This window comes from Callospermophilus lateralis, chromosome 19 (genome assembly GCF_048772815.1).
Source record: "Callospermophilus lateralis isolate mCalLat2 chromosome 19, mCalLat2.hap1, whole genome shotgun sequence".
Taxonomy (NCBI): domain Eukaryota; kingdom Metazoa; phylum Chordata; class Mammalia; order Rodentia; family Sciuridae; genus Callospermophilus; species Callospermophilus lateralis.
Window position 1 is genome coordinate 19,812,325 of NC_135323.1, and position 144,179 is coordinate 19,956,503.

Genomic DNA, 144,179 nt, shown 5'->3' on the forward strand with positions numbered 1-144,179 from the left:
CCATGGTGACCTCTACACCTCCCTGCTGTGCTCAAGTGAGACTTGGGTCCATGGTGGGGCCCTTTGTGGGAGGGATCCTCTTCTGGGAGGGGAAGGTAAAGGCTCGCCATGCCGAAGCGCAGGGCCTGCGTCCTGCTGCATCACAGGCTGCCTGCTGGCCACACCCACTCCCGGCACTGAGTGCGGTTTCCACGTGGCTTAGAAGTTTAGGGTGTTTTCTAGAAGACCGTGGGACGCAGTCAGACCCCACCCCGTCAGCACCCCTCTGCTGTGATTGCCAAGGGCAAACAGGGGCTCCGGGTGCCCTTGCTGCCCACTGTGCCCCCAGCACGGCCCACTCACCTGGAGGAGCCTTGAGGAGGAACGGAATGAAGCTCTTGAAGCGGAATTTATAGAACAACATTGTAAGCTTTTATTTTCCCATTAAGCTTCTTAGTTCCTTAGTATCACAATGGAATGATGAGAAAACATGAACAAAAAAAAAAAAAAAAGGAGTCTTTGCAAATCCCTGACAAAGAGCAGGGACTTCAAGGCAATCGGGCGGGCTCCACAGAGGCAGCGCCCACTCGCGGCTCTCTCCATGGCAGACTGCGCCGGGAGGGTGGGGAGGTGGAATGGTGAGAAGGTGGCACTGTTGTAAGCTGTCCTTGGCGTTTCTGCCTGGCTGATATGCACGTGATCTGCACGGCCCACCCCTGGGGGTTGCCAGGGGCTTCCTGGACTGGGACCTCCAGCCAGTGCTAAGATGGGCCCGGAATCCAGGCAGCGTGGCTCAGGGCGTGAGATTCCGGGGGGTGGCCAGGCCTGTCCGGGAGACATCTGCGGCAGAAGGTGGAGGTGGTGCAGGGGGCAGCGGCCCGTGTCCCTCGGGCAGTGAGCAGGCCGCAGCGGCACGCAGGGCTCCTAGAGCTTCACGGTGCCGGGGGGCAGGCTGTCGTTGCAGAGTCTGTAGTAGCGCAGGTCGTTGACCAGCCTGTGCACATTCTGGGTGAACGAGGGCAGGTCCTGGAAGGCAGGGGACAGCTGCAACTAGATGCAGGGGACTGCGGCCCGCGCCCCAACACCCAGGCCCACGGCGAGAACCTACCAGCTGCTCCCACACCCGGGCGCCTCAGCAGGCTCTGGAGCTAGGCTGAAACGCATAGCCTCAAATCCTACCTGCAGAGCACTATGGGGGAAGGAAACTCGCAGACACGGCCCGGGCCCACCATACCAGGTGCTCCTGCAGGCCAGGCTCAGCTCAGCTATCAGCCCACTAAACCCTCCAGGTGACACTGCGCCACAGGCTCCGTCAGCAGGACACATGAGGAACCTTGCTTGTTACCCAGACGGGAAGGGACAGGGTCCAGGTGGAGTCAGTACGCCTGCTGCCAAGTCCAGGTTCTCTGGCTTTGGCATGGCTGCCGCAGGCAGGCAACAAGCACTCAGCAACACCCAGACCCTTCCCATCCCACACAGGGCTCCAGCACTGCCACCAGTCAAGGGTGACGGGTGTAGAGGTGCACGTGGCACCCCCTAGTGACCCAGCAGGGAGCAGCAACCGTGGGAAGCACGGGGGGCTGTGAAGTGAGGGCCTCACAGTTGGAACCATGTCCCACTGACACCTGCTGTGCAGGCTGAAATGAGCAGCACAGTAGGCAACACAAAGCCCTGTCCCCACAGGGGCTGACACCACCCTGGCCGGTGACAGGACCAGGCTGAAGGAGCCCTGCGGCTCTCCTCACCCACCCACCCACCCACCGTTACCCAGGCTCCTCCTCCAGAGCCTGGCTCAAAGTCGGCCTCCTCCTCTGCCTGGACTCTCCTCTTTCCTGGCCGGTCAGCCTCCTGCTCACAGCCCTCTGAGCACCCCTGGCTCACCCTGGGGCTCTGGAGCCAGAACACCCAGGTCAGGACCTGCTCCCTGGCTCTGCAACTTCCAAATGCCGCCGCCGCCAGCTGCCCTGAGCCGGGGCCTGAGCCATCCGTGGGGGTGGGGGGTGGGGACAGCACCTGCTCCTCAGAGGCAGAGGAAGCCCCAGCCCACAAGGGCCTGGAGTGAGCTTTGCTCTGGGCCCAGAGGGTGCTGTGCTGACTGTCTTCTACAAAAGATGGGGTGAAGGCAGAGACCGGCGCTGGGCCTGGGAACACACGGGGAGTACACAAGCAGAGAGCGTGACTCCACACCTCATCCCCGAGAAAATCAACCAAGGGATGCAGCACATAAACACCTCATCAGAATTTTCAGTGGAACACAGGAATTTGTTTCTCCATTTTTAATCGGCACCCTGGGTGCTTCTGATGAATAACTAAATTCAGAAACCACTGTGTTAGTCAAGAAGCTACTAAGAGCTGTACTCAGAAACTGGTCATTGGGATTTGGGCTCTAGGAAAAAGAAGCGGGGAATCCAACTTAGGTTCCTAAGTGAACCTCAAGCTTAGGATGGAACAGGAAAGATTCAAGGAAAGGAAGATGCCAAGACAAGGGCAAACAGGACCTCAGTCTACGAGACATTTTCTCAGTACTTATCACAGGCCAGAGTGGCAGCAGGCAGCGTCTGCCCAGCAGGGGCGTCGCGAGCCCTGGAGAGGAACTGCACAGGCTGCTCAGCAGAGCCGAGTCAAGAGCACCGAGAGCGCCAGGGGCCTGGCGTGCTGGCACAGGCCATGACCCCCGGCACCAGGGTGATGGCATGGAGAGGCAGAGCCTGGTCAGACACGGTGGTGCACACCTGTAATCTCAGCCACTTGAGAGGCTGAGACAAGAGGTCACAGGTTTGAGGTCAGCCTGGGCCACTTAGAGAGATCCTGTCTCAAAATAAAATAAAAAGAGCTCGGGATGCAGCTGAATACTTGCTTGGCATGAGGCCCTGGGCTCAAATCCCCAGTACTACCAGAGAGAGAGAGAGAGAGAGAGAGAGAGAGAGAGAGAGAGAGAGAGAGAGACACAAGAGAGACCAGCTCCCACCCAAGGTACTGCTCAGGCAGGGACAGCCCACGGGATGTCCCTGAGGTAGAGAGCACTGGTGCCGTAAGGGGCCCTCCATGGCCATGGAGCACATCAGCCCACACTGAGCTGGAGCCAATCTGGAGAGAGTCCAGGCAACCTGAGTCTGTCTCTGACCCTGGGGGCCCACGGCTGTAGCCCCAAAGCACCCGTCTTCTGTTATTGAGTTTTAGCAAGAGTGACAAGTGTGTCTTCTACCACACTCCACAGTGTTGGCCCTGTGGGGGCTCATCCCCCCCCCAGAACCCTCTAGTCAGGGTGTGCTCGGGTTGGGTGGGTACGCACAGACAAGCTGAGACAAGTCCCTTCTCTGAGACAAAGCAGCAGGCCTCAATGGCTGAGACTAAGAACACTGTGACAGAAGTCAAGGCCAGAGAGTGTGTCACCCAAGCACTGCTCAGGCTGCTACCAAGTTGCCAGCGGGCAGAGCCCTGCCCAGAGGACCTAATGTGCCTGAGGCAGTCTGCCCCTCGCTGGGCAGGTGCCACACCCGAGGGCCCACACTTGCCCTCCTTTTGGCCTGGACCTTTCTGTCCTCACCCGATCCATCTTGAAATTCCGCCCCAGCACATTTTTCTGGTTGGCATCCACACCGTCACAGCTGGTCAGGAACTCTGGAAGGAAGGCTGCAAAGAAGCCATCGAAATCGACAGAGGCCATGTTGTAAATGGCAATGCCAATCTCCTCTTGCAGAAGGTCATGGGACTTGTGAACCAGGACCTGGAGCAGCACGTTCACGAACTGGAACAGCATGGTGGTCCGGAAGATCTTCTACGGGCAGAGGCAATGGTGAGTGTGGCTGCCCTCAGGCCCCTGGGCCTGCCCCAGGTCCCACCTACTCCCCCATGATGCTCCCCAGTGAGGAAGCTCAAGGACACCTGGATGAAGGGCTCTTTTGGGAGAGGGGCACTCACCTTGTGGTACAGCTTCTGCTTGGTGTTGAGCGTCTCCAAGTAGAAGAGATTCTGTTTGAAAAGGTGGATGTCGGGCTGGAGAAAGGACTGTCCAAAAGCCTGGAAGTGAGACCATTAGGTAAGCCCTCCCAGAGCTACCCTCTGTGACAGCCACCCCATGCCAAAAAACCTGTTCCCAGGTGCGGCTCCCCACACCAATGCCAGGACGAGGCCCAGCTGGACTTCTCAGGCTTGGCTAGGTCTCCACGGCACTCCCTGGAGTCTCCAGGCTGAAGTCTTCCCCACTGGCCTTGACGTCTACTTCAACCTCATCTTTCACCTTTTATAAGAAATCTCTAGAATCCCTTCACAGGACCCGACTTTAAAGCAGGAAGCTCACAGCTCTGGCCAAACCCCTCAGCAATCTGAGGAGACACCAGGACCTGCGTGTCTCCAGTAAGTGACCACCTCCCGCTTCCTTGGCATTCCAGGCCTCACAGGCCACGAATCCTGAGAGCTCCTCTTGATCAGCTGCATCTGCCTCAGGGTTAAGTGACCACCAGTTCTGAACTGCCCTGGAAGCTCTGGATATAAAAATTACTAGTTCAGGAACAAAATGAAGCAAGCCCCCCCCAAAACACCAAGTGCCTTGATCTAATAGAAAGTGACCCTGGTAGGCAGGGAGGCTGGTGGCCCATAGGAAATCTCTCTGAGTAAGTGTCACCACTTCATCATTCCACCCTGGGGTGCTGAGAGGGGGCTCCTGTAACCCCTGCTGCAGCCCTGGGACCTCCACAATGACAAGTTTCCACTGACTTATTATTTAAGGTCAGGGTTACTGAGGGTGACACAGAGACACCTCCTGAGGCTGCCGTTACAGGAGTCAGTCATCGGCACAGTCAAGACACAGGATTCCCACTGACCCAGAATGCTCCCTCATGCCCCGTGTAGCATCATTTCCCGCTGCCCCTGGGCCACAAGTGACACTTTGTGTCTCTGCTTCACCTTTCCCAGAATGTCCCATAATGGAACCACACAGTGCACAGCCTTTGGGGTCAGGCCTCTCCCACCTAGCACAATGTACCTGAAATCCATGCTTGTTGTTTGCACCAATAATATGTTCCTTTGTATTTCTGAGCAGTAACCCACTTTACACCTGTCCCCGTGGGTTCACCCCGTCACCGGCAGATGGACATTTGGATTGCTTCTGGGTTTTGACAATTATGAAAAAAGCCACTTCAAATAAATATGTACAGGTTTCACTTATCTTTGGCAAAACCCTTAGAAATGGCATTGCTGGGTCACATGCTACCTATGTTTAACATGTAAGAAATTGCCAAAGTGTGAGACTGTTTTCCAGAATGGCTTTTACCAGCTCTGAGTATGGGACCAGGCCTCAGTCTTCCCAAGAAGTCTTACGAGCAAGGACAGAATTTAAGCTTGAGAGAGGCGAAGAGGGGAGCAAAGTTCTGAGCACCCCAAACCCCAGCACAGCATGGTAGATGGAAGACCCAGCAGGCTGAGGCTTTCTGTGTGTTAGGAGGTAGGCGGGCGGGAGGGAGGGAAGGAGGAAGCCCCCTGCCCAGCTTCCTGCGACAAAAAGCCTGTATTTAAAAAAACTTCCACTTAGATGAGGGCTTAAAACAAAAATGTTATCAAGCCTGCTGCTGTAACAGCTGCACTGACCTGAAGGTGAGGACTGATCCACGGGGGTGCATTTCCCCCAATGTGGTATGTGCCAGAACCATCTTTGAAAAACACAGACTGCTGGGCCCCTCCCAGAAAGACTCCCATTATCTTCGTTCCCGCTTCTTGCACTCTTGGGACAATACTGCTCTACAGTAAAGCAAGCTGAGGTCCCACGTCCAGGCTGGTCACACACGTTGTCTCACTTACCTCAAGGCCAACCCATCACACAGGCAGTAAGAGCCCCACTCACAGGTGAAGAAACTAAGACCCCAAGATGCTAGTTAATAATACAGACAGGCAGGCGGGGCTGAGCTTCAGACCCAACTACAGGGGCTTCCAAGTCAGTATGCCAACGTGGTCAGGCTGGGGAAGTGGGACTACACGCCTGAGAGGCTACCCAAGGGCAGCAGTTCAGTGGGCCCAGGTGGCACCCAGGACCAGCATCTGTTCCTGGGTACATGCTCACTGGCTCTTCCCCCTTACCTGCATGATGGCACTGAACTGGGGCTCATTCTCCATCTGCTCCTCAGCAATGCCCCTCTGCACACTGGCCAGGACAGTGGACTTGAAGAAGTACCGCCAGTTGTGATGGAGCGTCCGGAAAAGGAGTTCGAACAGCTCAGCCTTCACATCAGGGGAAGGGCGCTGTGGGGACACACACACACACACAAGCTCAGCCCTTTCTTCCTGCAGCTCAGGGAGCCACTCACAGCTGGTGCCAGGGCAACACAGAAGCCTAAGAGACACCAGGTGAAGCACGCAATGTCAACATGCCCCCTACACCATGTCACTTCCTGGGCAGAAAGCTTCAAGCCCCTGGAGGTGGCAGTTCACACCAGAATGCTTGAGCACTAGAGGGCACTTGATTCAGAATGCACAGGTCAGTGCCCACGGCCCTTTCTCTGGTAGAAGAACTCAGCTTTGTACACTAGGAGAAAAGGCTATGGAGCAGAGGAACAATTAGGAATATGGATTTTCTGTTGAGAAAACAGCCAATTTCATGTGTCTTCTCTCCCCGGTTGTGCTGTTCCCTTTCCCAGGATTAAAACGCTGTCCCAGCTAACCTGCTGGTCTTCCACAACCTCTGAGGCTAAAGACAGTAAGATCCTTAAAAGCAGGGCTGCTCTCCATAGAAAGAGAGTTTAAAGAGCACTCAGGAACCACAGAAAGCAGCACTACAGAGGATCCCTTGGTGGAGGCCGCAGGCTGAGCTGATTGCTCTCTGGACTCGCCTCTTCTTTCGCTGGCAGCCTGGATTCTGAGAGGAGCAGGGGGCGGGCTCAGCAGGATTTTTTAACTTAACTAAAAAATCTCCAAAATTACTAGAGAACATGCAGGTCACATTACTCTAGATGTCTCTGCAAAATTCAAAACTATAAGGCCCAGCCTTAATTAAAATTAAACCGACACCTCAGGTCACAAGCTTCCCTGGTAGAAAACCATACAGGGCTCACATGTATCTCGTGATGCGAGGCACTCGCTTTGGTCTTAGTTCAGACAGTTAAAAAGGTTAGTTCTTAGTTACATAACTATTTCCAGAAAGCTCGAGTTACAGCTATACTGACCCTGGACCTTGTCATGCTGAGGGCTTGTTTTCCAAGGACCAAGTGCTTTCCTCTAACAGTGACAGGTTTGTTTGGTCCCAAGAGTTGCCTTGCATCCTTCAGACCAAGAATGCTTTTAAATAGAAAGGTAAATCTGTCGTGTTGGCTGTAGAAAACCACACAGCCCCAGACTTTACAAACTGACCCTCCTTACCGACCAATCTTGTGATGACTGGCCTGCTAGGCTTATTGTAGACTTTCTAACTAACTTGATCAATTTAATAAGATTTTGTCAGCTGAAGGCATTCTTTCTTGGAAAAAACAAAAACAATTTTACAAGAATATTAAAACAGGGCTGGGGTTGTGGCTCAGTGGTAGAGCGCTCGCCTAGCATGTGTGAGGCCCTGGGTTCGATCCTCAGCACCACATAAAAATAAACAAACAAATAAACAATAGATATTGTGTCCAGCTAAAAAATAAATATTTCAAAAAGGGGGGGGGTTGTGGCTCATCAGTAGAGCACTGGCCTCACATGTGTGGGGCCCTGGGTTCGATCCTCAACACCACAAAAAAATAAATAAACGAAATAGAGGTATTGTGTTCAACTACATCTAAAAATAAATAAATAATTTTTTAAAAAAAGAGTATTAAAACAACGAACAAATGCACTTTAGAATACAAGGTGTTTTTTGAAACTTCATTCCCTCGGCCATGTGTACCTCTGCAATGATGGGGTACACCTGCTCCATGCATAGGGCGATGATGCTGGGGAGGAAGGGCTTGAACACCTGGCCCGGCTCCTGCACCACCACCTGTAGGATCTTCAGGAACTTCTCCACCACCCGGCAGCCAGTGCTGCCTTCGTGGAGAATGCTCTCCGCCAGCTGTTCTCTGCAGACAAGACACAGCAACACAATAACTAAAGAACTCTGTCCACAGAGCACATGAAAACCAATGCTTGTGGCCAATGAAGAAAGGGGACAGAGACCCATACTTTGTAGCCAGGTCCCACTACTTCTCACTTGAATCTGAAAAGCCTGAAAGCCTGGGTGGTGGTGTGCGTGGTTACCTGGTAAACATGTTGAGGAAAGTCTGTATGATCTGTTCAGTGAAAGGCACGCCCATCTGTACTCTAAGGCCTCGAAACAGAGTGAGGAAGAAGCTCAGCATCTCATCAGTCACATCTAAATAAAAGGACAGAACACGTGGTCAAAGCTCCACATACGGGGCAAACAGCCCTCGGCTTGACTTCTTTTGCAAACTGCACTGTCATCTCTCTCTAATGCTTCCTGCTGGAAAAAATTTCCCCAGTACCATCAGAGCCAATGATGGAAAGTGGAAAATGATTAAGGACCTGCTGAGAAAACAACTCTGGTCCAGGGAACCTCTGCCTGATGGTTCACAACAGGAAATGGAGGTCAACTGAAAGCCTCACTCAGGGCCTAGCACTCAGCCACGGTCAAAATTTTCTTTGCAGATGGATCATTTGGGGCTCACACTGATGGAACTGTTCACAGCCGCAGCCACTGCTCTCTCTGACCAAGAATCTCTGCAGCTGGGTCAAGGGTTGAGTGGCTGAAGTGGATAATGAGGGTGTACCAGGCTGCATGGCCCTGTTCCATCAAATGAATTAACTGCAGAAAACACTGGTCACAGTTGGTGTGGTTCCTCCTCCAGACCTCAGCAACTGTCTGGCTCTTACTGAACATGCTCAGCTTGCAAGAGGCAATCAGTGAACACATGCTGACTGAGAAGAACCCACACTTCTCTCACAAGACTGACAGGTCCACTCTAAATGCTCTCAGGAAAGCCAGACAAGTACACCCAGAGAGCTGAAAAGCCTGTCAGTGACAGTGTGGCAAGGGAACAATCTCAGCCAAGCTCACCTTGCCACATACGCAGGCTGCATAAACGAAAGCTCTCTTGCTTCCTGTGAAAAGCCCATTACCCTCTCACCCATCTGTCTTCCCCACTGAGAGAACACAAGGACCTAAAAGGGAAAACTAGGAAGGGGGCTGCAAGTGACTCGCTGCCACGTGACAAGTACCAGGGGCCACACTCTCCAAAGAAACAGCACTGCCGTCTGCCTTCCACACCCCAGTGTTCCTCCAGAGCATGCCAAGGCCTGCACTGCACCATCCTGGCGTGCTCAGGAGATCTAAGCAGACCTGTTAGCACGATGCCCACGGAAGGCCTCTGGGCCAGCTCCTACCTGACTGGTGGATAAAGGCTGGGAAGAGGGCCAGGGAGACCTGAACGGACTCCTGCAGCGACTGGTAGCAGAGCTGCCGGGACTTGGTGGACTCCCCGGAGATGTTCTCCACAATATCTTCTAAGACACTCAGTGTCTGGTGGATAATCACTTTGGCTGCAAATCAAGAGTAAGGTGCAGGCCGTAAGTTATCTGAGAATAAAGCACAGACGAGGGAACACAAAGGGAGGGAAAGACACCTGCCACGGGGTCAGGAAGACGGTCACACTCAAGTTTTGCTGAACAGTTTCCCTCAATTCCTTTACATCTTCTCCTCTCTCACCTTTCCCCACCTTTTTACTGCCAAGACTCCAGGCATCTGCTTGTACAGGCTGTGCCTCTACCTACCAGCAACAAGTTCACAGAGAAGAAAAAATGACTCGTTCTTCCAAGTTAGGTGTCATGGACTTAATCAAAACTATAAGGCGCTGAGGAGACTGGTGAGAAAATAAGTGTCAGAAGGTAATTACCACACACCACAAAGGACACATGCAGATCAAACCTTCTCCTTCAACTACAGATGCTCCCCGGCCTGCCAACCCACACTCATACCCTGCCGTGCAGTACAGTGATGCTGGATTCAGAAACAGAATGCCCAATCAATCCTTGGCCTAGTAGGCCTGTAGGCTGATAATACATAATTATTATTATATGTAATCAGCAATACACAACCCTACAGTACCCTGTTGTACGAGTTAACATCCATGTTTCACAAAGCACAAGGAAAAATGAAGGTGGTAGACAGCCAACAGGCAGATGGTCAGAGAGCCCTGGAGAGAAAACTCAGAGGTCAGAAAACAGCTCTGAGCCTTGGGCAGGATCCTCCTCAGTACACGAGGGAGAGCCCACAGACCCGCTTTGCAGTGCTACGAGGACGGGACACTGGTTCTGAATAATTCTAGCAAGGTACCTGGAACCTAAGAAGGTCCAGGACAGGAAAGTCTTCAGCATGCGTGGAGACCCCCAGGGCTCAGCACAGGCCTGGAAGACTCAACCTCCAGGCTGAACCAGAACCAGGCTGAGAGCCGTCCTGACCCGCAGAGCTCCCCAGTCCAAGCTGAAGCCACTTCCAGGGCAGGGTATGGCAGAAAGAAGACGTGATCAGGGAATGCACGGAACTGGGTCTGACCCTGAACTGTGCAAGAAGCTGAGTCTTATTTTCCTCATTTGAAATCACGGGTAGCTCATATCACCTGACCTGCACGACTGAGGGTGGAAGAAGACAGGCTCACAACAGGCCCTGTCCACTAAGACCCGGGGTGGTGACTGGAAAGTAAAGGCAAGGCATGACCAGGATGAAATGAGCCCCCACAACGACGGCAAGCACGGGACACCCACCCAGCCAGGGCCCCACACACAGGGCAGGTGTTTCCCTAAGAGGAACACGGCCCTGGGGAAGCAGTTTAGGGAGAAAAACCAACACTCAAGAGACGAAAATCTGACCTCTGACTTAAGAAAATTAAAACAAAGACCAAAGTTTATTTGGCAAAATTGTAAAAGTCAGAAATTGAAAGCATGGTAAGTACATAATAATAGAATGGTACTTCTATGGGGACAGGACATTATAAACCCTTCTAAACCAGGTTCCCAAGGAGGCCACAGAGCCACATGGCAGAGTCCAGCCTCTGAGCCGCTCAGCCAGGTGGGACCCCTGACTCACCACATTCCCTGGGGTTCTAAGCAACTTACACCTGCCAGGCCTGGGTGGGGGGGGTAGACTGGCAGCCACCGGAAAACTGACAAAAGTGATGCAACAGGAAGTGCATATCACAGTATCAAACTCACTGGGAACAATCAGATAAAACAAGATTCAGAACATTCTGCAAGAGAACAAGTATGGACTCTTCAAAATGCCAATGTCATGGAAGTCAAAAATGGGGGACGCTTTTCTATATTGAAGGAGATAAAGGAGATAAGACAACCAAATGTAATGCACAATCCAGGACTTTCACAAAGCAACAAAGATATTTTGATACCAACTGTGGGAGTTTTCAATGTGCTCTCAATGCTACGTGACACTGTGACAATGGTTACCATCCTGGCTGTGCTGATGGAGTTTGGGTTATGGAAGACTGGGTTACATAAAGGTTCTAATTAGGTTCCATATAATTTCCATATAAAGATCAGGCATTCAAGCACCTATGTGGCAAAACATTCGTAGCTGGTGAATCTGGGTGAAAGACATATATTTGTTCATTTTCTTATTCTTTCAACTACTCTGTAGGTTTGAAATTTTTTCAAAATATAAAGTTGAAAGAAAACCTTCGAATCTTCATTTCATTGCTCTGGAATCAAGATGTAAGAGCCACCTCACAGGGTCACACAAGACTGAATGAAACTGTGTGCACCGAGTTTCCCGCTCAGCGCTGGCACACTCAGAAACCACGCACAGTGTTTCCAACCATGTTCCCTGGGGGAAAGAGATGCTCCTCTGTCCCTAGCACCCGCTCTGAGGGTGCAGCAGGACTGCACACAGCTGGCTCAGACTGATGTGGTGCAAATGGAAGTGACACATGTCGCTCTCAGGCAGGATCTCTGGGAATGCTCCACCCTTCACCACGTGCCCTTCCCAGTGTGAGCACAGACTGAAGGGGAGGCTCATGAGCCTGGAGCTTGAGTGGCCTCCTGGGCTTTGTGACCCAGGCCAGACGTGAGCAGAACTATTTTCCCCTCACAAGAAGCCACTAAGTCTCTGGGATTGTTTGTTACTACATAGCACAATCTAGCCTGTGCTACGACAGGACGACCAAAGAGAAAGAGAGAAAGAAAGAGAGAAAAGAAGACAGTTAAACCTCATAAAATGTCATTCCTCCACAGTGCCATGTGCCCTCTGGGGCAAGCTATTTAACCTTCCTGGACCTTGGTTCCCTCATGGATGAAATCAGGATAATAGCACCTAACTCACGGCTAATATGAACATGAAATGAATGTTTAAAAAAATACTTAGACCCCAAATCAGAAATATCAGACTTAGAAGACTGACGCTGAAAATATCAGAGATTTGATGATGGGCATAAAATCATGGAGCGAGAGCTTCGTACACGGTATGCCCTCCATGATCAGCTGCTCTCACCCAACCATGTCATTACAAATATACTTAAAAGTAGAAAAAGGAAGATAAACACAGCATGGCTAAATGGCTTCTTTCTAAAATATTAGAACTGGTAATATTTAAAGAGTTTCCTTCTTTATACTATCCTACTATTTTTGAGCAAACATACATTAACTTGTTTATAAAACACTATTTTTAAATAGAATGCCAAGTATTAATACTAGTTGACATTTCATAAACCACTGTTGACATTTCATAAATGACACCTTATTATTTTCTTCTTGTAAAAACAGACTGCAATTTAGAATTATTTCTATAATATTTGTTATTTCAGGAAGATTTTTCAGGGAAACCTGTCACCTTTTATTTAAACTAAAGCTCTCCTAATTCTTTTTTTTTTTTTTTCAAACAACCAAATTTCAAGTACCACTTGTGAAAAAACCTCTTCCAAAACCTCTGAAGTAGTTGTATTTGGGAAAGATTCAAACTAATCTCACAAGGCAGTTCTTAAGTTCATTTTCCCAGTAGAAGGGAATGGCTTTCTTTGCTTACACAGTCTCTGAAATGGATCAATAATCTTGGTGGTATTTATTGATGGTATCGTCAAGGTCTTCCGTGGATGTCTTCCTAGGGTCTCCAACGTTTTTCACATTTTAATTAAGAGAAGGGGCAGCCTGCACTCAGGAAATATGTCCAGCTGCTGTGTTACCTGGGCTCCATGGATAAGCTGGACCCACCCCCACAGTTGACTCAGCAGTGACTGTGGACATGCTCATCTGCCACAAAGGAAAGCGATGCCTGCCTTGCTGCCTTCCTTGTGCTCTCCCAGTCCAGGGGTCACTTACTGTCATCCAGTGGCATCTTTCTCTGGGGGGTGATGGCATTGGGTTTCAGGTTGCGATAGTCCCGAGACAGTGCAGAGATGAGACTGGCGTGGTTGACGGAGCGCACGGGCCACTGCTGCTCACTCTCGGGAAGGTTGGGCCACGGGAGCAGTAAGATATTGGAGAGTGCTCGGCACACCAGCACCTGGGCCTGCAAGAGACCCAAAGGAACCGTGAGGTCAGAGACCAGAGTAGACGGCCATGCCTTAGAGCTTTTAGGAGCCCGCCTTAGAGCTTAGTTACCAGGCTCCTTTTTTCATAACTTAAGTGCAGTCTGCAGTCCACCTCCAAGGTAACCCAGGCAGGGAAAAGAAAGGCAGAAATAACCCCCCATGTCAGTCCAGCAGTCCCCAGGGCTGCCCTCAAGAATCTTTACTGGTGATCACACTTCCCTTCCAACCCGGCACCTGGGCATTACAGAGGGAAAAGTCCCACTGAGGACACAGCATCTAGCCAGGACCTTGGCAGCTCCTTCTGACAGTCTTGGAGAAGCCACTTAGAACAGGGCTGCGAGGGGACTCGTCAGCAGGAGCGCACATGCACACACTCTAAAGAACCTGCCTCACCCCCTACCCCACCCCATTCCACTTCTTTTTCTAGAGAAGTGTATTTCTAGAGAATACACTCGCCTGGAGCTTCTCAACCCACAAACAATGCAAACCAGAATGGTTTGAACCAAAAAGTACACCAAGAGGATTCTCATGACGTTGGCCAAATCATGAGACTTCAGAGCAGCAACACCTCTCTGCATGTCGGGAAGACATTTCCACACCTGCAGTGGCACTCAGTTGGCCTCAGAGAGGGAAGGAGATGAACCCCTGAAGTGTGCCAGTGTTGGCATGGCCTGTAAGCCGAGAGCGCACAAAGCCTGCCTCTTCTTCCTCCACTTCCCTGGATCTGAGCCACATGTCGTAGGGATCCCAGGGTGTCCTGGGTCTCACCTTATCAACAAGTCGCTGGGCAGAGGCATCTGTGATCCTGTTGAACACCTTCTGCACTGCAGGAATGCTGATCAGAAAGACAGGCCGCACGGTGGTGGCTAGTGAGACCAGTAAGTGGCACGCAGAAAGCAGCAGCTTGTCTTGGACCTGGAAAAGGAGAGAACATGTGAGCGCACCACATGCCCTAGGGGACTGGTACTTGAGGCAGCCATAACTGAACTCGGTTCTTGGCTGCCAAATAATTCCAACAAGGCTCTACCTCCAAAATTCTTCCCAAGATAACTATCAGCAACAAGGTCCCTTCTTCTTTGCCACATCCATAGCTCCTGCCCTCGAGCCAGCATTATTTCTTGCAGACTCTTCTTCACTGTAACTGGTATCTCTAAACTCAGTCAATTCTTAAATTCTTAGCTCAAGAATCTACAGTGGCTCCCTGAGAGCTGTCACATCACACAGCACACTCCCTGGTACGGCATCTAGGTCTCCCCGCTTCAAACAATGTGGGATTCCTCAGCTCACTCCTCTGGCTGCCACCAAGCCAAGACTTCCCTGGGCCCTTCCTGCCTGCGCTTCATCACTCAGCTCATCCCGCCCGCTGCTTTGACCTCCGCATGCCCATCAAAAACTGGGTGCAGGTGTCACTGTCACTTTCAAATTAGCAAAAAAGAAGACCTGGGAGTGGGGGGTTAGGGATGAACCTGGGGCCTTATGCATGTTATGAATATGTCCTGCCACTGAGCTATACGCCCAGCCCCAAGAAAACTTTTTACAGATAGGACCTAATGCTGGTAAGACTGTGACGGCCACAGCACACCAGAGTCAAGGCACCAGAATTATTTAGGAAAGAAATATCACTATAATTTCCTAGAACCACAGAATATTCCGACTTTTAACACTATGACCTCTACTTATCTAAGGAAATGATCTAAAAGGATAAAGCTACATTCATGAATGCATGCATCTCAGAATTATCTAATTTTTTTTTTTTTCATTTAAATGGAGGCAGCCATAAAGTCCAGTAACAGTCAGGTCGATTATGAAATGCACTCCTAAGGGGATATTACAGCTCTTTTACAAATTATAATTATAAACACAAATTTATAGAAAAAATACATTATTATTATTAAAACAATACACTTTTAAAAGTGGAACAAAATGCTATGCATGATTAAAACTACATTAAAAAATTAAGAAATGTAAGCATCTGTATAGTCTAGTTACAAACTGGAAGTCTTCTTGGAGGGCAGTCAAACTTCCCCCAGACATAACCTTGACTCAGTAATCCCACTTATGGGAAACCATCCCCACTAATGTATACAGAAAAATGGGCTGTAAGGAGAGTCCTTTCATCAACAGAAAAATCATAATAAATCCCACAAAAGAAAGCACTGGCCAATGTGAAAAACTGCAGTTGTTCTATGCCTAATTTTTTAAAAAAGCAGGGGCCATCTCCAGCTACCTACAAACTTTTACTTATGTATGTAAAATAGAAAAAAGTCTAGAATAATATACAACCTGCAGCTGACCGTGCTGCCCCTGGGACGAAAGTGTTTTAAGGAAGGGATTAAAGAAGGCAAAATGTCTTACTCTGTGAACATGAACAATATGCTACTTTTTCACAATGAGAATGCGTCATGTGGGACTAAAAGAATTAAAATTTACCTGCATTACCTGGGTGCACGTGGACTACTACTATGAAGGACACGAGCTAGTCGCTACATCAGAGTAGTAAGAATTATCTGTTGAACTTTGTTTAACATTTTGATTTTGTAGTAAACAAATCATAGACAGAAGGACAGAGAATTAGATAAAAAGCATGGTCTTCACTATTTCAAACCTTGGTGTTGATCAGGGGTGTGATGGCATCCATGGTGGTAGAGATGAGTGTCACAAACTGCTGCGTGTTCTGCCGATGGGCTTCGCTGCAGTACTGTGCTAACCAGTGGGAGTAGGCCTGGAGAGCAGCTAGGGACTGAGCATGCCTGCGAAAAGGAAAGAAGATGCGGTCCAGAGGGTCAGGTGAACATTCATAAAACTTGTTCCCACAGGAGATAAGAATTCAACCCGCTAGCTGGGCATGTCGGTGCCCACCTGAAATCCCAGCTACCTAGGAGGTCGAGGCAGGAGGATCACAGGTTCACAGTCAGCCTCAGAAACTTTAGACCCTGTCCCAAATAAAAAGGACTGGGGATGTAGCTCCATGGTGAAGTGCCCCTGGGCTCAAAAACATCAGTACCCAAAAACCAAAAACTACCCACTGTGCTGGCTGTCCCCGGACATGGCAACAGCATGGAAACCATTTACCTGCTCAAAGAGGACCTATTAGTGATAAGAACATCCACAGATTCAGGTAAATACTAAGTATTGCAGTTTTATAAATAAAGCTTTGACCTAAGATCCCAAAGCTTAAGTTTCCATCACACCACACATCTGGCTAGAGAATAACTGAGGCAGCAAAGACTCTGGTTTTGCAAAGGATGAACTACATCTGACATATGATAAAATATACATCACAAAAGCTCATAATTCTTCCAAGATAACACCAGACCATGCAATACACCTAAGTGTAACCTCTCCTCTTCCAGTTAAGAACTATAGAGTACTCTGTATAAGATGATACTTTTGAGATGACCTAATTTTAAAAGATCAATCAACGTGGAATAATTTACTATCACCCTTATTTCTTCTGGATGATCCCATGGCCTGGTCTCACATCAGCCCCACACGTCCTTCTCACACGTTCTCAACACTTGCCCCGTGCTTCCCCACTCACTGATGAACAGGATTCTCCAGGATCGCCCTGCCCCAGACTTGGATCATTTCTCCAAGGAGCTCTGGCTCTTATGCTGGAGACACTACTTTAAAAATGGAGATGGGGGTAGGCATGAGAGGTGCACTGCTGAGGGATGTCACAGTTTCTGGAACCTCTCAGTAGACACAGGACAAAGGTAGACATATGATTGGGAGAGCTATTCTAGATTATCTGGGGCAAATTTAATGTGTAGTACACGATTAGTTAGATCTTCAATCCAAAAAATTATATGTACATAAATGACAAATGGGAAAATGTGAATCTGGACTATCAAATTATATTACTGTATCCATTAAATTTATTAATTTATTAAGTGCTGACAATGGCATTATGGTTATGTAGAAGAATGACCTTATTCCTAGGAAACACACGCTAAAGGATTTGTGGGTGAAGTGACATGTTATCTACAATTTACTTTCAAATGGCTCAGAAAAAAAAAAAATGAGGGCATCTATTCTGCTTTTACCATATTCTATAGGTTTGAACTTTATCAAAATAGGAAGAAAAGGTTCTAAGTACCCTAAGGTTTAAAAAAAAAAAAAAAATACACACACACACACACACACACACATATATGCATGCCAATCAAGAGTTTGAAATTCAGAGAGACCAGGCAGTTATTTTGTATTTTATATTCAGAATCCATTGATCATTTTACCTGAGTTCTAAACATCAAAACTAAATAGGAAGGACATCAAAGTCAGTTTTTGAAACCCAAGAATCTCAGTCAGTCTACCACATTTGGAGTGTCTTACGGCTGAAAAAGGCGAGGTGGTGGGGGTGCTCTCAAACTTCCTGAAACTGTAAGCTGGGGAGTTCATGAGCAAATTGGTGTCTCACCCAGAGGATGCATCACGGCTTCCTCTAATTCTCAAGGTGGAAAGTAATAACTAAGGGAAAAAGTTTAAGACCATAGTATATAGATTCTTCTTAAAGTTCACTTGTTTAATGTGCAGCTCAAGAATGCTCTACAACAGGAATAGCAGCCTTCTCTCTCTCTCTCTGTAAATACAGTGCACGTTTCTTAGGCTTTGCAGGCCACAGACTGTTGCAGCTACTCAACTCTGCTGCGTGTGAAACAGCCACAGGTGATATGCAAATGACAAGGCAAGGGCCTGTTCCAATAAAACTCCTGTTAAATTAAAAAAAAAAAAAAAAAAAAAAAAAAATTCCAGGAGGCCATTGTTTTGGGCTAAGCTGCTGCACTAGTCCAACATCCCAAGCTAAAAACCATAATGCAGTCACTCAAGCTCAAGTTCCACACCACCAGGCTGAAACTAAGCTATTTACCCTGCCAGTCCTAGAATTCAGGATTAGACAGAACAGCCAAATTCCCCAAACAAGTCAGTTTCAAATGGCATGAAGATGAAGTCCCTCTGACTTAATCTTTACACAAAAAGGCAATCTGAAGTGAACCAGTTATATTTCTATTGTTCTGTGTTCTTGTCCCAGCTTTCCAGGGAAGGTAACTTTGAAATGACCAATCCCCTTTTTGTTTTTTGTTTCTGTTTTCTTTAATCCTTTCTATATCCACTAAACCAATGTTCTCTCTTTGTTCTCCCTTAAACAAAGATGCTCTTGTTGTTCTAATGGATAAACCCAAAGCGCTATCCTAGAAAGGTACAGGAGAACCCCCTCAGGGATTCTGATTTGGTAGGATGCTGTAGGCATTTGTTTGATATATGCATATTAAACTTCAGATTATTTTGAAACAAGACATCCAGGAATGGTCACACGAGGAGGAGGGTCTCTTGCTTAACTCACTGGAACGCTTATTCTATTTTATGGAATTAAGTATGGCCTGATTCCAGAATCCAAAAAAGGCAATTAAGATATTTAACTTGTTGTCATTCTGTCCTCGGAAACTATTTACAGAAACAAGCTGGGGGGCAGCTATGGTACTCTAGTGTGAGCCACTTGATCAGGACAGACTCTGGGATAGGACCCACCTCAGCCCCAGCCCTCTATCCCGACCATGTCACTCTCTTAATGGCTTCCCATGTGTACAGTCCTCAAAGTGTGGTCCGAAGAATTTGAGGGTACAGAGAAATAAAGATGAACTGAATCTAAAGAGAGAAGTGCCCTTAAACCTTTGGAATGCAAAACAAGCAGGTCCTGAGTGAGTCAGCCAGTGTCCTCAGCCCTCCTTGTCTGCAGAAAGTAGCACCAGGAAGCAAGGACAACAGCTAAAGCCAGGGAAATCAGCAGAACCTGACCTCATCCAGCCCTAGCCGCTGTTGCATTGTAAGTGTTAACACCCCAGACCCAGGGGTGGCCTCACACTCTGAAGAGCCTGTGCTCTCTTCCTTCAAGGTATAAACCTTGATTTCCTAAATAAATCTGGGTGGCTTGGTATCTATGTGTGCTCAGATTCTTTTCCTTCATGCGGGTCAAGGAATCTGTCATTCTGAGTTGAGGTTCCCTTCTCCAGAACTTCCTTGGGCCCTCCTCCTCTTATGACAGTCCCTGGATGTCTTGTTTCAGAACAATCTGAAGTTCTTGTTTAATATGCAAATATCAAATAAATGCCTACACCATCCTACCCAAATCAGAATCTCTGAAGAAGTGAGTTCCCCTAGTATTCTCCTGTACCTTTCTAGGATATTATGATATATGTGTTTTGGTTAAAAGAGCATCTTTGTTTAAAAATATTTGGCCTTTCAGCCGGGCACAGTGGTGCACAAGTGTAATTCAAACAGCTCAGGAGGCTGAGGCAGGAGGATCGAGAGTTCAAAGCCAGCCACAGCAATAGTGAGGCACTAAGCAACTCAGTGAGACCCTGTCTCTAAATAAAATACAAAATAGGGCTGGGGATGGGGCTCAGTGGTTGAGTGCCCCTGAATTCAATCCCTGGCACCAAAACAAACATCAACATATTTGGCCTTTTGTCCTGGGTTCCTCCAGTCCCTGCCAAGTAGTGAAATACAATCTCCTATTATTGGTAACAAGCCCTTTCAACACCCCTGAGCAAATGTTAAAATACGGGATTTCTGGAAAATCCCTAGATGGGCACAGGATGGAACCTAGCTGTCAGGGGAACCTTTTGCTCAGAGGGTTGAAGCTCTGAGTCTCACCCCTAAGCTTTGGGGAGGGTAGAAGGGAGTGGAGGTCACCCTGATGATTCAGTCATACACTTACACCTCCTAATGAGGTTCCCATAAAAACCCAAAAGCACTGGGTAGAGGCTCTGCCAGCTTCTAGAGAACCAAACGCCTGAGGGCTGGAGGCTCCTGCAGGGCAGCTGTGCTCCTCCCCATCCACCCCGCCCCCCTTCTCATCCGGGGTTCCTGGGTCTATTTTGTAATACCCTGTACAAACAAGTAAATCAGCAGCCTAAGAGTTTCCCTGAGTTCTGACCAACTCTAGGCAAGTTCTGCAAACCAGAGGAGGTTGGGGCAACCTCAACCTGTTGCCAATTGGGCAGAAGCACAGGGAAACAACCTGGAGCTTGTCTCCAGCACTGGAAAGAAGGACACGGAGGGGACAGAACTGGGAACTGAGTATGACCTGTAGGATCTGACACTATTTCCAGGTGGTGTCAGACTAAATTAAATTATGAGGACAGCCAGCTGGTCTCTGCTGCTTGTGAATGGGGAGATACATCCACCCCACCCCTCATCTGGCCTCAGAAGCATCTTGGGAATTAAAACTGCTGTTTTTTCCACACATCTCGGTTTCGGTGAATGGGCTCTGGGCAGGCTGATATTCACGGCATTTAAGGAGCTCCCGTGTCAGTCCTGCAGACCCTCCCAGCCTCTCCTGCCACACAGTACTCACAGCCCCTTCACCACAGCTCTCAGCTGCCTGATGGGGAGTCCTCCTGCCCCAGCTACTCCTGCCCACCCCTCCTGTCCCCAAAACCCAACAATCCTTCCTCCAAAGTTCAAAGTCACTCCCCCCTTCTTGTAGCAGCTCCCACTCTTCCTATTTTCTATAAAATGATCTGGGGGTAAATGGTGCTTCCTGGGAAGGCAAAACCCGAAACTCCCCACTTACACATCGATGAGGTCGGGCTTCAGCACCGATGGCACAGCAGTTTCAATGTTGTACAGTTTTATCTGAGATCCGTACAGAGTGACCTTGACCAACCTGTTGGCAAAGAGGCAGGTTAAGAAAGAACATTCAGCTTAGGAACTAAAGTGACAAAATTAACAAGTATCAACAAGGAGAAGCCCCAGGACATACTTTTCTTCTCCATATCAAAAAAAAGAAGAAAAAGAAAAAGAAAGGAAGGAGAGAGGGAAGAAGGCAGGGAGGGAGGGCATACATTATCATCAGAAAATAATCTGTGATGTACATAAAGATTTATATAACAAGGATATTAAAAGCATTATCTACATTACTTAAAAGCAAAATAAATATCCAACACAAAGTATGTAATACAATATTCAATAAAAACCATGCTAGAGGTACATTTAATGACAAATGTTCAAGGTATTCAAAATGTGAAAAGGCTCTTATGTACACACACACAGAAAATGTCCTAACTTTTCAAATGTGTATCTGTTAAGGAAAAAAAGCCATCAGAATGTGCTCTTGGTATCACTTGCTCTTAGGGTTGGACAGAATAGGTAGAGTATGGATGATTTTTTCCCCCCTCTATTTTTCTGTATTTCTATAATGAATAAACAATGCTTTTATAAGTGAGAATAAAAAAAATTTTTTAAAGAGCAGACTTGTTCTACTGAAAATTTATCTAAATAGGTTGACAAAGACCTTTTTGTAAAATTTGTAATATTAAAACCAACTTAAATTTGACTTAAAACTTTGTCTGACTGTAGTGCTGAGGATGGAACCCCGGGCCACTGCACACACTAGACAAGTGCTCTCCTGCTGAACCACACTCCCCGTTTTGTTTTTATATTTTAAAATGGTGGCTTTAATGGCAATATAATTATATCTCAACAAACACATATGCCTTTTTTGTTGTGATATACTCATTGGTACCTTGTTTTTCTCATGCGAGCATCTGAAAACTCTGTCCACATCAGTACACAGAGATGTTCATCACTCTTTCCTTTTGTTCCTACTTCAGTGTATTTATATGACATTAAACTATTTTCAATATTTTTTGCTATAAGTAATGCCAGGGTGAATATCTGTGCATATCTGAGTCACTGCAAACTCCCATTCTTGTAAAATTACTTTTAAAAGAAAATGTATCAGATGGAATTACATGTAATAAAGAAAATGCAGCAAAATGTCCACTGCAGAATCAGGAGGGCGGGTAGCGATATAAGTATTCCCCATATAATTCTCTCAAGTTTTCTGAAGGGTTGAAAATGTTTATAATAAAACATTGGAGGACAGAGAGAGAGGGGAGCAAATGTTTTTAGGGTAAACAGAGGTCAAGTGAGCCCAGGATTGCTCAAGAGCTCACTGTATACAAATATGCATTAAATACAGTAACCAACAGCCGGCTCCATTGGGAAAGTGCCTCTCTCCCTAAAGAGGAAACCCACAGCTGCCAAGGCCCTAGGCTACTCTGCATGGATGGGCACAGGGCCATCAACTGGGGAAGTGCTACAACGCCAGCTGCCTAGTCCCACCCCCAAGCAGATTCTGCAGATGTGAAGAGGGTCTGGAAATCAGCATCTCTACAAAGCAGCCAGGACTGATGCATGAAGGCCCACACCCTGGAAAACATTCCTGTCTGATGGGAGAAAATGCAGGACTTTATTCAAACAGAAAACCACAAACTGCTCGGGGCTGGAGAGCATTCAAAAAGGGCACTTCCAGTGAGTCCAGAAAGTGAGGGTGAAGAGCCACGTTCTTCATTTGAAGCCCAAGAAAGTGTTGGTAATAACTAAGAATCAAAACTTACCTCTCAGTAAGCACCTACAATGTGATAAGGCACTATGTGCACCTACTATTTCTTCTGTTCCATGCTAAAAATGGACTTCTAAACGTGTCCCTCTTAACACATCTATATTTCACAGTTTTCACATTAGGTTTGTTCTATGTGACTTATAAGTGAAAACACTGCTAATCACACTAAGTAGTAAGATTATGTGGCCACAGGAGAGCCTTCCCTCACACTCTGTTCTATATAAAGACAAAACAGTAAGCATCTCTAAGCAGTGCAGAAAGATGTATAAACAAGAACTTACAAAATAATAGCTTGGGATCTCTGCCAATCATCTCACTACATAGTTGACTGACAGACATTTTGATATTGCTTACAGAGTAATTCAAACAACCTGTCTCATCCCTGCTAAACATCAGTGGGAATGGGCCTCGTATAGGATGAAGAAGACAGACAATTGTGGAAGAGGAAAGGCTGTCATATGGAAAGCCTGACATCTGAACTCAGGAAGCTCATTCAAATTCCCTCTTATAAACCACATGAACTAAGATATTTGCCAACTCTTGAGCCACAATTTACTCACCAGTAAAATGGCCTGATCTCTCAAAGTGTAGAATGAAAAAAAAAAAAAAACCCCATTTTGAAAATGTCCTTCTATTGAATGCTGCTTTTATTATTATATTATCAATATTTATTATTTATTTAGTACTAGGGATGGACTAAACTCAGGGGTACTTTATTACTTGGCTACATCCACAGTCCTTCTTTTTGAGACAGGATCAAGTTGCTGCAGGTCTCACTAAATTGCTGAGGCTGGCCTCAAACTTATGATCCTCCTGCATCAGCCTCCTCAGTTGCTGGGATTACAGGCACGATCTCTCACAACCAGCCTTTTATAAATTAATATCAATCTGCCTTTTAAGAGATTTAAAATTCTTAGTTATCTCTGCTTTTAAGCTAAGATTTAACAGTTAAAAATCTGGTACACACGTAATTAAGCTCTTTGAGCTTGGTTTCCCTGTGTCTTACAGCAATAAGGATACTGTACCAAGGAAAGCAGCAGGTACCTGGGAGTCAGGCTGGCACCACATCCACCAGGTGGATCTAATCAATTCATTAGCTAGTCTGCAATGATCCAGTCCCCTCTTATGTACAGCTGGCTTTTTAGCATCTAGTGTGTACAGAGGACTGGTAGAATAAAATGCAGCTGGGAACATTTCTTCAAGGGACCTCAGGGGAAGCAGTAATAAAAGATGCCTGTTGGTGAAAGGCTGAAACCAGCTCTTAGCCAGGCCTCGGAGCCACCCAGCTTTAACTCTGTAGGACCCTAATGGGACAAGACCAACCAGGAAGAGCCCCATAGCTCTCATATCTGGCTATTAGGATAGTGATGCTGTCCCCTTAATGTGGCTTGCTCCTATGAGAAAAGTCATGGGGACTGACCTGCTCTGGTTCCTTCTGAGTTCGACCCTGTCTCCACATCTACACCTCAGACAGCAGTGGAAACATGGGCCAGCTGCGGACTGCTGGATTAGATGCGAGACTCTGTGCTAAGTGCCTTACCACAACAGGCCTGTAAGAAACGACCCCCACTCCACTCCACAGATGAGGAACCTGAAGTTCAGAGAGGTGAATGTGGCAGAGCTGGCACCAGAGGGGAAGTGTGCGGCAGGTGAAGCAGCTCTGCAGGAGGAGCGGCTCCTGGGGGCAGCCGGCCTACCTCTCCACCACCGTGAGGGCGTCGTTGAACCTTGCAGCAAACACATCCCCGATGAAGTACTCGGCCAGGCGGCCCACGGCCTGCAGCAGGGAGCTCAGGTCTCTCAGGGAGCAGTGCAGCCGCCGACAGTCATTCTCCGCTGTGATGTTCAACCGGTGTCCTGCAACAACGCGCCACAGTTTGTCACAGGAAGAACACGCTTCAGTTAACACAGAACAGCTAGTCCAGAGCAGCTGCGTGGGGCAGACCCAAGACCCCAGGACCCAGTGGGGAATAGCCCAGCTCCACCAAAGCCATCACCACACGCGCTTCGGAACAGCCTGCCTGGGGTGATGCCACAGACAAGAGCCTGACCTGGTTCCTCAGGATCCTCCCAAGATGTGGATGCCATTAGTTTCACACAATGAGGACTGGAGGGCAGGGGAGGGGCAGTAATTTGCCCAACATGGGTTCTATCTCTAGGGCAGAGCTGGTGTTCTTAGCTGGGTGTGTGGCTCCAAACCTGCTGCCCTGCCCAGGGCCCCTCTCAGAATAAAACCCCCATGGCAGATAGCAATCCCCCACTAGAAGAACAGGGTGCATCCCACATTACGCCCAAAAGGTTTTTAGGTGGCACAGACTAGAATAAAGAGCCAGGACTCGCATTCAGAGGACACGATTCCCTGCCATTTTCCGGCTCCAACCTCACGAGCCCTTCCAAGTCTCAGTCTTCTCATCCTTAAAAATGGAAAAGGGACTAAATTCCATTCACTATTTTAAGGCTAAGTCAGAATGCATAAAGAAAACCTATAAACCACAGGGCACTGTTCAATGTCATGACTATCATGAATGAAGAACTAGGGATTTTCTAAGACCTGAAGTTTCTTACTTTTCGACAGATGTCCAACCTAGGAAGGGTGCTAAAATGAAGGACAAAAACATCCTTTATTCAGTCAGTCCCTTCTCCTCACCATGTCCACAAAGCAGAAAACAGTAAGGACACAGGCTAAGGAGAGACGGAGGCAGTATCAGTGAGTTCCCAGTCCCGCCCTTGAACGCCCACAGCTCTCTTTCAGATCTGCTCCCTCCTCAGCCATCCTAGGGTTTTACCTGTCACCAACCCTCTTCCCCAGGAACTCTACGACCACCTACCAGCCATGAAGACCCCCGTGGTGAAGGGCCACGCCCCCGCAACCAGCACAGCACCTTGTACTAGTGAGTGACCATAAGTGTATGAGTATTTTGGTGGCCGTCCAGAGCACAACAGGGGTCTCCAGGAGTTTGCCTTCCTCTTACTGTCCCTCAGTTACTCACTTCTGTTATCTAAAGATGAACATGGACAGAAAGCACCTACTCAGATGAAGCCAGGAGAGAGACACAGACACACAGAGAAACCGGTGACTGCAGCGGCAGCAATGCCCTGGACTCTACACGAACTTCCAAGTGATGAGGCCAGCAGTGGTGCCTGTGACAGCCACCAAAGGAAGACAAGCCTGAGAAGGGGGACACTTTAGCTAGGGTGTTGTCACAGCAGGCCACAGCCCAAGGAACAGAATGAAAGAAGGAAAAACTCAAGGAAGGGTATTACAAAGAGAAGCAGTGACAAAAATCAGCTCTGACCTGCCCCCAATTCCCCGCTTCCTCCTCCTCTGCTCCACAGGAATGGGGCAGCGCCCTGGTGCAGAAAACAGCATTCCCAGCCTGTCGGCAGCTCCACGGGGGATGCTGGGTTGGCAGCTCAGAGAGCAATAGCTCTGCCAGCCAGAGCAGGGGAGGGCCAGGCAGACAGCCCACGGCGCGGATTCTGGTCATGAGGGAACACTGCCTTCGTGAGCCACAGAGTGAGACGGCCCTAACTGTCAAGTTAACAAAAGTGCCACAACTGCACACCTTCTGAATGCCAAGGTATAAGTGCAACCAACTCCCAGGGCCAACTTCTAAAGCCTGCTGCTCCTTCTGATCAAACCTTAGGGTTCTGTGAGATTTAAACTCTAATGAAAAAGACAACCTGCATAATGATGTCCATCACAGTCCACCACCCTTGCTAAGCCCCTGCCCCTACCTTCCCCTCCCACCGTTTGTCTCCCCCTCCCTACCCCACTATGAGTCAGCCTCCGTATATCAGAGCAAACATTTGGCATTTGTTTTTTTGGGATTGTCTAATTTCACTTAGCATTATCTTCTCCAACTGCATCCATTTACCTGCAAATGCCATGATTTTATTCTCTTTTAGTACTAAGTAATATTCCATTGTGTATATATACCACTTTTTTTTTTTTTATCCATTCATCCACTGAAGGGCATCTAGGTTGGCTCCACAGTTTAGCTATTGTGAATTGTGCTGCTATAAACATTGATGTGGCTGTGTCCTGTAGTATGCTGTTTTTAAGTCCTTTGGGTATAGACCAAAGAGTAGGATAGCTGGGTCAAATGGTGGTTCCATTCCCAGATTTCCAAGGAATCTCCATACTGCTTTCCATCCAAAGTACATGTATGAAGACATGAATTGGTGTGAACATACTTTATGTACAACCAGAAACATGAAAAATTGTGTTCTGTATGTGTAATAAGAATTGTAATGCATTCCACTGTCATGCATTTAAAAAATAAAATCAACTAAAAAATAAAAAAAAAAAAAAAAAAGCCAGACCCTCATGGTGGCCTGCTGCCATTTTGCTCCTGAAGATGTGCAACTCCAGTGCTCACTAAAGCATCATTGCTCCATGACAAAAAAAAAAAGGACCCCCTGGAATGGGGCAGAGGCAGGAAGAGGTGCGGCCAGATGGTGTTCCAGGCGCAGCGCGGGAAGGCCATGGACTTGGCGCCAGTAGCCCTCACCCTCCTGCTCGAGCTCGTCCTCCTCTCCAGGCCACTGGCTGGTCTCCTCTTCCTCCCTGTACTGCACACTCCGACCCTTAGGATACCTAAGATCTAGGTCTTGAAGGGTTTAAACATATAAAGGAAACACACTGTTTCTTTTTAAAAACAAACCAACAGCCCACCCTAAATTCAGCCTGCCCCTGAATGCAGCCCCGAGCACTTCAGGGTTTGCTGCCCAAGCCCATCCCCGCTGCCCCTTGCTCCAGCATGTCCCCTTCCTCTTCTGGCCCAATCTCCCCTAGAGACCTCACCTGAGCACTAGGGAGCTCAGGCTCCTGAGGGAGGCCTCCATCTTTGGACAATTTGGTCAGAACACAGGGAAAATGACTCCCTATCACTCTTCCTTCTCATCCCTGGTTCCACCCACTCCGTAGGCCACCAATCTAGTCACAGCCTGCTAGCACACGATGGGAAGACAGGCTGTCCTTCCAAACCCCCTTTGGGTTGGAACACATTCTTGGGTCCCTTCCTTTTCCCCTGCTACCCTCCTCTGAGAACCCTGGCTGTCCTGACCAGAGAAGCACAGCGCCTGGAATGGAAGGGCCTGGCAGTGCTGTGTGTGTAAACTACTAGGTTAAACCTCACGGAATTGGGAGATTGGGCCATTTCTCACTGAACAAAACTGCATTCCAGGGCTGGGGATGTGGATCAAGAGGTAGCGCACTCGCCTGATATGCGCAAGGTGCTGGGTTCCATCCTCAGCACCACATACAAATAAAGATGTTGTGTCCGCCGAAAACTAAAAAATAAATATTAAAAAATTCTCTTTCTCTCTCTCTTTAAAAAAAAAAAAAACAACAACAACAAAACTGCATTCCACAGAATTCAATTAATACATATGTGCCCTCTATGGTTCCCGTTCTTGAGAACTGCAGGTTCTTTTTGGTTTCATCTCCAAGGCAAACACACAAGCAGGACATACCCCAAATCAATTCCCCAGCCTAGAAACCTACTGTCACCCCCCAACTAAAATCACACAAAGCACCAAATAAGCTGAGGGGGACATGAAAGCTGCTCACACCTACCCACGTTTTCTGCTGTTTGGCTACGACTTAGACTGCCACCTCCAAAAGCACAGAACATGTGTGAAGTGGAACCTCCAGATGAGAATTCTGCTCTGCAGACTTACGCAGAGACATTTAAATATCCCATCTCCCATAAACAAAGTCATCTGCAAGTGTATAAAATGTGTTCCAGAACACTCCTTGGCAGTCATTGCCGGGGAAGGGGGGGGTCTTCAAGTTAAGCACAGCACAATGTTCTCATTTGGGGGAGGTGAGGGAGGGTAGAGGTATGAGAATCAGCACTGGAGGAATTCCACCCTGAGAGAACAAACAAATATTAAATGAACCCAAGCAGAACAAAGAAAATGAGTCGAAATCTTACATATCACAGATGACACAATCTCTTTGGCAAGAGCCTGCATGGCTGACCAAAAAAGTTGAAGGGTCGCTCAGCTGAAATACTGTCTCAGTGAGGAGGACCAGCAGAGGTCAAATGCACAATGGATATAAAGAGAAAAACCAATGAGAAGGTTCTATAACCTACACACTGTAGGAAAGACAGAACAGAGGATGACCTGGAAGAGCACAGGCACACAGCAAGTGATGGCCACATCCACACAACATGTTTTGCCCTGGTCTTTATGGTGGAAGCAAGAGGGTCAGCAGTCATTGGGCAACAGCAAGCGCAGCTGACCTTCTCAATCAGATGCTCTAATGGGATCCAAGGGCGAGCTGGGTGACACCCCACAGCTTTCACTCTGGTAACAACACTACAAAGATCACAGTACCAGAAGAGGGCAAAAACTGTGGCCGACTCCCACCCACACAAGTTCCAGGAACCCAAGAATTAAAGGCTAGGCTAGAGGGTAAATGCAAATGGAAGGAGCGGGCCATCCCCTGACAGGGGAGAAGAGCACATGGTCTCTGCTGAGAGGCAAGGCAGTTATTTGAGGGAGTAAGCGGCCTGGGAACCAGGGAACACTCTGTACTCAACAGTTTCAATTTTTTAATAGCCTCTGCCCTGGAAACTTGGCTTTTGAACCACTAAGACATGGGAGAATGCTTCGTCATGGATAAGAAAGCTCATTTTAAAACGGGTTTTGCACTAGAGTATGCACCGAGGATCACAGTGAGAATGAGATTTATGAACGACCTGGAAGAACCAAGTGCTCTGTGAAATTGCCAGTAAATGGGCTGCAACAAGAGCAGGTGGATGATATTTGATTTAGGAGGAAAATAAATCAGATTATCTTTCTAGAACGGGAAACTCTTCAGTTATCAGTTGTCTCAGAAAAAGGATTTAAGACTCACTGCAGATTTTCACTTCAAGACAGACTCTATAATGTAAAAAAGTCAACAATAACACTGAATAGGAAACTTACGGATCAATGGGGGTAGGGATACATGTTAATTTTTTCAACATATCAAGAATGTCTTTAGGGTCCAGAGTACATGCTAATTTGAATAATAGTCCTGAGGAAGAGAACACCTAGGTACATTAGTTCCAAGAATGGATTCTGGAAACATCTATAGCATTTATACAAAGTCAAATGATTTTCGTAAGTTGAAAGTATGTTTTATAGGAATGTTTGTTTTGAAAAGTGCCCTTTCAGAGTTATGTGTACACTGCTGTTACTCCATCCACAAAGCTGCGCCTGGCCCTGGGGAATGCAGAGTCCATCAACCTCCTGGGGCCCACTGGGTCATTGAGAAGCTAATATAATCATGGAAACAAGCCACCACAGGCCATCAGGAAGGGCCGCCTCAGAAAAAGCCTCCCCTGGAGGCTCTGCCACAAATAACACGCTCACCCAGGAGATGGCTGCTGTCCAGGGAGCTTGGTGCCACACTGAACAACAGTGACACTACAGAGGGGCAGGCTGCAGGCCAGGCCAGGGCCAGGGCCAGGGGTAATTCCTGTAAGAAAATGCCACGTAGGAGGGAGAGTGGTATGAAATGGTGTCAAGACACGCACGACAGGGGTTGGGGATGGCACATGGGACTTAAAGTCACTGGTGTTTGTAGCTGGCACAAAGGAACACCCCGCATGTCAATGTTTTATGGCTCCCCACTGTATCACCTTGGACTAGCATTAACCAGCCATGAGACCCTGGGTCAATGATATCTGTGAACATCAGTGTCCTCTTCTGTAAAACACAGGCACCGAGTAACAGCACTGACACCTCCAGGACAGCTGAGAGACATCTGAATAACAGTGCCTGGCGTCTAAGGAGTGCTCAACAAATGGAGGATATTAATGTAACAGCCAAGTGACAACAAGTGCTCAGTCTACATCCCAAGTGGGTGAGGACTCTAAACAGTGGCCCAGAGTCTTCCCAGCATGCTCGCAGGAGCACCTCCAGGCCACTGCAGCAGGAGAGCTGCTGAGCTCGCCGTCACCTCCACCATGACCCTGCCTGCTCTGACTTGCTCCTGTCTCTTGATTCTACAAACCAGAGAAGGAGCACATCTCGGGGAAGTCCAAGACCATTTTCTTTTCACCCTATTTGTTATTTTAAAGGACATAAGGAAATATTCTGAGGATTTTGGTAAGTCTTATCTCCGCTCCAGATTAGCTTCTTTTCCAAATGCTTCTTTGGAATACAATGTCATAAACTTATCATTTACCTCCCCACAGCTTCACTATTCATGAAGCGTTCTCTGTTTAGAAGCAGGGGGAATTGGGGAGAGGAGGGGCCACAGTGGAGAAGTCACACATGACAGCAGGGGCAGTGGGAATTAAATACTGGTGCAATTTTTTAAAGGTCTGATTACATTAGAAAATAAAAACCTGCTTACCTGACTCTGAAGTAACTACAAACTGCTGTAATCCCAAATACACTTCTAAATTGTCCTGAAGAACTGGGAACTAAAAACAAAGAAACAAAGTTTTAAAAAAACAAAATAAAATGCACAGTTTAATAAAATTTTAACATTAAAACACTAAGTGCCTGTAGCCACTTTTCTCCAGGAACAGTCACATGCAGCTAAGATGATGGCACCCCTACCTCAGACACCCGCCATGCCAACAATTCCTATGGCCAAAACCACCAAGTATAGAGTAAGAAAGAAAACAATATCTTGGTTTGTTTTTTGTTTTTAAGCAAAGCAAAGGATACTGGGGCATGGCTATTACATTCCAAGCATAGACTATCAAGCCCCTAAATCATCTATCTATCCTTCTAGAGCTCTACTACAGGGTCATGTCTCCCTTCTCAAGGAGAGAAAGATCAGGCACACCTTGTTAAAGAGCATGGCAAAGTGAAAAGATGGGCCACATTATTTGGAAGTCAGTTTCCCTTTCTAGAATGGGACAAGGAGACAACCAGAGATGGGTCTTTCTTTGCAAAGCTGCTATGTTCACCATCAAGATAAAAACAAAGACTTTTATGTGCCTCTTGTATGTGCCTAAGAGGGGCAGACAGCACAGTAAAATGGCTCTTTCCATAAGAAGAAACAATACAGCTGGGCTGTATATGCAAAAGCGGAACCAGGAAGTTCTTGCCTTTGAAGAAGAGATGAATTTAATGACATCTCTTCAAATAGCAAGCACAACTCAGTGCATGCAATGTGTCCTTATGACTAAAGACACCAATATACAAACACAGGCAGAAAGGGCTAGCAATTAGCCCTAAAAGCTCTACAGAGTCTAGCTTTTCAGTAATGTCACTTTTAAAAATAACATCTCCTCTGTGTGGCCCAACTACCTTCAAACTTCAATGAAGGTATTAAGACAATAGTAAAATTCGTGTTCTATCCAAGACTAAACAAGGCTTCTAAAAGTTAGTTTAAAATAGTCTGCAAATTTGTTAACATTTGTAAAATTTGAGAGTTGGTTATGGGAGTTATTCTGTGTGTGTATGTGTGTGTGTATTTTGTTTGTTTTAAAGAGGAAGGAAGGAAGGAAGGAAGGGAGGGAAGGAGGGAGGGAGGGAGGGAGGGAGGGAGGCTACAGGTGTAGGAAAGTAAGAGGATGCTTTGTCCCCTCCCATGTGAGTTACCAGGGTTGAGAAGGCGTGTGTGGGAAGGAGCTCCATCACTTTGGCCACTACCTCCAAGCTCTGGCGTAAGTACCGCTGCCACTCTGTCTGCTGCTGTGGGGAAACAAAGGAAATCAGTTCTCCCAGACAGGAAGAACCTCGCCATCTTCCTTGCCAATCTCCCTTTTGCCTCAAATTCACTCTCAAACAAAATTCTGAAGAAATAATCCATAATGGAACCAGGCATTTTAAAAGGCCAAGTTAGAATTATTTTTTTAATCCAACAAAAATTGTTATGTTAATTTCATAACAAGCTGATTTCTCAGAAGGTAAATGATCTATACAGAATAACCTACCTTTCCCTATGATCATAGGAGTGCAGATACCTAAGAGCCACTTGTGAAAGGTCTGAGAGCCCTTTACATGGTTCCATCTGTAGGAATCAGTTGGTCACTTCACCTTCTGAGACAGTCCATTACCATGTATCTGAACATACTGACTACCTCAGTGTCACTAAGGTGTGGCCCATAGATGGGCATCCCATCCCAAGGGCCTGTCAGCAATGCAAACTCTCTGGCCCCTACCCAGACCTCCAAAATCACTCTGTTTTAAAGAAGCTGGCCCAGTGATTCTCATCCAAGCTAAAGGTTAAGAAGCAGTAGCCTAAATCAGTTAATAAGAAAGGAAACCCAAGTTTACCATGCACCTCTGTCTCTCCTGCACTCAACCAGCCCTGCCATATATGTTGCCACATGTAATTGTCAACACAAGTCAGTGAGGCAATTCACTCCCCTTTGGGGTGATAAGCATAAATTATGGCTCAGAGAAACTTGATTCCCAGACCCTCCATCTGTTCCATGCCCAAAGCTGCAGGGATTCAAATTCAGGCCACCTGGTTCCAAGCACAGCGTTCTTGTTCTTCCTCCCAACCCAAATGTGGCTATCACCACACCACCATCACTCTAATTTCAAGAATGATAGCAATTACTTGAAAATTTTAAAGTGCCTGGTGGTTAAGAGAGAGGAGGACTGGAGTTGTGTTCTTAAGAGACATTTTCCTTATCAATGTTGAACACACCAGCATCAATACATTCAAGATTATATCAAAAAGATATAAACTTAAGCTGGGGAAGTAGCTCAGTGGTAGAGCACTTGCCTAGCATGCTCAAGGCCCTGGGTTCCATCCCCAGAACTGCAAAACAAAACAAAATGAAAACAAAATCAGCCATACAACATATACTCAAAACATACTTCCTTTCATTCTAGCCTCATCATTAAATATCTCTTAAACTATTTCCATCAATATCTGCTCAAATATTCTCTGTCACTGGGGATAGAGAGCAGAGTGGGGGGAGCCAGGCAAGGGAAGTAAGGGTACAGAGTTCGCACTAAACCGCTTTTCACTACACACCTGTTTCTCTACTTGCATGTCTGGTCCAAACAGGTGGCCTGTACAGCAATTTTTATACTCAATGAGCCAAGAGACCAGTAGGAGATAAAAGAATTTCAAATGTATTTTGAAGTTTCAAATTCAATCAGTGATAGTACTCTGGTTTAAGAATTCTCCAGAGGAGAGGGTTAGAGGCTCCAAGTCTCCATACACATGGCAATGATCAAGGGTCAATTAAGGCATGTCACTTACATCATCATCCAGAGTCTCATCATCCAACTCCTCCAACTGGGCCTGGTTGTATCTGAACTGGATTCGATTCAACACCTCTGTGAGCAAGAGGACCAGGGCATCTTCGTACCTATGTGGGAGGGGAAAACTCAACATCAGGTGAAAAGGGAGCTTTATTCCAGGAATTCAAAAAGGCCTCCTGCATTATGAAGGGAATGGTATCCACTGGGCTACCACACACAAGAAGCATCTAAGTAAATTGAATCCCCAATGCTTGGTTTATGGGTCAGCAAGGGCATGGAGAGTGGAACAGGAGCAGAGGTATTGCTTACTAATGTAAATGGGCACCAAATATCTTCCTGATGTATCAACTCTTTTAATTATTACATAATGTCCTTCTTTGGGTGCTTAACATTTATCATGTCTGATATTTGCACAACTAGCCCAGCTCTTTTGTTTATTGTTTGCATGGAATATATTTTTCATTTTTTCACTTTCAACCTGTGTGCAATCTCTGTCAATCTCTGCCTTTTAACTGAAGAATTTAATCCATTACATTTAATGTAATTGCTGGTAAGAATTAAGTAGCAAAATGGAAGAAATACATTTTCCCTTAAGTTCCTCAGTTCTTTCACTGTTTCCTTTTTTCCCATTAATTAGATATTTTCTAGTATATCATTTTAAATACTTTGTCATTTCTTTTACTTATATGTTCCTGAGGGATTTTTTTTTTTAGCAATTATCCTGGAGGTTATAGACATTACATATAAAAATCAATTAAATAATAATTCAATGCTTTAACAGCTGGGAAAGGTGTTTGTATCATCCATACTTTTCTGATGAGGAAACCAAAGTTAACAAAAGTAAAATAAATTGCCTGAGGTCACAAAGCTAGCTAGCAACTTTGGACTCAAAATCCCATGTTCCCTCTACACATAAACAACCAGTGGACTTTGAAACTGTTCCACACAACTCCAAAACCTAACCTTGAGTCAATTTTAAGAAGACTCATAAATTAAAAGCAGCAATGGGAAAGGCCTGGGGAAATATTGACCGGCTGGTCTGAGTCTTTGGATCCCTAGGTGTGGATACTTTCCATTTGATAAGAACCTAACGCAGAGAACAACATTGCTACCACATGAGTCAACAAACAACTCATTTTCAAAAACAAATCATTGCCTAAATGCTTGCCTGTCCTGAAATGCTTCAGAGACTAGTTAAAGGACTGCTCCCACTCATAAAGCAAACCGCAATACTAATCTACTCGCCATACTTTGTGACTCAAGGACTAAGGCTGTGCAAAGCACATATCTCCTCGGCCTGTTAGGCTCTACCAAAAGGAACACTTTTGAGGAGGACAGGAAAGCAGAAAGAGGGATGAGGAGACGCCATTCTTCCCGTGGGCTTGCTGTCACGGCAATACTGCTCCAGCAATGGTCACCTGGCAGCAGCAATCAGTCCCCATTTCCACCTTCATTCTACACTTCCAGAACCAACCTGCTGGCCCTCGGAGCTACCAGAAGTGGACTGCACCTGCTCCTCAAAGGAATGAGCCTAGCTCCTCAGGGTTGGGGGGCCCTCCTCTGAAGGCAGCTAGATTCAGAGTCCTGGCTCCCGGGGGCCCATCCCTTTGATTGTGATAAACCCCCATCTCCTTCCTTCGAGCCCCTAGCTGTAGGGGTGGAGCTGCTTCCTGTAGTTTCTAACTGCACAGCTCAATGTACCCTTTGTGCCTCTCTGGTCTTCTAAAACCTACTAAACCAATCTCCTACACTCAAGTCTGTTAAAATAATTCTGTATGCGTGCTTTCTGTTTTCCTCAGAGTGCCCTCATATGTCACCCAATCTAATCCAGATTGAGTCTAGGAACAAGAAGACAACCACAATTAAAACCAAATACAATCCATCTAGTCTAAAAGTTGCAATCCAGGAGATAAGACTCTGCAGAACCCATTTCCAGCCCTTACAGATCCTCCTGGAATGTCACATTTCAGAGTCTGATGTGCACAGCCGCTCATTTCTTAACTAAAGACAGAGCCTCAGCCCATCCACCCCAACAGAGATTCTGCCACTGTGTGCAAGTGACTTAACAACCTACCAAGCATTGGTCCTAGACCAGCAAGTGAAGATGGCCAGGAAAAAATGCCAGCAAGAAAAACCATTAATAAAATTGGCAACACCTGGGGGCAACCACCCCACAGAGTCCAAATCCCACTTCAGGAGACTTTACAGAAAGGTAAGACCAAACACTTAGACTTAGAGCTTATAGTTCCATTTTATAAATTTATAAATTTTATGAATTCCTAAAGTTAATAGAAATTTCATGCTATAAATTGCTGTGTCACACCAAAACATTTTCACAGAAAGAAAATCTTTAGACCAGAGGGCAGACAAGAGAACAGATAAATTCTGTTTACATCATCCATAAACAGTGTTTCTGAACTAAAAGGAAATTCAGAGACTCTGTATGGAAAAGAGAACTGTAAATTAGACCTCAAATCCTTACTAGCAGTTGGCAACTCTAGCTGCCAAAAAGGAAAAAGAAAAGAAAACCTCATCACTTAGAAAACTATCAGCAACTGTGCTGCAGGTACCGCTTTTGACCTCACCCCTCTGTGAAGTCTACTTATTTATCTCCCAAGATGTCTGACAAAGTTGGACCAGGCACAGGGACAGGGCGGGGATGCGAGTTTTGTGCCCTCTTCCCATTCTCCTCGTCTTCGTGAGTAAGAGAACAATGGGCACGGAGGACACCTGAAAGACACATTTCCCAGGTTCCCTTGCAGAATATAAAGGTTGTCAATGACGTAGTAAAAGAGGTCACTGAGACTTCTAGGAAAGCCTTTGCCACCCATCATTCCTAAGTCAGGGTTGTGGTGCAGCATCATCCAGCATTCATCACTGTCCACAGGGCAACAGTGGATAGGAAGGCCGTTTCTACACGTAAAACTGGTCAAAAACACAGGCAAAAGGATCCAGCAAATTACTTGGTAAACAAAGAAAAGCAGACACTGACCATTTCCCAAGAGAAAGACAACCAATCAAAGATGTCCTTATCAAGATGTCACAAATGCTGGGACTATCAATGACTTTAATGCACTATTATAACATGAGGTTCTTTGAATGGAAGGTGTTGTACAGAACTGTGTCCCTCCACACCCCCAATTCACAAGTTGAAGCACTAAAAGTACCCCCAGTGTGACTATATTTGGAGTCAGGGCTTACAAAGAGGCAATAACGGTTAAGTGGAGTGAGAGGGTAGGATCTTCATCCTCTTATGAGGACTGATGCCCTCATAAGAGACACAAGAGAGGTCTCTTTTCCCACACATGCACAGAAAAGAAAGGCCACATGAGCACACAACAAGAAAGCAGTCGTCTGCAAGCCATCAAGACGGTTCTAACCACAAATCAACCACTGGCACCTTTACCTTTGAGCTTCCAGCCTCCAGAACTGTGAGAAAATAAACTTCCACAGTTTAAGCCACACAACCTGTTATGCCTTTTGTTATGGCAGCCCAAGCAGAGTAGTATCAAAGACAACTGATAAGAAAAAGAAACTCAGGGGGGTTGGGGGGCGCTGGGGTTGTGGCTCAGTGGTAGAGCGCTCGCCTAACACGTGCAAGGCCCTGGGTTCGATCCTCAGCCCCACATAAAAATAAAGTAAAGGTATTGTGTCCAACAACAACTAAAAGATAAATCTAAAAAAGAAAAAAAAAAAGAAAAAGAAAAACTTGGAACGAAAAGCAAGAGTGGCCCAATGTCTGGGTAAATCTGAGAAGACTATTGCTCTGCTGGTAAGATCTTTAAAAGATGGGTGATGAATAAAAGCAAAACTTGTAACATTCTCTGATTGGGTTTTCAAAGCTCATAGTCATAAAACACGTAACAACCACAAAGTAAAGAAGGGAGGGTAAAAAGAATCTCTATGGTGGTAAGATTTCTCTATTACATGGATATAAAATGTTAATTTTTCACATTAAGAGAATATATAAAGACCCAGAGCAACCACCAAAATATACCCATATATAGAGAGTTATGATCAAACACTAATAGAGGGTTGGGGTTGTGGCTCAGCGGTAGAGCACTCGTCTAGCACGTGCGAGGCCCTGGGTTCGATACTCAGCACCACATAAAAATAAATAAACAAAATAAAGGTATTGTGCCCAACTACAACTAAAAAAAATATATTAAAAAAAAGGCACTAATAGATATGTTGAGGAAAACTAATGTGCATACGACTAACATCAGCATCTCAAAAAAAAATAGAAGCAAAAACTAACAGAACTAATAGGAAACATAAGCAAATCCACAATTACACTGGCAGAATCCACTTCTAAATGATAGAACGAGTAGGATAAAGAAGATGTGTTCGATACTATCAACCAACCTGACCTGATATTTATAGAACATTCAAGAATAGCAGAAATACACATCTTTTTTTCAGGTGCATGAAGACTGGGTCATAAAACAATCTTTAACAAATTTAAAAGATCTATGTTTACAGACCATACTAAGACTGAACTAGAAGAGAGTAACAAAAAGATACAAGGAAAATCCCCAAATATTTGGAAATAAGACATATCAAGAGAAATTAGAAAATACTGTAAATCAAATAACAATGATACGCAACATTAAAATCTGATGGATAAAGCCAATAAAAGCATTGAATGCTTATATACACTATGGATAAAAACCCTATATACCTCACAAAGTTCTGGAAGTTAAACAAAATGTATTGTTATTATGGTAAAGTAGTTGCCTAATAAATGCATAATGAATAAACACACAAACAAAGAAATGAATAAGCACATAGGCAATAAACAAAACTCCGAGTCAGAAGTGATGAAAGATAGAAGCATGATCATGGATAGCTTTTTCAACTCAATAAAATAACAAAGATCCCATCACTTGCTATCTAGAGCAATCTGGGGCATTAATTTCTCCTAACAGAAAATAAAATAACAAAATAATTTCTCCTAGCAGGAGCTAGAAGGCCATTGGTCTAACGCTCCTCTGCACTATGTTATTAAGTACATCAATGCTACATGTAGAAATGGCACTTCCTCTATGAAGCTGAATAATCCACTCCAAAAAGAGAGCAGCAGTCTTTATCATCCACATTTGTTTACAGGGAAATCTCATGTTACCCAGAATCCCTGTGAAGCTCGTGGCCAGCTCTTGCTTATGACAAAGACGTTCACAGGACATGACTCAAATACTTTAGGTTGCTTCACACACACAGGTTTCCTCATCTTTTTGTAAAAATAAGTTTCTACACAGGTGCCTCCCTTCACATCAGTGAGCGTAAAGAAAGTGGGGAGAGAAAAAAGGGAAGAGAAGCAACACCATTTAGTGAGCACCAACCGCCAACACACTTCACGTGCATTGGCTCGGCCTGTTTTCTCAGGAGCCTGTGAAGGTGCAACCATCCCCCAAGTACAAACGAGGAAAGGGAGCCTGAAACCCACACCTTTCTACATAGGACAGCTCACAATGGCAATCAGGACAATCACTCCAAAAGCAACTTTGTTCAGCGGAACGTTCATCCCATTAACACTGGAACCCAGTTCTCTCAAGTCCCCACAGCTCTGATCAAGACACTCTTGAGCATTCTGAGTAAGAAACATGCAAAGCTCTAATCTCCAAGCTCCTAGAACCAAAAATAAACCTATGTACATTTGTGCTTCTAAATTTGTAGCTTACAATGCCTACCACTTTGTTGTGATAAATGATGCAAAACCTTAAACCACAAGGGACAGGAACTAAGTGCTGTCTCTGTGACTTAACCACACCTACGTTTCCCATTTAAGACACACACACAAAAAAACTTCCTGCAAGATTAGTTGCTTCTGAAATTCTGGCTTAAGCCGAAAATGTGATTCCAAAAGCATCCCCACATTATTTTATCAGTTAAAAAACATTTGACCATGTTTGCAAGCTCTCAGCCAATGTTCTTTATCAGCTGCTCCAACAAAAGCAGCACACCTCTGATAAACTGGGGCTCTTGTAACATGGAGCAGTGATCACCAACTTTCAAGCTTTCAGTTAAAAGCTATGGAGCATATACTTGTACAAACGTACAATGTAAGGGTGACATAAGCAAAGTTCAAATGTTTTGTGCACCACAGTGGACTGCCCAATATGCTCTTCTTCACAGTCTACCACCTTAACCCACGAGGGGGTGTGTGACAGAAGAGGCAGTTCCCAGATGGTGGTTACTATTGAACAACATAAATCCAGACCAGCTTTGAGGGATTTTCCCTTATTCTGTTTCATTTTCAAAAGGCATTTAAAAAAAAAAAAAAAAAGGGTGTTACAAAAATATTGTGTGTGTATCTGGAGAAGGAAAAAAAAACCTCTTTTAGTGTAATCAAACAATCAATGAGAAAATTTCTAGTGTCTGAAGTGGCTAGCCAGCAACTCGATCACCTGTGATATCATCAGGTAACAGGTACCTAGGCAGCCAGGTCAACATCTGCACGGGATAAAGGCCCTCAGCCTCTCCAGGGATTACTGTTGACTGGCAGTAACATTTCCATTACATGCTGCTATCATCATCAATGAGACCACTTATTCAGTGCCTAATATATCAAGACACAGTGCCAGTGTTTTATGTACGCGATTTATCTGAATACTAACCATTCTTCAAGAGTTATGTGAGTGGCCTAGGGATGCACCTCAGTAGTAGAGTGGTAGGATGCTTGCCTGGCATGTGTGAGACTCTGAGTTCTCTCCCCAGCACCACATTAAAAACAAAACAAAGTAAAAAATATGAGACATTAGTATGTCCATCTTGGAAATGAGATGAGCACATAAAATTTGACCAACAGAACACGGCAATCACAGAGCAGAAAAAGAATTTAAACTGTCTCACTGCTCCATCTCTAGGTACAACAACCTGCACAAAGTAACACTCACTTACCTATAATACTCATCTACATGTTTTTTAAAATATTTTTTGTAGTAGATGGACACAATACCTTTATTTTTATGTGGTGCTGAGGATCAAACCCAGTGCCTCACACGTGTGAGGCGAGCGCTCTACCAACTGAGCTACAACCCCAGCCCTCATCTACATGTTTAATGTTACTAATCTGCTAGCATATGCTTTCTCAACAGAACCATATTCGTCACACCTCCAAATTGTATTATTTTTAAAAAAGCATTTTCATATTAATCCTTCTTTCTGTTTATCTCACAACAAGTCTGAAGGATATGAAGAAATACCTATCACTGAACAGAAAAATCTGGCACAATCCCAGAACCAAAAGATACACCTGATCAGTGTATGAGAAAGAGATTTTGGTAGAAGGAGTTTCCCTTTGAAGAATTTCATTCAAAAAGACAATTATTTCAATAAAAACAGAATCTACTATTTTGTAATTTCTGCCCTGACATTTTAGCAATTTAGACACTATTCTGTAATAACAAAAATGTTTGGAAACAAAAGAACACATGCTTAAATTTAAAATGTCTTACTTAGAATGATCCAATCCAGCCTCTCTACCCAGGTGGAGTTTCTCCCATCAGCCTCCCTCCCCAGGGCACATGACTGAGGAGGGTGTCCACTAATGCTACCACTACGCACAGGTCCCATGTACTCAGCACTTACAACACTCTTAAACAGCATTCATTAAATGTCTGAAAAACAACCATCACTGTCCCCATTTTTACAAGGAGGGAAGGGGACAGTGTGAGAGGAATAGAAGAACTTTAGACAGGGCAAAGGGGAGGGAGAGGAGGGGAGAGGGCATGGGGGTAGCAAAGAGGGTGGAATGAGACAGACATCACCATCCTAAGTACATGTGTATGAAAACACGAATGGTGGGACTCTACTTTGTGTACAACCAGAGACATGAGAAATTGTGCTCTATTTGTGTAATATGAATTTAATTGCATTCTACTATCATATAAAACAAATCAGAATGAAATAAAATTTCTTTAAAAAGAAAGAAAGACACTACAAAGCCAGAATTCCCAAGCATGACATCACAGTGCAGAACCTCCCTCAGCCGCTGGTCAGTTTCACACACATTGACTACCTGCTCTGAAACCTCTCTTATTAATACTGTGCAAAGACACAAGAGCTAGGACTAAACTGGACAGAACCTGAGACGCTTTAGTGTGAGAAAGTCCCTGGAATGAGATCACCAACAGTGCCCTCCCAGCATCCTTACATGCGTGCACTAGAAACCTAAGACCCAGATTGATAATAAAAACAGAATTCTCTGCCTCCCTCCAGCCTGCCTGCTGAGGATGTGACTGGAATACAGCCACTCCACCGGAACAGCCAAAATGTCATGAGTCTATTTCTGCTAAGAAAAGCAGCCATTCTACTACATGTGGACCTACACGTGGACCTTGCCATTTTCCAGCAAGCTGAACTCCCAACTTCCCCTCCTCTTCTCCCCACTCCATGGAACTACACCGTACAAGAAACACACTGCTTGCAAGCAAGAAATGGGGCAGGGGCAACCTTTCCCTATTTTCTGTGTTTAAAAAAAAATGCGATAAAAATTACACTATTACTGTGGAGTGAAGGATTATGGATAAATAAATATCTCCCTTATGTTTTTCATCTTTTCCTGTTTTTAAAAAAATACATTAAAAACAAACAAATATGCGTAGGACCCAAGTGCAGTGGCTCATGCCTGTAATCCCAGAGACTCAGGAGGCTGAGGCAATAGAATTACAAGTTTAAGGCCAGTTTAGCAATTTACTGAGGCCCAAGCAACTTAGTGAAACCCTGTCTCAAAATAAAAAATGAAAAGGACTGGGGATGTGACTTAGTGGTAAAGTGCCCCTGGGTTCAATCCCCACTAAAAACAAAACAACACTGGGCAAAAAAAGAAAAAAAGGGGGGGAAAAAAACCATTTTTTTCCATGACATTATTTTTTTGTAGAGATGGATACAATATCTTTTATTTTATTTATTTATTTATTTTTATGTGGTGCTGAGGATCAAACCCAGTGCCTCACACATGCTAGGCAAGTGCTCTACCAATGAGCTACAACCCCAGCCCTCGATAACATATTTATTAATTTATTTAGGACATTTTGTTCTTTTTCTTTTTTTGTGGAACTGGGAATTGAATCCAGGAGCATTATGCCTATAAGCATTCTGCCTCCTTACAGCAGGGTCTCACAAAGTTGTCGAGGCTGGCTTCAAACTTACTATCCTCCTGCCTTAGCCTCCCAAGTCACTGGAATTATAGACATACAACCAGTATGTTTAGGAAATTTGTTAACACATAAAAAGGAGTTAAGAATATAATGAACCCCAAGTTTCTATCAACTAACTTCAACTTCAGTTATCAACACTTAACCAATCCTGTTTTTTTTTTATGTAACAAAGTATTTCCCTTCTACCCTCAGTGGTTATTTAAAGCAAATTTCAGAGGTTATATCATTTCATTCAATATATTTTTGTTTATATCTCTAAAACAAAAGCCTTTAAAGAGAACATATAATTGTCATATCTAAAAAATTAATAACACAATTACTTTTTTAATTAGAAAAAAGGTTTCTAAAAAATAAGATCTTTAAAAGAAAAAAAAGTGAAGAAAACACTCAATGGCATTACTGTCTGAACAGCTCACACGGGTCAAATTACACTAAAGAGGTGCAGAGACATGGCTGCCCCTATAGTCCACGAGAATAACTGGCAAAAATGACTATTTCTATTGATCAGTGTTTCTGGGGTTTACCTGTTGAGAACTGCTTCCTTGTCTCCCAGACGACTTTTAATTTTACTTGTCAGATAGTCCAAAAAGAGTGTCCAGATATCCAAACAAGAGAAGTAACCTTCATGAGTAGGCTATGGTACAAAAGAAATCCAGACAATGAAATTACTTAATGCAACTATTGCTTAGAAACACACTCACCAGGGTTTACCTCCACCAAAAGGGCACAACAGAGGCACACACAGACTCCCTCTATTTCCTTGTAACCATCACTGGGGGCTTTTGGTGTCTTCACCATTGACCCCTATGGAACTTAACAAGACAAGGGTGCAGTGGAACACATCATTAGGGAGATGCTATGCAGGACAAACCCAGTGTCCAGTGCCCAGTGCTCGAGTCAATGCTTTTTCTGCTACAAACCATTACAAAACCAAAAATAAAAGTGGCTTCAAAGGTGACAGGTTTGCACATTTGAATATAAGGAAAGTACTACTCGCAAGTCTTCTTATATAACAGATTGAAAAGGAGCTGTTAAGTGTCACCCCCCAAGGCACATGCCATTTGTGAAAGCAAGGGTGTCAACAGGCTGGCAGCAACCTCAAACTAGGTTTTGATAAGGACAAAAAGGAACAAGAGTAGAGCAACTGCAGAGTCCTAGTGCCCGGACTGCTACACTGTTAACTTTACTAAGAGCCCTGAGATTCTCTTTTATGAAAAATCCAGGGACCATTCTCTCCAATAGCTAATCTTTACCACCCACATTCGGGTTCAACCTGGTTCAATTTGGTTTTGCTAGTGTCTTGCCTCATGAACCACATATTTGGGGACAGGATCAGATATGGAAAGAAAGAACACATTTACCTTCTCGGATCAGTTTCCTTCTGTTTCTGAGCCACGAGGAAATTCAAAAGTTTACAAGGGCACAGGAGGAATGTGCCAAGAATAACTAACATTGGTGGTAGGTAGCCATGGCGTCCTACATGTCGTCCGAAATCACAATCGACCATAGATGCCAACCTCACAACCTGAAAAGCATCCCTGGGACTATACTGCTAAGATCAGTCATCAGCTGACAGGACCAACCTCAATGACCCATGTCCTGCCTCTACTTCTTACTTGGTAAAAGCCAGGATGTCTATGACATGAAATGAACCAGGAGAATAATCAAGAAAAACAATGAATAAGAAAGACATGGAAATAACGTGGGGAGTCAGCAGACAGGCCCTAAGACTTGCACATCCAAAAGATGCGTCTTGTCCTGCTATCACTTGCTGAACTTCCCTTAAATCGGTCAGTCACCCAATCATCCTTCCTTTGTCTGAAAATATCCACCCTCTAAAGAAAATGACTGATCAGATGCATGCAAAGCCACCATATAATTACACCTTGATGGCTGCATTAAGCACTTTACAGTTACACGTGTCACCTTCCGTGCCTTTGAACTGGGGACTCACTACCCTGAGGGGGCAGGGGTTGGGGCACACCCCTGTACAGCCAGAAACGCTGCCATTCACATCTGCACCTGGGGCCCCACTGGGAGCCTGGCGCTGCACACAGGCTGGCCAGGATGTGGCCTTTGATCGTATCTGTGGATCCAGTCAGGAAGGTCTTACGAGGATAGCCTGACACCGCTTCTGGAGTCACCCAGTTTCCTAACTCTCACAGGTGCATTTTAGAAGGTACCTACACTCAGGTTCACTTTTCAGATTCTAGGGCTCCTGATCATTGAAAATCCTGACAGGTTTCTCTAGAAATGAACGACACCCCATCTTGTCTTCCAGGGAGTTCACAGCGCTCTGTTCTCATCTGCGCTGCTCTATCTGATCTTCACAGTAACCTTGGAAAGTGGCTTGTGACCCCACCTCCCCGTATACCAAAGAAGTCAAGTTTCACAAGTCAAGTCACCCAGCCAAGATGACAAGACAACTAAGCAACACAATCAGAACCAGCACGAGGATCAGCTCCCTATTCAGAATCTGTCCCCCAAGCCACACCACCTCAGGCACGGCTTTAGCAAGAAGGGGCAGATGAACGCGCAGCGGCAGGAGATGCAGGCCCAGGAGAGCAGGGGCTCGCACAGAAGGCTCAGGAGGCTCAGCGGTCGGACAGTCAGGTGGAAGCCCCGAGCCGGGAGAGAGGTGCTGCAGGAACTGGTGGCAGGAAGTACAGATTGAAGAAAAATGCAGGGAAAGGAACGGAAAAGAAGAAATGGCTGAAGACATTAGCATCATCCTTTGTCTAATTGCTCTTCTTTCAAAATATATTTTCCAGTACTAAAATTCCATTAATTTGAGAAAGAAAGAAATTCCTAACCCACCTCATTGGGAGCGGAAACTGAAATCTAGGGTAAGAAACTAAAATGGCTCATCCAAGACACCGACCCATAGAAATAACCAGAGTTGGAACATAGAAGTTCTGGTGTTCACATATGAAGAAGGACAAATAAGATGTGCACACTTAAAAAGTCTTTGTTTTTTAATGGGGTGGGGGGACAATCCCCAAGACCTTGCCCAGGCTGGGCCAGCGCTCCCACTGAGGCCCAGCCCAGCCCTGGGGCGGTCTCCATCCCTCTTTCCCAAAGCAGCCCTTCCTTTGTGATCTCAGCCCTGACTCCTTATCTTTTATTTTCTGCCTCACTCATACAGGATCTATCTGACACTCACTCAAACTGCTCTCAAATCCAACTTTCCTTGTCCCTTTAAGATTTCTCTGCATCTTTCTCAAACAGCTTCTCCATCTCCATTGCTCCTCCCACGGCCCCCACCCATCATCTCGTGGTCACCTCTTCTGCTGCCCTCCCACCAGGCCTCAGCTCGGTGGCCTCCTCCCTGCTCTGCACAATGACCCCCACCTTCCACACATCCTCAAGCTTGGGTCCTCCTCTGCCCTGCCACCTGTGTCCTAGCCCTTGCCCCTGCTCCCAGGAAAGGGTCACCCTTACCACTGGGGAATGTTATTTTTACATACCAAGTCCCTCTCTGAGAAAGGCTGGCTTTTAACCCTCGCTCCAAGTCCCCAATCACATACGCATTGCCCACACCACCCAGGCTCGACCCTTGCCTCTTCTAGCCTTATTAAGGTATAGTGTCAGTGCTTGTTTTTTCCTTTAAGTCTTTAAAATCAGACGCCCTCTCTGACCCAGCAGTCTCATCCCTGGTATACACAAACAGAAAGAGCTACCCATGTGCATCAAAAAGCAAATTCAAGAGTGCTCACTGCAGCAGGATTCATAATTATCCAGACCCAGAAGCAGCCAAATCAGCAGTGGAATGGATTTTCAGACAATGGCTTACCACAACACAATGAGCAAGAACAAACCTCTGCTACAAGCAACATGGAGGAAGCTCACATGCAAAATGTTGAACAGGGACAAAAAAGAAAAGCCAGGGAAAGCCAAGCACAATGGCACGTGCCTAAATTCTAGCAACTTGGGAGGCAGAGGTAGGAAGATGGCAAGGTTGAGGCCAGTCTCAGCATTAGCAAAATCCTGTCTCAAAATAAAAAATAGCTGGGTGCAGTGGCGCATGTCTATAATCCCAGCAGCTTGGGAGGCTGAGACAGGAGAATCATGAGTTCAAAGCCAGGCTCGGCAAAAATAAGGCACTAACTAAGCAACTCAGTGAGACCTTGTCTCTAAATAAAATACAAAATAGGGCTGGGGATGGGGCTCATCAGTCAAATGTCCCTGAATTCAAACTCTGCTACCAAAAAAAAATAAATAATAAAAAGGGCTGCAGGGCTGGGATTTGGCTTAGAGGTAGAGCGCTTGCCTTCGATCCTCAGCACCACATAAAAATAAAAATATTGTGTCCATCTATAACTAAAAAGTAAATATTTTTTTAAAAAAGGCTGGGGACATGGCTCAGTGGTGGAGCACCCTTGGATTCAATCACCAGTACCACCACCACCACCCCAAAAAAAACAGATGCCAAGGGCTGGGTTTGTGGCTCAGCAGTAGAGTGCTCGTCTCCCGCACGTGGGACCCTGGGTTCAATCCTCAGCACCACGTAAAAAATAACTGAGTGAAATAAAGGTATTGTGTCCAACTATGAAATAAATATTTAAAAAAAACAGATGCCAAGACAAAAAAAATACCAAACATATATTATATGCTTTTCAGAGAAATTCTAAACCAGACACAACTGACCTGTGGTATCCAGGCCAGAACTGTGCTACTTCTAAGTAAAAGGGAGGGAGAGTGATTCAGGGAAAGGTCATGAGGGAATTTCTGGGGTACTGGTAAAGTTCTATTCCTGACTTGGGTGGTAGTTCCATGGGCATGTTCATTTGGAGAAAATTCATCAAGCTGCACACGATTTATGTATTTTTCTGTATTTGTGTCATGCTCTATTTGAAAGCTTATTTGTTTTAAACATACCCACAAATAAGCAAAGGGACAAGGTATGACAGAAATGTTAAATCTAGACTGTGGTAACAGTTACGTGACTATCAGTTCAATGAAGTGTCAAATCATAATGAGTGAATTCCAGGGTATGTAAAATTATACCTCAATAAAATTTTTAAAACTGTGTGTGTGTGTAAAACCTGGGTCACTTGGCTACCAACTGATTGAAAGCAAAGGCAGCTAGTGAAGTTTATATGCCTAGATCCTAAAATATAATGGGAGCTCAAATATATTTATTGAACAGGAAAAAAAACTCGATACCACACAAACTTAACTCAAGAGCTTCACCATATATAATCTGTGGAATTTTAGTGACAGTTACAGAATGGAATTAAAGTCCCTAATTTGAGACTTTTTCTGTACTCTGCTTCCCTAACATAACAGTGGTAAAGAGCACAGACTCTGTGTGTGCAAACCCTGGTTCTACCACTTGCTGCCTGTATGACCTGAGCACACTTACTCCTGTGCCTCGGTCTCTGCGTGTGTAAAATGGAGCTGTAACAGCAGTGCCATCCTCACAGGCTGCTGTAAAGACTAAGGTGTTAGTTTATTGGTACAGAGCACACAGAGTTAACACCGTGAAGGAACAAGGAAAGGCCACGTTGGTGCTTTACCTGATGAAACGTGTACTTGAACAAAAGCGTCAGAAACTCTACCACCGGGAACTGGGAGTAGGACTCGATTCTTCTCAGGTGAACACTTACAAAGAGCCGCAGAAAGTCAGTAAACTTCTCAATGTAGCTAGATAAGACAAGAAGAGAAGAAGTAACCAAATGAACCTAGCCATCTTCCTCAGAAGAAAACTTAAATTCAATCCAAATTTCATTCAGTATAGAACTCTACAGATTTATATGTTTTTTCAGTTAAAAATATAAAGACCTACAACAATTACCTACAGGACAGGCAACCCTTCATTCCATTACCACCTGAAACATAGCAGAAAAGCAACTTTAATCCTTAGACACCATCTACCAAGGCTTGCTGTGAGCTAGTGCTCTCTTATTTCCTCACTCATTAGTATTAAGACTCAATTAGAATGAAAGGAAACGGTGCTCAGAAGTTGATGGCAGATTATTGTGTTATTTCAATCTTGCAAATCTAGAGGTCTGGTCTTCTGTACCAAGAGGCCAAAATATTAAAACAGGTTGTGCTACAGACATAACAACAAGGCTACATGAGGGCATGGCATCTAGGCAAAAGACATTCAGACCTACACCCTAACACTCCGGTCTCCTCCTCTGGCTCCTGGAGCCAGTGAAGCTTAGCACATCCCACTCCACCCTAAAAGTGACTTTCAGCTCTAAGAAGGAAGGCTGTTTAGAGCTGGCCAAGGCTCAAGGACAATTCAGTCTGACACTTCCATTTGACAGATGAAGCCCAGAGACGGGCCAAAGTCATTCCCAATCCAGGGCTCTTTCTTTTCACATCACAGTGAATCCCCAACTCATTTGTATTCACAAAATCATTTCACAGAGGAGTGTAGGTCACAGCTGCAAGGATAAGAGATTTTTGTTATTAAATACACAGCACATCATCACTCTCACATTTCAGAAACTGTCATTTTAAGCCCCTCGATACCAAAAGGTGATTAGAAAATGAGATGGACATACCTCCATAAATCACATTTCAGAGACCAACAAAAAAGTAAGAACATACTAAGCCTTAGCTAAAAATTAATGTCTAAAAGCAATTCTGAAACTCATACCTGCAAAAGCTGTTTTTTAAAACAGAGGTGTGAAATAATAAAGGTGAAAAGACAATTACTCCTCAGAGAGCAAAACTGGTCCAGAAATAAAATATCCCATGCCATTCGCAGGACCTATCTCCAAGAGGGTAGCCAACTGCCTGTATGACTTCTACTCAGCCAGCTCACAGATACATGAGCTTATTCTCAGCTTTCTTGAAAATGTGATTTTGATCGGATAAAGAGAATGGCTATTTCTGTATACCAAGGAGTCAAACACTTGGAAACATGCACTAAATGGCTGAAAAACAGCAAAGTACAGGGAGACTGCTCTCCGAAATCTCCAATCACTAACACTCACGGGTGCAGACCCCTCATTCCTCACTCAACATGTTTATTACATTATATTTTTACATGATCTTCAAAGTCAACCAGTTTACTGCTCTTTAGTAAAATGCACTCAATTTCCTATCACCCATAAAAGACCAAAGAGAAGCATGGGTAAGATATCCAGCAACCTCAATTTTATTTTACTGTCCAACCCAATTTTTAAAAAATTACAAACAAGGCTGCTCAATATTTAAACTATAGGTTTGATTTCACCTCATTTTCTTTCCCTTGCCCACCTTCTGGTACAGGTGCTAATGAACAGTAGGAAGTTAGGAGGGGGAGGCAATAGAGGATGAGAGAAGCCAAGGACCCGGTTAAGCAGCTCCTAAACAACTGAGGACGGACAGAGCTGTTTAGAATTAGTAAAAGGAACCCCAGAACCAGAAACAAACACACAGCATTATTTTTGTCACCTTTCTGCCTCCAGGTACCTCTCAGCTTTCACAGGGCAAGAGGAAGCATAGGATTAAAATATGAAACCAAGAGCACAGAAGTTACATGGAACAAAATCAGTACACAGATAATTCATGAAGACATTTCTATACCATCTGGACTAAGTCATAACAGTGCATGGGACTGTATTGTGCCTCAAGGAAAAGTCAAAACAACTGATACTGATGGTTGGTACAAGCAGCTACATTTTATTAACATATGAAGACAAGACAGACTTTCTTAACCAAAACTAGAAAGAAGATGAAATTGTGTGAGTACTAAAACCTTTGTGTTCTTATAGAAAGTTACCATTAAGTCATGAAAAAATATACCATACCATGAGTTTCTGTATTTATACAAAGCAAATGCCACACAAAGCTTGTTTACAATGAACCAAACCAAAATAATCATACACTATCAATTTTTTAAATAGAAACATTAAAAAAGTGTCTGATTTCAAAAGCATACAACTTTCTTCACTTTAGGCAATTACCTTTATATTCTGCCACTTTAAGAAAAAGGAAATAGCTTAATTCTGTTATAGCTTAATAACAACACACAGTCCAAGGAAAACTCATTAAGATAGTAACAACTTTTACTGTCAGGCAAGTTATATTTTCTAATTCAATACAATTTATCAGCTTGGATGTTTCTGAACAGTCATCAGGATTGTTCATAATATGTTTCCAATTTCCCTTGTGTTTATGCAGCAATGGCATCGGGTTAATGCAAGTTGTAAGATACATAAATGACATCATCTGCAAAGGAAATAAATAATGATCACTGCCTCTGACTACTGTGATGAAGTCATCTTTTAAAATATTTTAAGAAAAATGGGCCTGGGCAATCTTGGGCTCCATTCCAGGGAATCAAAAGCAAAATAGATGTGCTCCACATTAACTTGGACTCACATTACCATCTCTCCTATCATTTGATGAGCACCTGTCATTTGGGTAAAACTCACAATAATAGTAATCCTATACATTTACATTGCAAGATGTTCACTTGGAAAAAGTCAAGGAGTAAAAACTGACAAGCAACACCCCATGGGAAAGGGCGACTGTGACTCCTGTACCTCCCGGACCTCTTCTCCTGTTCTTGCCTACGCAGGAGCAGCAGAGTCAGTTCCTGTACCACCTCAGACCTGCAGGCAAATAGTGAGGGAGAGGGGGAAGAGCGGTGGAGGGAAGACAGGAAATGGATGGGAAAGAAAAACAACAACCTACACCATCCACCATCACTTTTCACGTCAGCTCATTGCCCTGGACCACCCTAGCCCTTCCAGCTCATCTGGGACTTACTGTACACACCTACCTTTCTGGTCCTCACCAGGAGCCCACATTCTGAAATCAAAGGGGATTACAGACACTGCGGCACAGCATGCTAAACAGCCAAGGCCCTTTCTCAGGACACAACCCACTCACACCTGTTTCCATTACCTCTCATCGAGCTCTTCTAGCCTGCTCTTCACTGTGTGGGCATTGCTATCCTTGGTGATTTTCTGCAGGAGGTAGAAAGTCTGCTGGAACATACGGAGTAAGTACTCCTCGAACTCCATAGGCACACAGTTCTTGGACATGAGTTCATTGATGCAGGACATGGCCAGGACCCCTAGCCTGCCGCGCTCCTGACCCAAAACACAGTTCTGGCTGCTACCATTCACTGATGCCATCTTTCTGGCCCGGATGTCACAGCCAAAGCGCGCAAAGTGGAAGATGGTGGTGAGGAGGGACGGGGTGATGCTGGCAGACAGAGGAATCCAACTGAAGAGGTGGGCCAGGCACTCCAAGGCCAGGGAACAGATATACTCACTCTCCGCATCGAGGATGGGAATTGGCTGATTCAACAGTTTGGCTGAACTAGGACTTTGCAACAGGTTACTCAGTAAGTCACCTAAAAATTTAAAAAAGGTTTTTACAACATCCAGTATCAAATCTCTTAATAATCAATGAAAAACATGAAAGAAATGTGACCACTCAGATAAAGACTACAAGAAGATGGTCATAATGTCTAATACCAAGGACGACTAAAATCTATTTCTACTTTAAATCTAAATCTATTTTAATGTACAAGAAAAATGCTGCATGGGCACAGTGCACAGGCCTGTAATCCCAGCAGTTCCTGAGACTGAAACAGGAGGATCATGAGTTCAAAGTCAGCCTCAGCAATGGTGAGATGCTAAGCAACTCAGTGAGACCCTGTCTCTAAATAACATGCAAAACAGGGCTGAGTACCCCTGAGTTCAATCCCCAGGGAAGGAAGGAAGGAAGGAAGGAAGGAAGGAAGGAAGGAGGGAGGGAGGGAGGGAGTGGGGGAAGGAAGGAGGAAAGGGAAAATGCTGCACATTAGTAAGTACCACCCCAATACAAAGACAGTCAGTGCATGTTAAGAGACAATTTTCAGGAGAAGAAATACAAAAGGAAAACCAGCATACAGATAACAAATTAAAAATCAGAAAACACAAATTAAAAGGAAAGTGAGAAAAATAAGAATGTTGGAGAATGCTGAATTCAGAGGATGAGGAAGGGATAGAAGAATGTTCACTGGCAGGAGTTCACACGGGCACTGTGTCAAGGGATCCCGCGCTTTGGAACCCTGGTACATTCATGCCCATCACTTGGCCATTCCCCATCTGGTGTGTTCCCAAAGCAACCCTCACCCAGCTCTGAGGGACAAGTAGAATCCTGGGGTGGGTGGGTAGTTACAGGCAATCTGGGCTCCTCCTTGGAGGGAGAACATAACATGCTGGGGATACAAAAAGGCAGCGGCCACAGCTAGGACCTTCAAAAGGGATTACTGAATAAAAAGCCAAACAGAATCGCAATATCACCACACCATCTATACAGTCAAATACAGAGACGCCATTAAAGTTTTACAAGAACATGTTGCGAGGGGGGGGAGGGGGAGGGGGGAGGGAGGGAGGGAGAGAGATATTAAAAGGGCTGTTCACCGTGAGAGAGGGGGACAGCAGAAGCGTGGTGAAACAGAATAAATAAAAAAATAATGAGTGAGGTCTTACATCAATCAATGACACTCAAGAGCTATGAACTATGCAGTATGATTAAATTCACAATCTGCCCTTGTGACTTAAAATTTTAAATACAAGCATTACTACAAAGCCTCAGTTCTAAGGGCTGGGTTTTTGGTTTCCGGTTTTATGAGACAGGCTCCTGCTATAGTGTCCAGGCTGTTCTCCAACTCCTGGGATCACAAAACCCTCCTAACTCCACCTCCCAAGTAGCTGGGACTACACGTGTTCTCCACAGCACCCAGCTCAAAGTTTGCTGTAGGGACCTGGGTGAACTCCAAGACCTGTCAGGGCCCACAAATAAACTTTTTTTTTTTGGGGGGGGGTGCGGGGGCTTGCAATAGATCAACCCCAGGGCCTTTCAAAAGGCCTAACTTAATTAAATATGGAATCAAGACTAAAAAAAGAAATTATTCAAGAAAGCAATGGGTGGTCTTTCACAAGGAAGATGTCCCAAAATACATGGTCTTAAATTAATATCTGTAGTAAGAAGTGGGTTTTCATAATCTTTTCTTCTTAGAGATTTTCTTTCTTAAAGAAATGTATCCATGGAAAAAAACACCTCAAGGTCGGCAATTCCTTCAGTTTAATGACTTCTGTTAAATCCAAGCAAAACTAAAATTTGTTTTTATTAAAAATAAAAATACGATATTATGCCACTGATATAATTTTTTATCCAATCTAATCTGTCTTTTCTGTGTCTGTGTATAAAGAAAAGTCTATAAAGATCACCAAATATAATTTAATGTTGATATTATTTCTGTATAGAATACCAGGTAAATTCTCACATTTTATACTTTATAGCAGGAGGTCTCAAATGTTTGGGTCTCAGAACACCTTCACAATCTTTTAAAAACTACTGAAGATCCCAAAGAGCTTTTATTTATGAGAGCTATTTCTCTCCATTGTTGTTGGGGTTTTTGTTTTTTGTTTTTTTGTGGTGCTGGGGATTGAACCCAGTGCCCTGTGCATTCAAGGCAAACACTCTACCAACTGAGCTATATTCTCAGCCCTATGAGGGCTATTTCTATTGATATTAGCTAACTGGAAATTAAAGTTGAGAACTTTTTAAATATTTAATTCACTTAAATAATAAACACATTAGCACAAATAACGTTTTTAAGTAAAAAATATTTTACCCAAAAAATTAGTAAGAGTAGTAGTATAATTTTTTACAGTTTTAGAAATTTCTTTAAAAAGACAGCTAGAATTTCACATCTGCTTCTGCATTTATCTGTTGCAATATATTGTTTTCATTGAAATATATGAAGATTCAGCTTCATATAGATGTGCAATTGAAAAAGATGCCTTTTCAGAAGACTGTGGTTACTCTTTAATATAGCAAAAGTAACTTTTTTAAATATTTTTTTTAGTTCTACTTCAACAGAATACTTTTATTTATTTATATGTGGTCTGAGGATCGAACTCAGAGCCTCACATGTGCTAGGCGAGCGCTCTACCACTGAGCCACAACCCCAACCCCCAAAGTAACTTCTTAATAGGCTCACATCCATGTAGAATCTGAACATTTTATTATTTTATGGTAAGAGAATGGGACTAAATGACAATGTCTTAGGATTTCTGTGAATATACAACTGACCTGTGGGACCTTCCAAAAAGGGGGAAGGGGGACCACCAAAGGTGCCCAGACCTGTCAAGAACTTCTACTTTAGTTTTTAATATAAACAAGTAAGTTAACCTTTCTCAGTCTAACCCTAATCTCCTCAGCCATTACATGAGGGCTGTTATTTTTTAATAACAGGGCTTAATTTCCTAGTTAAAAGTAGACTTAAAAATTGGCCCTATTCTGTGGGCTCAGAAAAATTTTCTCAGGAAGGGATTTCTAATAGCTCCCATTTGTGTTATTATTTGCTTGACCTGGCAGCCCCATGCTGACAACTTTACATGTGTGTTCTCATTCTCCTTTAATGCCAATTCTCATTTTAATAGCTGTAAGGTAAAAATTATTAATAGCTATGATTAGGAACTGTTAGGATAGCCTAGGCTTAGATGGATCAAGTGTTCCATCTAGTCCCTCGTCCAATAAGACAGAAAAATGAAACTGAAATCAGGTCTGGCTCCAAAGCCAATGTCCTTTCCAAAATACTTATCAACTAGAAAGATTATTTACCTAGGAAAAAAAGAATAGTGAGAAAGGTAATAATACAGAAAAATATGCAGGATTTAAAATCCTACATAAAATAAACGGTATATGCCATAACTGCAACTATATGAACAAGAATAAAGATACAATGGAATCACGGAAGGTAAAAAGGTAAAAATTGTTTAGATAGAGATGATCTGTGGTTTGTTTGCTTTCTTTTAATCCCCTCAAAAAAAAAAAAAGAACATTTTAACATGTTTCTCATCTAGGCTTCTTTAGCAGCATCCCTAGATGCCAGCAGCATTTCTCCAGTTGTGTTAACCAAAAACTTCTCCAGATGCTGTCAAATGTTCCCTGTGGGTGAAACATCCCAGCTAAGAACTACTCCTGTAACTGTAGCCTCAACTCAATAAAGTAAGGGAAGATTCTATTCAAGGAGCCCCTAGGAGAAGAACATGGGATCACAAGGAGTTGTGGGTGACCCTCCTGAGTCTCATCTTTCTACAGGTAGTTTATATGGGATAAGTGAAAAGATCTGCAAATGCAACTGGGAAGAGTCATCTGTCCAAAGAAGAAACACAGCCAAGAGGAGACTAAGAGGCACTGGCCACAAAAGTCCAGTAGGAAGGAACGGCCGCCCTGGATGGGAAACACTATCCACATCTTCCTCCTCCATTCATCCTCAGAGGTAGTTAATCTCTTTTTACAGCTGAGGACATCAATGGTCAGAGAAGGTAAAAGGATCAAATTAAGGTCACACAGTAAGTAGCAAGGCTAGGACTCAAACCAGGGGAAGGAGGATGCCACTAGAAGCGGTGATAGTGACTAAGAAGGCCAAAGTTAGGACACAGACTGTGTGCCCAGACTTTGGGACAATGTTCTGGCACTCAGTCAGTTCCACCACTCACGAGACTTATCATCTCCAGCAAGTTTCCTCCAGAAGCCCCAGTTCCCTTGGTTGCAAATGAGAGAGATGAACCACCAGCTGCTCCACAGCAGTCTGGGCAAGCAATGGAGGAGGCTCAGGAGGGGAACGACTGAGAAACGAACCATGCGTGGCCTTCAAATCTTTTTCTACATCCAGGCCTAGAGTAGCTGTTGCAGGTCTTTCTTCTTTGACAGTGACAAACAGAAAATTATACCAAAAGAAAAGGCACAGGAGATGACTGATAAGTATACGGTACAGCACTGGGTACAATCCCCAGCACCCAGGGGTGGGGCAGGAGGACCAAAAGCCTGAGGAGGCTCCTAAATCTGACTGTGAGTGACAGACTTCAGGCAGAACAGTGTACATCCAGCAGGCACTGCCCATGGAGTGCGCTAAGGAATTACTTTGGTTTATTTGCTGGCATTGGAGTTTCTCAGAATGAATTTCCTCTACAAAACTGAGTTTATGGGATTAAGAATGCTAAAGAGTTTTCAGGAAGTTTTACTTGGTGTCTTAAGTGCACAAAGATAGTTGAGTAAAAGCAGCAAAATAAATGTTGATTAAATCATCAGCACTGTGCAAATAACGGAGCAAGCTCTGATGACCTCATGTACAATTACAAAGAGAAGAAACTTAATAAATGAACATGCAGTTCTTCAAAAACAAAAAAAGAGGAAGTAAACCAGCTTACTTAACTCCCTGCAATCCCCACTCCCCACAAAAAAAAGTCTCAATTTATTTAGCTTTTTCTCAAATATCAAAATTCAGGACTTCAAAAAATCGAATAGCATCTAAATGGCAATTCCCAAGAAGCAGGCACCAATGTGTTTAGGTTTTGTAATACAAAGTGTCAGGTTACTTCACCTAAACTCATAAGCATAACCTATGCAACCCATAAAACAGACAAGCACATATTTCTGATTTGTATGATCTGATATTCCCCAACTGGACCCCAAGGAAAATCAAGTCTATCAGAATATAAAAAAAACAAAGCCAAGTAAAACACAGCTCTTGGTAATGGAAAATGAGTTCAGAAAAACAATTAAATTTTACTGTAGTAAAATTTAAGTTAGCTGAGGCTAACTTAAACTAGATGCTAGACTAGTATTGCATTACCTAAAGACAAATCTAATTCCAAATAACTAATCTTTGCAAACCACAATTAAATGACAAACTTAAAACTAGGCAAGCCAGGCGCAGTGGCACATGCCTGTAATCCCAGTGGCTTGGGAGGCTGAGGCAGGAGGATCATGAGTTCAAAGCCAGCCTCAGCAATGGTGAGGCACTAAGCAACTCAGTGAGACCCTGTCTCTAAACAAAATAGGGCTGGGGATGTGGCTTAGTGGTTCAATTTCCAGTAACTCCCCCCATATCCCCCCAAAAATAGTAGGCAAATAATAGGATGCTACAAAGTATCTGTCCAATCACAAAATCAAATCTATACATCATTTACAAATTTTTCTTTAATCCTTCAAACACTTCAAAATACAAATATGCTGAGCCACTTTAAACACCCAACTTTTATTGGGTTTGTCACCAAATACAAATAAAGCTGAAATTCCCATGGGCTTTTAATATACTCTAGGACTCTCTGTAATAGTTTTTAATCAAGTAGTCTAATAAATATCTAACCGTTTTTAATCCAAGTATGATAAATGCAATTTGAGATACAGTACTATCAGCAGCCTCAAAATTCATGAATGTTTTCAAGTCTCCAATAACTGAAAGAACTTCAATTTCTACATTATCAGCAACAGGCTATACAAAACAGCCTGAGCTTAGAGACATCTGCATTCAACAGTCCATTTCCCTGGGGTAAGAGAGAAAGATGTGGAAATACTTCTCATTAGCCACATCAACTTTTACAGTAGAGGAAGAAATATGTGCCAATTCACAGGATGTACTTTACTTGAAAAGCATCTGTGATATTTAGTGTAAACAGAAGCATTTACAAACTAAAAGTTCCTGCTCATATACAATTTCCTCTTTCTGTCCATCCTTGAAAGTACTCAATGGCTTCTGAAGCAGATATTTAGATGACTTTTGAAACAGATATAATTGTGGACAATTACTACCTACCCATGAAGTATTTAATAACCAATGCTAATACACCCAGGCTTGATTGAATTATTCTTAACCGATGTAAATTCAGCACTGACTACTGCACACTGCTCCCCAATCTATCCTGGTCAACATGACTTCTGTCCTGGTCCAAGGGGGAAGACAGTGCTCCACATTCCTATATTGTCCCCTTCGGGCTGCCTCCACCGTCAAAAGCGGGAGCAGATCTGTAAAGCCCTCAGGCTCATGTCAACCTCAGCACAAGCAACAAAGCAATACAATTTGAGAAAAAGAGGAAAAACAAAGATGGCCACCAACTAGGAGGGGCAGCAGTTAAACCCTGACAGAAACAGAGGCGAATGACAGAAGATCAGAGACGCCATGTTCATGATGGACAAGTAAGAAGTGCTTTTCAAAAATATTATATTAAACAGCACATGCACCTATGAAAACAGAAGAAAGCTAGCCACTCAGATAGCAGGGGAAGAAAAACCAAAATAGCTTAGCATCTTAGCACCCTCCAAGACACCCAACCGTGTTTAAAGACAGAAATGCTGTAGCTGGACACAGCCCATACCACTTTCTCCTGAGGTTGGGGATGGTGGTGGAGTGGCAGCAGTAACACTGTGTTTGTCCCAGACAGTCTCCAAGATACCTATAAGAAAAGAGAAGCTGAGTTTGAGATATAAAGTCCAGCACATAAAAATCAAATTTTAAAAAGTGATTTATTGAAGCCAGGCACAGTGACACACGACTGTAATCCCAGTGACTTGGGAGGCTGCAGCAGATGGATCATAAGCTTGAGGCCAGCCTCAGCAACTTAGACCCTGCCTCAAAATAAAGAATAAAAAAGGGCTAGGGATGTAGCACAGTGGTAAAGCTCCCCTGGGTTAAATCCTCAGGACTAAAATTTTTTTTTTAAAAAAAGTTATTTATTGTGATTTATTGATACCTTTATAATCAACCATCAGTGTTTAAACAGCCAGCTCTCAGCCACATGGCCCCTCTAGCTAATGACTGCACCTCTCTGCTTCACCTCCAGCTGCCTTCTGGAAGAGTGCGGTCCTCATTCAGACCTCTGCTGCTTCACCGACCTGGCCGTGTGGCCCTCCCCACTGTCTCCCCCGGCTCTGCTCGTGCCCAGGCCAGCTGGCTGCTGTGTCCTCTCAGGGCTGCTTTAAACCTCATCCTCCTTCACAATTCCATAGTGTTCTGGGCACTACCCAAACTCTTCTCTGAGCCCCATGATGCCATCCTTTTCTGGATTTTCTCTGGTTTCTTTAAATAAGACTCCACCTCTTTCACCGTCTCTTCGATGCTCTGCCTGTCTTTCTCAGCTTCTCTCGTTGGCCCTCTTTCCTCTCCTTTCACCCTCTCAGCTGGAGTAGCTCACCCACAGTCACGGCTTCAACAAAACCCTGTGGAGTTTCTCAGGCCAAAACTCATCCCAAACTATATTCACCGACTTCCCGTCCTGGCAGGGATTTAGAAAAAGGCCAGCCATTCACTCACAGTCCTGCAGGTCCAACTGCTCCCTGGAAGTCTCAGATTCGATTCTTCTTCCCTCCCCAAACCTCATACATTCCTCACCTACAAACAGGCCTCTGCTCAGCCCTCTGGCCCAGCCCTCAGACCCCGCCTGCAGCCCAGCCCACACACACACATGCACTGCCCAGACCACCTGCTGTTCCTTAAACAGGTGTCTTCTTTCTTTGTCAACTTCTGACCTGCACTCCTCTTCCAAATCCCAAGTTGACCTTTCCTCCAGGCGAACTGCCACCTGGCTGGCTCTCAGAATTCTACTCAGCTGTCACCTTCTCCAGGAAGACTACCTGCCTGCTCAGTGGTGCCTGCACATGGAACGCACCTCTTCACCCCAAGACACTATTTTACCTGTTTCCTTGCCTCTCCCCAATGAGGGCAAGAACTTCTTAATCTCTGTGTACCTACAGAACCTGGCACAAGAGATTTTCATAGAGGCTTATGAAAATATTTTGTCCACACAATATCAATCCATGTTACAACATGGAGAGATCTTGAAAAGATGTTAAATGAAAGAAACCTGACACAAAAAGACACAAAAAATTGTATATTATGATTCTATTTTAAGAAAATTCTAAGCTAGGCAAATCCACACACAGATAGGAGATTCTTGGTTTCCAGGGAATGGGAAGAGGGACCAGGGAGTACTACTGATGGGTACAGGGTGTCTTTCTGGGATGAGGAAACTGTTCTGCAGTTAGTGGTGATAGGCTGCACAACCTATGAGTATATGAAAACCACTTGACTGCTGCATTTCAAAGTGATAAAAGTTATGAAATGTGAATTATATCTCAAGTCTTAAAATATTTAAAATGCTGGTAGGCACAGGACACAGAGCTATTAATATGAGGTCCCTAACTATCAACTGAGCACCTAGTGTGCTCTGAGTGGATGCTCTACGCTTGAGCTTCCACCTGGAATCTAGGGAAATGTTGAGGGGAAAATGATAAGTTCACTCTCAATCATTGTATCAATAATTTAAGTGTCCACACATGCCATGCACATAAGAGGACATAAGAAAGAAAGAAATCCTAAACATACAGAAAACCTAGAGCAGAGGAGTTGGGAGACTAGATCTCTTCTGACTACAGCACTCCTGCAAGTAGCGAGCCTGGCCCTGGACACTCGGGACCTGGGCTGGCACGGCACACCCCCCGCACACTGAGCAGGCACCCGGCCGTTGGTACTCCTGTGCTCCACTCTCCCTGCACCCGCCTGCCTCGCTGGGTGGCTTGCTTCCTGTTTACTCTCATCCTTCACATGTCATGAGGCTCTAACTGAACAGACAAGGTGAGATGCTACGTACACCTCAGAGCACGGGGGCTGATTCCACGTCTCATCTCACCTCCCAACAAAGAATGGGAAATTTTCATATCGACTTATTCCTGCAAATTCTCCTGATCTTAAATTCAAATCATTTTAAATAAAGTGCTTGCCACCCACCTTACACTACAGTATCAGTATTTCAATCAAATTCCATGACTTGGACTCTACCTTGCTAGTCACAGGAATGGTGAGGATCAATCAAGACTATAAGAAAATTAAGTTACAAATCTATTTGTAGTCCTATCCCGTGCCAGACACTGGGCTGGGAAAGCAGCACTATATTTACACTTTTATGCTCAGTTCAGGAACAGTTCAAAAGGCCTGAGTTCTGCCTATCTTGGCAGACCCCTGTCGATGGGTGCCAAACTGCTCACCTGTCAGGAGCCCAAGCACCGTCTGCACCTGGTCCAGCAGCAGCTTCCGCAACTCCTCCTTCCGAGCCACGCTAAGATCCTCGCGGGGACAAGCTAGCTCTTCCGAAGTTGTCTTCAACATGATCAGCCCAAGGGGGGTTGTCACAGGTGACTGGATCAACTAGTAAGAAAAAACAAATTCTGAGCAGCGTCGGGCACAAAAAGGACTTCATAGCACCAAACCTGTGTAGTATCTTTGTACGTGTTTGATCTTACATGAATAGGCTACATAAATCAACACTACAAAAACAATTTAAGAACAATTTATATAGCCTTACTAACCATTCAAAATATATTCTTACCAGCCTGGGTGTGTAGCTCAGTGGTAGACCTCTTGCCTAGCACATGCAAAGCCCTGGGTTTGATACCCAGTACCGCAAAAACAAACACAAAAAATTGTCTTACTTTTTTTCCCCATAGCTTTATTGAAGTAAAATTGAAGTACAATAAAATGAAAAAAAAAAATTCCCTTACTTTAAGTACAAAAATCTAATACCATGAACTTAAAAACTAGACAACTAGACAGTATGCTCTCACATATATAACATGACAATTTTTATACAAGTTCCGACTCTCAACAGAGCCTTGTTACTCTTTGCCTAGTGACCTAATTACACACACACACACACACACACACACACACACACACACACGGAGTACTGACATCTCCTTCAAGGACAGACCACATACTCTACAGTGGACTTATAAGATTACAACAGAGCTGAAAAATTCCTATCATCCTGCATTTTTACTGCATATTTTCAATGTTAAATACACTAAAAATACACAAACACCCACCACTGTGTTAACAGTGCCTACAGTATTTGGGAGTCTAGTATCAGGCTGCACAGGTTTGCAACAAGCAGCAACAAGTCACACCACACAGCCAGATGTGTAGTAGGCTACACCACCCAGTGGTGTGTAAGACACACTAACAATGCATTTTTCATAATGTGCCTGTTGTTAAGTGACACATCACTATATATATTAGTGGTAACTATATTTTGCATATTAGTGACTAAAATATGTGTAAATTAATTTGTGCTTTCTTTTCAACATTCAGGTTGTTAAGTAAACTTTACATTCTTAAGCTTTGCATGCTTCAGGAAAATTCAAGATTAAACATGACAAAGCAGCAACACACATATGTGTCATTAAACATGATTATGGTTATGGTTTTACAAATGATTATGTAGGGAATTAAGTTGCTTTTTCTATATTCTACCATAAGTCTAATTAAATAAAAGATAGAAAAAAAGGTCACATGTCTTCCTAATCATTTTCACAAAATTCAGAACATTATTATTGTGTTTATTTCCTAGTTTCCAGAAATGATCAAAGTAAGCTCAAGTTGCCACTCACGTTCTCTGCTGAGTTATATCTACAATCTATTAAAAGCAAACAATTTAAGAAGAACTTCACTTTTCCTTTAGTCATCATGAACTTTACATGTGGTTCATTCCCTGGCACACATAAGTTCTTTACTCAAGCTACGAAACATAGGCTCAGGAAGTGCACCCACAAACCAGATGTTCTTCATTCAAAAACTGCAGGGGCACCTTCCTTTCCCTTGAAAACTCTTCCCATCACATCTAAGGAAAAGCTCATCTCCAAAAAGTAGGAAAAGCACTCCCAAGAGGAACCATAAGAAAACTCCACCTGCTCACAAAGACAGCATCCTGTGAGGCCTGCAACCACCAGCAGTGTGCTACAGCTCTGTGACAGGCAGCTCTGTGGAGTGCTACCACCTCTGCAATTTTTCTCTTCATTTTCCTACAAAGCTGAACTATTTCTAACACTAACTTAAAATCAAATTACACCCTATGCATTTTTCACCGTGGAGTAGAACTGGCCCTCTTCAGGAGACCTCTGGGTTACCAATCTCTATTCCAGATAAAAGCTGCCATTCCTTTCCCCTTTATTTCCTTTCTCTTCTTCCTCTTTTTGCCCCTTCTTTCCCCCAAGCCCTCAGCCCTACTTTCTGAGCTGGGAAGGACTTGTTAATGCTTCTGTGCTCCTGGGGAGAGAGAAAAGAAAATCCTACAAAATGGGAAATGTACCATAAAGTTCTCCCTTCTCTCATCATTTAGGCGAAGGAAGAGGCAAGGCAAGAAGTCTGATGAAAAAACAGTCATTCTTCTTCCTGGTTGCTTCCTGGTTTTGGTTGCTATTGTTTCGGTTTTTGTGGGCTTGGGGTTTTTTGTTTTTATGGAGGTGGGGGGCAGTACTGGGAATCAAACCTGGGGCCTCAAACATGCTAGAAAAAGTCATTCTTTACTTTAAAAAAAAAAGAGCTTGAGTACTGTGTAAATTTTCTTCTCATTAACTTTATATCCAAAAAACTTTATTAAAATGCTTCCCTTCGACATCTTCACATATATAATTTAAGCTCACAATACTATAATCTCTGCAACTGATTTTTTTTTTGAGAGAGAGCGAGAGAGAGAGAGAGAGAATTTTAATATTTATTTTTTAGTTTTCGGCAGACACAACATCTTTGTTTGTACGTGGTGCTAAGGAGTGAACCCGGCCACACGCATGCCAGGCGAGCGCGCTACCGCTTGAGCCACATCCCCAGCCCTCTGCAACTGATTTTTAACAAGTAAGTATGTTTAGGGAAGATCAAGATCAGATTTCTAGTGAACTTCTAAAAGGTTTAACTGGCAAAAGGAGCTGTTTTTGAACAAGTACCAGAAACAAACAGAAGAGCGAGCTATTCTTTCCTGTGCTGCTTGTCCCTTAATTATCTGTACCCAGGCACAATGTGACCAAAGGTTTGGTTGGCCTCTACAGATTTCTGGAATCTTGAGAACAGATTCTAGAAAGGTGTCCTGTGTGTGCTGGTGCAGCGGGTGGGATGGGGGAGGAGAACTGAGGTCAGTTCCAACTTCAATTACTTCCTTCTCCAGTGGCCTAGAAAGAATATAACCAACCCACAGAAGTTTTGATGCTGTGACCCTGAATCAACTCTCTGCCTGGTATTATATTTGCCACAATTATAACAAACTGCAGATTCCCAGTCTAGTGTCAAGAGTTTCTTAAAAAGACAAATCTAGGCACCTAGGCTACAAACAGAACACAGCAGAAAAGAGCCAAAAAACCTTTTATATGTTTTACTCTCAGGATCCTGTCAGAGTTAGCTCTGTTCTAGAACCAGTTTGCTCTTGTTTACCAGTAACTGGAGAAAAGGTTTAATTTATTATCATCATCAGAACTGTCAGCAACTGAGCATGCATCACTCCTGACCTGGCTTCCATACACTGGAAGTAGGAAATAATATAATTCCAAAGGATTTTAAACACTGCTTAGTCCAGCCCTTTCACTTTACAAAGAAGAAAACGGAGGCTCGGGGTTCCTGCAGTTGGAGATGACTTACACAGCAAAGGACAAGGAACTCACCCCTTGGCCTCCTGGTCCAGTGTTCCCTCCACAATCTGTGGTTTCAAAGTCATGAAGGCTTCAGGCAAAAGGAGCTGTTTCTGAACAAGTACGAAGTGGGTAATTGTGGAGCACAGAACATAACCAATCTTTCTAAACCTCTATGAGTGTTTCAACTAAAAATGTTCTTTTAGATTCTCATATGTTAGAAATAATTAGGGTTCAAGAGTAGACAGGACCAGCAACTTGTGATCCTTGTGCCTCAGACTCCCAAGTTCAAAGTCAGCAACCCAGCAACTCAGCAAGGCCCTCAGTAACTTAATGAGAGTCCCCGTCTCAAAATTTCAAAATTAATAAAAGAGCTGTGGATGTGGCTCAGTGGTTGAGCACCCCTAGGTTTAATCCCTGGTAATGAAAAAAAAAAGAGAGAGAGAGAGAGAGAGAGAGAGAGAGAGAGAGAGAGAGAGAGAGAAAAGACAGGACATTATGCTCCAGGCTTCATCCACAGAATCAATCCCACCAGAGCAGAAACAGCTCCTCCTAGCCGGCCACCACCAGGATTCAGGTGTCCACCTGACATTCCTCGCTGCTTCTCCAAGACATAGACAAACCAGGAATCAACTCACTTAAGACCCCCAGCAGGCTTCCCTGGCTCCCCCGTAAGGAGCCATGAAGTTACCATACTGTCCTCAACTGGGCAGGAAGGCAAGTGTAGCAGTCAGGACCTTGTCGCCTACCTCCAGCACTCCAGGCTCTCCAGCGTCCCGCTATTCCGCAGGCTCCTGGCACTTGCGATTCCTTCTGCTCCTAACACTATTCCCCTAGATACCCACATGGCCCACTCCAACACTTCCGCTCAGGTTTCTACTCAACTGTGTGTCCAACAGCATCCCATCTAAATAACACCCCCGAGAGTCTCTTCGCCCACCCTGGATTCAGTTTTCTTCACGATACTTATAACTACCTCACGGTATTCACTTGCTATGGTTTGCTGCAGTCCCCACCTCAAGAATCTAAACTCCCTAATGGCAAGTACTTCGAATGAAGTACTCCCTTTGTCACAGTTTCAGTTCCTGAGGTTGAAGTTACCCATAGTCAACCATGGTCTAAAAAAATTAAACAGAAATTCCAGAAACAAACAGCTAAGTTTTAAACAATAAGCCCTTCTGAGTCATGTGATAAAACTCGGAATCCTGCTCCAACCCAAATTAGACATGAGTCCTCCCTTGTCCAGTGTATCCCATTAGGCAGAGTAGCCACCTCCGTCAGCAAATCAACAGTGTTGGCACTTCAGTGATTATGTTCAAAGAACTCACTTATTAGTGAAATAAGGTGCAAGGACAGTACACTTCTCTTAGCCATATCTGCCAAAGAGAAAGAAGCTTCCTGGAATACAACCCGAGAGCCTGCATCTAATAGAAGAAAAAGCAGGCCCTAATCTTCATCCTGTGGGATGAGGACCCAACTTCCTTAATAAGACTCCTGTGGCCCAAGAATTAAAATCAAGAATCAATAAATGGGATAGATTCAACTAAAAAGTTTCTTCTCAGCAAAAGAAACGATTTGTGAGGTGAATAGAGAGTCTACATTCTGGGAGCAAATTTTTACCCCTCACACATCAGATACAGCACTAATCTCTAAAGTATACAAAGAACTCAAAAAGCTAAGCACCGAAAAAACCAATAACCCAATCAACAAATGGGCCAAGGACCTGAACAGACACTTCTCAGAAGAGGATATTCCATCAATCAACAAATATATGAAAAATGTCCATCATCTCTAGCAATTAGAGAAATGCAAATCAAAACTACTCTAAGATACCATCTCATTCCAGTCAGAATGGCAGCTATTATGAAGACAAACAACATTAAGTGTTGGCGAGGATGTGGGGAAAGGCACACTCATACATTGCTGGTGGGACTGCAAATTGGTGCAGCCAATATGGAAAGCAGTACGGAGTTGCCTTGGAAATCTGGGAATGGAACCACCATTTGACCCAGCTATCCCTCTCCTTGGATTATACCCAAAGGACTTAAAAACAGCATACTACAGGGACATAGCCACATCAATGTTTATAGCAGCACAATTTACAATAGCTGAACTGTGGAGCCAACCTAGATGCCCTTCAGTAGATGAATGGATAAAAAAAAATTTGGCATATATAATCAATGGAATTTTACTCAGCAATAAAAGAGAATAAAATCATGGCATTTGCAGGTAAATGGATGGCATTGGAGAAGACAATGCTAAGTGAAGTTAGTCAATTCCAAAAAAACAAATGCCGAATGTTTTCTTTGATGTAAGGAAACTGATTCATAGTGGAATAGGGAGAGAGAGCATGGGAAGAATAGACGAACTCTAGACAGGGCAGAGGGGTAAGAGGGGAAGGGAGGGGGCATGGGGAAATTAATGATGGTTGAATGTGATGATCATTATTATCCAAAGTACATGTATGAAGACACAAATTGGTGTGAGTATACTATGTATACAACCAGAGATATAAAAAATTGAGCTCTATATATGTAATAAGAATTCTAATGAATTCTACTGCTATAAATAAATAAGTTTAAAAAAAAAACGTAGAAGTATAGGAAGATTCTGATGGGGAAGAGACCACATAATTTTATTACAATACATTGTTATAACTACTCTATTTTATTATTAGTTATTGTTGCTCATCTCTTGCTGTACCTGATTTATAAATTAAACCTTCTCATAAGCATGTGTGTAGAGGAATACACACAGTAACATCTAGGGCCTAATACAGTGATTCAAGCTTTCGTTAGGAACCTTGGGTCATATCCCAAAAATAAAGGGGAAGACTACATCTATTCATTACTATACTCCTACCACATACTTGGTTAGCACATGGCAGGTGCTCAATAAGCAGTTTTCTGAATAAGTGCATCACTCTTCTGTGCATTATCAATCCAATAAGTCTCACAGTAAATGAATCATATAGAACAAAACAAAACTAAATAAAGAATTCTCAGGTCACTCTTGAGGCAATCTAAGAGAAGCCATAATGGATACCAAATGTTTTTAAATTGATGCATCATTCAAATGATTTGTAGGGAAAGCAGGAAAACATCAGAAAAAGATAGTGTTCTGGGCCAGGTGCAGTGGCGCATGCCTGTAACCCCAGTGGTTCAGGAGGCAGAGGCAGGATCACAAGTTCAAAGCCAGAATCAGCAAAAGCAAGGTTCTAAGCAACTCTGTAAGACCCTGTCTCTAAATAAAATACAAAATAGGGCTGGGAGGGCTGGGAATATAGCTCACTTGGTAGAGTACTTGCATGTGAACATGCACAAGACCCTGGGTTTAATCCCTAGCACCACAAAAAAAAATAGGGCTGGAGATGTTCAGTGGTTGAGTGCCTCTGAATTCAATCCTGGGTAACCTCTCCCCCTGCACCACCCCATCACCACCATCCCGCCCCAAAAAAGATAGCATTCTGAAAAATCCCAACCTACAGGCACTCAGATCACAGGCAATTTTCAAAGGATTTTACTTCTATAAAAGCACCTAGTGTCCATTTCCTGTATACCCAATACTGTCTTAATAACATGAAAATGTTTCCATCTTGATCATATGATTCAAATAAGCAATAGTATCTCCCTTAGCTTTTAGGGTCCACCCATTCCCTAACAGCTTCCAATCCTGCCTGTAACCACACCTCTCTCCTAAACCCCAGATCTTCATTTCCTAGGTATCATACAGAAAAAAGAAAAAAAAAGAAAAAAAAAAAAAAAGCACCTTTTTTGTTGTTTTGTTTAAAATACACAAATCTTACATGTACTTTCTGTCAAACAGAAAGTAAAACTATTCCCTTTCCTTCATTCCTTGCTTAGAAACCCTTGCCAGACTCCAACAGCAGCCTTACGGGTCCCCTTCCCTCTTGTCTCCCCTCCATGCGAGCATCAACATTCCAATGTGAAAATGTGTATGTTTTTTCCCCCTCTCATCACCTCCCAAGAAAGAACTATGAATTAAACATTGAAACCCCACCACCACCTCCCCAGCTTACCCCTAAGCCCAGCAACACTGAGCCTATGTGCCCTGACACCTCTGCACCCTGCGTGTGCTTCTACTATAGTAAGTACACCATTGTCATTGGTTAACTGTTCACACAGCTATTTTCCCACTAATTTCAGAAACTACAGAAGCCCTCATCTTCACACCCCAACACCTACAATAACTCACAGACTGAACCCAATTTCACCAGAGGTTAACAAAGTGGTGGGGTTTCTTCCCTATTCCTCCATTACAGAAAGTGACGACATGTCTCAGGAATATAAAGTTAAGTGAATGCAATAATCCTGTAATAACCTCAGGACTGAAGTCCCATGTCACTGATCTTAAAACAGTGTTCCTCAAGGGAAAGAAACAATAACTTCTGCAAACAAATAATTGACAGGATAAATCTTCCTCAGGAATATCCTTACCTGTAAAATATTAGTAAAAAAGTCATGGTAGAACATGGGCCAATCCTGACGTCCTATATCAACAATAACTTTGCAGAGTTTGTTCCGGATAAAGTAAGGTAAGGTTTTATGGTGAGCCAAAAGGAGTTTGGGCAGGCAGCTGCGGATTTCCATCTTATCCTGAGATGGGACCCCAAGCCACATTTTATTGATCAGATTCTGAAAAACACAAACATACATCTTTTAAATTAATGATCTACATGCAAAAATAACTAGTTCACTTCCAAAAAAATCCTAACGGTTTGAAGCATTTTGCAAAAAGACCAACAAAAATATTAAAATCCTATGATATAACAACTACGTTCCTAGGAAAACCTGCTAGATAATCTAATAAAAACAAAAGGCTGTAATATGTACAAAAAATTTTCTATTATACCATTGACTCTAATGGCCACCTAAAAATAATGACAATTAAACCACTGTTCAAAACTAGTGGTGAATAATGGCACAACCATCTCTGAGAATATAACATGGTGGTGGTGGCAGGCAGATAGCTTAACTAATATGATTATTACATTTTTTAAGTGCACTGGAAGAAAGTTAATATAAAATGAAACCTTTGTGGCGGGGGATAATGATATTGGGGGTCTCATTTCTTCTCCCATAATGTTCTTCTCTAGTTATTTTTCTCTTTTAAGTAATAATAGGGAGGGAACAGGTACATGTCATTAAACACAACTTAGCTCAACAATATAGTCAACCACCCATCTGATCTGTCTGGTGTCAAGGACAGAAAGGTGCCTCAGAACACCAGGTATCTAGACAGAAGCAATGTGTGGGACAAAGTCCCTGGACTGAGTTCCCACTGCTCCTAGTCACCTGGTACATTAAAGCTAAAGTCTAGTCCCAATAACATGGCAAAGTGACTACAGTAAACATTTCAGAAAAGTGTGAAATTATCTGACAACTTACCTCAAAAACCGTTAAACTGTACATCATTACATAGTCATTCCTTGTGCTGGAGAGAAAATAGAGGCAGAATCTCCAGGCTCCTATTTGCTGGGCAAAGTTATTAAGAAGCTCCTCTGGAAAAGTTAAAAAGCAACAAAATAAAGTTTATAAAAAACACATGCAATTAACAGAAGGCTGGGCTTTTTCAATTTTTAAAATGTGCTTCTTCATTTAAATGGCATCAAAAACAACCACAAAACCCAGCTAATTCTCAAGATAGAACAGATGATGCAATATTTTTCTGACTCTGCGGTAACCATCAATGCAGTGTTCTCAGCCATCAAAAAGCCAGTAACTTTACTGTGAATTCTCTCTGAGGTGGAGAAATTCTCACTGTTAAAGTTCTTACTTAAGCTCAGCTGTAGATGGCAAGTCATAAGACTGTCATTTCACCTTCTTAAAAAGGATGGCTTACTTGTTTCCTCACATTTGAGCTATTATGGATTTCCCAACCACTCCTCTATAAATCTTCAGTAAAGTCTACATTCTTCACGTGCTCATACAAAATGAGGAGAAAAAAAAAGATTAAGACCTTATAAAGACGACAGAAAAAAAATTTAAGTGAATTCGAGTTGGCTAACTCTCTTTATTTGGGTTTTATTTTTTAAAAAATCACACACACACACACACCAAAAAAAAAAAAATCTGAGAGTTAACAATCATGAAAGCTGCCAGGAGCAGCATGTCCACACACTGAATCAGTTGGCAATGGTTCTCCTGCTTAGGCTGTTGCCAGCATCAGCCAAAATCCACGAGACAGCAAGCACTGGGAGACTTTCACCATGTTTCTACACATGCTGCCCCTCAGTCACCTTGACCTGCTGCACAGGCAGTGAAATATAACCCAAAAAGGTCACAATGCTGAGAGATTCTAGGAAGCCTGTGGAAAGGCAAAACGTTTTCCAATTCTAAACGCACTGTTCTGCTAGTCCCCGACCATCTAGGCTAAATGCAATAAGGCAGTCTCATTAAAAACTCCGTAAAAGGAAATGGATGCCTGTCCTACTAACTGAGCAGAAGTCTCTATGAATCCCAGAGGTGAAGTCAAATCAGACAGAATGAGCTGTGGCTATACCCGAGGCACAGATCCTGCCACAAATTTACTGAGTCTGACCCCAAGCGAGTCAGTGCTCCTTGATGCTTCCATTTCCTACACTGTTAAAAGGACCAGATGCCCTCTCAAGGTCCCCTCTAACAGCTCTGTCACCCTCTAGGCACTAGTAACTCGCCTTTGCTGAAGGAAGGGGAAGCCCTTTTAAGAAAAGACTTCCTTCCTTTCTCCCACCTTGCTAGGAATAGAGCCTTTAGATCCTAAGACAACAGAAAAGAAGCAAATGGCTACAGCCCACACACTCAAAGCTACAAAGACTGGGTACAAAGAGAACTGAAAGAAAACATGCCCACTGTGTAGAGCCAAACCTCCGGATTCCCCTCAGACTCCATTTAATTAGACACTGGAGCATCTGGTTATTTAGAGCTATTTTAAAATCGAATTCAAACATGAACATGTTATAGAAGGTTCCACTTTTAATTCATGAGTACACAAGGTGAGCAACATTTAATTTGCAAACCAAAACTTTAAAAAAAGAGCATTTCAATCATAAGCTTAAAAAAAAAAAAAAAAACTTCAAAGAAATGAGAATCTGGAATACAGTAATCTAATGTGAGGGAAAGTTCCTCCTCCTCCTTTGGTAAATATCCCAGCTCGTATTTTCACTGTAAGTGTAAGGCATTTGGTAGCATAAAACTAGCCAGTGGTCCACTTAGCAGCAAGAAGAGGGTCTGCCCACCTGGGTAAGAGCAACGAGAGAAGCAAGAGGGGCAGATCGAGTGGGGGTCAGTATGTCAGTGACCCCTTCTTTCTAAATGCTATGGTGATGCACAGCGTACTTCCTCAGGAAGAAAGACATGCAGAGGGCAGGCCCAAAAGACACCTTCAAGTTTAAAATTGAAAGAGAAGCAGTGTCTCCCAGGAGCCAATGTGATATTTAAAACATGTGCAGGGGAAATGGGTGGCAGCCAGAGGTCTTCTGGCCACCTGGAAAAATCTGAACCACAAATGAGCTCTGTGCCAAAGATGGACTCAACCATGAGATTTAATTGGCCAAAATGATTAGAGAAACCATTGAAGACAGGGCCTAGGAGTCACAGAAAGAGACCTCCAAGGAGGTAGAAGCAATGAACACAAGATTAGTACAAAGCAGACACCCAAGAGAAAAGCCTGAAGGTTTGGACAGAGAAAAGCATTTTCTATTCAATTTAGTGAAAATTTTTTGGGGAAAAAAAGACTATTCCAGCACCACAATACAGCATGCCCCTAATGCAGAATCTGACACTTGAATGCAGTTTCTATTTCATAGTATGCTTTAATTAATATTGTTTGTGTGAATGAATATAAAAATCAAAAGTGGGTTCCAGAACATGCTGAGGCCCCAGAAGACTTGAAGTGATTACACCTACATCTCTTTGTTGTTTGAAGCCCTTAGTTCCTAAAAATTTGCAGAATGAAAAAGATAATAGCAGCGATAAGAAAAAGCTGAAGCCCCCAAACAATATCAGGTAAGGGATTCAGATCAGACCTGTGCCTACAAAACATTTTTCACACTTCAGTGAATTCTCACATTTATTTTAATCAACAGTTGCAGGCTTTTTATAAAAGTTCAACAACATTGTTGAAATTAGGAATAAAGTGGGAGAGAAGTTTTACACTTGACCAATGGAAAGAAAATCCATTGATGCCTGGCTTGGTGGTGCACACCTATAATCCCAACAACTCCGGAGGCAGAAGTATCACAAGTCTAAGGCCAGCATCAGCAACTTAGTGAGACCCTATCTCAAAAAATAAAAAGGGTTGGGGATGTTTCTCAGCCATAGAGAACCCGCAAAAAAGAAAAAGAAAATCCTTCACTATGCCCTTGTAGCTAGGTTTGCAGACCTCACCAGCCACCCAAGAGAATCAGAGAAAAAGAGAAATGATTCAAGGGAAAAGAAGCAGGCTTGAGCAGCCAAGACACCATCTCCTTCCTCCCCACTTGTTGTAAACAATTCCTCACAGCACAACACTTCACTTACCTATCTCACGTTTTCTTTCATTGGTTGTACAATCATGGAAAAATTCTGTCATCAAACTTTCCAATGCCCTGAGGGAGGCTTCTTCAGATGCCTGACGAAAGAATTTGAAAAAACATCAATAAACTATATCTTCAGTTCTACTGTTCTCATTTCCTTCCAGGTCACACTCAATAGCAAGAGCAATTTACTTCCTCAAAACATTTGGGTTCAACATTCTTCAAATATGTGGTATAAGCCAGAAAAATTAAAGGGAATTTCCCAGCTGGCTTGAAACACAAGTTTTTGTATCCTCTAGAAATTCATGCTACTGTGTAATTTTTAATTATTTATGTTAAAGAAAAGGGAACAAATAAGTCAATTCCGGAATGATATTGAAAAAAATTAACAGTTCCTGGCTCTGCCTGAATAGGCAGATTGAAGAGATTCAGGGAGACTTGGAGACTCTCCTTCCACAATATACTTGCTCCATGTCTGAATCATCACCTATTTTGATTCACAGGAATTGTTTTGCACTGCCTCATGGATCCCTGGGGTTGCTAAAGATGCTTCAGGAGTCATGCATACAGACAGCTCTCAATCTTGCATGAGCAGCCATCAGAGAGCAGGTGCATGCAGCTCAGAGCCAAGCTGAGCAGAGACCACACCTCCAAACCACAGACCCACAGAGAACCAGACTCCCAGAACTCCCCAGGCTGAGAAAGGAGAAGGTACCGAGGCCCCCAGTGCTTATCCTCTCCCTCTTCCATATGGAGTCCCCAAAACCCACTTCCTTTTCACTGATAAGTAGGAGAACAAACAGCTGTTGCAGCAATAAACTTGAGTCAAAACTTCACACACCTGTTTGCAAAAACGTGAGCACTCCCAGACCAGGATCCTTGTTGCCCTTAACCTACCCCTGAGGGGAACAAGAGCCTAAGGCATTACTGATTTTTTAATTATGTCTTAATTCCTTTCTTCATATCCCTTCCTCCCCCAGAGCCCCTCTATTAACCCCAGAGTGAGAGCTGACTATAAAAACTGCATTTTAAAACAACAGGCCCACATTCAAATGTGTTCCATGTCAAACTGTATTAGAAAGGCCTCCAACTAGTAGCTTACTTTAGTGTTGACTGAGGACTTAGGCCATCACCAGCACTTCCAGGATGAGTACCAATTAAGAAACTAACCCAGGCTTGCACAAGCACATCCACAATCAACCAGTACATACAAGTTCACGACCTAGAGCATGGGCCATGTTTAAGCAGTGCCAGGCACAGCTGTCCCCCTCAGACTATACACAGTGAGATGGCTACACAATGACAATTGAACTCCAACCTGCTGAGTACTGAATTATCGCAGAGTTCCAGCACCTGTGAGTTTGAGGAACTTTATAGTTATGATAAAAATTAATTCCCTACTTCTCTTTCAAACCTCTATATCAATTTAAATAAAAAATATACTTTGCTTGCGTGTCCAAACTACATGTCCAGGTACCAGGCGGTGAGCCTGCTGTAATCCCAGTCACCCTGGATGAGAGTCCTGAAGAACCAACTCTGTCTCCATCCTAGTCCTATCTATTCCACATTCCCTGTCCCAATCCAAACAGCTAAGGAAAATGAAAAGACAAAAGCACACATAAGGGGGCTGGGGTGGAGAGGTAGAGTGTCTACCGAGAATGCCTGAGGCCCAGGGTTCCATCCCAGTACTGCCAAAAAAAAAATAAGTACATGTAAGGATTACAGATGGTTACAGAGAAAAGGAAACGCCAGAACCTAATCCAGCAGCATCACCAGGTATTTCCCAGCAGGAGCCGTGGGCTAATACCTGCCTCACAGGGTGTTATGAGGATCAAATGAGGTGATCCACATAAAACTGCTACATAAACTGTAAGGAATTATCTTAACTAGTCGTTATAGCTGCTCTCAGTTTCACTTGGTCCTAGATTCAAAATGAAACAGACCAAGGCAAGACCAATGCAGAGCAGAGGAGGTCGGGCCTAGCAGAGACTCATGGGGCTTCATCCCAAACTTATTTATGGGGATTTTTCAATCAGATTTCAAAATGAAACTATTTAAATTTAGAGGGGGTTAAAAATAAAAAAAATAAAAAAGGAGGCTGAGACCTTGCCAAAGTTATACAATCAGAGCCAAGGACAAAAACAAGGAAAAAAGGATATGTTCAAGACCTGCGAACAGCTGAAGGATCCTGCAGAATGCCCTCCCGCCCTTGGCAAGAAGGCCACTGGAACCTCTGCCAGCTGTTTCAATCAAGTGGTGAAGCCAGAATCCAGACTATGTGGGTTAAGGAATTAATGGCAAGTGAGGAACTGGTAACACTCCATAAATCACTGTACTTTCAAGTTGTGAAAGGGACAAAGAATCTAAAACAAAATCAAGTGACACTGTGTGGTAGAAGAAAAGACTTCAATTCCCAAAGCCTATTCACTTTATCTTCTACACTACACTAATTCGTTTATGAAGAACATTCATGATCCAATTTTATCTGACTGCTTCCCATCATGGGCTAGGGATTTATGCCTCCTGTCTTGACAAAATAAAGATAGATTAGTTTAAAATTCAGTGAGGGGGCTAGGGATGTAGCTCAGGGGTACAGTGCTTGTCTAGCAGGCATAAAGCCCCAAGTTCAATTCCCACCATACAAAACAATAAAACTAAGTGAGATACATTCACATGCAAAAAAAAAAAAAAAAAAAAAAAGTCAAATCATAGATACAAAATGTGAAAAGTAAAGCAATAAAGTTTTTATAGTATCTCCATGATTCAGGGGCAGGAAAAATTTTTTCTTTTCCCAAGGATAGAGCATGAAACAAAGGAACAGATTGATAAATTGGAATAATCATCAGATGGCACAGTATAGAGTTCAGAGAGAGCCACAAAATGGAAAAGGATATTTGCAATATAGTAAGTGACAGAGAACCTATATCAGTTTGTAAAGTAACTCATACAAATCAATATGAAAAACACAAAGTTTTTTTTGGACAGACAAATAGGTACTTAAGAAAGAAGATAATCAAAAGACCTATGAGGGGGCTGGGATTGTGGCTCAGCGGTGGAAGGCTCGCCTAGCACATGTGAGGGGCTGGGTTCGATCTTCAGCACCACATAAAAATAAACAAATAAAGGTACGGTGTTCAACTACACCTAAAAAACAAATTTAAAAAAAGACCTATTAATTAATTAACCTCATTAATTATCAGGGAACTACAAGAAAAAACTAGCTAGTGCCACACGTCTAGTATACTGGTTAAAATTAAAAAGACTGATAATAACAAGTGCTGATGAGAATGCCAGGCACCTGGAACATGCATGCACACCACTGGTGGAAGCGTAAACTGTACAATCGCTGTGGAAAACTGATAGTTAATCATATGCGTATCTTATAGCCCTGCAATTCTACTCCTTGATAATAACGAACAGAAATCTGTGCTTGGATAAGAAAAAAAAGGTACACACATGTTCAGCACCATTACACCAATACCCAAAAGAATCCAACTGTATATCACTAGTAAAATGGATAAACTTTTTTATTTATACAGAAGAATATACATAAATGAATGACTCAATTGCAACATGCAAAAATCTCACATATACAACTTAAAGAGTAACCAAAACACACCCTTCCATTATTGATTTTATATTAAAAAGAAGCAAAAAACTATGGTGTTATTATCAGAACAGTGGTGACTTTTGGAGAAGGACTTCAGAATTCTAGTAATATTCTATCTCTTGATCTAAGTGTTAATTATTAATTATACAAGGCTCATTGTTTTGCCTTATATTTCTACACTTCTCTGTATGTACTATACTTCAATATTTAAAACAATGTTATACTTATTTTTAAAATTTAGATTGTCATATTTAGACTGAGTTTAAAACTGTCTTCCTTCCACTAGCACAACTATTCAAAGCAACTTGGGGACTACATGCAGATAAGACTCCTGGTACCGTCACCTGTTTACGTTCTGCGCCACCAGAGAAGCAATAGAAGATATTAGCACCCCCTCTGCCTATGCATCCCAGAGGACTACATGGCTCACTTACCTCAATAGCAAATGGCATACATACTTACATCCCTGGCCCCGAGGATGAGGTAAGTTTGGCTCAAAATATACTCCTGGACAGCTAAGACAAACTCAAAGTTTTCTGTTCCAGAAACAGTTAAAACCTGCAAAGCTGATAAGCTTTCAACAGCCTGCCTTGATTTTTATCTGCTCCTTTTATTGCTGTTCATGGGTCAGCAGTTCAGAGACCTGTGCGACTGGCTCATTTATTAAGAGACTACTAAGTCATCCAAGACTCAAAATCAACTCATAAAAGAAAACTTGAGAAAAGGGAAAAGGTCACTTAATTTGGAATATTCTTGGATTCTTCTCCATATTCTCTATGCCCACAACAAATGCCATCAGGCCTGATGACTCTTCACACTATTTCTTAAATCTGTATCTTCTTTCTCGTCCCTATTTCTACCAAGCCCTACTTACCTCCTGCCTAGATTACTGCACTTTCTTTTACCTGGTCACATTGATACCAGCTTTTCCAATTCCAATCCAATTGTACTTCACTACCAGACGAATTCTCCCATATATGACGTCCTACCCCAACTATTCTAAACTAGCTTGGTCCCTGACTTCAAAGAACTGGAGCTTGCCTGAGAGGGGAAAGCAGAACCTATAAGTGAAAAACAGAATGTGATGGTTAGCATCCTATAGTAGAGCCACACGGTTCACAGCCTCAGAGCCCAGAGTGCACACTAACTGAGGGAAAGCTCCACAGGGGTGGCAGCTACCTTAAGTCTTGAAGAATGCAGAGTTTACTAAGAGGGGAGTGTGCCTGGCTCCACATCACTCCCCATAGGAAACCATCACTCCATCTGAACTCACTGGTCTCAGAAGTAAATGTCTAATCCCATCCTGTACCTGCTCATAGGTCTGCAATTCATAGTTCGACCTTCATGAAATTTATGACAAAGATTACAGCATGGACCCGTTCATTCTTTGTCTTATAATCAATATCACACTTATTAAAAAATATTTTTTAGATGTTGATGAACCTATGTTTTATTCGTTTATTTATATGTGGAGCTGAAAATCAAACCCAGTGCCTCACACATGCTAGGCAAGCGCTCCACCAAGAGTCACAACCCCAGCCCCAAGTACCATAGACTTTTGCCCATGCTACTCTTCTTTGGTCATTTTCAATGACAAAACACTAAAGAAAGCAGCCTCAGAGGACAAGTTCCTAGAGCTCCAACCCAAATGCACCTCAATGTTGGCCTATTTTCTTAATTTGTCACTTTTTCCTTTTGTGCACATTTGGGAATAATAAAAGCACTGGGTTCTTCTGAGGATTAAATAATCTCCATATAGTGGCTAGCACTGTTACTGCCTCATAGATGCTACATTTCTCTATCTAATCACAACATAGCTGTCTGCAAAGAGAATGCATAATATCCTTGTATTTTCTACAACATCCAGCGAAGACTGGTCTCAAATGGATCAGATTCAGGAGAGTAAAAGGAACAAGAAGACTGCTAGTATGGTTTTCAGCATCTAAGGAATATCTGTAATTCCTCCATATTTAAGATGCATGTGATTATCTATTTAATTAACCCCTAGCCAGGCACAGTGGTACCTGTACTCTCAGCTGCTCAGGAGGCTGAGATAGGAAGATTACCAGTTCCAGGCCTGCCTCAGCAACTTAGCATAGCTCTAAGTAACTTATTGAGACCCTGTCTTAAAATAAAAAAAATAAAATAAAATAGAAAGGCTGAAGATTAATTCAATGGTAAAGTGACCCTAGATTCAATCCTTAGAAACTTAAAAAAAAAAAAAAAAAAAAATTCCGGGTTGGGGTTGGGCTTGTAGCTCAGCGGTAGAGCACTTGCCTGGCATGTGTGAGGCACTGGGTTTGATCCTCAGCACCACATAAAAATAAATAACTAAAGATATTGTGTCTATATACAAAAAAAAAAAATTCCCCATTAAGGGCTCTGATCATAATGACCTTTGCTCACAGTCAATCTGTTCTGAAAAGTAAGAAATAGCTAAAATTTTTCTTAAAAGACACTAAGCTGAAGGTAGATAATAATGATATTTTTGTCTGTTAAGATAAAGATAAGACACCTAGAAGACAGTTTTCTCAAACTCTGAATAAACCTCTACAGCACAACTATATTAAAAAAAAATACCTTTCTTGGAAGGAGGAGGCAGTACTGGTGAAGAACCCAGGCCCCACACACAGGTAAGGCCCCCTCCCTGCCTTTCCTTTCTTTGAGCCAGAGTCTTGCCATGTTGCCCAGGCTGGTCTCAAACTTGAAAGATCTTCCTGCCAAAGACTCCCAAGTTGCTGGGATTACAGGCATGCAAAAAGTTTTTCTTTCTGCTACCTTTTCCAGGAGCTACATCTTGTATATCCTACTACAAAGTGCATTATACAGGTGTCCTGTATTCAGGTTCATGGCCTCCTTGATACCAAACCTCAACAAAATGGGGACTAGCATCCCAGAGTCCCATTCAAACAAGATCCTCAAACATATGCCCATCCTGTGGTATGCCTAGAACAAGTTTATTTCTCTATTTGCTTGTATATAAAGAATGCTTCTGAGAAAACGGATTCTATGCTAGCTGCTAGCCAAGGTATAAAAGCATGCAAAACCTACCTGGTGTGTTACAACAGATGCCATTAGCAAAGAAATTTGATCTCTTGTAAACTCTCCCTGAAAGCTAACAGAATTATCATAGAAGTTTAAACTCTCTAATGAGCACGCTCATTCTTCCCTAAGCCTTTCACCACCACAAAGAACACAGGGGAAAATCTCTTTGGCCTATTGTAGGCCTGCAGATAAATGAGATGAGATACTAAACTCAAAGTAACCCACGTGGTAATCAATGTGAGTGTTGTCTACCTAACCTCCTCCTGAAGTCATGCTGCTCAAAAAGCTAGAAAATAGCAAAGGACAGGAAGGAAACCCCCGCTGGGAGAGCACAGTTCAGAACAAGGTTTCTTCTCCCATCTCCCGCTTCCCCATCACTGCTCTTTTGTGTCTCAGCCTGCAGGTACTTTCCTTTAAAAACACAAACTAAACACAGGCCCAGAAGCAGGAATCTCACTATACTTCTCCATAAGCAAATGGGTGAGGCCAGCTGACCCTTCTGAAGTCCAGCAGTCAGAAGTGGCAGTGCTGAAACCTGAGGTCCTAAACGACTCCCTCAAAGACTCAGGTTGTGAGGAGAGCATTCCCACACAAGCCCACCCACGCGGTGTGGCAGTCTTTTGCCCTAGCCTGTCTGTGACAGAGGAGTGAGGGCTGGTGAAACAGAGGATACTGAGGTACTAATATGCACTGATGGTATTAACTCTAAAAATTTAGGCACAGGGTTTGCAGGGAAAATATCTTCTGACACCATAGATACTGCACAGTATCTTTATGTAGAGACTTAATATTTATTACACTTGGGCTGCATCCAAACATAATTTTAGCCATTAAAGGGCACTTTTCTGCTTGAGACTAAAACTCCCATAAAGCTGATCAATGGTAGAACATTCCTCCAGTATTTCTTGGGTTTGTACAAACTGCCAAGTCAGATTCTGTCTCCTTCAAGAACAAAAGGGATTTGATTATTTCTGAGGACCATGAGTGAGATGCTGGGTGACTGCCAGGCATCTGAGCTAGCAAGTTCAACTGGTCCCACTTTGAGAGTGATAAGGTGGAGGCATCTATTCGTCCCCATGGGGACCAATCAGAAGAAACATCTTTGCAGACAGAGGACAGTATATTTTATGCTGGGAAAACTTATCCCTGTACTACTGAATGCATAAGAACAAGGGTCACCAAGCAGCTACCAAGTACAGGTACACCAGTTTCAAAAATTTTAAACAAATCTAAAAACCAAAGGGTCTTGACAAATAAATGCAACATCTGATCCTTGACTGGCCCCTGTACTGAAAAGGGGAAACAATTCTATGAAGGACAAAATTACGCCAACTGACAAAAGTGGACTACAGATGGTAGATATACGTACTGAAGCAATAAGTTGATTTGTAAGTATAAATGACGTTATAAAAAAGTATCCTTACTATAAAACAAAGGAAACAAGACAAAATGTTAACAGTGAATGAGGGGTGTTTCTGTTTGTTTGATTTAGTTTGGGGCTTTTTGTAGTGCTAGGGATGGAACCCAGGGTCTTAAACCACTGAACCATTCCCCAACTCTAAAAGATTTTTTAAAATTTCATCAATTGAGCCAGGCGCAGTGGCACAGATCTGTAATCCCAGTGGCTTGGGGGCTGAAGCAGGAAGATCACAAGTTCAAAGCCAGCCTCAGCAACTTAGAGTGCAATAAAATATTTTTTTTAAAGCGGGGGGGGGGGGGGGGGGGGGGCGCGCGGGCACGGGCGCTGGGGCTGGGTGCGGTAGTAATCCCTCCCAGTGGCTCAGGAGGTTGAGAGAGGAGGATTGCGAGTTCAAATCTAGCGTCGGCAAAATCAAGGCACTAAGCAAATCAGGGAGACCCTGTCTCTAAATAAAATACAAAATAGGGCTAGGGATGTATCTCAGTGGTTGAGTGCCCTGAGTTCAATCCCTGGTACCAAAAGAAAAGGAGTGGAGGTTGGGGATGTGCTCAGTGGTTAAGCGCCCCTAGTACCCCCCCCAAAAAAAAATCTATTGGACTGCCATCTTCCACCTTACTCCTTCCTCACTACTACTCCAAGCTGGCTTTGCAAACAGTAAAGAGGGTAATAAAGTGATAAAAGCAGAGAGTATTCTTGTTGTCTCTCAGATTCTAAGCGTATTTTCATCCACTGTTTTTGAGAAGAATGCTATATAGACTAGACATTTAAAAATTTTGCATCTAGTAGTTGGGCAACAACCATATTCATAGGGAGCTAAAATACATATATTTTATATACTTATTTTACATTCCAGACAGCTTTAATTAGACAGCCAAAAAAAGTAAATGATAAAAATATTTATTCTACAGGAACATAATGAGTATTACAGCAGAGAACAGGCTCTCTCTTCACCATCCCATCTGCTTCTCTTTCCCAGGTACATATCCCAGGAGGATAAGTGTTTGTATGCCTAGTCAATTAAATTCCAAAGACCTATACTGAGTACATTAACACAGGCATGCTACCAAGAAATTCTAAAACAGGATCAGAGAATCTTGTGACAAAAATAAACCTCAAAGAACAACAAGTCGAACCTGCGTTACCAGTAAGGAAAATAAGTCTCAGGCCAGAGTATCTTGCCTAAAGTCTCCTGTTATTGGTCAAGTCAAGCATGGAGGCCAGCAAAGCTCCTTCCAGTGATGGTTCCCCATCCCTTGAACAAAGAGAGGGGTTTTAAAGATAACAAGTGAGCTGGCATCGGATGAAATCAGGTGATGACGAGTATGATGCTGCTAGACCACTATAAAATCATGCTGCAAATCTAAAATCATGATCAACACTACTCCTCATGTGTATATAATTTCATTGCAGTTGCTGTTACCACCTATCCTAAGTCTCCTTTGTCAAATGCATATCACCTCATGCTAAATTATTATCAAACAGATCTAGCATTTGAAATAACAATTAAAATATATTTAATGTCGGACGAAACCTCCAGACTGTTTAACAGACTGTTGGGAACTGGGGGAGCAGAATCACTTTCTTTCTCCCCTCCAGGATCTATCAAGAAACCAAGTGCAGATCAAAATTGAATGTCCCTATTACTGACAAAGCCACAATGCCTCCTCCTTACCACTCTGAACTGGTTTTACCACCTCACCCCATACCCCTTGGCCAGGCAAAAATACAGCTGGTTCTGGCCACAACAGGGAGGACAGGCTTCTCTTAAGGGATACGCAGGTGAGACATTTCAAGCAGGTGAGACAGTTCAAGCCCGAAACTAAGCAGTGTTCTGATGCAGTGACTTTACACCTGGCAGATGTAAGCCAACATGTCACACTGTCCCCAGTGCACCAATCATTCCTGTAGAAAGGAAGAAACAAAGAGGATGGAGACAGGGCAGAGGAGAATTGCTCCAATCCTGCTCCCACCTGGGGTACAAACAACCCGCCCCTAAATGTAAACCAAAGCAAGAATGAGGGAACCTAAAAAGGGTGCCCACCACATGAGCAAGGAGAAAACTTACAGGAACAGTGCACCTCCAAGAGAGGAACACAGTCCGGCATGACAGGCAGAGAAAGGACCAGGCTAGAGCCAGTCCTGCCTGACTCCACTGAGGACAGCCTGTATAAAACTTAAGGCAAACCCTGAAAGCTCCTGGAGCACCCTGGGCATTAAATGTGATCAGGTGTGTACACTGTGTGTGGTTTTAAAGCACTGTAAGAGCCATCTCTCATAACACGTTTCCTTGCACAAACTTCACGTATGCACTTGCTTTTAAGAAGTCAAAGTCCACTAGACAGTCACCAACCTTTCTCTCTGAATATGCCTAACACGACCCTACTATTTCAATTTTTAATTGCTGTTCAGCCACATTTGCGAAGGCTCTCAAAGGCTCATAACCAATGGCCAAGCTGTATCACATGCAAGAGATAGGAGCCCACAGGAGCGGCTGCTGAGGGCATTACATTCTACCGGAAGTGTGAGGGTGCTGCACAAGCAGAGATCTGTCTAATAGGAAGTGACTCTTCCTGGCCAGGGGATGATACTCCTCCCATCACCACAGATGATCACTAGCCAAAAAGTGAGAAGTCTGCTTAGCAACTCTCGAACCAGGAACTCATGTGCTCTGGGTTCCACACAGTACTACTAATCAATGCAATTTTGCTCATTAAAACTATGATTTTAAAAATAGCTATAATGTATACAATATAGAAAACTATTGCAAACAAAAATAAAAAATGGGCCGGGAACACAGCCCAGTGGGAGAGTGCTTCCCTAGCATACTCAGGGCCTGGGTTCAATCCCCAGCACCATCACCAAAAAAAATTTATATATATATATATATATATATATATATATATATATATATATATATATATATATATACACACACACACATATCACCAAAATACACCAAAAGAAAAAAAATTGTAATAAAAAAAGAAAATTATATTGCAATGCTGGGCTGTTCCTTCCCCATCCCACTTGTGATTCCCAAACGGCTATGGCAGCTGAAAAGCAGATGGTGACTTTTTTTAGGGGTGGTGGAGGTACACAGGAGGAAGAAAACAAGTACTTACTTCACTGTGTCCTGTTACCCTGTCAAAAACCTTGGCCCTGCTAGCATTCTAGATAATGGAAAGATAGCCCTACACACAGTTTTCTGATTTGTAAATTCTCCAATTCCCAGCAGGACAAGTACAATTAGCTTGGGAGAGAGGCATGCATCATCTTTTCCACAGTTCTCAAACAATCCTGCTAGAATATGGGGGAAAGGAGAAGTAAAAATAAAGTTGTGTTTTTTTTTTTAAGTAAAAATTGTTATTTTAAAATAAGGATTAAACCCTAACACCCTATACAGTAATGACATGATAAGCAAACTACTTAACCACTCTGAGCCTTAAGTTTCTTATTTGCAAAAATGAACTTACAACAGCACACATCCCTTCACCAGGTAGTTGTGAGAACTAAATGACACCCTAACCATAAACAAAACTGCATCACTACCTTCACTACACATATCATGGGTGACTCAATGAGCTTTTAAAAAAGAAACCAAATAAACAAAAATCCCACATAATAAACCAACCAAATGCTCAGAAAGTTCCAACAATACCAAATGCCTTCACTTTCATTTTTATATGGATTATATAAAAATGTGCTGCAAACAAAGTATGAGACAAAGACACCACATGCCCTGCGGGCCTCCATTTCTGCTCGAGACAGGAAGGGTTTGGGGACAGATTCATAATTCCAGCAGCAAAAGCTGCATTTTTGTTTGTTTTTTAAAGAAATGTATTGCCCAGAGTTCCACCATATAAAACAGACTCAGAGACTCTGCTTAATTACTATGACCCCAAAATGCCTGTACTCCCAAGCCCAGCACCTGTGACATCTCTGAGAAACCCTATGGGCCTACAGAGCACAGAAACCCTTGCTCTTGGGTTCAATCCCCAGCAAAAAAAAAAAAAAAAAGAAAGAAAGAAAGAAAAGAAAAAATAATCCCTTAGCTAACACCACCTGTGAGCTAAAGCCCTTGCAGATTCATGATTCAGGTTCTATCAAGTCTAGCTAATAAACAGTCACTGAAATACTGATTTGTAAATTCTCAAGTACCTTTCAATTGCAAGCTCCATACCACCAACACCGAGGGTCTTTGCCACCTGATCACCAGGGGTGATGGAGTCACTCCACCTTCTGGCCCTAATGTATGACAGACAATTTACTGTCCCCACGCTCCCTACCCAGACCCCCTATCCATCCTCTGCTCCAGCCAGACCCAAAGCCTCACTTTTCCCTCCACATTACAGGTCCATGCCATTTTCTCTTTAGAATGCCTTTCACTCCTTGGCAAAGTCACCACCAAAGTCCAGAATAAGCATAACCATGACTACTGCAATTCCCACAGGAGCTGCTACCCCTGGGCTTATCACATTACAATGAATACAATAAGCTAAAATGAACTCAGGTGTGCAAATCTCAGTGCCACCTCAATTCTTGGAATACAGCATCAGATCCCACCCACAGGTGGGGGCTCTGCCTCACATCACTTCTGGTGCCAGTCACCAAGACCCAGCACAGCTGTTCTAACTGTGCTTCTAAAAAGTCATAAATCCACATTTCCACAACCCCTTCCTTGAGTTCAATTCCTTTCCTAAAGTAGCTCACAGAATTCAGGGAAATGCTTACATTTACCAGCTTATTAAAACTGATCCTACAGAGAACACAGATGAAGAGATGCATAGGTGGATGCAGGGAGGGCAGAAGGCACTCCCTCCCCTGGTGCAACACCCTCCAGGAACTTCCATGTGACATTGTCCAGAACCTCCCCAAACCTGGTCCTTTGGGACTTTTATGACGGCTTCCTCACATAAGCATTACTGATTCATCACTAGCCATCTTCAGCCCTCTCCCTTCCAAGAGGCAGAGGGGTGGAACTCCAAGTCCCAATTCTCTAATCCTGCTTTTGTTTTTCCTATGACCAGTCCCCATCCTGAAGGTCCCTAGAGGCTAGCAGCCATCAGTTAATTCAATGACATACAAAAGGACATCACTCTGGAGATTCTAAGGATCTTAGGAAGTGAAGACCAAATATTTCATAACATCATGCAGGCTCTGATCCTTGGCCTTGCGGATTCACATCTTCCGGCCCCCACCACCACCCCTAAGGGCTCAGGCCCTGGGGAATGATTAACACACTGATCAAAACAAGACGCTGACTTATCAGCCAGAACCTGAATGTAATACCTAAGTGATAACTGTTTCAACATAAATACATCAAGCACTCCCATTCCAACAGCTGTCAGATCAAATTCTAAAGGGCTCAGTCCCAGTTTTGGAAAAAATCCTACATGAAGGATAAAAACCACTCACCTAAATAAAAACACAGAACTTCTCTCCCCAGGGGTCCCAGTGAAAATATCCAATACGAGAAACTGATGCTCTGGAGCCTTGTCTGTTCTCCTTGACATCCAATAGAACTCTTGTTTTTAGGCAAAATTCATACATTTCCTAAGGTCCTCTGTATTAGATGCTGTCATAAACTTACTCATTTCTAGGCTGCCTATTTTTTAGACAGAGGGAAACACCTTATCTGCAAGTTCTCCAAATCACATTCCAAATCAAGAGTAATGTCTAGAAGTTTCCTGCATATTCCCATCCAGGAAATGTGCTGTCATTTCATTGGCTTTCACTCTCTAGGCACGATAAATTTTCCCCCTTTTCCTTATTTTAGGTTCCATCCTTCCCTAGAGCCCTTTGTCCACTGACAATAGCTGTAAACTATTTCTTCCTAATGGCTGGAGCATGGGGCATCCTGACCAATTTAAACTTTTTTTTTTTTTTGGCGATGTGTTGCCCAGACCAGGATCCCAGCAAGTGGCTGGGATTATAGACACATGTCACCACACCCAGCTCATTCGTCTTCACCTTTTTCTATGCTTTAAAATATACTGATGTAGTTACCCAGCTACTCAGGGGGCTGGAGCAGGAGGATCACTAGAGCCCAGGAGTTTTGAGGCAAGCCTGGCCAATATAGAGAGACTACCATCTCAAAAAAGAAAAGATACTGAAGGGCCATGTACTACATGATTTCATTCATATGAAAAGTCCAGAATAAGAATAACCATAGACACAGAAAGTAGACTTGTGATTGCCGGGGGTTGGGGAGAGAAATGGGAAGTGACAAGGTTTCCTTCAGAGTAACGAAAGAACACAACATGATAAATGTACTTAATAGAGCTGATTTTTATATGCTGCACATAGTACTAGGGATGGAACCCAAGACCCTGCACATGCTGGGCAAGTGATCTACCTCTGAGCTACATCCCCAGACCTGTTGCTGAATTTTGTACTGTATAGAATAGCAAGTTTGGGGGCTAGAGTTGTAGCTCAGTAGTAGAGTGCTTGCCTACCATGTGTGAGGCAATGTGTTCGATCCTCAGAACCACATAAAAATAAGTAAGGGTGTTGTGTCCATCCACAGTTAAAAAAAAATAGCAACAATTTTCTTAAGATTACCAATGCTAATGAGGATAATTATGTACAACTGGTGGGAAGAATAAACTGGTGCAACCTTTCTGTTTTACCATGTGATGAAGTGCCTTAAAAATGTTCATGCTGGGGATATAGCTCAGTTGGTAGAGTGCTTGCCTCAGATGCATAAGGCCCTGGGTTCAATCTCTTGATACCCTTGGGCTTTTCTGGGAACCTATTCTGAAGCAATTTTCTATAATACAGAAAAAGCTTTTTGCAAAGACTTTAATCACATTTTACCGTGGCCAAAAAAAAAAAAAAAAAAAAAAAATTGAACAAACTAACTGCTTAAGAATCCATGCAATGTAATATTATATAATCATCACAAATATTTATACAGCATTTAATGATTAAAAAAAAAAAAAAAAACTTTTAGCCAGGCGCAATGGTGCACGCCTGTAATCCCAGCAGTTTGGGAGGCTGAGGCAGGAGGATTGCTAGTTCAAAGCCAGTCTCACCAAAAAGCGAGGTGCTAAGCAACTCAGTGAGACCCTGTCTCTAAGTAAAATACAAAGTAGGGCTGGGGATACGGCTCAGTGAGTGCCCCCAATTTCAATCCCTGGTAACAAAACAAAAAACACTTCTGCTATAATGTTAAGTAAAAAAAGAAGAAAGTGCATTGACAGTATGACCTCAACCATATGTAAAGAGAAAAAAGCTAGAAGGGAGCAAACCAAACCAAAATGTTATTAATAGTTGAATCAGATGGTGCTATCAAATATTTTTAAGAAGGCTGCAGTCATAGCTCAGTGGTAGAGTGCTTGCCTAGCATGTGTGAGGCACTGGGTCACTGGGTTTAATTCTCAGCACCACATAAAATAAAATAAAAGTATTGTGTTTATCTACATCAAAAAAAGTTCCACTCCACTCAAGAGTGCCTTAGGTATAAGTGATGAGTGAAGTAGAACATCTTTTGGTATTTTATTTCAAAAAGTAATTCCTGAAGTTCAATTTCACCCTTCACATTAATAATTTTAATAATGTTAACCAAAAGTGGGGAACAGGGCCTACCCAACTCTTGAGTATTGCAAAAATGTTATCTAGAAGGGCACAGTGGCGCATGCCTGTAATCCCAGAGGCTCAGGAAGCTGAAACAGAAGGGTCCAAGTTCAAATGCAGCCTCAGCTAAGGTGAGGTGCTAAGCACTCAGTGAGACCCTATCTCTAAATAAAATACAAAACAGGGCTGAGGGTGTGGCTCAGTGGTTGAGTGCCCCTGAGTTCAATCCCCAACACCAGAAACTAAAAAAAAAGTTATCTATCCTACAAACTTAAAAAGTAAGTTAACAGAAACACAGTAACATTCAGTATTAATTCATTAACACAGGCACACCACTGGTGTTCCAGGGCAAATTGATTAAAAAAAAAAAAATTATCTACTCTGAGAGATCCTGAAGTTACTGAACTTGCAGATTTCTTCCAGCAGCAGGGAAGAAGTCAAGCTGGTCCTCACTAAGGTAGAAATTACTATATTCCACATGTCATCCTTCAGAAAACAATGAAGAAAGGTCTCTAAAATACTTGGGAAAAGAATGCACTACCTATAAGTATTATGCCCAGCAAGGTTACCATTTATGGGTAAGGATAATACATAGGCATTTTAAAATATGAAATAATTCCAGGAAAAATAACAATTATAAACTCTTTTGAAAAAGGATTATCAGCTAATAAATGACAGAAAAGATCAAGAGAACACTCCATCCCAGATGGTAGAACAATGTCTACAAAATCAGAGAGAAAGAGTAAATCCCGAGAATGTTATACCTAGCCAAAATGTTCTTCAAAATACAAACACACATGACCAAATAGGGCACTCCGTACAAAAATTGACAATAAAATCCAGCAATAGGGAAATAAACTACAGAATGAGGGAAAAAAAAAAACATAAAAAGAACCAGTGGGAAATACTGAATCCTTGAAAACATGTAACACTAAAGTGAGGAAATTATGATAATAAAATAGAATAAAAATGCTCTAAAACATTACAAAGTAAATTAACAATCAAAAGGGAGGAAGAGGGGAAGTGGAAAGAGTACAAATTTTCTTATTTTTGCTGTTACAAAGTTCACCAATACTGATTACAACTCGGACATAATATTTTGATAAAAAATGATGCCATCTTCCTAATGTTTTTTATAGTCTTCTTCCTTAACCAACGAGGATTTATGCAGCACTAATAATTGAGACAACGACTTACTTGAAATGTGTTACTTCCTTTCAGTTTCACTTTTTTCTTTTTCTGCTATAAATTCAAGTGAAATGGACAGCAGCCGAGAGCATTATGGTCAGTGAACAAAGTCAATCTCAAAAGGTTACATACTGGGGCTGGGGTTGTGGCTCAGCGGTGGAGCGCTCGCCTAGCACGTGTGAGGTGCTGGGCTCGATCCCCAGCACCACATAAAAATAAAAGGTATTGTGTCCAATTACAACTAAAAGAAAAAGTTTTAAAAAGGTTACATACTGCTGATTACATTTATATAACATTCTCAAAATAACATTGACAAAATCCTAGAGATGAGTAGTTGCTGGCGGGGCGGGTACGAAGACAAAGAGGTGGTACTCATGAGGAGTTCTGTGATGAGAGAATTCTGTACCTTACCTGGGGTGGTGATTACACGAATCAACACATGGAATAAACTGCACAGAAACATATACATACAAATAAATGCAGGTCTAAAACTGGTAAAAAACTCAATCAGGCCTGTAGTCTAGTCAATAATTGACACATACCAATGCCTATTTCCTGGTTTTGATATTGCACAAAGGTACATAAAATGCCACCATCGGGGGATCTGGGTGAAGGGTACACAGAACTCCATAGTTTTACAACTTCCTGTGATCATATAATTATTTCAAAATAAGTGACAGTAATTTAGTTTTTATTTTTTAAAAATATCCTGATCAAAAAGCATCAGTACATTCACTTTCTTAACAAAAGTACTTACGCTAAGTATCCGCCCCCCCATCCATCTACACATATATAGCTACAGATAAATTTTCAGAAAATTATGGGATATTTATATAATATTAAAAAAAACAGTGATTTCCTTTTTTCCCTTTTGTCATGGCTTTGTACTTTGGTATTTTAGAGTTTTGGGGTTTTTTTTGGTTTGTCATTTTATTGGTTTTTTGTTTTTGTTTTGTGATACATGAACTAAATCCAGGGGGCGTTACACTAAGCTGGGTTTTACCCCAGCCCTTTTTATTTTTTATATTGAGTCAGGAACTCACCAAGCTGTCAAAGCTGGAAACTTGCCATCCTCCTGCCTCAGCCTCCAGAGTAACTGGGATTACAAAGTGTGTGTCACTGAAGCCAAAATTTTCCAGGGCTGGGGAGGGATGTGGCTCAAGCAGTAACGCGCTCACCTGGCATGCGTGGGGCACTGGGTTCAATCCTCAGCACCACATAAAAATAAAATAAAGATATTGTGTCCACCAAAAACGAAAAAAAAATATTAAAAAATTCTCCTTCTCTAAGAAAAAATAAGTAAATAAAAATGAAGATGTTGTTTCCACCAAAAACTAAAAAAATAAATATTAAAAAAATTCTCTCTCTCTCTCAAAAAAAAAAAAATTTCAGCCAGGCACACAGTGGTGCAGGCTTGCTAAACTAAACAAAATCAAAGATAATATGTCTTAAAGTAGGAGCTAGAAATCCCAGCTACTTGGAAGTCTGAGGCAGGAATTTAAGGTCAACCTGCGCAACTTAGTAAGACCCTGTCTCAAAATAAAATAATAGAGATGTGGGGCTGGGATCGTGGCTCAGCGGTAGAGTGCTCGCCTAGCACGGGCAGGTCACAGGTTCGATCCTCAGCACCACATAAAAATAAAGGCATTGTGTTGTGTCCATCTACACCTAAAAAATAAATATTTTTTTAAGATAATAATTAAAAAAAAATAAAAATAAAAGACTACAGATGTATGTAGCTCAGAGGTAGAGTGCTTGCCTGCAGAAGTGAGGCCCTGGGCTCAATCCCCAGTATTGGAAAAATGGTCAGACAGACACACGGATACACACACAAAAATTTTTTTTTAATGTAGTTATTCCTCTTAAAAAAAAAAAAAAAGGAAACACTTTCCAGGTCTAATTACTGGCTGAGAAAACAATGATGGCCTTTCTTTTCCACCTAACCTTTTGAGAGAGTCCTAGACCAGAGACAGTTTTTATTATGACCGTAATATAAAATGACAGAAAGCTGCTGTGATATAAGTGAGCCTACTGCATAGACTAAGCTTAATGGGCTTATCTGAACTGAAACTCAAGGAAAGTAACTTTCCCCTGTCAATTCCATTATTCCAGCTACCACTGTGCCCTCAACAGTCCACTTTCTCTATTCTATCACATTATAGGACATGCAGAGATAGCTATTTATTAGCCAATGCTGACCATCTGAACCCTTCTACTATGAGGCAAATTTTTTCAGGTATTAAGTTTAACCGGCTAGATGCACTGTTTTTCATGGGATAATATAAGTAGATAGGCTATATTTCAAGTAAATACGTCTATGTATATATGCATAGGGTTAAAAAGAAATCTAATGATCTACGAAAAAAACACATGTTTGAGGGTTGGAACCTTGGGTCTGAAACCTAGCTATGTAATTCACTATGTAAATTTTTTAAGCCTCTTTTTTTTTAATCTTTATTTTGTTTATTTATTTTTTTATGTGGTGCTGAGGATCGAACCCAGGATCTCACACGTGAGAGGCAAGTGCTCTACCGCTGAGCCACAACCCCAGCCCTCACTATGTAAATTTTTGACAAGCAACTTAACATTACCCTCCCCTGAGCCTCAGTGTCCATATCTTCCTCAAGTGTAAAATGGGAACATAATAACCACCTTGCAGGGTGGCTATGGGAGAGTCAATAGGTGGAGTACAAGTTTGCAGCAGGGCCCCCAAGCAATGGCTAGCACAGAATGTAATTATGAACTACCCATTTTTTTGTTCCTCTAAATTCCTTCCCGTTGGCCTCTTCCACCTCCCTCAATTCTCTGCTTTGTGGCTTTCCTAGGTATCTACAACCAACTGCCTCACCTCACCTGACCCCACCCCCAGCTCTTGGGGCTTCTGAGCACACCATCTACACAGCAAGTACCCTAACCACTGCCCTTGCTCACTGGCTGGATTCTGGTTAAACAGGGTGGTAACTACATTCATACTGTTTCAATTTTACCAGTCTCTCCAAGTACTGCTACTTTCATCATTTCTAATCTCAAGGGCCACCTTGACCTCCTTGGATTTATTTTCACTCCTGACTCAACCAAATAAATGCCTGTTGAATTCTTACTAGGCACTGGAGAGGCAGAGAGGAGGAAGACTCACCTGATATGGACTCTTATTAAAGAGAACCAGACTTGGGTTGGGATGGAGAGGAGAGAGCATAAAGGAGGCACAGGTTTCATATTATGCTCTTCAATCTTCTGAACATCACTACAAGAATGTAGTCCTGTAATTCTTATGTAATAAAAACAAATAAATAAAATAATAAAAGCCAAAAAAATAAAAGATAATGTATGTTAAACTAGGAGCTAGAAAGCTTCAAAGACATGCATATGATGACCATGAACATGATGGATGAGTCTCCCTCAAGAAAAGGACAAGCAGAGAAACAGCAGCAAGAGTAAAGGCAGAGAAGCACAGGAGTGTGCTGGATGTTCTGGAATGACAAGAAGTTTGTTGTAGCTGGAGAACAAGGTACAATTTGGGAAATCTTTAAAAGGTATTCCAAGGGCTGGGGATATAGCTCAGTTGGTAGAGTGCTTGCCTCACATGCACAAGGCCCTGGGTTCAATCCCCAGCACCACCAAACAAACAAACAAAAAAGATATTCCAAATTAATCACTTTAAGTATTTAATAAGTCATCCTCTTCCCTACTGCGGCCTTAAAGTCAATCTGTCTGTGAAAACCCAGAGCCTGTGTGCTTCCACTATTCTGCCCTAATGGAAACCTGCTCTCTGACAGCAATGGGGACCCTCTGCTGTGAACGACCGGGGTCAAGTGGCAGGCTCCCATCTGAGCTCTATGAAGTAGCTCTGACAGAGGCACAGAGATGGACTGATGAAGGGAGAACCTGGAAGGCACAGCCCAGCCAAGACAGCAACAATCAAAGCAAAAGACAACGAAGTCCCACCCAAGTGGAGGAAATGAAGGGAAAACCAGTCAGGGCATAGTATCTTACAGTAACATCATCAAGAGGTCTGGGAGTGGAGGCTAAAGGAGAGGAGGAAGTTAAAGATGACTCAAGGTCTATGACTAGTCTGGTAGATAAGGTCATTAAAAGAACTAGGGCATGGGAGGAGGACTAACCGGAAGAGAAATGATAGGTTTCAAATAATTCAATGCACACTTAAGTGGATATCCAAGCCTGAAGAGGAGGGTTTCACTCTTACAGAATAGGAAGAAAAGATCAGGGAGACTAACCCAAGAAAGTAACACGTGAAAGACAAGGGAGCCAAGAACAAGTGTCTCAACAAAAGGAGACAGTAGCTGCCAAAGGCCACAAGAATTCAAATGGCTTATGGATGGAAACTGGACTCAGCACACTAAGGTTATAGGCAATCTTGAAAAATCAAGACAAAAGACAAGACAAAAAGTCCGTCTGCCAGTAAGCAATTATTATATATTTCAAAATAGGTAGGAGACAGGATTTTAAATGCTCTCACCAAAAGAAATAATTGTTTGAGGTGATGGATATATAATTGACCATTATGCATGGTATATGTGTATCAAAATATCTCACTGTGCTGGTCCTCAAGCCTGTAATCCCAGTGGCTTGGGTGGCTGAGGCAGGAGTTCAAAGCCAGCCTCAGCAAAAGCGAGGCGCTAAGCAACTCAGTGAGACATTGTCTCTAAATAAAATATAAAATAAGGCTGGTGTTGTGGCCCAGTGGTTGAATGCCTCTGAGTTCAATCCCTGGTTCCCCGCCCACCCCCAACCAAAAAAAACCACACTTTACGCCACAAATATGTGACAATTAAAAAAAAAAAAAAAAAAAGAATAAAAGAATCTTAGGGGAAATACAGTAAGATTTTTTTTTTTAAAAGTCAGTCCACAATGGGTTGTAGAATATGGGGGGAAATGGGTAGGGGAAGGTTGAAAAATGAAGAGTTGAGGCTGGGGACAAAGCTCTATGGGAAAGCACATGCCTAGCAGGCACAAGCCCTGGGTTCAATCCCTAGCACTGGGGGGGGGGGGGGGGGGGAGAAAGAAGGAAAGGAAGGAAGAGAAACAGAGGCAGAGAGATGCAGCTACGCTGTCCAGAATTTCTCCCTCTTCACCCTAGTGCATACCATCACGCCTTCCTTTATGCAGCCGTGTACACTGACGATTCAACTCCCTACAATCTCCAACATCCTCCTCCAGCCAGGTACCAATTACCTCCCTCTCCTCACAGCAGCCCACACAGCCAAACCCTTACTTATCAGCACATGGCTGTCTTCCTGTCATCTCTTCCTGTCCGCTTTGTTTCTGACTATGTGAGGCCCTGGGTTCCATCCCCAGCACTGCCAAACAACAAACCAACACTTTACCATGTGTAATGGTCAATGTCATCGCTTCCATTCCTCCAAATCCAAATCACCAACTATTTCACACTTCTCACTATTCCCATCTCCAGGCTAAAGTGTAGGTTCTTCCCTTCATCCTTACACTCTGAAATCAGTTGAGAGATTTAAGGGACAATTCTCTTACTTTGAGTAAAAGTCTTCCTGTCCATTCCTAATTCCACATCTGAGAAAAGGCCTCTGTCACGTCTATACGGGTATGGTGTCACATCTAGCTTTCCATACCAATCTAACCTATATACAGCAGATGGACTGAAAAATCAGCCAAAAATCAAAGCCAAATTCCCAAGGGTAGCCGAGGGGACCCTCCACAACCTCGCCATAAACTAACATTATGGCCCTCCTCCACCTCCTTTCATAAACCAGCACCACAGCCAAACCAGTCCTCCAGTGTTTTCTTAACATTACATATCTTTTTGTTACTCTCTTCTCTTCTCAAATATCCTCTCTGCAACTTTTAATCACCAAGGAAACCTCTGAAACCCCCTCTGAACACCTAAGGCCTCCACTCATTCCTACCACCATGTAACTGTGTGCTATGCTGGGAATCTGTTCTACACTAGAGATACATCAGTGAACAAAACAGAAATCCCCAGCTTTACAAAGCTAATATGTTAGCAGGAAATAACAAAAAATGGACTATACAACTAAGCCTTAAGTATATAAAATATTTAAAACCTGTAAATGCTACAAAAAGAAGTAAAGCAGGATGTCAGAGGAACTGGGCATTCTGAAATAGGATTACCTTTTTTGATTTGATTGATGGTGTTGAGGATGGAACCCAGGGCCTCACACATGGAAGCAAGCACTCTACCACTAAAGCTATATAGCCCCAACCTACAAATTACTTTTTTTTTTTTTTCTGGGTACCAGGGATTGAACCCAGGGGCACTCAACCACGAAGCCAAATCCTCAGCCCTATTTTGTATTTAAGAGACAGGGTCTCACTGAGTTGCTTAATGCCTCATTTTTTGCTGAGGCTGGCTTTGAACTCACAATCCTCCTGCCTCAGCTGAGATAATAGGTGTGTACCACCATGCCCATCGAGATTACCATTTTACCTAGGTTGGTAAGGGCAGACCTCATTGGGAAGGTAACTCTGAGGAAGCTTGAAGAAGTTTAGTCACATCAACAGGCCAGTAGAGCCAACAGCAAGACCAAAGCTGGAACAGGAGCACATCCGGAAGGTTAGGACAGGGGGCCAGGGAAGCTGAACAGAGTGAGCAAGGGGTAGAGTAACAGTAACAGCATCAGCAGGAAAGAAAGTGTTACAAGTCTGTCAAGCAGGCAATTGCATATATGAGCACTGGAGCTGGGGAAAAAGGCCTGGATTAGGAGTTCTTGGCTTCTGGTAGCCTGGAAGAGTTCACAAAGTCTGAGGCCTGGAGTGCTTCAACTGTTTAAAGATCAGAGAGAAGGCCAAGGTGGTGTTGTCCACCCAGGGGCCAGAGAGGGTGAGGAAGGAGGAACACAAGTTCAAGGCCAGCTTGGGCATCTTAACAAGATCCTGTCTCAAAATTTAAAAATGCTAGAACATCATTCCTCCTCAGTTCCATCCCCAGATCAGTGAGATGGGAAGAAACATTCAGGAGATGGGAGGAGGAAATCAAGTGCACATCTTAGAGTCCTGGAGGCCAAGTAAAGAAATATTTAAGTGAAGAGGGAACGTCTGATTTGTCTGATGCCACTGATCAAATAAGATGAAGGTTATTACTCTGTCAGTAACAGAGGCAGGAGGAATTTTGACAAGAAAGCTTAAGACAGAACACAAAGTAAAGAACTAGAGACCAGGTATAGAACACACTCTCCTGAAGTTTCCTTGGAAAGGGAACAAAGAAATGGAGCAATACCCGTCAAAGAAAAGTATGAATGAAGAATTCTGAAGATGAGAAAAACACAGCATGTTTGGGTACTGCAAGATATGTGTGCAGATAAAGCCCCAGAAAGTCCTAAACACTCAACATTTACTCCTTCCTTCACTCTCACCTGACACCCATTATTTTATTATCTTTATTGATACATACCTGATCTTTATGTAAATGATATTTGCTTTGAAAGCCCTTTTTTTCCTTATTCAACTATCAAACTCTTCCTTATCCTTCACGACTCAAATATGCCCTCCTGGAAAGCCTTCCTTGACCCTCACCCGGGGGCTCTCAATGCATTCTTTGTCCCCAGGTACCTTCATGGCAACATGCCTTAGTGCCAAAGCATTCCTCTCCCACAGCTCTCACCACAGGCCCTGTATTCATCAGAATATCCATCTCCTCTTCCCCACTAACCTGACTCCTCAGGGGCAAGGAAAATTACCCAGAAAGTGTAACAATTATAAGCAACAACATTTCTTCACTGTGGGGGAGGGAGCCCACGGCCTTGAGCATGCTAAACAAACACTTCCTACACCCTGAGCACTGACTCCAGAGCCAGACTACCTGGGTTTGAACCCCAATTCTACCACTTGGTTGCAGTGTAATTCTGGGAAGCTGCCTGACTTCTTAGTGTCTTGAATGTCATCATCTAAAAAACAAAAAAACAAAACAAAACAAAATGGGATATGAATATAGCCTCTACCTCCTAGCATTGTTTAGAAGAAAAAGTGAATTAATATATGTAAAATAGCTGGCATAAACTAACCTATATTTAACATTAACTAACACACTGTTATACTGTAGTCACAGCACCTGAGATTTTAAGTTTGAAATAGAAATCAAAAAATATTCCAAGAATGTATGAGATACTAAAAAGCTTTGGGCTTAATGCTGAGAATTGCTTTTACATACATTAACAGGAGTTTTTTTTACCAGGCAATTTCATCATTTGAACCATGTCATGCACCAATTTTTCTTTTCCAATAGCTGTTAAAGTCACTTCTTGATATTTAAATGTCACTCAGACTATCTCTAATGATGTGACACAACTACAGAACCCCTAGATTCTGCTGAACCTTTCCCTGCATCTGCTCATACCACCATGGTGGCTTCCTTGTGCCTCACACAGCACTGTGTACCACACAACAATGTGGACACAATCTGGCACCATGACACACCATGTGAGTGGCCAAATTTAAAGTCTGATTTTGTCTCCACTACAGGGACCATTCACGGACTGGGACGTAAAAAATAAATAAATAAATAAGCCTTTGTGACCAATGGAATTTCTAAGCAATTAAAAAAGAAATACTAACTTAAGCAAAGATTCAATTTTGCACAAAATTTCCGTTTTAAGAAGCAGCTCATTCAATATTAAGTAACAACTTTTCAGAGAAGTAGTAGGAACCTCTAACATGTTACACCACTTAAAATCTCATGGAAATTCCACAAAAAATGATGATTTAATCAAATGGAATTAGAGTACAGCTAACTAATTCTGTACTGGAACTACCATTCTCATTTAACTGGCTGTAAATATGCAGGTCAAATTTTCTTCTGCTGGAGGGACAGTTTAAAGAAATTCCCCCATTCTCCCTACGCTCCACCACTATCTATCTCAGAACTAAACAAGCACACAGTTCAGTGACATTCCTGATAATCTTTCCCATGACATAGCCCAATGTGAAGAACACAGGATTTGGAATACAATACAATGGGTCCAGATGCCAGCTCCATCCTAGAGCAGGTCTATTAATCTCTTCCTCTGGTAGTAACAGCAACAATGTGACCTAACAGGGTTGGTGAGGTGAACTGATATTGAATGGCTAAATGAAAAACTGCATATTTGACATATGCACTGCGCAAATAAAAGATAGTTTTCTTCAAGTCTTCCTAGACTTGATGTTTTAAAAAGAAATTAAAAAGGCTCAAACTTAGACCAACCAACACTCTTAAAAGTCAAACTATAAATCAGTAAGAAATGAAGAGAAAGAATTCTTTGAATTAAGAGCTGTGATCCCAGGGAAAAGACCCTTCTCTTGACAGACACAAACCAGGCAATGATTTCCTGGCCTGCCCCACCCAAACCCCTGGAACAACTACAGGCGACCCACTGGCATCAGAGACACAAAGAGGATGTGATCATTCACCTTACATCCACAGTGGCCACTCGCTGTGTGCTTAAATAGCTAAGGTTGATCACAACTTACCTCAGGAAAAAAATCTATAGAGGTCATGAAGTCAACAACTTTACAATTAATTACTCAAAGGTGATCATTCCAGTGCTCTACTGACTGCCAATTAAGCGAACCTGAATACAAGGGTGCACACGGTGATCTAAGTTCCCTGGGAGGTACCTGGGGTCTGGCTCCTTCGGTGCCTTCTCCAGGATGTGGCATATAGTCACCGTGTAAAATCCACGGAAATAGCTGTACACTCATATTCACAGCAGCATTAAGCACAATAGCCAGGTATCCACTGACGGATGAATGGTTAAACAAAATGTGCCTTGTACACAATGGAATTCAGCCTTAAAAAGGAAGGAAACTGACACACCCTACGACATGGATGAACTTGAAGGTATTAAGCTGAGTGAATTAAGCCAGTCACCAAAGGGCAAATACTGTATGATTCCACTTCCTTGAGGGACCTAACATAGTCACATTTACAGATAGCAAAATGATGGTTTCCAAGGCCCCAGAGGGGAAGGACTGCTGACAGAGGGGACTAGGAGTTCATGCTCAGGATACAGAGATTCAGTTTGGGGAGATGAGAAACTTCGGGAGTGGATGGCCAAGAGAGTTGCACAGCAACATAAATGTATGTGATGCCACTCAACTAACTGTACAGGTAAAATGTTTTGTTTTACGTAAATTCTACCAGAGCTAAAAAACAAAAATTAAAAACTGAAAGAATAATCTGGAAACGTTTTAATTAATGAGATTATAAATGAAGGAAAGGAGTATACTTTCCTCGGTTGCTAAATGTTACATGTATCTCATACCTTTGGATTATTTAGAGAATTCCTATCTCCACACTGTATAGATAAGAAAATTGGAACTCAAAGAGCTTAATTCGTCTGCCACCAGAGTATGTGTGCACACATATAACGCATAATTTACACATACAGAGACAGAGTGTGTGTGTACAACTTATGCCATGCTGCTGGACATTAACGGCTGTATTTTATCCAGCTGGATATAAGCCCTATGAGGAAAAGGTCAATGACTTAGATCCTCTTTCTATACTCCAGGACCTACCAAACCACCCGCAGGCCCCTCGAAAGTTTTCAAACCTCCATTGGCTGTGTCACAGAAGGGGCATCCCTTTCCCTACTACTCCACTAACTTGGCAGCGGTAAAACAAGGGGCCTTGAGGAGCACAGAGCCAGCCCTGGATGTGCCCAAACACAGGCTGGGCAATTAACTACTCACCATGGGCTTACTACCATGCCAAGAACTAGGGCAGATAAAGATGCAGACAACTTCACCTTTGAGACAGTTGAGTCTACTGCAATGGACAGATAAGGCTCAATTAAAAATTTTTTTAAAAAGACAAATGCTCAGACTGGGGATGTAGCTCAGCAATACAGCCTTGCCTAGTACGCCCAAGGTCGCGGGTCCCATCCCTGGCACCACAAAAATAAGTAAAAAGATAATGCTCTATAGATAGATGGCGGTACACAAATCTAAAGGAGCACTGAGAATACTTATGGCTCAGGAAAATGAGGAAGATATCCTCAAGAGGCTTCTTAGCAGAATCAGAAAGGACGGAGCTTTCCAACACTACCAGGGAGAAGGCCAGAGAGCTGGCAGCATGAAGAACAGCTGCTATGGGTCCAGGGGATACTCCTGCCGACTCTGCTATCATCCAAGTGACCTCTGCAAATCTTGCTGTTTCCCTATATAAACCTACACCTGGACACAATATTCTCCCCGAACCCGGAGAAGTTCTCAAGTCAGGATGCCTAGGTTCAAATACTGCCATTGCCACTTAAAAAGCGCTTGACCTTGAGCCGGGTAATTAATGATTCTATGCCTCAGTCTCCCCACTTCCGATCAGAGGAGCTGGTGTGATAATTAGGTAATACCCGTCAATCACTTAGCATAGGCCCTGGGCACACAGAAAACCCTCCATAAGTAAATGATAGTTATCATCATTATGAAAGAAGCAAACAAGGAGATGCAAGGGTTGTGCCTGCTGCGCTTCCAGGGCCCTCCCAGTCCTGAGACATCCCTGGGGGGGATGGGAGCGCACAGCCGGGGCTGCACACCCTGCACGCATGTGTCACCAGCCGGGCTCGGCATGCGCCTCTCCCCGCCCGGGGGAGAGAAACGATGGCTCAGCAGCCCCGGGACCCACTCCCACCCCTGCGGCAGGGTCCCCAGTGGGGCGGGGGGGTCCCACTCCACTTACCATGCTGGCCGGGGAGGGGGCGGCTCAGGTGAGCTGGCTCTAGGGCTTCGGACACGTCCCGCCCGCACAGTTCAGGTCATGGTCCCGGCAAGCTCGGGAAGTCCCCCGACCATGCAAAGGCAACCCCTTCCCCACCCGGGTCCCGCAGGGACCCTCTAAAAGGAGCACGGCCTCCCGGTCCGCCTCATCGAGGACCCCCGGGGCAATTCATCCAGACCCACCCGTTCCTCCCCAAGAAAACTGAAAAAGCAGGAAATGGGGCTCCAAGGCCAGCGAGGAGGGCAGGGCTCGGGGCCCCCCGCCCGGGCCCGACCCCCGAGGGGGAGGCTACGGGCCCAGGCAGGGGCTCCCCGGCTTCCGCGGACAGAGGCGGCGGCGGGCCCGGCCCCGCGGCTGAAGGGGCGGAGGCTGAAGGGGCCGCGGTGGAGCGGCTGGGCCGGGTGGCCGGCTCAGGAGAGAGGCCCGCGGGCCCGCGCAGTCCCCACCGCCTCAGCCCACACGGCCGCCGCCGCCCCCCAGAGCATCCCTGCGCGCGCCCGCCCCGGAGCTGCCCGCTCACGCCGCGCGGCAGCCCCGGACCAACAGCCCCAACGCGCCGGAAGTGGCGAACGCCGGGCGGCCCCAAAGCGCTGCCGCCAGGCTGCGGCGCTGGAACCGGACCAATCCGGAATCAAGAAGGAGGGCGGAGGGCGAGGGGCGGGGCCGCACCTGACGGCTCCCGCTGACTCCGCCTCTCCACGGTCCCGCCCCCTGTGCCCACCGTCTCGTGCGCCTGCGCGCAGCCATCTTGGTAAAGGAAACGGGGTCTGCCATTTTAGTAAAGGGGAGGTTTTTCTTTCGCTTCCTTCTTTCATCCTGCAAATCTTTGCGAAGCGCATTTCAAATGCCACCCTCCGGGCTAGTAATTTGGCGGCGCACAGGCCCTGCTCTCGCAGAGCATATCTGCCTTCGTTACACACACAATTTTGCCTTAGGAGTCGAAAGTGTCAAAAGACAATTTTGCCCAGCATCTCCATTGACTTTTCAATTATAAAATCAGGTGACACTAAAGTCCATAAAATAGAATTAAGTGTTCTAATGAGCCCAGCTATAAACGTTGGCTTTATGGATATTAAAAGGGCAAAAGAAAATCATAATCAACCCCCCCCATCAAAAAAAAAAAAACGGATTTGTTATTTGAAAGTTACTCTCCTTGTAAGGCTGAGACAGGAAGACAAAAGAAAAATAGCTGGTTAACATCAGATTACTTACAATGTTTAAGGATTGAGATGAGGGAACTTCACCAAATTAAACTGACCTGAGGAAATTTGGTTGTTTTTCTCCAATCCTGATTTCTCATAAAGTGGTTTCCGCTTGGTAAGAAGGAGCTTTGGACTCCATTTTTATGTTTAGCCAGCTCTGCTGAGGTCTAGTGTGAGAGCTTAGTCCAAAACGGTGGCCTCCTAGAATTTTTATTTTACAAGAGGTAAATAAAGCTTTTGTAGTCCCTGCCCTGTCAAATGTCAACTGAGACCTGAAGGCTCAAATCAGGTTTGACCACAGCCAAAGGAAATGCAACTCCAAAGATTGTGAGAGGGAAAAGAAAAAAAAAAAAAAAAAAGGATTGTATTCAAAGCAAGAATTCACTATGCTGCTATTGGCCACGCAGTTGTAAAATGCTGCTTTTGAGGAATAGTGTCAGGAAGCAAACCCAAGCAGCTGCGGTTGAGTTCTAGGGTGTGCCTCCTGCATACATTTGTAGCAATCTAACCCATGGCCTCAAATCTGAGTGTGAATCAAAATCTCACTGGAAGGCATATTTAACTAGGGATTGCTCAACCCCTGCTGGTTAAGTAGGACCTGATAATTTGCATCTCTAACAAGTTCCCAGGTGATGCAGATGCTGAGACCACATGTGGAGAACCACCAGGCATTATTCATGTCAAAAAACAAGATTACAGATAAGTTTAAAGATGTTAACAGGCTTTTATTCCTGAGTCTAGAATTGGTGGACACCTCATTCCATAAAATGGGAGTGTTCCAGTGAACCCAGAGCAAAGGAGTTTGGTTTTGTAGACAGAAAAAAGGCTGAGGAAAGCAGAAACAGAAACCAAAAAGCAGATTAGTCATTTCAAAGTTGGTTTTCCTAAGCAAAGCACACCTCCTTATTGGGCCAGCTAAAACTGGCCTTTTGAGAAATTTGGCTTTAACTCTCCTGACTTCTCAGAAGGTCAGATAAACTAGTTTCAGCTAGGTGACATGGAACTTCAGTATGAGCTACTCCATTTTGGTTTGGTCTTTTAGGCCTGGTGTAGGATAGGAGCTCAGTCCAAACCAATGGGCTCCTGCAAATTTTATTTAATATTGATTACCATGGAGGTCAACAATTTTGTTTACTTTTTAGCAAATATTTATTTTTGTGCACTAAGTGACAACCACCATTCTAAGGATTTGTTGCTGAATGCTCCGTCCTTGTCCTCAATGCCAATCCAATAACGAGGACATGGTTTTGAGAAAAAAGGAAAAGAAGGTTTATTGCTTCACCAGTAAAGAAGAAACACAGGGGAGTCCTGTCCCAAAGGCTGTGTTTCTGCCCATCAGCAGAAACAGGGGGCTTTCAAAGAGGCGACTCAAAGGCTACATTCCACGTGTTCTCTGTCGGAGTGGTAATTCACTTGATAATTTGGGCGACAGTCATTTCTGAGATCTTCTGGTACCATCCCCAAAGTCTGGATGACTTCATTCCTATGGTGGATGTGTACTCGAGGACAGATAAATCTGCCTAGGATGGGGAAGAAAAGTAATCCTGTTCCCCTGATATTGGAGAGGGGGAGAGATTAGGGAGGAGCAGGGAAACAAACATGTCTATTCTAGAAATAAGTTGCAGAGGCAGAGCAGCAAGGATTGTATTCAAAGCATAAAGTGGACCACTGTTCCAGATTCACTGCTGAAGAAAAGAGACATATTTGTGTATATTCCAGAATTTCTTATGGAATTTAAAGAAGTTATTTTAAAAGTATTATGCAATGATGAGTCAGTGATAATTGCAGTAAGGTCCTTGCTCAGCATCAGGTCGGCCATCTTAAGAAATAGCCGCCATTTTCAGAAAAGTTTCACTTTCCCTCCCAAGGGCCTTTTTGAGACAGGCTCACCACTCCCTCCCACCAACCCCACACTCAACTGCCCCCATTAGGGCCCATGGGCTCTAATCCCTGAGCCTGCCCCATAAAAGTCCCAGAACTCAAGCCTGTTTTGCCTCTCTCCATCTGTGGAGATGGCCTTCATTTGTCAGCTCTGACAGATAAACTGTCATGTGGATCTCTGCCTGGTCTCCGTCTTTCATCTCTCGCTCGCCCTTCTCTCGGTTCTTCACTTTCTTTCACTGGAACCAAAACCTGGGATCAGGTTCCCAGTGTGCCCACGCCCCTCTTCGAGGGTCACTGAGCATTCCCAGGCACGGATCTGAATTCCATCATGGGACAAGCCCTCCATACTGCAGAACGCCCTCTCTGCACCCACCACCAGACATCGCAGGTAACACCCCTGTCTCTGGTTGACTTAAACATCCTACAGGTCCTGGGAAGTGACCACTGATTGTCCAGCACTCCCAGGGTTACCATGTGATCAGGGGTACCCCAAGTCTCACCTTTCGCAGCTATGGCTGGTCCCTACTGCTAACCAGGTCTATAGGTGCCCTTTTATTTGGGTCCTGGGTTTTGAGAAAAGCCACTGAGGGTGATTGGGAGCTGTGGCTGGTAAGACCTCTTGGCCTTGGGTTAATCTCTATGGCCTCTGGTCCTACGTAGTCCTGGCTGGGTGCCCAAGTGCCCCTTTAGGCCCTGCCCTGACACTTAACCAGCGGTGGTGATGACCCCATGAGCATAACCGTCCTCTCAACCAGGTGACACTAGAGACTGGGGGACGCCCCACCTCTAAACTCACCTCCTACATCTCACCATGCCCATGGCTCCTTCTCTATTCCCTCCCATAGTCCCCGAGGCTGCCTCCTGGCTAACCTAGGGGGTCTCTCTCTCTCTCTCTCTCTCTCTCTCTCTCTCTCTCTCTCTCTCTCTCTCTCTCCCAGGACCTAAAACCCCCCAAACTTATCCATTTGTGCAATCAGATCTGGCCTCAATATCCTTTGAACTCTAAATGGCTGCTTAACGGCATTCTAGATCCCAATATTATCAGAGATCTTTTCAACTGTTGTGAGCGTTTGGGAAAATGGAAAGAGATATCATACATCCAGGCCTTCTCCTCTCTGTGTCCTAAGCCCTCTCTCTGCAACTCTTGCTCTCCTGCACAAGTCCTCTTAGCTGTCACCTCCCCTATGCCTGCTTCCAAAGGGACAGAAAATCCAACTCAGGACTCCTCCTCCTTCAACCCAGCGGATGAGCCCCCACCATACCACAGTTCTCTTTCTGATGAAGCCGTCACAGCAACTGTCCCCTCAGCCCCCCGCCCCCCAGCCTGCCCTTCTCTCTTCCTGCTACATGCTCACAGGCTGCTGCTGCCCAATCCGAATCTCTGAGTCCCCTAGGCGAGGTGGCAGGGGTACATGGTGTAATCTGGGTTCCTGTGCCTTTCTCTTTGTCAGATCTTTCACAGATACAAAAGCAGCTTGGGTCTTGTACTTCAAGCCCCACCACCTATATCAAAGAGTTTCAATATCTGACCCAATCATATGATTTGACCTTCCACCATGTCCATATGATCTTGTCCCACACCCTCCTGCCCAAGGAGTGCAGGTGGATTTGAGAGCAAGCTAGAAATTATGCTGATGGGGTACATCAGACCTGTCCTGCCCATGTGATGGGCACTGAAACGGTCCCTGGTCAGAACCCCAGCTGGGAGTATCATTCGCCTGGAGGAGTAACTAGTAGAGACCAATTCATTATTTGACTCATGGCAGGACTTAGAAAGGCAGCCCATAAGGCTATCAATTATGAAAAGCTCCAGGAAGTCATCCAAGATAAGAATGAAAACCCTCCAGCATGTTTAGACCGCCTGACCAGGTCTTTATGACAATGTACTAAGCTGGACCTGAGACTCCAGATGGGAGACAACAACCAATGACCTACTTTTTCTCCCAGAGTTCCCCACTATGGAGGCTAAACTAAGGTGCCTCAAAAGGGAGCCCCTAACTCCCCAAGCTGAGGTTCTGGGAGTGGCTTTTAAGGTGTATAACAGGAGAGAAGACGAGAAGGCCCAGAAGCAGAAATATATCAGATACTCGCTCAAGCCCCCTGTCCGGCCTCAGCATCTGTCCCTGGTTCCACTGGCCCATGGAAGGGTCTCTTGGGACCACGCAGACCCTGTTTTAAACAGGGTCAGACAGGTCACACTGGGCTCATACAGGTCCCAAGCCTCACAAGCCTCGGGCCCTTGTCCTAAAGGCCGTCAGGAGGGACACTGGGCCATTGACTGTCCCTGAGCCCATAGCAGCCCCTGGCCATCCGGCCCTTCTGTTTCCCCTTTCCAACTCTAAGAGGACTTACGAGGCCCAGGTCCCCATCACTGACCACTACCATCACTCCGCAAGATCTCAGGGTACTCTGTGTATTTCGGGTCGGCCTCTCTCCTTCCTCCTGGACACTGGGCTACATAGTCAGTCCCCAAGGAGTTCTGGGGGCCTGCTGCCAACCCTTACAGACACCTAGCCTTGTTTGCGCCTTTGGCTCTCTAATTTTAACCCACATCTTTTTGGTCATTCCACAGTGCCCTGTTCCCCTTATGGGAAGGGACATCCTCACATAGTTGGGGGCTACCCTTTCCTTCTCCCCCACATTCACTTCCATCCAGACTCATCTGATCCTCACCCTGACCTTAGGCCCCTTCCCAATCCTGTCTGCCAGTGCCTTCCCATCACCCCTTCCAAGTTGGACCCCACTGGGGTGTTTCAAGTCCTCCCATCGCCTCACACCACGAGCCCAGTCACCTCGGTCTCAAAACCCCCTCCATTTTCTGGCCCAGTCACAATACTGCTGGCCCCCCTTGCTGCTGCTGCTGTCCCTCTCTTTTTTGCAGAACAGCCTCGTCAGGCTCCTGACAATAACCCCGCTCCTTACCCCGGGTGTGTGTGATTATGATCAGTCCTGAGCCACTTGTCTTTCACTGATGCCAGTGACTCGGTCACATTCTCCCATCAGCCTGGCTCTCCCCTCTGGGGATTTGAGCTGCTTTGGGATCCTGGCCTGAGGGCCCAGGACGAGGACCACACGCCTTCCTCCATGCACCTAGTGGTGGTCTCCTTCATCCACGGACTCCCACCTCATTTGGGTAAGTGACTTCTCCCCCACTCCTCTCCTCCTCACACGTCTACTCCCTAGAACCTAGATCTCGGCCCAGCACCAAGATTCCCGCCCATCTCTTCCCCCTGGCGAGTTCACTCTCGTGAAAGCCCTGGCCAGGCAACCAAGGCTCTCTGGCGGCCAAGCCCAGGACTAGGGAAGTAGTGGGTGACTCCCTTCTCTCAGTCGCAGACTCCAGGTCGCCATGGGGACTCCCAAACCCCATCTGACGCCCTCTCGGCTGCCTCCTCGCCCCCTGAGCCCCGCTCCGTTTGGCTCCTGATCTGAAGGCCCATCCACAATTCATCCTTCCCATCTTCATAACTTGTATTACGAGTGCTCGGGAAAATGGAAGGAAGTCCCTTACGTGTGGGCTTTCTCCTGTCTCCACTCTAAGCCGTCCCTTGACTCCTCTTGCTCCCCCGCCCCGCTTCTACCAGCCACTAAAGCTCTGGACTCCTCCAGAGACCCAACTTCTAGACAAACGAGGGGCCCAGAACCCTCCTCCCTTCTTCTGTTGGCATAGTACCTTGTAAAGCCCTGGGCAGCAGGCTCCCTGGCCAAGGCCACACTGAAGTGACCTTCAAATACGAAGGACAGTCTCAGCAGGCTTGAAAGAGACCTAAGGGAAAAAAGAAAAGGGTCAATTTAACGTTTCCCTTGGCTGCAACATAGAAGAATGACCTCAAAACTTTCCATCTCCCCGATCTCACAGGCCCATTTCACCTCTACATGGCTAAAAAGCTGGGATTTGCTCTGGGGGTCCTCAGACACATGCTGAGGCCAACTTTTGCCCCTGTGGCTTATCATCCAAGGATCTTGACCCTACTGTTCGGGGATGGCCCCTTGCCTACCATCACTGGCTGAAGTCTCTCTACTCATTAACGAGTCAAAGAGACTCACCTTTGGGGCCCCCGCTCTCCATCCTGCTCCTCATCACCTAAAGGAAATCCTCACCTACAAGGGCTTAGATTCCTCACCCCCCGTCGCCTGTTATCTCTACAGGTTCTCAGTGGTGCCTCGTCAATCTTCCCTGGTGGAAGATCCAGTCTTACTTTCCACACGTGCTCAGCTCTAGACCCTGCTACTCTCCTCCCTGCTCCTCAGGACCCTCCCAACTCTCCTCCTCTCACCCATTCATGCACTGAAACTCTGGAGGAGCTTCTTCCACATCCCTCTCACATACAGGAAGGCCCCTTGCTCCAGGCCACATGCACACGGTTCACAGATGGCTCCTCCTTCCTTCAGGAGGGACTTCCCAGGCAGGGTCTGCTCTAGTCTCCCTCACCTCGGTTGTGGAAGCCGCTCCCCTCCCCAATAACACATCCACCCAGCAGGCTGGACTGGGTGCCCTCATCAGAGCCTTTGCTTTGGCAAAGGGAGCCTCCCTCCGTGTCTCCACGGACTCCAAACACGCTTTCCACATATTTCCCTCCCACTCTGCTACTTGGAAGGAGCACGGATTCCTTACCACCAAGGGAACTTCAGTTACTAATGCTGATGAACCCAGCCTAATTTCGTCTTAAAATTGGGAGCCATCTCATCACAAAGTCATGAAAAACTAATTTCTGTTTTCCTATAAATTACTGCGATCTCTAAACTTTTTAGGAATTCCTGCCCGTGCCTTGAACTCGCCCATGCCTGGCTCCCCCTGACCAGATAACAACCCTTTCTGAAACCTTAGTGGTGCCTCATAAATCCTGGTTCCCCCTGACCGGATAACAGTTCTCTCTCTCTGAAACCTCAGTGGCACCTCATAAATTCTGATGTTGGGATCTGAATTGACCCCCTACCTTGGAATATCATGCCATCTAGATCATTAACCCACTATCCGCCTTTGTATTACGCTGTTACCATCCTGTTATCTGTAAGTTCTCAAGACGCCCCCGTTTGCAACTTTTTGGGCTATAAAACCTTGTTCCTGGGGAGCTGGGGTGCTGTTCTCTGGCCCCGGATTTTGAGTGAGACAGTCGCTGGCTGTTGAGAGCCACAGCCGAAGGGGCCCCAGCAAACTTCCAGCTGCCAGCTGATGATTGGCTCACAGCGGCCCCAGCAACCTTCTAGCTGCCAACTGATTGGCTCCTCTGCGGTGATGCTCATTGGGCTGTTTCCCTGCCCTTTCAGACCACGGAGCTGCTCATTGGGGGACTTTTTTGGCTCCGCCCACATGACCCAGCCAATCAGCCTCAAGAGCAGGAGGAGTGGGGGAGGTGGAAAGGCTTGTGGGAAGCCGGTGGTGGCAGTTGGGCTCTGAGGGTTTTCCTGAGGAGCTGGGTGGTGAGGTGTGTGTGTGTGTGTGTGTGTGTGTGTGTGTGGTTCTAAAAATAAAATTTGTTTCCTTTGACAAGTGGCTCCTGAATTGTGCCCAGCCAGACTGCGGCATTTGGTGGGCCACGCTGGAACGACTGAGGGTAAGTGAACTGCTCACCCCTGAGGGCAGGGCGAGAGGATGGGGAGCCATTTTAAGATTCTTCTTTTGTTTTGCTTCACTTTTGTTTTAAGTTGCCTGTCCCTGGAGATGAGTGAGAGGGAAGAAAAACCGCTCACATCTGAGGAACAGACAGGGAGAAAGGAAGGATGGAGATTTCAGGAGGATAGAAAGGCTATTATAATGATTTTCTGTTGTTTCAATTTTGTTTCACTATGTTTTAGTTTTGTTTGGCGTTATCTTGTTGGGTTGTATTATAGTTATAGTAGAAATATTCAAGTAAAAGAGAAGGTCTCTCCAGCTAGTCAGACAGAGGAAAAAATTCAAGTAAAAGAGAAGATCTCTCGAGCTAGTCAGACAGAGAAAGAAAGTTTAGAGCAGAAAAAGCCATCAGGGGGAAAGTTACAACAGGAGACTGCTACTTTCTATCACCAGAGGGTGAAAGTGTCCAACCAACAGCGCCACCTCCATATGCTGGGAGGCCCCCAACCCCCGCAGTTGATAGATGGGATCCTGAGACAGGACCTCAAAGATCAGCATGCTCTGTATTTGAACAGTCAGGAGGGCCGCGAATTCACCATGTTTTAGATTTCAAAACAGTGAAGCAGCTAAAAGAGGCTGTAACAACCTATGGTCCTCAAGCACCCTTCACTGTAAGCTTGGTCGAATCCATTACCAATTTGAGCATGACACCAGCAGATTGGGCTAATATGTGTAAAGCTGTGCTAAATGGAGGACAATACCTGTTATGGAAGGTTGCCAATGAGGAATTTTGCAAGGAGACGGCTAGGTGAAATGCAGCAGCTGGTTATCCTCAGAGAAATTTAGATATGTTGTTAGGAGAGGGACCTTATGAGGATCAGCAGCAACAAACTGCATATGATCCTGGCGTATACGCACAAATTAATACAGAGGCGGTTAGGGCATGGAAGACTTTACAAGGACATGGAGGTTTACAAGGTCAATTATCTAAGGTGATACAAGGAGCTAATGAACCTTACGCTGAATTTGTAGATAGGCTTATTCAAACAGCTACCAGAGTTTTGGGGGATACAGAACAAGCAATGCCATTAATAAAACAACTGGCTTATGAGCAAGCAAATCGTTGGTGCAAGAGGTCATTAGACCATGGAAACATGAAGATTTAAACACATATATTAAATTATGTAGAGACATTAATGAACAAGGGCAAGTCTTGGCAGCTGCAGTACAACAGGTTTTAGATGCCAGGCAAAAAACATGCTACAATTGTGGACAAACAGGACATTTTAAAAGGAATTGCCCCCATAGAAGGAGGGTTTAACAATACTAGGTATCAAAGGGGTAGAATACCGGGTATTTGCCCACGATGCCGTAGAGGGAAAACAGCAGCCAATATGGATTCCAGAGAGATTAACTAAGGTCCTGACCCAGTGATTGTCTGGAGTCGGGGGTCTGTTTGTGTGTTTCCACAGGGAGAACAGCAGCCGATTTGGATTCCAGAGAGATTAACTAAAGTGATTTCTACAGACCAAAAAGAAGATGATTTGGCTCAAATCCGTAACAGCTGATATCCAGAACTCCAGTTTGGCTACTCTTACATCTGCGACAGAACCAGGATGCTTTTTTTCAATATCTATTTTATTATTACCCTTTCTCACATCATGAAGTTCTATTTTGTTATTTGAGCTCATACAGACCTAGGTTAATGTTTTGCTGATCAGTTCTATTTTTTGACTATAAAGTTTTTAAACATTGCAATGGAGATTTCACCTGTAAAAAGTTATAAGGCCTTTACTATTATGTTATGTGTTGTATGTATTATATTATGCATGCACACTTGTGTTTTGTGCTGTATGTTTGTATGTATGTATGTCCACATATCATATATGATGAGCGCTCATGAAAAAATGGATCCAAATATTGTTTTTTTTATTCACGTGATTTAAATTGTTTAATTTAAATTGGGTATACAGCTGTTGAGGATTGTTTTAATATGTGAACAAAAAAGGAGGTTAACAGATCTGTTTGTTTACTTTCACCTTTCCTTTTCATTATATTTAATAATTCTGTTCAAGATAATGTAAATTGTTCAGAAAATTGTTTTCTTTTAGTGCCTGCTGGAATGTTACATAATTTTTTCTTTAGCCATTATTGCCAGAATTCCTATCTTCATCCCAGTGCCAGTGAAGACAAAGATAAAACCAATCTACAGCTTCTGCAATAGCCATCACTGAACTGTTTGCAGAACTTGCCTGGACTATGTATCACTTGTATGCATTGTGAACTCACTTGTATGCATTGTGAACTACCTGTTGGTGCAGCGACTTGTGGTAGTGTTGGGGTATTTTTCCTGATGGTGTCATCGATGGTACAATTTTTCCAAAAGGAGCCATCACTGAACTGCTTGCAGAACTTGCCTGGACTATGTGTCACTTGTATGCATTGTGAACTCACTTGTATGCATTGTGAACTACCTGTTGATGCAGCAACTTGTGGTAGTGTTGGGGTATTTTTGCTTATGGTGTCATCAGTGGTACAATTTCTCCAAAAGGAGCCGTCAGTTGGCTTGGTGTATCCTCCTCCCTTCTGCTTGTGATGGTCGTTCAGCTAAAATTTGGGGGCCAACAGAGGTGAGGCAAAGAACATCACCCGCCCCCCCGGCTGGTACAAAGGCCTATTCACAGGTGTGGCTGTCTACTGGACCGGTAGTCAATGACGGGTAAGATCCAATTGCAATGGTACCAACCTAAGACAGAAGGCTGATGCCTTGAGGTCAGCTCATCCGATGACAGGTAAGGACCATATGTACTATTGGACAACCTAAGGCAGGCACGGTCCCTAAGCCACATGCTTGTTGTTTAAACAGAGAGGGGGAGATGTTGAGAGCCACAGTCGAAGGGGCCCCAGCAAACTTCCAGCTGCCAGCTCATGATTGGCTCACAGCAGCCCCAGCAACATCTAGCTGCCAACTGATTGGCTCCTCTGCGGTGATGCTCATTGGGCTGTTTCCCTGCCCTTTCAGACCACGGAGCTGCTCATTGGGGGACTTTTTTTTTTCCCCTGCTCATTCGACCCAGCCAATCGGCCTCAAGAGCAGGAGGAGTGGGGGAGGTTGAGAGGCTTGTGGGAAGCCAGTGGTGGCAGTTGGGCTCTGAGGGAATTCCTGAAGAGCTCGTGTGGTGTGGTGTGTGTGTTCTAAAAATAAAGTTCATTTCTGCTTGACAAGTGGCTCGTGAATTGTGCCCAGTCAGACTGTGGCAGCTGGCCAGCCTTTGTGTACACAAATACAAGCATGCTTTAATTTAATTTAAAATTGGAGTCGGTGGTCTTTTCTTGCATCAGGGTTCAACAATGCCCCCTTTATCTCCAATCTCCTTCAGGCCTCAAAGTTTCCCACTGCCATTGGAACTTAGGGATGGCAGCTAAGTAACCCCCTTCTCCAGTGGGCACTTCCTTTCCTGACCTCTCTCCTGTCATAGGCCTTTGGCCAATGCTTGCCTCCTGTGTCATTAGATTTATTCAAGACAAGATTCAAAGGATCTCTAACCAAACCAGTTTCTGTCACAGGACTTCCCACCCCCCACCAAAATTGAGCCGTCTGGAGTCAGCATCGCCTGGCACCTCCTGACCATCATCACTGTCTCAGTGACACGCCACACCCCTAACAAGGGTCCAGATGCTGCCCCTTCCCAGCAGGAAGAAGATACAGAAGATTGATCTAGGCCCCTGTCCCTTAAGGGGGCCCAATAACAAACAAAAAAAGGGGGGAGATGTAAAGTCATTGCTTAGCATCTGGGCGGCCATCTTAAGTGACAGTGGCCATTTTTAAGAAAAAAGTTTTGCTTTCCCACCCAAGGGAAAGGCTCTGAGAAAGGCTCACCACCCCTCATACCAGTTCCACCCTTCACCGCTGGCATTAGGACCCACCGGCTCTAATCCCTGAGCCTGCCCCATAAGAGTCCCAGAACCCAAGCCTGTATTGCCTCTCTCCACCTATGGAGAGGTGGCCTTCCTTTGTCAGCTCTGACAGATAAGCTCTCGTGTGGATCCCTGCCTGGTCTCCGTCTTCCATTTCTCACTCGCCCTTCTCCCAGTTCCTCGCTTTCTTTTCAATTGGGATAAGAGCAATGAAGGAAAAATCCATACCCCATGGGTAACTCTAGTGTTATGTTAACATAGCTATATGTTAGCCGAGGAGGTGGCGCACACCTGTAATCCCAGCAGCTTGAGAGCCTGAGACAGGAGGATTGCAAGTTCAAAGCCAGCCTCCACAATTCAGCGAGGCCCAAGCAATTTATCAAAACCCTGTCTCAAAATAAAAAATTTTAAAAAGGGCTGGGGACGTGGCTCATTGCTTAAGTGCCCCTGGGTTCAATTCCCAGGACCAAAACAACACAACAACAACAACATTATCTGTTAACATAACGACATGATCTAGGATAACCTGGGGGGTGGAGATGGTGGGGGGGCTGGGGTCAGGTAGGGAAGTGGCATTTATTGAAACTGTGACTTGAAACAAGTTGGAGCTTGCCAGGCAAAGAGAGAAGGCATAGAACATTCTAAGCATTAGAAACAGCATGAACAAGAGACACCATCTCAGCAGGTGAACAGATGAATCAGGATGGAGGCCAAGTTCAGGGGGATGAGAAAGCTGTAGGATAAGATGCATTTGGAGTGGAATCCGTCTCTTAAATTTACTAGCTGGTTTGCATTTCTCTAATTGCTAGCGGTGTTGAACATTTTTTCATATATTCATTGATCGATTTATTTTTTTCCGTGAAGCATCTGTTTGGTTCCTTAGACCATTTGTTTATTGGATATTTTGGGTTGTTTTGTTTTGTTTTCTTGTTGAGATTTCTGAGTTCTTTCTACATCCTGGAGATATCCAGGTGTGGGGGGTAAAGATTTTCTCCCCTTCCGTAGGCTCCCTCCTCACGCTATTGTTTTCTGTGCTGAGAAGAAGCATTTTAACTTGACTCCATCCCATTTATTGACTCTTGATTTTACTTCTTGCACCTTAGGAGTCTTGTCTGGGAGTCAGTTCCTAAGCTATCGTGATGGGGATTCAGGCTTGCTTTCTCTCCTATTAGGCACAGGGTCTCTGTTCTAGGACCTAAGTCTTTGATCCACGTTGAGTTGAATGTTGTGCATGGTGAGAGAGAGAGGTTTAATTTCATTTTGCTACATATGGATTTCCAGTTTTCCCAGCACCATTTGTTGAAGAGGGTCTCTTTTCTCCAATGAATGTTTTTGGCACTTTCGTCTAGTATGGGATGACCGTATTTATGCGGGTTTGTCTCTGTGTCCTCTATTCTGAACCATCGGTCTACACGTCTATTTTGGTGCCAACACCACACCATTTTGGTTACTATTGCTCTGTAGTATAGTTTGAGGTCTGGCATTGGGATGCCTCCTGCTTCACTCTTCTTGCTGAGGATTGCTTTGGCTATTCTGGGTCTCTTATTTTTCCAAACGAATTTCATGATCGCTTTTTATATTTCTATGAGGAATGTCATTGGGATTTTAATAGGAATTGCATTATGTCTGAATAACTCTTTGGATAGAGTGGCCATTTTTGACAATATTAATTCTGCCTATCCAAGAACATGAGAGATCTTTCCATCTTCTAAGGTCTTCTTCAATATCTTTCTTTAGTGTTCTGCTGTTTTCATTGTAGAGGTCTTTCCTCTCTTTTGTTAGATTGATTCCCAAGTTGTTGTTTTGTTTTGTTTTTTGACACTATTGTGAATGGTATAGTTTTCCTATGCAAACTAAAACTACTCATTTGATCTCACTCCAGTCAGAATGGCAAATATCAAGAATACATATAACAATAAATGTTGGCGAGGATATGGAGGAAAAGGTACGTTTATACACTGCTGGTGGGACTGCAAATTGATGCAACCATTATGGAAAGCTGTAGGAAGATTCCTCAGAAAACTTGAAATGGAACCACCTATTTGACCCAGCTATCCCACACCTCGGTTTATACCCAAAGGATTTAAAAACAGCATACTATAGTGATGCAGCCACATCAATGTTTATAGCAGCTCAATCACAATAGCTAAATTATGAAACCAACCTAGGTGCCCTTCAACACATGAATGGATAAAGAAAATGTGATATATACACACACACACACACACACACACACATACACACACACAATGGAATATTACTCAGCCTTAAAGAAGGATGAAATAATGGCATTTGCAGGTAAATGGATGGAGCTGGAGAATATCAAATTAAGTGAAATAAACCAATCACAAACAACCATAGCTGACTGTTCTTTCTGATATGTGGATGCTAATTCACAATGAGGGGTGGGTGGACTCGGGAAAAATAGAGGTACTTTTGATTAGACAGAGGGGAATGAAGGGTGGGGAGGGGATATGGGAGTGGGAATGATAGTAGAATGAATCAGATATTATTACCTTGTATGCATGTATGACTACATGACCAGTGTGATTCTACACCATGCACCACCAGAAGAATAAATTATTCTCCATATGTGTATGATGTGTCAAAATGCATTCTACTGTCGCATATAACTAATTAGAAGAAATTTTAAAAAGTTCACTAGCTGAGGTATCTCGAGCCAAGTCTTGTTTTCCTCACTATGTAACTGAATGAAGTGACAGAAGTTGAACTAGACTCATATACAGGTGTGATTTTTGACTCACATAAACCTATAACCGGACAGCTTCAGGCTGGGTGCAGTGGGGCCCCCACACCCGAGATCCACTCCTCCAAGGACTTTCTCAGCTCTGTTCTTCTCCATGTGTCAGGCCTGACTTCAAGATGGCTACCAGAGATAGCCCAAGCCATAGACTTCCCCTTACATCCAGCAAGAGAGAGAAGGTTTTCTTGAATCACTTCTCACAGCAATAAGATTTACCCAACTGAGCCAGGCGCAGCGGCACATGCTTATTATCCCAGCAACTTGGGAGGCTGAGGAAGGAGGATCACAAGTTCAAGGCCAGCCTCGGCAATTTAGTGAGACTGTAAGCAACTTAGTGAGACCCCATCTCAAAATTTAAAGAAATAATAATAATAAATAAAAAGGGTTGAGAATGTGGCTCAGTAGTTAAGTGCCCTTGGGTTCAATCCCTGGTACCCGCCCCCCCAAAAAAAAGATTTACCCAACTGATCCTAGTTGGCCTCTTCCCTCTTCTAATCACAGTGAAGGAGAGTGATTAGCTCAGAAAATCCACCCCTAGAGCCACTTTCAGTTCCTCATAATAATCTGGATGTTGTGGAGTCAGGTCACCACAAGTCTCTTGTACCTCTATTTCCAAGCTGGGATGAATTTTTTTTTTTTTTTTTTTTTGGTACTGAGGATTTAACCCAGGGCACTCACATCCGCAGCCCTTTTTTCTATTTTATTTAGAGACAGGGTCTCACTGAGTGGTCTAGGGCCTCGCTAAATTGCTGAGGCTGGCTTTGAACTCACAATCCTCCTGCCTCAGCCTCCTGAGCCGCTGGGATTACAGGCGTGCGCCACTGCTCCTGGCTTTGGGGTGAAAATTTAATGTACATAAAACACCTAGCACATGAGCCACACAGTAAAAGACAGCTGTTTTTAATTTCACCCCAGGGATTTTTGCCCAAGTCAACTAAATAACATTTTGTTATTAATATTAATCTCAAGCCTACCTTGTTCCAAAAAGGACTTAAGACAGCTATTACTTTTTGCTGGCACCGCAGGGGCAGCCCCCATCCATCCTCTGCCTGTCTGTCGGTACTGCCCTGGCCTTATTTATTTTGTTAGTCAGTCAAAAACGTCCAGTGAGTGTCAACCTTGTGCCTGAATTTTGGCTAAAACCTGAGACTCTCAAAATGAAAGCAAATTCAGACAAATTATTCATAGCCTGGTGGCAGCAAAAGCCACTCAGTGTGACAGGTGCTGTCACAGAGGCGTCTAAACTTTCTAAGCACATAGCAGGTGTGGGAGGGGGCGACTAACTCTGGCCACCCGTGAGTCGTTGGAAGGTCACTTGGAAGAACCTTGGGGCTGGGTCGTGGGGAAAGGTCTGGATGAACAGAAGGCTGGGGGTGTAGCTCAGTGGTGAGCGCTTGCCTAGCCTGTGCGAGGCCCCGGGTCCAAGCCTCAGGCCACATGAAATAAGTGAATGAATAAATAATAAGTAAAATGAAGGTATTGTGTCCACCTACAACTGAAAAAATAAAAATAAAAAACAAAAAAGAAATTCACTGCTTCGGCCTTCTCTCTATTTTTTCATTTCAATCTGTCTTCCAGTTTCAGGACTCTTTTCCTTGCACGTGACAAAGTGGGGACTCTAGAGAATTGGGGCTTAACTGACGTAAGGCGGGGAAGGAAAGATACTGTGTCATGAAAAAGAACCACCCAAAGCCCTGGGAGCCTTCAGACATGGTGGATGCGGTGTCTGAAAGGAGGTCCCATATCCTCATGGGGACAGTGGACACACCCAGACTTTGCCTCCTCCCGTGTACTCCCAGAGTACTGCCTACGGTCATCCCATTGGCCTTGCTGGGTTCAAATGTCCACTCCTCTACCCATCACGGTGACCAGGGCCACACGCTGCTCTGATTGGCTGGGCCTGGTCACATGCCCCGCCCACAAGCTCCGGAATAGCTCTTTCCTGGTCCCCCTGAGCCCCACCGTAGCCTCTGAGTGGCTAGCCAAGACTGAGACTGCTCCCATTTCACAGATGAGGTCGCACGTGGGTTTCCCAAGGGGCATGGACACAGCAAGGTCACTCAATGTGGCATTCAAGGAGAGAGAAAGGGGAGGGTCTGGCTCCCTCTGAAGGTAACCGGAATGGCCCTTGCTTAGTCTGATCTGCCAGGCCCTTGAAGCTCCGTAGCCAAATTCTGTAGGGTGAGCCTTCCATAGCTAGGCGACCGTGAGAAACGCTTAATCGCTCTAACCACAGTTTCCTCATCTCTAAAATGGGAATAATAGGAGTACTTAGCTGGATAGGTATCTATACCACTCAGGTTCTATCATCAAACTCAGATTAGGATTTGAAGAGTTAACAAGGAGACTATTTCCAAAAGGGAGGGTAGAAGGAAGCCCTAAAAAGATAATACCCCAGGTGAAGAAACACAGGAAATGCTAGTGCTTCTAAAAAGCCCAAAGGAACTCACAGGCCGTAGAAATCAACCTCCCAGGCCCAAGGGAGGGTACAGAGGGGGCGAGGGACTCCAGGATCGCAGGTGGATGAGATCAGCAGGCCACCATTGCTGCGATTAAACAAATGGACTTTTAGAACTGTGCTGGATACATGGAAATATTTTCAATAAATTGTAATTACTGATTATTGATGACTATTTCCATCCCGATTCCAACCCATCTTTCTGTCTCCTGGACCTCTCTAAGCCCACAAAGCTAGACTCCTCGGGGCTCCCAGAAACAGCAGGCTTCTTTCATGTCTCTGAGCCTGTGATTTCCTTTCTCATCCCTCTCAACTTCCTTTCAGATTCCTACTCGTCCGGAAGACTCATCTCACGTGTCTCCTCTTCAGTGGCCTCTGCAGAGAGAGGACGTGGATGTTTTGTAAACATCCATCAACATGATGAATGGAGAAGTCGTGCCCCAAGGTTTATGTAATTGTGACATCAGCCCAGAAATATCCAACAGGAATCAGCCATTTGCGTAGCATGACGTGGGAGCCATCTTTATCTGCCTCACTTCTCTTCCAAGTACAAGGGAGGATCACACCTTTCTTACTCCTTGCAATTCACAGGACTGTGCAAACTGGGTGGAAATGACATATGTCGCTTCTGAGCCAGATCCTCCCATTGCCTGGGCAAATCCCTCTGATTCTGTGCTTTCCCTGCCAGGATGGATCCTGAGACCTCATGCTGACAGAGTGACATTGTGAGATGGAGTGATCATTAGGACCGAACCTTTCACTGACTTACACCAGACCATCAGAATGAGAAGTAAATATATCTTGTGTGTTTTGAGGCCCTGGGGTCTGGGGGTATTTGTTATTGCAGCTTATCCTGACTTGTCCTGACTGATACACATGAGCACAGGTGAGAAGTGGTCTATAAAGATACTTTTTCACTGAACAATGTCACTCATTATTCACATCTTTATGCAGCCCCCCACTGTTGAATCTGAGTTGGCCCTGTGAATTCACTTTTGACCAGTGAAGTGCAGCATGACTTCCACGGTTAGATCACAGGAAGCTCTATAGCTTTTGCCCGGGTGTCTTGGAGGACTTACTCCTCTAGAGCCACTCAACCACTGCACAGGAAGTACAGCTACTTCAGAACATTGTGCCGTGGGGAAGTTCTGCTTAGCCAGGGGGAAAGAAGGCGTCCATCTTCTGAGAGATCATAATAACTTGTTGTTTGAAGTCATTGAGTTTTGAGGTGATCTGTTGCTGTGGTTTGGAAAAGTGTCCTTCAAAGGCCGTGAGTTGAAGAGTTGGTCCTCAGCTTGGCACCATGAGGAGGCAGTGGAACCTTTTGGACATGGGGCTTAGTAGGGAGGCCGTCAGTCTTTGGGAGCATGTTCTTGAAGGGTATTGTGGAACCCCCGTCCCTATTCTTCTTTCTCTCTTTCATTTCCTGACTGGGGGTAAACTCCATCTTGTGCACCCCCACCATTGCCCCCCAGCACCAGAGAATTAAAAGCAGTGGGTCAAACTCATCATGGGCTAGAACATTTAAAACTCTGAGCCAAAGTTAACCTTTTTTCTTTATGAATTGATCATCTCAGTCATTTGTTATAGCAGCAGAAAACTAACAAATACATTTGTCATGCCACAATATGTAACCAGAACACCCAGTACGGGTCTACCCTTTAAGGGAAATAATCAAGAACCATCATAGCTCTTTTCTCTAGGAAGATGAAAACCAGCTGTTCATAACCCCAACCAGCCAACCAACCAGTGCAGGACAACCCAACACAGAGACCTGATTTGACATCTACTGACTGTACCCTTAAAAGACAAGAAATGCCTGAGGCTCATGTTCCTTGAGGCTACTTCCCTCCACCTCCAAGACAACCCACAAGGGCTTCAGTGAGCCCCAGGCAACTTTCAGATTGTGAGACCCCATCTCTCAAACCCAACTTTCCCCTGCACCTGTGTGTGTGTGTGTGTGTGTGTGTGTGTGTGTGTGTGTTACTGGGGACTGAACCCAAGGGTACTTGACCACTGAGCTACATCCCCAGTTTTCACTTCTCTTCCAACTGAAAAGACCTCATGGGAGGTCTTCAGGCCATTGAGGACGTGAGGATCATGAGCCAATAAACCTTTTTGTCTTTATAAGTTGATTTATCTCAAGTATTTGTTATAGCAATGGAAATCTGACTAATACAATTCTGTTTGTCTTTATTTTGAGACAGGGTCTCTCTCTAACTTGCGGAGGGTCTTGCCAAGTTGCTGAGACGAGCCTCGAACTTGCGTTCCTCCTACCTCAGCCTCCCAAGTTGTTGGGATTATGGGCATCTGCCACCGCACCCATCTCCACCTTCACTTTTAGCTTGTTGTCCTAATTGATGGATTTCTGTTGGCATAAAAAACTTGGGAAGAAATTATGAAGTGATAAATCAGGGCATATGTATTATTAATAGAAAAAAAAATTGTGAAATGTCCACACCTCGGTTCCGAACAGTCTCGCATAATAGTTATTTTTAACCAGATCATTTCTCAAACAACATCTAAGTTTAGGAAATTCAGTGTGTTATCGAACAATAGTCACTGTGAGTGTGTGTGTGTGTGTGTGTGTGTGGTGTTGATGCTGGGACTGAACCAGGGCCTCACACATGCTATACAGGTGTTCTACCATTAAACTACATCCCCAGCCCAATCATCACTTGTTTTAATGGTAAATGAAATTGGCGAGGATAATTAGGGTCACAAATGGATCAAAAAATATCACGTGACCAATGAATACAAATCGAGTATAAAATTTCCTCGATTTTATATGCAGATTGTAACTAATTTTAAAAAGTAAGGACAACCTACTGGGAAGCAAGTAACAACTGAGGCAGCAAACCTAGCACTGCAATAGAGGAAGATATAAAAAGACTCACTAAACAATGCAGCTGTGATACAACCGAGTCTTAAATACAGGTGCCACCAGGCATCAGCTCCTTTGTCCTCTGTCTCCTACATGCTCTCTCCTTCCCCCAGTGTCACATGGACGCATCTTGAACGTTTTCCAGAAACAATCCACTCACACCAAAGAAGTGTTTCCAACTGGAGACCGCAGGAGATGTGGGGTAGATCCTACTCACCCAAAATGATCCTACTCATCAGGAAGGATCATGTCTTCACCCCAGCCGTCATTGTAACAAGTTTCACCTTTCAGTAGCGGGTGGGGAGAGCTGAGAACCGCTACACCAAAGCCATAGAGAACCCCCCCCTTCCCAATACTGGGGATTGAACCACTCAGGGGCATTTGACCACTGAGCTACATCCCCAGTTTTGTTTCATTTTGTTTATTGTTTGTTTGTTTTTACTTTGAGACAGGGTCTCTCTAAGTTCCTGAGGGTCTCTCTAACTTGCTGAGGCTGGCCTCGAACTTTCCATCCTCCTGCCTCAGCCTCCTGAGTCACTAGGATTACATGGGTTTGCTACTGAGCCCAGCCACAGAGATTTTGTTTATTTGAAGATTTCCTGAGGAGACAGAAGACAGGTAGGTCTTCCATCGCACCCCCCCCCGTAGCAATCAACGCAAAAGCATCTGCTCCCACCTTCTGCTTTCTCCCATGATCCTCCACCTGTGGGACTGTTCCTAGATAATTACTTTCCTGAGTCTCTTATTTCGCATTCTGCCTGGCTGCCTAGTGCATCTCTCCTCTCTCCAGAACTTCATCTCACACTAGAAGTTTTTCTCCTTGCTTTTTGTACAGATGCTGCCCCACATGTGTGAGCCACACTCACCGTGCTCAGCACACAAAGGGTCTTCATCCCAACAGAACCCACCACCCTCAGAAGGTGGCTTACCTATCATTTCTGAACACACTTGAAATTCATTCATATTCTCTCTCTCTCTCTCTCTCTCTCTCTCTCTCTCTCTCTCTCTCTCTCCCTGAACCCCTGGCACTGGGGGTGGAACCCAGAGCCTCGCACCTGCTAGGCCAATGCTCCACACTTGAGCTACATCCCCAGCCCACACCTTGAAATCCCATCCCTCTACCCCAGGGATGTGTCCCTGTGCTCATTCTAGAACATCTTGTTAACAGGAAGGGCCTGGATGGCACAGAGAACATCTATTTTTTTTCTATGGTTTGAATCTGGAATACCCCCACAGATGTCCATGTGTTAGAGGTTTGGTCTCAGCTTGGAACAATCGGGAGGTGGTGTAACTTTAAGACCTAGTGGGCGGTCTTCAGGCCATTGAGGATGCGCCCTTGAAGGATATTATGGGATCCTGGACCCTTCCTCTCTCTTTTGCTCCCTGGCCATGAGGTAAATGTTTTTGCTTTGCCAGGTGCAACAGCCATGATGTGCTCCCTCAACATGGCCCAAAGCAATGGGGATCATGAGCCAATAAACCTTTTTTGTTTATAAGTTGCTTTATGTCAAATATTTGTTATAGCAATGGAAACCTGACTAATACAAAGTCAGGGTTTTTTTTTTTTCCCCTTCTGATAAACTTGATTTCCCTATGAAGGATCGCCTCTTATCCACATACAGTTCCTAATGTTTGGGTGAAACTGACACTACTCTTTGTGTTCAGAGTGAGTTTGTGGTGAGCTTATATTGTTTCCTTTTTTTTTTCCCCTTGCACTAAGACAATGCTATAAAAAGAGCCTCCCATATGTGCATGTATTAGTGTGCCTGCGCCTGTCTACAGGGTAAATAAATGATCATTGGTGGAATTGCTGGGTCAAAAGATAACCACCTTTGTGTTTTGGATAGCTTGTGTCAAATCACCCCTGGACTTTTGAGCTCCTACCATCAACCCAGAAAGAATTTATATATTACACAGGCTATTGTCAATCTTCATATTTTTGCTAATTTGAGAGATAAGAACCAATACTTCAACATCATGGCCATTGTTCTTGAATTGGCTGTCTAGCCTCTGTTCTATTGAATACTTGGGCTTTTTTATCTGAACTTCTGGAAATTAGCTATGTAATAGATATCTGTGAAATGACTAGCAAACATTTTTCTCAGATTATCATTTGGTTTTCATTTTACTTTCCTATTTCCCTTGAAGAAGTTTTAAATCGTGTTTTTTGTTTGTTTTGGTACCAGGGATTAAACCAGGGGCTCTTAACCACTGAGCCACATCCCCAGCCCTTTTTATTTTTTATTTCAAGGCAGGGTTTCACTAAGTGGCTTAGGGCCTCGCTAAATTGCTGAAAGTGACTTTGAATTTGTGATCCTCCTGCCTCAGCCTCCCAAACCACTGGGGATAACAGATATGCATGTTGTACTTTTTATAGTTGAATTAGACTCCTTTATTGCTTCTGGGTTTTGAGTCATGGTTAGAAAGGATGCTCTTATGCCAAAGTAATAAAAGAATTTGCCCATGATTTTTTTTTCAAGCACTTTCAATGGCTTTTTTTAGAAGCCAGGTAAATCATTAATCAACGTGGAGTGCATTGTGGTGTACGGTGTAAGGGACGGAGCCAAGACATCATTTTGAGACAGCAAAAGCCAAACCCTAGGCGGGGACAGACTTAGGGGTGATCTAGTTCCCAGAAAGAGGCAGGCCACTTAGCAGGCCTGATGCCTAGAACAAAGGAAATGCCAAGAGCTTTTTTGCATTATTTTTTAGAGACAGGGTCTCACTGAGTTGCTTAGGGCCTCGCTAGGTTGCTAAGGCTGGCTTTGAACTCACAATCCTCCTGCCTCAGCCTCCTGAGTCGCTGGTGTTATAGGTGCACGCCTCTGTGCCTGGCAGTTCTCGTCCTGCATCATTGCAACAGTATTTGGCTGAAAATCCAAAGCTTCAGGCCTTCACCTTCAGGGAGGAAGAAAATAGGGGAAATTTGCATATCATTTACATTTGCTCCTCCCTCTGTCATCCCACTTCCCACGCCCCCTGCACCTAGTGTGACCCCACTGCTCTTCAAGCCCCAGCTCCCAGGTCGCTTCCTCCAGGAAGCTCTCTTTGACCTCTCGGCCCAAGCAAGTCAGGCTGGCCTGTACGTCTCCATCTTGGAGGTCCCCAGCCCACTGAGCCCGGTTTGGGGGAGCAGGTTATCAGCAGTGGCTCCCAGTCTGAGCCCCGGGACAGGAAGGCAGTGTGCACAGTCTGGGGAGCACTGGTTTTCAGCCCAGCACCCGTCTCCGACATTTGGATTTCCCCTTGAGACTTTTTTTGTCTTTTCATAAAATATTGTTAGCAGGGATTGGAATCCAAAGTGCAGGGTCCTCTAGGCAGAGGGAAGACTGGATCAAACCTCGGCCAAGGGACTCTCCCTCCCAGGACTTTGATATTGGGACAAAGAAATGGAAGTGGTTCCACAATGACTCCAGAAGTAGGGCCCACTCCGCAGCTGCCCCTTTCTGAGCCTCCTGTTGAGCCCATGAACAGCTCATCCATTTCTTTCTCTTTTTTTAATATTTATTTTATTTAGTTGTAGTTGGACACAATACCTTTATTCCATTCATTTACTTTTATGTGGTGCTGAGGACCGAACCCAGGGCCTCACACATGCAAGGCAAATGATCTACCACTGAGCCACAATCCCAGCCCCCTGAGCCCTTTTATTTTATTTTTATTTAATTTTTTTAATCTTTATTTTATTTTATTTTGAGACAGGATCTCGCTGAGTCACTTAGGCCCTCGCTAAATTGCTGAGGTTGGCTTCGAACCCTCAATCCTCCTGCCTCCGCCTCTAGACTCACTGGGATTACATGCTCCACCACACCCAGCTCAGAGTACATCTTATCTGATGCACTCGCCATAATATTTTTAGCTTCCAGCTGCACACCTGCCACCGAGTATGCACTCCATAAATACTTATGGAATGAACAAACATAGGAATGGCCAGAGGCTATGGTCTATTTGTGTCCTTCCCAAATCCATAGGTTGAAGCCCAATCACCGATGTGATGGTATTAAGAGACAGTGCCTCGCTGATCACCGCGGGGCACACCTGTAATACCAACCCCCGTAGGGACCGGGCAGGAGGACTGCAGGTTCAAGGCCAGCCTGGGAGAACTCAGTGAGCGCCTGTCTCAAAATTAAAAAAATAGAAAGGGCTGTGGATGTGGCTCAGGGAGAGAGCCTCGCAGGTTCAATGCCTAGTCACACACACACACACACACACACACACACAGAGGGAGGAAGAGAAGGAGGGAGGGAGAAGGAAAGAAAGAAAAGGAGAGGGAGACAGATAGGGCTGGGAAGTGATCAGTCATGAAGGGTCTGGTCTCAGGAATGGAACTGATGCCCTTATAGACAGGTCCCCAGAGAGCCACCTGTCCCTTCCACCTGTGAGGACATAGCTAGAAGGCGTCACGTTTTGAGGCAGAAAGCTGAACCAAATGCTGAATCTTCCACCACCTTGATTTTGGACTTCTCGGCTCCCAAAACCATGAGCAATAAAAGTGCGCTGACTCTAAACTACCTGGCTCATGGTCTTTTATTGCAGCAGCCCAAAGGGACTATCACACACGTGATGTTGCCCAGCCGTCATTATCCCTGTGGAGCTCAGGGTGGTGAAGCTATGGCCATCCAGCCGGGCTGGCCACCTGTGCCGGGTTTCACCAATCTGGCTGCCTCCATAACTAAAAAACGGCGAAGGAAGCTCACATCACACAGACATACCTTTTGCTTGCAGGAATCAGGGACAGCTCCTGACCTTAAGGGTCCATTGGAAAGACAGAGCAAGCCACCTGAAAACCCTCTGCTTACTGGGGAGAAAGACATTTGAGAAAGTTCCACCCAAATGAGGTAAGGGACTGGGTCTCAGGGGGGTGTAGCCCAGCCTCATTGGGTGACGCCCCTCCCAGAGCACCATTCCCCCAAAGAGACCGCGGTGAGCCCACTCTCCTTTATTTTACAGCGGAGACGTCAGAGGGGCATAAGGTTTCAAGGGTGGGGTCTTGCTTCTCGATGTCCCGTGGTCAGCAGATGGGTTGACATCTGGGCGAGTCACACCTATCTCAGGTGACGTGCGGGACCTTAGGCAGAGCCAGAGGGGGAGGCGCACCTGCATCATGGGATCAGTCCCTGACAAGGAGCCCGCAATGCCTGGCCTGTCCCCTCATTGGGCTACTATGCACCCGTGAACAGCTCGTGACAGTAAACGGTGGAGCCAGAATTAAAATCCAGTGTTCCTGCTGGGCACAGTGGCGCACATCTGTAATCCCAGCGATTTGGGAGGCTGAGGCAGGAGGATCGCAAGTTCAAAGCCAGCCTCAGCAGTTTAGCGAGGCCCTAAGCAACTTAGAGAGACCCCGTCTCAAAATTAAAAAATTAAAAGGGCTGACAATGTGGCTCAGGGCTTGAGTGCCCCTGGGTTCAATCCCTGGTACAAAAAAAAAAAAAATCCAATGGTCCTTTTATTATCCCATGCTGCCGCTCAAAAGTTCCATCCGTAGACGGAGCCCTGTGTCAAGAACTATGTAGGAAAACTAAATCAATAAGAGCCTGTCCCTGGCCTGGGGAGAGTTCACATCAAAAGAAAAAAAAAAATCTGAAGAGCAGCCCAAATTTACCAAGATTGAAAGACCAGCTCAGGATAATAAGAGATGAGATGGGCACGCATCAGAGCCAAGTGCTCTGCTCAGACAAATGTGGACAGCAGAGAGATGCACTTTGGGTGGAACCCAGTGATCTGGGAAATCCTCCGAGACGAGGCAGAGCACCAACATCAGGATAAGCTTTGTGCACAGGAATGATCCCAGGGTCGCTTTGGGTTCAGGCTTTGGTTAATGGGTTCACTGTCATGCATCCAACAACAGGCAATTTGGGCTTTAGATCCCAGCCCAGGTGCCTGCATACCACAGTGTTTGACAGGGGTTAAAAGTCTCAAGATGTTTTTAGTTTATATGAGAGAAGAGTAATTCAAACTGACTTTAGCAAAACGGGGATAGATTCTGATTCGCATATATGAAAAATCTGGTCACTGATGACCTTCAGGCATAGCTGGATCCAGGAGATCTCTGTTACGTCTTTACTACTTGGTCTCTCTCTTAGCTTTTGCTTGACTTCTGAGCAGCCTCTCTCCTAGTGTAGCACCTGACCCAGTCACTTCCCAGAGGTCCAATTTCTTAATATCATCACCGTGGAGGGAGGGTCTCCTCCTTCTTCTCCTCCTCCTCCTTCTTCTTTTGTCTTGGGGATCGAACCCAGGGGCTCTATAAAACTGAGCTGCCTCCTCGGTTCTTTTTATTTACTTATTTTTTTTTTTTATTTTGAGATAGGGTCTTGCTTAAGTGGCTGAAGATCTTGCTAAGTTTCTGAGTCTGGCCTCAAACATGAAATCCTCCTACCTCAGCCTCCCAAGCCGCTGGAATTACAGGCATGCACCACCGTGCCAAGAGAGGCGTGAGATTTCAACATATGAGTTTTGAAGGGACACAAACGTTCAGACCATAGCAATGACATACCCGGGTCAGAACTGGTGTGTGGACTGTGCTGAGCAGGATGGAGGAGTGGTTAGAAGCTGTCTTGCATCTATATGGGACACAGAGATCTGTAACTGTCTGGGCACAGTTTGGGACAATACAGAGAAAACTTCTAGTGTTAATTTAAATAAAGTTAAAGTAGCCAGGCACAGCTCGGGAGGCTGAGGCAGGAGGATCACGAGTTCAAAGCCAGCCTCAGCAAAAGTGAGGCACTAAGCAACTCAGTGAGACCCTGTCTCTAAATAAAATACAAAATAGGGCTGGGGATGGGGCTCAGTGGTTGAATGCCCCTGAGCTCAACCTGGTACCCCAAAAAGTAAAAATAAGTAATAAATAAAGTATCTACGTTAGTGATGCTTTCAGCAGCAAGTAACAAGACTTAAAAGTGGGGATTTATTTTTTCCTGCTTCAAAGTAAATAAATGATACTGTGCAGACTCTGGAGCTCAGTGGGACTGTGGCCCGCCTGTGGTCCTCTTGGCCTTACCCTCACAGTGGCTGTTAGCTTTTCATTCCTGTGACAAAATACCTGAGAGAAGCAACTTCAGAGGAGGAAATGTTGCCTTGGGCTCACAGTTTCAGAGGTAACAGTCCACGGTCATGGGCCCCATGGCCTAGGGCCTGTGCTGACACAGAACGAAACGATGGAGCTCGGGTAGAGAAGTTCTGTCGGCTAATGACAGCAGGAAACAGAGAGAGAGAGAGAGAGAGAGAGAAGAAGATGCTGGGGTCCCAATATCCTGCTCAAGGGCTTGCCCCCAATTACCCAATGACCTGACTTCTTTCACCAGCCAAACCTCATTAAGGTTCCACCTCCTTTCAACAGCTCCCTAGGCTGGCCACCAAGCCTTTATAATACGGACCTATGGGGGACATTTAAGACCCAAATGATAATAGTGCCAAAATGATTGCTGTGGCTCCAGCATTGTGTTCACATTCTAAGTAGATGCAGAGGGAAGGAGATGGCATAGTCGCATTCGACCCCCAAGTCCCACAATTTTTTTTTTTATAACAACAAATCCCTCCTACAAACCTTCAGTGGCCTTCCACTCCCATCTGATTTACCAAAAATGGGAAAAATTGCCTCCCTGAGCAGCAAGAGGGACCAGGCAAGAAGATGTTTAGCTTTTCTAGACTGTACCGTGACACAGCGGGGGGGGGGGGGGGGGGGTTGAAGATGGGTGCGGTGGTGCACGCCCGTAATCCCAGCCGTGCGGGAGGCTGAGGCTGGAGGATGAGAAGTTCAAAGCCAGCCTCAGCAATTTAGAGAGGCGCTAAGCAACTCAGTGAGACCCTGTCTCTTCTAAAATACAAAACAGGGATGGGGATGCGGCTCCGTGGTCTAGTGCCTCTGAGTTCAATCCCTGGTACAAAAGAAAGAGAGAGAGAGAGAGAGAGAGAGAAAGGAGGGGGTGAGGAACCCCAAAAGGGGTCAATTGCAGGACAGTGCATTGTAAATATGGCAAGATTATATTTTTTTACTTTATTTTTTTAGTTGTAGATGGACACAATATCTTTATTTTCATTTATTTATTTTCATGTGGTGCTGAGGATTGAACCCAGGGCCTCATGCCTGCTAGGCGAGTGCTCTACCACTGAGCCCCAGCCCCAGCCCTAGGATCAGATTTTTTGAGACAACAGCAAACATTCCTTTTTAACTTTCTGATATTTTGCATGTTATTGTTGCTTTTTTTCCCTTCCTTGATGTTAAGCCAAAACCTGTCCTTGTCATTCCACAGAGGAATAAAAAAAACAGGGGGGGGGTGGGGGGCATAAATCTCTGGCATTTGTGTCCTGGTACCTTAAATCCCATTGAAGAAACACAAAAGCCAAGCATGAGGTTTCCCCCCTTTAGATCAGGGCTGTTCCTGGGGAATGGAAGGCGAGGGGCGGGGATGCAGCTCCGTGGCAGAGTGGATTTGATCTCCAGTGAGCGGGGGAGAGAGACAGAGTTAGTTTGGGAAATCCTAGAGGAGAAGCTCCGAACCCCACTTCTTGTGGGGAAAATGGCGAGATCACAAAGAGAGGTTGCAGTAGCCGGGAGCAGATGGGAAAAGAGATGATTGACACATGCCCTGTCCCCGTCCCCGTCCCCACCTCCCCAGGCCCAAGAGCAACAGGACAATCTCTGAGCTTTGAGCTTGGACCAGAAGAGGTCAAAGGAGCCAAGCAGAGACAAGCAAGCGGCCAGTCCCAGCCCAAGTCAAGGGCAGAGAGCCGAGGACAAGGTCAGGCACCGGCCCAGCCAGAGGACCTAACCAGAGGCTCGAACAACAGGAATTAATTTTCTCACAGTTCTGAGGACAAGAAGTCTGAGATCAAGGTACCGGGAGGGTCAGTTTCTTCTGGAACTGCTCTTTTTGGCATGTAGATGGCCTCCGTCTTCTCCCTGAGCCTTTACATCAGCTTCTCTTTGTGAGTGTGGGTCCTAAACCCTTATTTTATTATTATTTTTTGGTACCTGGGATCAATCCCAGGGGTGCTTAGCCACTGAGCCCCAGCCCCAGCCAGATTCATATTTTATTCAGAGACAGGGCCTTACTACGTTGCTGAGGCTGGTCTTGAGCGCGTGATCCTCCTGCCTCAGCCTCTGGAGCTGCTGAAATTACAAACGTGGGCCACCTGCCGGGCTCTACACTCTTATTTTAAGGGTACAGGTCCTATTGGGTTAGAGCCCACCCTGACAACCTAATTTTAACTTCATTATTTCCTAAACGCCCCATCTCCAAATCCAGCCACATTCTGAGGTGTTGGGAGTTGGGATTCAACAAACCAATTTTAGGGGGACGTTTTTCAGGACACCTGACAGACACTTGTCAGCAGAAGCCGGACCCTCCTGCAGGAGCAGCGCTCTGCACACAAGTCCTCTGCCCTTTCTGAGCCTCAGTTTCCCCTTTTGTGAACCAAAGGGTGGGACCTGCCGGTAGCTGCCGCCGGGGCTTCTCGAAAGCAACTTCTGGGCCTGTTTTTCAGCTAAATTTAGGGCCAATCTGTCCCCACCATGGGCTCCGCGGAGTGGAGAAGGGCGTGGGTGGATTCTCAAAGTGATGGCTGCAGGCCTGCGGCTTCCCCTCTCCCGGCTTCACGCAAGGCCTCCCTTCCTTTCCTAGCGGGACCCGGGTCTCCACTGACCACTGACAGTCCTCCCAGGGTGCACTTGGAGCAGTGGTGGGCAAGGCCTGCTTCCTGGGCGGGCATCTGCCCAGTGGCCTGAGCCTCAGCTGAGAGATGAGCTACATTTGACAAAGGTCAGAGCTAGGTGCTTTTCATGGTTGGCCAAAGACCCTGTTTTGTGGATGGAGAAACTGAGGCAGATACCCACAGCTACACCTGGGCCTTGAATCTCACCCCTCCCCCCCTTCTCAGCAAACACTTTCTCTCAATTGCATCCATCCATTTACCTTTTTTAAAAGTAGAAAATCGAGCTAAGTGTGGTGGTGCACACTTGTAATCCCTGCGGCTCAGGAGGCTGAGGCAGGAGGATCGCTGGTTCAAACCCAGCCTCTGCAACTTAGCGAGGCCCTAAGCAACTCAGCAAGACCCTGTCTCTAATAAAAATAAAAATGGGCTGGAGATGTGGCTTGGTGGTTGAGTACCCCTGGGTTCAATCCCTGGTACAAAAAAAAAAAAAGTAGAAAATTCACAAGTTTTATTTATTATTTGTTTTTTTTAAAGGCTACGTTTGCCATCTCTGTCTCCTATTCTTCCATATTCCATCCGCTCTCTGGTAATCAGCTTTTACTTTTTTCCCAGTGGGATTTTTACTGTTGTTTGTTTATTTTGGTACTGGGGATTGAACCCAGAGGCACTTAACCACCGAGCCACTTCCCCAGCCCTTTCTATTTTTTATTTTGAGACAGAGTCTCGCTAAATTGCTTAAAGGCCGCACTAAATTGCTGAGGCCGGCTTTGAACCTGCGATCCTCCTGTCTCAACCTCCCGAGCCCCTGGGGATTACAGGCACACGCCATCGGGCCCAGATTTTTCTCAGTGTTTTTATGCAACTACAGTACAAATATATTCTCATGTTTCCCACCTCCCACAGGTCCTGTACAAACTGTGGCACACTAAATATCTCTTCCTTTCCTGTTTTCGTTTAACGCCGCATCCTAGCAATGTTTCCATTATGTTACACAGAAACTTACTTCAATATTTTACAGCAGCAAAATATTCCACTTTGCGGATTATATCATAGTTTATCTGATCAGACCCCCAACTGATGGCCTTGTAGGCTATTTCCAGTCTTATAAGAGAAAGGTCAACGCCACCAACCACACACACACACACACACACACACACACACACGCTTTTTCTCCATATCAAGTAGCTCTATAACACTGATTCCCAGAAGTGAGACTGTTCAGTCAAAGAACAAATACATTTGTAATTTTGACAGGTGATGCCCAACCATCAATCATAGGAACTGGACCACTTTGTACAAATCATCGGAAACGTACACAAGAGCGGATTTCTCTTTCACCTCACTGGAGTCAAAAGAAAAACGACACATTTTTTTAGCAACTCAGATTACTAATGAAGGGCCATGCTGCCTGATATATAGGACCCAATAAGGAAAAGATTGACGACCCAGTGGGAAAAACGTTAAAAACATAAAAAAGCTAGTCTCAAAAAAAAAAAATTCTCCTAGATCTATGAAAAGATGCCAAGTTCAATCATAACAAGAGAAATGCGTATCAAACCCACACCGAGAGGCTATTTTTCACCCATTAAAGTATAGTGCAAAAAAAAAAAAAATCCCCAAGTTTGACAACTCATCAATATTTATACATTGCAAAGTTCTCTCCTCTTAAAAGAATGATAAAATAACTCTCCCTTGCCTGCTCCAGGCACATCTAATTTCTCCTCTCCACAAGCACACTTCTAGAAAGAATTCTGTGATGTCCTGGTGGCTTCACCTCATCAGGTGAGACAGCAGAGACCGCCCAGCTCTCTGCACGAATCTTTTCCCATCAGCTTTTCCCATTAGCTTTCCTTCACTGTAGCGAAATGCCTGAGGTCGTCAACTTATAGAGAGATAAGGTTCATCTTGGCTCCAAGTTCTGGAGGTTTCAGTCCATGGTCAGTAGGCCCCATTGCTTTGGGCCTGCGGTGGAGCGGCACTCTGTGGTGGGAGCCCATTGGAATAAAACCACTTACCTCACGGCCAGGGGGAGAGAGAGAGAGAGAGAGAGAGAGAGAGAGAGCGCCATGAGGGTCCCATGTCTCCCCCAGGGGCACTCTTCACCGACCTAAGGACTTCCACAAGGCCCACCTCTCAAAGTTCCACCTTCCAACAGTGCCACCTAGGAACCAAGCCTTCAACACATGGGTCTTTGGGAGACACTTGAGATCCACACTATAGCACATGCCACCCAAAACACTCCCCCAAGACAGAGCCTGGGATGGCCTGGCTCCCCAAGTCTCTTTTTTTATTTTTCTTTTTCTGTGGTGCTGGGTATCGAACCCAGGGTCTCATGTGTGCAAGACAAGTGCTCTAACACGAGCTTCGCCCCCCACCCCCAGCCCTTCTTATTTTATATTTTGAGACAGGGTCTTACTAAGTTGCTGAGGCTGGGCTTGAATTTACGATCCTCTTGCCTCAGCCTCCAGAGTAGCTGGGATTGCAGGTATGTGTGCCACCCTATGTGGCCCCAAGTTTATATTAATCATATTTGGATATCAGGGATTTGGGAGGCTCTGAGGATTAGATGAGGGCTCCTATGATGGCTTTGGTGGCTTTCTAAGAAGAGAAAGTGTGACCTGACCTTTATAAGAGGAAGAGTCACAGCTTGGTCTGTCTGTCATGTGATGCCCTCTGTCGTCATGTCGTCATGCAGCAAAGGGCCCTCCCCAGATGCCAGAGTCATGCTCTTGGACTTCCCAGCCACCAGAACCATGAGTTAAACAAACCTTTGTTCTTTATAAATTACCCAGTCTCTGGTATTCCATTATAGCAACAGAAAATGGACTAAGACACCATTGATCTGGTTCCACAAGCCAGAAACCATCTTTAACATCTCCCTGCTCAAACTTGTCGTTAGGCAAGTTCTGATATTTACTTCTAAATGATTTTCTAAAGCACCCTCTGCTCCCCATTTTCACTGCCACTTCTCCAGTCCAGGACACCACTGTACCATGTCCTGTGTGGGGTCCCCACCATCTTGTGCCCAGAAGCCACAGGGATCTGTTCAACTCACAAATCTGTTCAACTCACAAATGTGTCTCCCTCACTGTCAAAGGCCTCTGCTGGCTCTCTGGGTCAAGATCAGAATCTTCAATCCAGCTGCATGCAGTGGTGAGCGCCTGTGATCCCAGCTAGTCTGGAGGCTGAGGCAGGAGGACGGCAAGTTCAAGGCCAGTCTCAGCCACTTAGTCTCAAAACTTTTAAAAGGACTGGGGATGATATAGTTCAGTGATAGAGGACTTGCCTGGCATGTGGGAGTCCCCTGGTTCAATACCCAGCAGGCAAAACAGAGCAGAACAAACCAAAATAAATCCTTGAACCCATTGGCACGGCTCGTTCCTTGACAGCCTCATTCTGCTGCGGCAGGAAGGACTCCTTCCCTCAGGATGAGACTCTTAGCTCAGATGCCCTGGAGACCCTTCCTACCCGAGCTAGCCTGCGGTTCAGGCCCTTGGGGTCATTTATTGCCCTTAGACTTTTGGGTGACATGGAACTGAAGGAACTGAGTGGCAATTATCTTGCTCCCTGGTTCCAGGCAAAGGAACAGGAAGGTCAAAGACCTATAAAATAAGAAAAATCAAACATCTTTCCCCATATACTTATAGACTGTTTCTTTTTTTTTTTATTTTGGAATTGCCCATTCACGTTCTCTGCCCTTTTTCCTGTTGGGTTTGTGGTCCTTGTCTTTCTAACTTTGCATTATGGACATGACCTTTTATCCACCTACTGTTTGTATTACACACTTTTAAAATTGTCACTTGTGGGGCCGGGGTTGTGGCTCAGAGATAGAGCGCTTGCCTAGTATGCATGAGGCACTGGGTTTGATCCTCAGCACCATGTAAAAATAAAATAAAGGTATTGTGTCCATCCACAACAAAAAATAAAAGGTTTTCTTTAAAAAATGTCACTTATTTTATTCTGTTTGTTTATGGTAATTTTTACTCTGTAGACTTTTTTTTTTTTTTTTTTTTTTGGTGCTGGGGATTGAACCCATGGCCTTGTGCATGGGGGGCAAGCTCGCTACTATCTGAGCTATATCCCCAGCCCAATTTTTAATTTTTTTTATAATTAAATTTGGTGATTCCTCAACTCGGTGATTCCTCAACTTGGTATTCAGCTGGAAAAACTTTTCACCCCAAGATTCATTCATTCATCCAACACGCCCCTGCTCCTCCTCCTCCAATCAGACCGCTGTGCTAAGGAGGCTGCAGGATCTCAGCTTCATTCATTCATTCATTTGTACCAGGAATTCAACTCAGGGGCACTCACACACTGAGCCCCATCCCCAGCCCTATTTTTAAATTTTTATTTGGACACAGGGTCTCACTGAGTTGCTCAATGCCTCGCTTTTGCTGAGGCTGGCCTTGAACTCACGATCCTCCTGCCTCAGCCTCCCGATCTGCTGGGATTACAGGCATGTGCCACCACATCCGGCTCAGATTATTATTATTTTTTTAAATATTTACTTTTAGTTGTAGTTGGAAACAATACCTTTATTTCACTTATTTATTCTTATGTGGTGCTGAGGATCGAACCCAGGGTCTGGCATGTGCGAGGCCAGCGCTCTACCACTGAGCCACAACCCCAGCCACCCCCCCCTCCATTATTTTTTTTAAAATTCATTAATATTTTATTCAAATCCTTTTATAGGTTTTTATTTGTTTTGTTTTTGCTTTGGTACCGGGGATTGAACTCAGAGGCCCTCAACCACTGAGCCACAGCTGTAGCCGCAGCCCTTTTTACTATTTAGAGTCAGGGTCTCACTGAGTTGCTTAGTGCCTCGCTTTTGCTGAGGCTGGCTTTGAACTCACGATCCTCCTGCCTCAGCCTCCCCAGCTGCTGGGATGACAGGCGTGAGCCACCGCGCCGGGCGATAGTTTTATTTTTAAATCTCTGACCCACTCATTTCCTAGGCTTTAAAGAGTGAAGTGTCTGGCGAGTGAGAATCCAGCTGCATATTTTCCCACAGACCATGGAGGAGCCCGTCTTCACCTCACGAAGCCGGGCTCTAAACTCCAACCTCCCCTGCGAGGCTGGCCTTGGTAGGCGGAGGCCGCGGCTGCGCCAACCACATTCCTGCCCCTCAGCAGCGCCATCGCTCTGTCCGTAGGGGGCGCTAGAGGCCGAGCGCAAGGCTGGAGGACAGTCGCCTTGGGGCCATGGTGGTGCTAAGGGTTGACTTGGGGTGAGGAGGGGGTAGCCCTCCTACCACTTCCTCAGTCCCCCCCACCAACCCATCCCAGCTCGTGCCAGAACACGCCCCCGCTCCTCCTCCTCCAATCAGGCCGCTGTGCCAAGGAGGCTGCAGGGTCTCGGCTTCTACAGAGAAGTCCAGCACCGACCTCAGAGGAGAGCTAAGGAGACCCAGGAGGGCCACTGTCGCAGACCCACCCAAAAGCCGCCCTGCAGCCTCTCACTATACGCCCCCCGCCCCCCACGTCCTCTGGGAGCCCCCAAGGGCCCATAGGGAGTCCCCAGCCCCCTCTCGCTCCTGCCTCCTCCTCCCGCCACTATCTCTTGGGAGCCCCCCACCCGTTGCTGGGGACTGACCCCACCCAGCTGGGAATCCAGCCCCTCTCTGAGGCCACTTGGCTCCTTCAGCTGTGGCTGGTGCCACAAGGTCAGGGGACGGGGGCAGCTCTCCTGCTGGCACCTGGGGACACGGCTGCTGCACACAGGGCAGGGGCTCTACTCCTTTCCTATAGGTGGCCAGGACGGACTGAGCGCTAGACTGAGCGCTAGACGACGGCAGAAGGCAGAGGTAACTTCCCCTCACCGGCGGCTGTCACGGAGGTCGTGAGGGCCCTGTCCCTAACCCTTTGCTCTTCCCCCAGGTACTTACAGGGCTCGCATCTCCTTCAGGTCTGTGTCAATCAGTGAGGCCATTTGTAACCCCTTAACTAAAATGGCACCCCCCCTTTTGTCCTTTATTATATGTGTGTGTTGTGTGTGTGTGTGTATTGTGTGTGTGTGTGTGTGTGTGTGTGGCACTGGGTATTGAACCCAGGGCCTGGCACATGCTAGGCAAATGCTCTACCTCTCTATTTTGATTACTATCTCTTTCTTATCTGCCTCCCACCATTAGACTCTAAGCCCTAGAGGGGGATTTTTTTAAATTTTTTTTTTAAGTTGTTGATGGATCTTTATTTTTATTTATTTGTATGTGGTGCTGAGACTCGAACCCAGTGCCTCATGCATGCTAGGCAAGCTCTCTACCACTGAGCCACAACCCCCAGCCCCAAGGGCAGGGATTTTGATCTCTTGTTCCTTGTTGAACCCAGGGCGGGTGGACCGTGAGTGCCCACAGTAAGCACCATCGATATCAATCTGATCCACATTTCACAGCTACAGGAACTGAAATTTGCAGAGATCAGATCATTGGCTCTCAGCAGCCCTGGGTTTCCACTCCCAGTCTTGTGTGCCCTTAACCCGACACTACATTGTGGTTACAAGATGCTGATGGCAGCAATCTGTGTAACTGAAGAAGGTTGGAAACCACCTCATTTCCCATCAGTGGGGGGGGGGTAGTTAAATAAATTACCATTCTAGGCATCCTGTAATAGTGTGTAAAAGCAACCTATAAATGAGTCTAGGGGATCCATAGGTGCTTTGGGGCAATAATCTCCAAGATATTGTTGAATAAAAATAGCTCAAGATGCCCAACAATGCATCAGAGTGCTCTGATCTGTTAAAAATAGAAACGGATGGCCACACGCTCAAAGGTTGGACATGCAGAGAGGAATGTTCTAGAAGGATGCTCTAGGATCTGTTGACAAGACCAAGGGGACCCTGGGGGATCCCTCGTCGGAGAAGGCCTTTGCATTGCATTTTGTATTGTTGGGATTTGAAAGCATGCACACGGTCTGCTTTCTTCAACAACATAAATTGTCCATGCAGTTTAAAACTCAAAGCTACAGAACTTGTATGGAAAGCTAGCATTCCCCGACTCCACTTCAGCCTTTCTCTTCCTAAAGGCAATGAACTCAACTCTTTTCACTGTTCCTTCTGTTTAGGGTTCTAAGTCAGGTCTCCACCCCGGCACAGTTCTCCAGCCCAGATCATTGTACACGTGAGGCAAGAGCTCTACCCCAGCCCTCCAAGTCAGGGCTTTTCAAACTTCAAGGAACTATGCAAATCACCTGGGGATCTTGATAAAATCCATGGGGGGGTAGTGCTGGGGTGTGGCTCAGTGATGGAGTGCTCCCCTAGCATGCACGAGGCACTGGGTTCAATCCTCAGCACCACATAAATGTAAAATAAAGATATGTGTCCACCTAAAACTAAAAAGTAAATATTAAAAAAATACATTCAGGGGAGGGGAGGAGCAGGTTGCTGGGGGTGTAGCTCAGTTGTGGAACCCTTAGCTGGCTTTCACAAGGAGGCACTGTGTTCGATCCCCAGCACTACACACACACACACACACACACACACACACACACACAAATATATCAAAGGAGTTAGGGTTTAGCAGGTCTGGGGCAGCTTCCAAAGATTCTGCATTTCTAATAAGCTCTCAGTGATGCTGATGCTGCTGGTCCACAGACTATTCTTTGAATGGCAAGAGTCTAAAGAACATGCGAATACAGCTATTTCTTGACTTTTGATATTACTTCCTACTACCCAAAATGAAAGTGTCGTAGTTCTCTTATACCCTCATCTGTCCTCTCCCACACACAGGAAGCCTGTCTCCTCTTCCCAGTATGGTCATATATCCTCTTAGGTTAAAATGATAATGATTTGTAGTATTTATAAGATTACACCTTTGTAGGTGACCCACAGCTCGGGCACATAGGAGTCTATGATTACATATTCCCTTTCTTGTGCGACTCTTTGTTTTTCCTAAAGTTCATGATTGCTTCGGGTTTTTTTTTTTTTTTCCTATTTACCTTCATTATGCAAAATGAAAGTCAAAACTGTAAGTCTCTTCTCAAGAGATTCAAACACATCACATAATCTGCGTTTTTGAGCTTTTATCCCCCTGGTCCAATATAAACTCTTGCCTTTATATATTTTCTCAATGAAAAAGACCAAGAGCCGGGTGCGGTGGTGCACGCCTGTAATCCCAGCTGAGGCAGGGGGACCACAAGTCCAAAGCCAGCCTCAGCAACTTAGCAAGGCCCTAAGCAACTGAGCGAGACCCTGTCTCAAAATAAAATATTTTTAAAAAGGACTAGGGATGTGGCTCAGCAGTTAAGCATCTCTGGGTTCAATCCCCAGTCCCAAAAATGAAAAATAAAATAAATAAAAAACAAGAAATGGGTTAATACACGGTTCATGGCAGGAGGCAGAAAGGGGCCCAGAGCCTCAGTTGTGAATTAGGCTCTCCTGACCACCGTCTCCTATCCTCCCCTCCTGCTTTTAGTGTTACCCCACCTCTGCCCCTGATTTAGCACTGCCTGTGGCCGTGCAGCAGAAATGGAACCTCCTTGTCACCAGGGACCAGCTCTTGGTGATAGAAATGAGTGGGCATGGACTGGGGTGTGGCTCGGCGGTAGAGCACTTGTCTCACATGCGTGGGGCACTGGGTTCGATCCTCAGCACCACATAAATAAATAAAATAAAGGTATTGTGTCCATCTTCAGCTAAAATTAAAAAAAAAAAGACTTAAAAAAAAGAAATGAGTGGACGTCAGGGTCAGCACTTGGGCATCACTCCGTCTTGCCTCCTCGAGGGCTTAAAGGAGAACGGGATGCTCTTGAGGCAGCTTCAGCCAAGAGGAATAATCACCTGAGAAACAGATCCCACCTGGGACCAGGGAAAACAGTACCAGCTCTGGTTAAGGACATCACTTTTTTTTTTTTTTCAAGATGGTTTAATTTCCAAAAATGCTCTCTGGGAAGACATTGGCATTCTTGACAAGATGCTCCAGAGACACGCTGATGAACTTGAAGTCAGGCTTCCCAGGAAACTAGTTTCCCATCCACTTTGCTGTCAGGAGGGCACTCCAACGACCGAGAATCAGGCTTTCTTTCTTCTTGAGCCTGGTCAAACAGGGACTGTCACACCACTCTCCTATAAAGGAGAAAGGGCTCTAGGTGTCCCTTTAAATGAAAAGGGCTCTAGGTGTCCCCAATAAAACTTTGCCACGTGCTTCTGATTACTTTGTTAGAAGACTTGTTTGAGTCTATGATGTGGGGCTTCTTTGTTACAGCAGCTCAGCAGTACCTTAATTAACAGAAAGAGAAACGTCATCTCTTACTCACCCACATGGGGCTGAGGGTTCCCTATACTTGGGACCCTTTCCTCTCTGGAAATCTGGGCCCCCACGTGTACTGTCCAGCATCTCATCCAGTCTGGGGTGAGCATCCCGTCAGCACTGGATTTGAATTTGAAGTGAGAGCCAGGGCTGGGGTTGTGGCTCAGTCGCAGAGCACTTGCATAGCATGTGCAAAAAAATAAATAAATAAAAGGGAGCCAAATAAATGAGAGCTGGTCATCTCAGTATGTGCTTCTCCCTCCTGCGATGAGCTGGCTGGATTCTGTCCCAGGTGATCAATCGGTCCTTTAGTGAAGAATTTTGAAAAGTACCAGCCATACTTGGGTGTGTCAAAGGGGAAAGTGTTTGTTCCAACCCTCAGAGGTCCCAGGAGGAAAGAGCCACCACCGACGTGGAATGGGACCTTTAAGTTGTCAGTGGCTCTGTGCGCCACACCATCCTGCCAAGTATTCCAGGGGGAAAGGGGAATGGAGACTTGGACTAAAATAAGGGGCAGCCAGGAGCCATGGCACACGCCTGTCATCCCAGGGGCTCGGGAGGCTGAGGCAGGAGGCTCAAGAGTTCAAAGCCAGCCTCAGCAAAAGTGAGGCCCTAAGCAATTCAGTGAGACCCTGTCTCTAAGTAAAATACAAAATAGGGCTGGGGATGGGGCTCGGGGGTCGAATGCCCCTGAGTTCAATCCCTGGCACCCCCCCCCAAAAAAATGATAAATTAAAAAATGAGGGAGGGACCCTACATGGACCAAGAATAACAGTGTGCCAGGAATTGGGGAGAAGGACAAAGTCAGCATCTGCATGCCTGAGTCTGAGAGGGAGAATCCAGGGGTGTAAGAAGGGAGCACTGAGCCTAAGTGTAGGAGGACTCCAGCCAGGTCTGCGCCCCCAAAGCCCCTGGGCTTGGTGTCTGCTGGGGCCTGGGTGGGAGGGGTAGGGACCATTGGGGCCGAGGTGGAGATGACCCCTGTGGCCTGATGGTCATTGTCCTCTCAGTCCAGATTCTGAGTTCCAGAGGACCGTGGTGATAGGGTTGGGCCCCCATGGACAGCCCTTCTAGGTGGTCAGAACAATTTCAGGCCACCGAGGTGGGCTCCAGGCTATCAGGAAACTCCTGGGCCATCAGGAAGCAGGCACAACCTCACCTTTTATTTATATATCTTTTTATTGAGATTATGTTTTGGAAACATTGAGAAAAAAAACACACACACACACACAAATGGCATTATCAAGAGAACCTTGCATGTTAAATGTTTCCCCTTGCCTAATTAACACTTTGAAAACACGCACACCTGTCGTCATGGCGCACACCTGTCGTCATGGCGCACACCTGTGATCCCAGGAGAAGGGCGGCGAGTTCAAGGCCAACCTCAACAACTTAGTAAGATCCTGTCTCAAAGATAAAATATTTAAAAAGGGCTGAGGATGGGCAGCTCAATGGTAAAGCAACTCTTGATTCCCTCCCCAGGTACCAGAAAATGAATAAATAAATAAATAAAAACATGCACATGCCGTACAATAGAGCTGTTCTGTCCACCAGATAATTACGGGAATCTTCAAGGACATCAGCTCAGGAAGAGGATGTGGTTCTGAGATGAGATGAGCTCCTGAGGATGGTACTGAACCTCTCAGCTCCCGATCCTGCAGAGAAACTGCCCCAATATATACAACCGCCCATAAATGTCACGTCAGAAATCTACGTTCAAAACTCTTTGGAAATGTAGGGGCTCAGACTCCTCCCCATTCGCACCCTAGGAGGTAGACATAGCTGACGCTGAGTGGTGGGGAGGGGAAAGCCCCCCAGGTTCCAAAACCCCAGGGCCAAGGGCTGTGGCCTGACTCCCGCCCCCACCCAGAGCTGGTTAGCTACCCCTGCCAGCTGGCACATCTGGCCCCTACGTCTGGCACGGAGGCTGGGGAAGCCCCCATCCCTCTTGGAGGGCAGTAAGTGGCTGAGATTCAAGGGCTCAGTCTCTCCATGTGTTTGGGGCAGAGTTTGAAGTGGCCTTGGGACTCCAATTCTCCCTTCCCAGATGGGAGGCAGGAGAGGGCGGGGGTGGGGGTGGGGGAGGGAAGGAGGAACCCCAGCCTCCTGGAGAGCTAGGCCCCTGCCACCCAAACAGGAGACAGACAGAGCTTCACAGCCA

The 144,179-nt window shown here is 44.6% G+C and overlaps 1 protein-coding gene and 1 non-coding gene across 3 annotated transcripts; one reads left to right on the plus strand and one right to left on the minus strand.

The window, feature by feature from the left end:
* Nucleotides 1-388: 388 nt before the first annotated feature.
* Nucleotides 389-103,022, minus strand: Xpo6 (exportin 6). 2 transcript variants are annotated; one of them, XM_076840896.2, is made up of 24 exons: nucleotides 102,421-103,022; nucleotides 73,925-74,015; nucleotides 70,814-70,926; nucleotides 69,863-70,060; nucleotides 62,001-62,160; nucleotides 59,336-59,413; nucleotides 52,077-52,530; nucleotides 48,746-48,872; nucleotides 43,751-43,860; nucleotides 34,064-34,172; nucleotides 32,443-32,532; nucleotides 31,241-31,310; nucleotides 24,579-24,738; nucleotides 21,049-21,141; nucleotides 16,078-16,222; nucleotides 14,241-14,387; nucleotides 13,261-13,450; nucleotides 9,325-9,480; nucleotides 8,182-8,296; nucleotides 7,832-8,003; nucleotides 6,052-6,213; nucleotides 3,901-3,999; nucleotides 3,527-3,757; nucleotides 389-1,005 (listed from the first exon to the last, which is right to left on the minus strand). In XM_076840896.2, exons 1-24 carry the CDS (start codon nucleotides 102,421-102,423, stop codon nucleotides 904-906), a joined length of 3,375 nt encoding a protein of 1,124 aa, XP_076697011.1. In that variant the 5' UTR covers nucleotides 102,424-103,022; the 3' UTR covers nucleotides 389-903. The 2 variants fall into 2 exon arrangements, with proteins under 2 accessions (XP_076697011.1, XP_076697008.1); XM_076840893.2 differs by having other exon boundaries at nucleotides 32,443-32,535.
* Nucleotides 94,306-94,378, plus strand: Trnav-cac (transfer RNA valine (anticodon CAC)). Its single transcript has one exon. It is a non-coding gene; the product is annotated as a tRNA-Val (tRNA).
* Nucleotides 103,023-144,179: the final 41,157 nt, after the last annotated feature.

Bases quoted from the DNA above. Each gene is read 5' to 3' on its own strand.
- Xpo6 (XM_076840893.2), bottom strand. The intron at 16,223-21,048 runs GTAAGTGGGGAG...TCCTTTTCGCAG, and splicing joins AAGCCCGACCTCATCGATGT to GCATGCTCAGTCCCTAGCTG. The intron at 1,006-3,526 runs GTGAGGACAGAA...CCTGCCTTCCAG, and splicing joins GGAATTTCAAGATGGATCGG to GACCTGCCCTCGTTCACCCA.